At 40.2% G+C, this 142,820-nt stretch overlaps 1 protein-coding gene and 1 long non-coding RNA gene across 2 annotated transcripts; one reads left to right on the top strand and one right to left on the bottom strand.

The window, feature by feature from the left end:
* Window positions 1–39,057: 39,057 nt before the first annotated feature.
* Window positions 39,058–41,523, bottom strand: LOC142853737 (uncharacterized). The gene is made up of 3 exons (XR_012911243.1): window positions 41,493–41,523; window positions 40,670–40,767; window positions 39,058–39,690 (listed from the first exon to the last, which is right to left on the bottom strand). It is a non-coding gene; the product is annotated as an uncharacterized LOC142853737 (long non-coding RNA).
* A 275-nt stretch (window positions 41,524–41,798) lies between these two features.
* Window positions 41,799–121,288, top strand: Cd2ap (CD2 associated protein). Its single transcript, XM_075980661.1, has 18 exons — window positions 41,799–41,948; window positions 60,772–60,932; window positions 71,603–71,756; window positions 80,917–81,017; window positions 85,601–85,721; window positions 89,402–89,586; window positions 93,521–93,599; window positions 94,003–94,097; window positions 95,867–95,971; window positions 97,997–98,033; window positions 99,329–99,391; window positions 102,270–102,435; window positions 102,776–102,921; window positions 109,342–109,454; window positions 110,137–110,238; window positions 112,504–112,679; window positions 116,912–116,975; window positions 118,615–121,288. Exons 1-18 carry the CDS (start codon window positions 41,945–41,947, stop codon window positions 118,654–118,656), a joined length of 1,914 nt encoding a protein of 637 aa, XP_075836776.1. The 5' UTR covers window positions 41,799–41,944; the 3' UTR covers window positions 118,657–121,288.
* Window positions 121,289–142,820: the final 21,532 nt, after the last annotated feature.

Here is a 142,820-nt window from a genome sequence, read left to right as displayed (position 1 = left end):
GGCCAGCAACACAGCCACTCAGCCACCCAGCCAACCAGCCAACCAGTTACCCAGCCACCCAGCCACCCCGCTACCCAGCTACCCAACCAGCCATGGAGTAAGAGTGACAAGTAAGACATACAGAAATAAGAAAAAGAAAAAGCCCAGAGGCAAAAGGTAGATGAGATAATTTGAGTTAAGAAAAGCTGGTGAGAAATAAGCCAAGCTAAGGCTGGGTGTTTCTAAGTAAGAAGAGGTCTCTGTGTGTGATTGTTTGGGAGATAGGTGACAGGCCCCTCAAAGAACAAAGAGCCAAAAGAGCTAAGAGTAAAAACAACCAGCAGCAACTCTCTCTCTCATATGTCTCTGTATACACACACACACACACACACACACACACACACACACACACACCATGAATTAGGATGGCTTACAGGATAGTCCAACAATGACTGCCTACCTACAGAAGGTCCAAAAATCTGGTAGTTGTTCAGTCCATGAGGCTAGAATGCCTCAGCTAGTCTTCATTATATGCTGGAATCCTAAAGAAGCAGGTTCTAATGCCAGTGAAGAAAGGAACTTGCTAGTGAGGGTGGAAGCAAGGAAGCAGAGAGAACAAGCTTCCTTCTTCCATGTCCTCTGAATACAGGCTACAGGCAGAAGCATGTCCCAGATTAAAGGTGCATCTTCCCACCTCCAAAGATCTGGATTAGAAGTGGGTCTTCCTAGCCGGGTGGTGGTGGTGCACACCTTGAATCCCAGCACTTGGGAGGCAGAGACAGGCAGAATCTCTGTGAGTTCAAGGCCAGCCTGATCTACAAGAGCTAGTTCCTGGAAAACAAAACAAAACAAAAAAAGAAGTGGGTCTTCCTACTTCAAATGATTTAATTAAGAAAAAATCCCTCACAAGTGTGTGTAGTAATTTAGATTTTAGTTAATTTCATATGTAGCCTGGCTGACAACCAAAAATTGTCATTATAGCAGGTAAAGGTACCTCCTGTCAAGCCAGAATCAATCCTGAGCTCAATCCTAGGGACCTGTAGGTAGCTTTTTCTCTCCTGCCAACTAGCTCCCAAATAAGCACGTGGAGACTTCTTATTAATTATAAAAACTCATCCCATAACTTAGGCTTATTACTAACTAGCTCTTATAACTTAAATTAATCCATTTCTATTAATCTATATCCTGCCCCGAGTTCTGTTTACCTCATCCATGCACTGCCCATGCTGCCCCTTCTGCTGCCAACTCTTCTCCTTCTTCGAAGAATTCTCTCTGCTCCAAAAACCCTGCCTACCTATTGACCATTTAGCTTGTATTAATCCAATCTCAGTGACATGCATTCACACAGTGTGTAAAGGAATATTCAACAACATTTCCCCATTTTTGTCTAAATAAAAAGAAAGGTTTAAACTATGACATAATAAAACTATAAATAATAAGAACAATTATCAGGTAAGAATTACATTTGCAATGTCCAGTCCATTTGTATTTTGCATATTTGGAGAAAATATTCCATTATTTATTTTCTCTTCATGAATCCAAAGCTCTGTACCTCATTTACCTTTTATCATAATTAAGGAAAACTGCAGTTATAGCTATCTAGTCTTCAGTTCTATCAAAGACCCCAGAAAAATATAATATTACTTTAGTAAATAGGAAATGCAGAGTAAACAACTCCCAAAACTAAAAAATGATAGAGACAGCTGGCTGCCTGGACAGTCACCCCAGGTTTCCTCCGCAACATTGGGGCATCCATATTTGGTCTACATGCCTAGAATATCTGACTGTCCTATTTGGCCTTGACAAGTGTGGCAAATGCCTGCCTTTGTATCCTGCATGTCTAGTTTGGACTGTATACTACTAGTAGTCGAGACAAGGGCAGTTTCTTGCCTAAATGGCTAGCTTTTGCCTAAAGTAAGCAAATGCCATATGTAAGAGGTTCTTTAATGCCCATCATCTTTTTATGAAGTAGATTGGTACTGTCAGGAGCAGATGTGACTTACTGTAATGAAAAGCCTTAGGTTAGTATAACATTTTAAACACCATGTTCTGTAGGTCTTTGAAGTTTTCGATGATTACCTATGTAAAATACATTTCTGGATGACCTTGAAAACATACCTAACATGACTAAAAGTTTGATGGTTATAGATGACTATTAACCTGTATTTTTATTATCCTAAATAGTTTGTAATAATAATTTTCAAGGACAAGAAATTCACACTACATTTTAAAATGAGCTACATAGGTACAATACCCTGAACAAGAGTAGAAATGAAGCATGATTAATAAAAACCTAGAGACAGAAATTGGGGTTCAACCTGAAGGTCAGCTCACCAGCCCACAAAAAAGTTACAGAGAGACTTCTTATTAATTATGAAAGCTTGGCCATTTGCTTAGGTGTGTCCCACTACCTCCTATAACTTAATCTGTTTTTATTAATTCATGTTCTAACACACAGCTGTTACCTCTACTCTGGACATACATCCAGCCTCTTCAGTGTCTCCTCAATGTCTCTCCACCTCTCTTCTCCCCAGAATTCTTTCTTGCCCCAGAAATTCCACTTATGCTCTCTTGCCTAGTTATTGGCCATTCAGCTTTTTATTAAACCAAACACAATGACACATCTTCACAGGGTACAGAAGGATTATTACACAACAGGGACCCATATAGTGGAAAGAGAACCAATTGCCACAAGTTGTCCTCTGATCTCCATTCTCCATACACGTACACACACACACACACACACACACACACACACACACACACACACACTCGAGCAGAAAGACTGTAAGAGCCAGAAGAAGGCTGGAGTAGTGTAGAAGGCTTTCTCCTGGGTATTACGTGGTCATTGCACTATTGATGTCTCAGGATTATGGGCATCAGCACAAGATTGGGCTGGCCAGTGTTCTGTCATGGTGTGGGGAGGGATCACAAGGACCTGTATCCTCCCTGAGGATACAGATGCGGTTAATAGTTGCTGGAAGAGAGAGGCATATTTTCCAAGTGGCATGGCATTGATAATGTACTATGTGTTTGTAAACAACCCCTCACTCATGCTCCTGTAAGCATCCCCAATTAAACATTGTGACCATAAAAACAGACCAAGAGGTCTGACTTGGAAGAGGAAAGGGATCAAAAAAGGATTTTAAGGGTAAGTTTCACATCAGCAGGGTCTACACAGTGAGTTCCAGGTCACCCTAGGATGGGGTGGGGACAGAAGTGAGTTGAAGGAGCTAGTAAAGGAGGAAGGGAGGGAGAAGACAAAAAGATCAACACCCTAGCCTCCTAAAAACGGGATATGGGGAGTAAATGTGATCAAAATACATTTCATATATATAGGGAAATATTGAATGAAACCTATTATTATATATAATTGATATATGCTAATAAAAACTAAAATAAATAAAAAATTTAATAATTGGAATTCTCTAGATCAAAAGCCTCCGTATAAATACCCTTCATGCTGGTTTTGATGACTCGCGTCTTTAATCCCAGCACTGGCAGAACTATGTGAGTTCCAGGACAGCTTGGTCTACATAGTGAGTTCCAGGCCAGCCAAGGCTATGTAGTGAGACCCTGTCTCAAAACAAAACAAAAGGACAAATGTGTTGCTCTTTCTTCCCACTGCTGAAAGTCAGCAAGATTGCTTTATACACATGTAGGTTGTTTCACATTCCTTCCTAGTTCAGAATTCTTAGTTCCTCCTCACAGCTGTCTTTTAAAGTTGATGAGCTCTGTCTGTCACTGTCCTGCATCAGGCTTTGTCACTGAAGTTGATGACCTCTGTAACTTTCCTGTGTTGGGCTATGTGATTAAAGTTGATGAGTTATGTCACTTTCCTATGTCCAACTATGTGATTAAAGTTGATGACCTCTGTCACTTTTCTGTGTCCGGCGATTTGAGCAAGGTCAGTAAAGAGCACAGTCTTCTCCACTTCCCCACAGGCAGCCAGCCTGCCCTGACTGGGCTCTGAGCTCTCGGTTCTCTGAGGAAACCCCTCTGACAGACCCTGTGGTACATGCACAGCAGGGAAGTGCTGCAGCTCCCCTAAATGTTCTCATGTGCTCAGGAACTTATTTCGAGTTTTATCTTATTTAGTTTTATTGATTGTATCATCTTATTTTGAGACAAGAGTCTTGTAGCCCGGGCTGGCCTTGAACTCCCTAGGATGCCCAGGATGACTTTGAACTCCTGAACTTGCCATTTCTACACCCAAAGTGCTGAGATTATGAATATGTACCAGCAAATCCAGTTTATGGGCTTCCAGGGATCAACCCCACATCTCATGCATTCAAGGCAAGCACTCCACCAACTGAGCTACGTCCCCAGCCCAAGCCATCTGTTTAAAATGGCTTTCTTGAGGCTAGAATTCTTGGGATCATTCCTTCTCAAGTTGTGGCAAGAAATGCCTACCCTAAAATAGAGTGTCCCCCTATCTCTTTTGGTCTTCAAAAAAGGCTAACAATCCTCCTGCATTCCAAATTCCACTCCCTTTTCAGAATCAAAAGTTTCTCCCTCAATTTCTTTCTTGCTCAATGGAACATTATCTTCGCTTTGTTTTCTGCTTTGTTGTTGTTGTTAAGACAAGTTCCTACACAGCCCTGGATGCTCTCAAGCTCTATGCAGCTGAAGATGACCTTAAACTCTTAATTTGTAAGTGTGTATTTCTGTGTTTGTGTGTGTGTATGCGTGTGCATGCATGTGTATGCCGATGTGCACATACCATGGTGTGTGTGCAGGAATAGTTGCGGAGCACAACTTGCAGGCATGAATTCTCTCCTTCCACCTCGTAGGTTCTGGGAGTAGAATTCAGGTTGTTGGGCATACAGGGCAAGCACTTTTCTCTACTGAGCCATCTCATTGCCCAACCTTGAACTCATGTGCTTCCTACTGCATCCCATTAGTCCTAGATTACAGGTGTTCACAATCCTGCACAGTCTGTTTTTTGTTTGTTTGTTTTGAGGCCCAATAGCTCAAGATGACCTGGAGCTCACTGTGTAGCCCAGGCTATCCTCAGACTCACAGCAGCACTCAAGGCTCAGCCTCTCAAGTTGCTTATAGGCAAGAGCCACCATGCCCTAGCTCCGAGGCTTGAAACTAGACATCTTTGAATCTGGGCAAACTAATTGCAACTGAGCAGTCTCCTGGAAAATGGTGAAGGCATTTCATTTCTTTGTCAAGACCCTGATTGTTTATATAAGTGTTCAGCTTTCCTAGTTTACCTCCTTACATAATCTCCTTTCTGTAGCGTGATTAATAGAAACCCAGAGACAAATCTTTGGATTCAACCTGAAGATCAGAAAAGCAAAGCAGCCAAGCCACTAGAGAATTCATACCTCAATGGAATCTTCAGACTGAAAGAGAAGCAAGGTCCTGTCTCAATGCTCCCCCCCGCCCCCCAACACACACCTTATATTCCTCTCTAGTGCTGGGATTAAAGGCGTGCACCACCACCACCCGGCCTCTAGTGTGGCTAACTAGTGTGGCTGCTGGAATTAAAGGTGTGTGCAACCATGGCCTGGCCTGTATGGCTGACTAGTGTGCTTGTTTTGCACTGACCTTGAGGCAAGCTTTAGTTATTAAAATACAAATGAAATATTATTATACCTTTTCTACCTCTGCTTGATGTTATTTTTGCTTTGCTGGGAATTGAACTGAAAGCCTTACACAAGCCAGACAAGTGCTCTAGACAGACAGGCTCCTCCAAGCCCAGCTTTCCAACCTTTACCCCAGAACACTGTTTCTCTTTCTTTTCATGGCTTCCTGCTAAGAATCCCTCTGAGGCATTTTTCCCCTTACTGACCTGCCTCAACATGTCCATGCCATTGATAACGTTTGTTTATGTAATGTGCATTTCTCTATCATTTTTCTGTTGTTTTTATTTGAATTTTTCACATGTATGAGTATTTTGCTTGCATGTAAGCTTATGCATCCGTTGTGTGCATTGCCTCGTGCTCTGGAACTGGAGTCACAGATTATGAGTCCAAAAGAAGTCAAAATTTTAGTATTTCAGCTGGGGCTATGTTGCGATGAAGTGCTTGACCAAAGCGACTTTGGGAGGACCCGATTTATTCAGCTTACTCTTCTACATCGTATTTCATTCTCAAAGGAAGTCAGGCAGGAACTCACACAAGGCAGGAACCTGGAGGCAGGAGCTGATGGAGAGGCCATGAAGGAGTGCTGCTTACTGGCTTGCTCCTCGTGGCCTGCTCAACCTCCATTCTTGTAGAACCTAGGGCCTTAAACCCAGGGAGGTCACCACCCAGGATGGGCTTGGCCCTCCTCATCAGTCACTAATTAAGAAAAAGGACCTCTAGGGTTGCCTACAGCAGGATCTCATGGAGGCATTTTCTCAACCAAGGGTCTCTTTTCTCTGATGACTCCATCTTGTATCAAGTTGACACAAAACCAGTCAACACAACCATGACAAGCATGTACGAATTTCTCTTTCTTCTTGCAGCTCAAACAAACTCAAGGTGAATGATACTTCTTTGGAGCTAGACATCTGAGAACTACAGTCTACTTGGTCTGATGTTTACATGTTTTTGATTTAAAAAAATGAATAAGAAGATACTTTGCTATTTTTGATTGCGTTTAAAGATTTGCTTTATTTTTAATTATGTGGATATATATGTGTTTCTCTGCATGAATGTGTGTGTGAGTACAGGTGCCAGTGGATGCCAGAGGAATAAAAATCCCCTGGAACTGAAGTTACAGGTCGTTCTGAGCTGCCCCTTGTGGATTCTGGAAAGCCAGCCTGTGTCCTCTGCAAGAGCAGTAAATGTTCATAAGCGCTGAACCATCTCTTTGGTCCCAAATTATGTGTATTTATTGATGTGTGTGCACATATGCCATAGCAAAGGAAAACAAATCCATTCTCTCCTGTTGTATGGATTCTGCAGATCAAATTCAAGTCATCGGGCTTGGAAGCAAGTGCTTTTGTCCTCTGTGGCATCTTCTGACCCAGATTGTTGATCACTTTAAAACTTCTTGTGTGTGTGTTGTGTTTTGCAACAGGGTCTTACTTTGTAGCCCAGGCTGGTCTGAAACTCACTAGTAGTACAGATTGACCTTGAACTCATGGTGACCCTCCTGCCTCAGCCTCGTGAATGCTAATAATATAGGTGTGAGTCATCATCCTTTGTTATAGCTCACAAAATTTTTATTTAAGCTCGGCAAGTCATGGCTTACAATATTGTGTAAAGTGTGGTACATGTGAGTGAAGGGGAAAGGCTGTAGCTGCAATGTCATTCTTTTAAAAATTTTATGGAACCCAAGACATTCTATTTTCTATTATTTGAGGCAAAGTCTCATGTATACCAAGCTGATCACAAGTTCACTATGTAGTTGAGGGTGACCTTGAACCTCTGCTCCTAGTACTTCTGCCACACAAGTGCTAGGACACAGGCACACGTCGCTGTTGATGTATGTGATGCTGGGGATGAAGCCCAGAGCCTCAGCACATGCTATACAAACGCTCTACTCACTGAGCAACATCTCCTGCAAATTAGGACATTTCTAGGCCTCTCCCAGGACCATGAGGACGTCTACAAAAAAGCATTAAGATTCCTGAGGCTTGTCATCCCCCAATCCCCGCTCACTCTTGTGTTTCGTAGACACAGAAACAGACAGAAATAGACATAGACACAGAGCTGAGGTTGGGAAGAAACAACTCAGGAATATCAGCCCTTGTAACCTACTGTCTGCCAAGAATGGTAACAGAGCAACATCCTTTCAGGAACACAATAGCCACGTGGCCTTGGATCCTGGCTCTCTTGCCTGTTGCTACCAAATCCTGTTCTTCAATTCACAGTATTTTTGATTGACCTAAAGTTGTTTCTGCCTGCAGCTGTGAATTTTCATCAGTCAACGTGGGAGTGTGTTCTATGGGGCGAAGGTTGGGGTTGCGGCATTCCTGTATCTCCCCGAGATGTAAACCAAGAAGGGAAAGCTGAGTCGAAGCACAGAGGGCTCAGGAGAAAACTAGTGCCAGAACAGAAGAAAAATAAGAGTGAAGCTCAAATACAGGAGCCCAGGTAAAGGCAAGGGAGCCAGGAATCATGACTGAAGGAGAGCAAAGCAAAGTGTGACTAGTGATACAGGAGTGTATGTCCAGCACTGGGGAAGTTGGAGGCGGGGATTCAGAAATCCTGTCATATTTGACTCCATCACACACACCAAAAAACCCCCCCAAACTAACAAAAGACAACGGTGAAGCAAACAGGCTCGAGAGATGGTTTGGTGGTTAAAAGCACTTGCTGCTCTTCACAGAGGACCTGAGTTCAGTTCCCAGCACCCACGTGGTGGCATGCAACAATTTGTAAGTCCAGTTCTAGGAGGTATGATGCCCTCTTTAGGCAGCCATGGTTGCCAACCAAAAACGTGGCACACAGTCAAAACATACATACATATAAAAAAACATATGATAATAATAAATAGGGCCAGTAACGATGGTACATACTTTTAATCCCAGCACTAGGGAGGCAGATCTGTGTGAGTTTGAGGACAGCCTGGTCTACATAGTGAGTTCCAGGACAGTCATGGCTATGTGGAGAGACCCAGTCTAAAATAAATAAATAAATAAAATAATAAAATTGCTTCCCATTTCCTACAGAACATTACAAAACTTATTCGTCTGGCATCTGGCCACTTCTCACCAGCTCAGCCTGTCTCTGATGTAGTCCTCATGTCCCTTCCTATATTTTATGCTAGAGTAGCACTTGGCTATCTGGTATTTCTTAGACACACACTCCACCTTCCCTGGTTTCATGTCGGTCCTGCCTAGGATGCTCCCCGTGTCAATTTTCAGCACATCTAAATCACTCTGCTTTCCAGAGCCCTGTTCAAATGCCCTTTTCTTCCTCGCTTGTGATAGTTTTTCCCCCCAGAACTTTTGAGTTCGATCTCATGTTACCATTGGCTTTCCATATTAGAGGTACTCGGGCATGTAATTGCCAGTCCCAACAAGAAACCAGAAGCTCACATTGGACAAAATTCTTGGCATGTGGCCTGGTCTATTAAATGTGCTGAACAAAGAGCTGAGTAAGCAACTGTCATGTAATTTCTTGTGGAACTGGAGGCAGGGGAGGGCGCTCAACACACGTCCTGAAACGGGATGGATAGTGGGATTGCGATTACCGCGGATGGAGAGCCTTGGGACGCATTGCGTTGTATCGGTTATTTCTCTGTCACTGTGATCAAATGCCATGACCAAAGCAACTTATGGACAGAGTTTTACTTGAGTTTACAGTTCTAGAATCCACAGTGGCAAGAGAGGCATCGCTGCAAGGGGCAGACGGGCTAACAAGCTGGAAGCTGAGCCATCGCAAGAAGAGAGAAGAAACAGAGACGTCAAAGGCAAAATTGGCTCTCAGTGAAGTACTTCCTTCAGCAACATGGCACTTCTCAAACTTTCTCAGATAGTGCCACCAACTGGGGGCCAAGTGATCAAAGCCTCTAGCCTATTGGCGAGGGGAGGGGACTGGGGGGGGGCGAGTGTTTCTCATTCAAACCACCAACATGCCTTAATCACCCAGAGACACTAGTAAAGTAGGAATACTTACAGCACATACTGGCCGCTAAATCAGGTTCTACAAGGCAGAGAGGAGATGCCACCAGAATGTGAGTGATTTTCTTATCTTCTTTGGTCTTGTCTTCTATCTTTAATTCTGTATATTTTTTCTCAAGTCAAGGATATTAAGACTATGAGACTGGTTTTTTTAGGTGATTTTTTTTGTCCTGCCTACTAACTCCCAAATAACCACACAGAGACTTATTAATTACAAATGCTCAGCTGATAGCTTAGGCTTGTAACTAACTAGCTCTTACAATGTAATCCATAGTTCTTCTCTGTGCTCTGCCATGGGGAGGTACTTTTTTTCAGCAAGGTATATTCATCTCCTACTTCCTCTGTGTCAGACTGGCAACTCTGCCCCCTTTCCTCCCAGTGTTCTCAGTCTGGTTAAGTTCCCACTTAACCTCTTTCTGCAGAGCTATTGGTCAATTGGCTCTTTATTAAACCAATGAGAACAAAACATCTTAGCAGTGTACAAAAGGCTGTTTACACAGCAGGTCTGTTTCTGAACGTTTGGTCAGCATTGCTCCTAAATGTCTGAGTACTAATACTCCCCAAGTGTCACCTGACTATGTCCCAGAACACTTGAGAAGGTTACTGTGACTTTGAATAAAATTTGGAATTAACTAAATTAACTGAAGGTTAATTCAGTTCTAAAAGAACAACTTATTCTTTTGTTTTAATTCAATATTATATTTTCCTATCAAAAGCACTACTGAAAATTAAAAAAAAACACATTAGTAACATTTTTAGCCTTTTGTTGTTTTTAACTTTATAGCATGGACGTTTTGTCTGGAGCCTTTGGAGGCCAGAAGAGAATGCTGGATCCCCTGAGATTAGAGTTACAGGAGGTTGTGACCAGTCATGTGGGAGGTGGGAATCGAACCTGGGTCCTCTAGAGGAGCAGTCCATGCTCTCAATTCTCTTAGCCACTGAGCCATGTTCAGTATTTACATATTTTATTTACTTACTTTTAGATATTTGCGAATCTCATCATGTAACTCTGGATAGTCTGGAACTCACTATGTAGGCCAGGCTGGCCTCAAACTCTCAAGAGATCCACTGCCTCTGCCTCAAGTGTGCTGGGATTAAAGGCATGGACCAACACCACACATAACTTTTATAATTTTATAATAACCTTTATAATTGACTTTTATAATCTTTAAGAAAAAATATATGGGAGGCTGGAATATAATTCCACTGGTAGAGTGCTTGCTTAGCATGCACAAATCCCTGGATTTGATTTTGAGCATTGAGTAAAATCAGGGGCATAGCACATCAAGGTAATGCCAGTACTCAGCAGGAGGCAAGAGATTCAGGAGCTTAAGGTCATGCTCCACTCCTGAGTCTGAGAGCAGCCTGGCTGACTGGAGACTCTGTGTACAAAGGAGAGGGAGGACGCTGGAGTAGTAGGAGGGGCATAAGCAATAACTTCAGACATTCTACTTACTCTTCCTTAATGGAAAATAAACACCTCCCCTTGTGGGCTCTCCTGCAGACCAGCATCCGCGTCTGTGAGAAGGAAAAGGGGTGACTTTTGCAATATGCCTCCATCAATCACAGCCACACATATAATTAAAATCTACATACTGAGTAATTAAATAATGGTACTATATTTTCATAGAGATGGCCTTAAGGGAAAAGAAAAGAGGGGGATGCACGCTCAGTTTTAATTAAACATCCAAATAGCCTGATGTTAAAAAAAAAAACACGTTAGCAATTAATGTATTTATTTGGCAAAATAAAAATCTATGAAATTTAAGCTTCTCAGATCCTATATTAATAGAATGATGGTTTTTCGTCGAGAACACATAAAGAAGACAAAACGAGGTAAAATGAGGGGTTTTTGTTTTGTTTTGTTCTGAGACATTGTCTCACTTTGTAGACCAAGCTGGACTTTGACTTAATAATCCTTCTATCTCAGTCTCAGTGCTGGGTTTACAAGCGTGTACCAACACACCTGACCTACTAGTGGTCTTCTCAGCAATTTGCCCAATGCAGGAGCTGCGTGTCTTGCTAGAAATCTACAGGAGATATTCTTGGGCCTCTTCTATTTTCTCCTATCAAATGGACTAAATATGCCTTTGCCCAAAAATTCATCTATTGAAATCTTACCTTGGTGTGGTGGCACATAGGGGTGGGGCCTTTGGGAAGTATGTAAAATGCCAGGGAAGATGTCTCAGGTATGGGATAAGTGCCAGCCGGGTTGGCCATGCACACCTTTGAAGCACTCAGGAGGCAGAGGCAGGCATATCTATTAGTTTGCGGCCTGTCTAGTCTACGTAGCAAGGCAGCACTATGTAATGAGACAGTTCTTAAAAGTGGGATGTGGTACAGAACTAGCTGCCTCTTTGTCTCCATGTAAAGACTCAACAAGAAAATGGCCCTCTAGAATCCAGAATGGCATAGACCAAGAACATGACTGTGCTACCTTCTGAACTCAGTCTCCAGCACTGTGAAAAACAAATGCTTATAAAGTCTATCATAACTTTTGTTCTTGTTCTTTTTTTTTAAATAACATTCATTTATTTATTTTGCGTGGGTGGAACACTCTTGTTCTGGCCTGAAAATGGAAGCCAGAGGTCAACTTTCAAGGGTTGGCTTTTTTTTTTCGCCGTGTGGGTTCCAGGGATCTGACTCAGGTCATTAGGCTTGGTAGCATGCCCCTTTAACACCCGAGCTATCTCACCAGCCTTGTTCTGTTTGTTTTTGGCAGGAATCACTCTAGTCCAGGCTGGCCTAGAACTCATGACGATCTAAGCACTTGGGAGGGAGAAGCGGGAAGATCAGGAGTTTGTGGTCAGCTTGCATTCTATGCCAACTTTGAACTCCCCTCTCCTGAAACCAAAAACCAAATTTAAATCAATTATCCCAATTATTGTCATATAAATTCAAAAACTTTGAAATACTTGTCACTGATTTGAAAGAAGAAGGAAAGAAAGACCTATTTTTTCTTTCGCCATGATCAATGGCGTATATGCGGCGGCACATATTCATAGAGATATTAGGACAGGACAAAGACAAGGCAAGGGGTCCATGCATAGTGTGAAGAAAGCATGTCACCTGCCCTGCTTGCCTTTCTGCTCCTTCTCTTCTTTTGCTTTAGACCAGGCTGACCTTAAACTCTCCATCCTGAACTTGGTTCCTCAGCCCCGAGTTCTGCATTTACAGGCATGTCACCCTGGACCTGGTAGGATGAAGTTAATTTTGACGTTTGTATCAGTAAGCCTACATTCTGGTCTCTCCTTCTAGCCTCATCTTAAACGGTTTTCTCTTAATGTTTGTTTGTTTGTTTGTTTATGTTGTATGTGTCTGGGTGGGCATTTGTGTAGCTGTCAGAGGACAATATATGGAAGTCAGTTCTCTCCTTCCATCCTGGAGGTTCCAGGGATTAAACACAGTCATCAGTCTTAATGGCAAACACCTTGACCATTGAGCCGTCTCGCCTGCTCTTCATTCCTTTCTTTCTTTTTTTCTGATTATACTACTTTATTATTTATATACCAGATAAATGAAAATACTTCTTTGAATACACACATGAGGTATTTAATGTTTCTTATAAGGGCTTCTATAAAACATTTTAACATTAACACTGTTAAATTTTATTTGCAAAATACCACACAATGTGAGTTCATCATCTAGCCTTGGACTTGTACTCAGGAAGATACATGAGCATCATGAGTTCAAATGTATCCCTGACTCCTTACTGACATCCAAGCTAGGATAACAAACAACAAAATCTCAAGGGAGTTTGTGAAAAGATGAAAATCAAAACCAGGAACAACAACCCACTACCCATTCGTGAAAAGTATGATCACACATGACCTGATATTTTAATAACCAATGGGACACTTAGATGATGGAGATACCATTTTATACATTACAGCAGAAAAATGCTTGTCAGTAGATAAAGGACGAATAGAAGATGAACAAAAGCCATAGAAGGAGTATAAGGACTACAAAATAAACTGCACTAAATGGATTTGTCACACACATAGCACTCCTGAGTACCTACCTCAAATGTTTCAAAATAGAAACCACGATGCAACGATCTCTATCATCAGTCTTGAGTGACCATGGTATGTAATTTACTTCTTTAAAGGTTATAATGAAAAATAATTTTTTTGAAGCTAAAGACAACTGTGATGTCTAAAGTCATTAACCAATTGTTTTTACAAACAAGGGCTTTCTTCTTTAAGAGTTTGTTCCTATTTTCAGACTTCAAAGTACTATAGACTTTAAGATATTTACAGTACTAGAGTCATGGTTAGGTGACTAAGAAATGTTCATTCCCAGGACTAAGGTCAGATGTTTGACAGCTTCCTGTAATTTCTGCTACAGGAAGATCCAAGGTGTTAACTTTCTCAGGATACAGAATGCACATTCACACACACACACACACACACACACACACACACTCATCACATAATTACATTTAAAACAAAATTTTAAACAGTTTATCATTCATAAATATTTTTCCTGTAAGCATTCATTCCTATCAAAGAGGAGTTGAGACATCTTATGGCTTACTCACAGAGTTTTTCTTCATCATAAATTGGATCATGTAAAGAGAAAGCAAAGTTAGGCTTGAAGTAAGAGAAATTAGTCCTTCTAAGTTGGTGGTATCATTTGGGAAGATTTAGGACATGCTACTCTGCTGAAGGAAATATGTCACTGAGAATAGGCTATGAGGATTTACATCCTTCTTTCCTTTGTCCTCCTACCTGTGACTTAAAGTTCCTGGCTGCACCATGCATTCTTCCACTGGGAGTAGCTCCCGGGCACTGCTGCCCAGCTTTGATTGCCTGGGTGCTGATACTTACAATCTTTTGTTGCCAGTAATTTGTAATTGCACTTCCTAAGCAGCTTCCGCATTCTTAAATTACTTAGGACATGTTTTTTTTTAATTTATTTATTTATTAAGGATTTCTGCCTCCTCCCCGCCACCGCCTCCCATTTCCCTCCCCCTCCCCCGATCAAGGCCCCCCTCCCTCATCTGCTCAAAGAACAATCAGGGTTCCCTGACCTGTGGGAAGCCCAAGGACCGCCCACCTCTATCCAGGTCTAGTAAGGTGAGCATCCAAACTGCCTAGGCTCCCCCAAAGCCAGTACGTGCAGTAGGATCAAAAACCCACTGCGATTGTTCTTGAGTTCTCAGTAGTCCTCATTGTTCGCTATGTTCAGCTAGTCCAGATTTATCCCATGCTTTTTCAGACCCAGGCCAGCTGGCCTTGGTGAGTTCCCGATAGAACATCCCCATTGTCTCAGTGTGTGGGTACACCCCTCGCGGTCCTGAGTTCCTTGCTCATGCTCCCTCTCCTTCTGCTCCTGATTTGGACCTTGAGATTTCTGTCCGGTGCTCCAATGTGGGTCTCTGTCTTTGTCTTTAGGACATGTTTTATGAGAATGTAGACCACGTTTCTTCCTTAAATAGAAAATTCATGTTCACCATTTGGGGAAGTGGAACTTTCATGATTGCTCTCAACTTTAGACCTGACAAGCATCAAATCACTGTCTCAACTCATATTACTGCTTTTGTTCCCCGAAGTAAAAAAGGTCATATTCAGATTCTCATTTTATGCATTGCAGGACACAATTCTTTCTTTTAAGACTTTGGCACACAGACAGAATATTGTATACATAATAAATAAATAAATAAGACTTTGGCAATGTAACTAATAAATAGAAATAATCAATCAGATTTCAATTTTCTTGCTTAAAAACATTCTATTGTACCAGGTGTGGTGGTACATGCCTTTGATCCCAGCGCTTGGGAGGTAGAGGCAAGAAAATCTGTGAGTTTGAGGCTAGCCTGATCTACATAGTTACCTATCAGGCTGAGCATGGTGGTGAATGACTTGAATCCCACACTCAGATGGCAGAGGCAGGCAGTTCTGCATTTGAGATTAACCTGGCCCACATAGTGAGTTCCAGGCCAGAGGGGCTACAAAGTAAGATTCTGTCTCACAAAAAAGCCAAACCAAACGAAACCAAACAAACGAACAAAAATGGAACCAAACAAAAATGACCTCTAGGAGCAGTTTAATGATGAATCTTTACTAGTTGGATATGGTGAAGCATGGCTCTACTTCTAATACTTGGAGCCTGAAGCACAGGTATCGTGACTGTGAGGCCAGCAAGTCTGCAGAAAGTTCTAAGCCAGCCTAAGCTCTGTATTGAGACTCCCAACTCAAAAGACAGCAAAATAAGCTGAGCTGGAGAGTTGGCTTCATGTGTAAGAGAACTTGTTGCTCTTGCAAAGGACCAGGGTTCAATTACCAGCACTCATATGGCCACTGCAACTCCAGTCCCAGGAGACACAATGCCCTCTTCTGACCTCTGAGGGCATCAGGCACACACATAATGAGTATACATACATGCAGGCAAAACCCTCATTCACATAACAAAATAAATAAATCTTAAAAAGTAAAAAAAAGCAAGTAGGTGTGTGTAGTGAATCTTCTAAATTTGAAATTAATATATTTGAAATGAATGACAAGTTGTACTGTCATTCATATGAATGAATGACATATCATAACACATATGATAAGAATGACATAGGTGTGCTATCCAAGCATGTCTGTCACTTAACTTAGTGACTGAGTTGGGCAGTCACTGTGCTTGTTCTCATTTTAGATTTTATGCCAGGAGTGTGGCTTGTTATGCAGACTAATGAGACGACTCAGTGGGTAAAAGCAATTTGCCACACAACCCAGGCCACCTGAATTTGATCCCTGTTGACTGAGGTTCCTGTCCTGTCTGGTCCCACAGCCATTCAGTTCCAAAGAAACACACAGAGGCCTACAATAATTATAAACTGATAGGCCTATTAGCTCAGGCTTCTTCTTAACTCTTTCTTATATCTTAAATTAGCCCTTAATTCTTGTCTGTGTCAGCCATGTGGCTTGGTACCTTTTATCAGCAAGGCATTCTCATCTTGTTTCCTCTGCATCTGGGTGATGCCTACAGACTGAGAATTTCCTCTTCCCAAAATTCTCTGCCTACACTTCCTGCCTGTCTCCTGGCCAATCAGCGTTTTATCAAAGCAATACAACTGACAAACCTTTACAGGATATAAGGCCATTGTCCCACAGCAGATCCCCTGAGCACTTTGATTGTTAGCTTGTCATACCTAAGAAGAGGGAGCCTTAGTTGAAGAATTTTCCAGATCAGACTGGCCTGTGGCCATGTCTGTGAGAGATTGCCTTAAATGATGATAGAGGTGGGAGGGCTCAGCTCACTGTGGGAGATGTCATCCCTAGACGGATAGACCCAGGCTTTAGAAGAAATCCAGCTCAGTATAAGCTGTTGAGGGAGCCAGTGAGCAGCACTCTTCCGTGGTTTCTGTACCATGTTTCTGCATTAAATTTTTGCCCTGATTTTCTTCAGTAATAGACTAGGACCTGGACATTAAACCAAATAAACTCTTTCCTCCACAACTTGCTTTTGATCAGAATGTTTTTAGTATAGGCATAAAATGGAAGCTGGGACTCCACAAAAAGTCACAAAAAGAGAAGCAACTCCAGAAAGGTTTTTTCTGCCCTCCACATGTATACCTCTGTGCATGCACACATACATGTGACACACACACACACGCCAATAACGATAAATAAAATTTAAAATAATAATGACCCCATGATGCAAATATTCTGCTCTTGGAGGCAAGAAAACAGTGAGTGAGTGATATAGTTCATTGAAGCTGCCACACACTTCCCTTTCAGCGTAGGCACGTCCGTCCATGTTGTTATTCATTGTTTTCTGTGTTCCAGGCAGGCCTTGAACTCTCCGTGTAACTCCGCCTTCTGCTGGGACTGCAAGCAAGTGCCGCTGTATCTAGTTTACAAAGACCAAGGATGAAACCCAGGACTTTGTGGACACCAGGCAAGTGTTCTAACAACTGAAATACATCCCAGCCTAGACCACCCACCCTTTAGCCTGCTGTGACTCGGATCAGCAACTAGAGGTTTCTCATCCCACTTGGTCCCACGGCTGCTTTTAAAATAACCACTCAGAGGCTTGATGTTAATTACCTATGTTTGGCCTTTTAGCTCAGGATTATTATTAACTAGCTTGTGTGACTTTCCCGCCTAGCTATATTCTGCCCTGCCGTAGGCCAAAGTGGCTTCTTTATTAACTAATGGTAATAAAACATATTCACAGCATACAGAGGGATATCCCACCTCAGAAAAGGAACTGCATTCCAATTTGCCATGTGCCAAGTTCCACGGCACAGCACGGGCTCATCCTCCTCTTCCCTAATCTCCTGCTTTTGCACTAAGTTTTGAAAATGAAACTAACTAACCAGAATATACTGTGCTGGGAAAGTATTGCTAACCAGGATTTTTGAAAGTGTGCCATTTGGCATCTATCTGCTGTATGCAATGTTCTCATGTTTCCTGGGTGCTGGCATAATGAGGTGAAGTTATTCTCATTGCCACACCTGCAGCTGTGGGAGGCAAGGCGCCTTCTGATCACTGTGCTCATGGAATCTTTTCCTGGTTAAATTGCACATTAAGCAGCTCATTTCATATTACTTTTGTTTTGTTTTTGAGACAAGATTTCACTGTGTAGTCTAGGCTGGCCTGGAAGAGAGATCTTCCTGGGATTATCAGGTCTACCACTACACCCAGTCAATAATGACTCTGAATCACACTGCACTCCAACCTCACCTCCCGGCCCTAAAGAGTGTGAGGTCATTTACAGTGTAGTGAACTCACTCATCCATGCAAATATATGCTTATTTCCTTTATGAATGTAGGAAGCACACGAACGCTTCCTGATCACAGTTGACTCATCTGAGCTGAAAGGTAAATGGTTGAAATAAAAGATTCTTTCCCGTCAGCCAGTGTTCCCAAAGTCCTGTCTCCCAGCTTTCTGCCATCACCTGTTGTATATATACCAGTCTTTAGTCCTTGGCGTCTGTTTACCCTCAACCACGGCTTTCATAACTTCACAGAGCTTCCATAATGTGTCAGTGGGTACTATGTTTTTAGTAGGAAACAGTGCCTGCCTTTGGAGTAATCACCAGTCTTTGCTGGTGTTAATGAATGGGATTTTGTATCTTGTCTACCAAGCATCTGAAACGAAATGAGGGCATGGGAGGTTTTAGTCTATAGTGTGTGCTGTGGGTTGGGGACTTTAGGATTGCTCTCCCTAGTATACCTTCTTTTTCAATTGTTATTTAGAATTCTCATGCAGCTTTGGCAGGGATCCTGGGGTTTCCTTTGATAGTCATGTCATGATGATCACCACCACCATCATCATCACCACCATCATCACCACCACTACCACCATCATTATCTTCATCACATCATCATCACCACCACCACCATCATTATCATCGTCATCACCACCACCATCATTATCATCATCATCACTACCACCACCACCATCATCACCACCATCACCACCATCATCACCATCATTATAATTACCACCATCATCATTATCACTACAACCACCACCACTATCATTATCATCATCATCACCACCACCATCATTATCATCATCATCACCACCACCATCATTATCATCATCATCACCACCACCACCATCATCACCACCATCACCACCATCATCACCATCATTATAATTACCACCATCATCATCATCACTACAACCACCACCACTATCATTATCATCATCATCACCACCACCATCATTATCATCATCATCACCACCATCATCATTATCATCATCATCACCACCATCATCATTATCATCATCATCATGTTTCCCATGCAGCAGCAGCATGGGAAACAGGTTGGCAGTCTGATTCCTTGCCTCCTTCTCCCTAGCTCCAAGTAGAATCTCAGCTTCTCAGCAGACCAAAGTAGTAGATACCTGTAATCCCATCACTTGTGGAACAGAGGCAGGAGGATCAATATAAATTTGAGGCCAACCTGGTCTACAGAGAAAGTTCCAGGCTGGCTAGGATTGGACTGCCTTGAAATAAATGAATGAATGTGTTAGGTGGGTTTGGTGTACGAAACAGAGGAGTCTTTAGTTATTTTTGCCATTGGTGGCCATGTTCACATGCGTGCGTCTGTGTTGCTGTGGTCATGTACATGCTAGGCAAGTACTAGGCCACTGAGCTGAGTCCGCAGATTTGGGTGTTCCAACAGTGAGTGTTTACATGGTAGCTGGGAATCCGAACTCAGGTCCTCACATTATTGTGTGTTTGTCTGTTTATTGTATGGTGTAGGGCATTTCATGCTATGCTACTTGAGTGGGAGACAAAAGACAACTTGCAGAGATCAGTTCTCTCTTTTTACCATGCGAAGACTGAGCTCAGATCAACAGGTCCTCAGACATGGTGGTCATAAGGACCTTTACTCACCAAGACATCTACCTGGCCCTAAAGGGAGATCTCTTGACAAGGCAATATTTTTATCGTAGGTATCTCAGGTTAGGAAATTTCCCAGCAGCCAGCATACCTGCAGTCACTCTGAGGCAAGCCTGAGTCACTGAGGGCCTGGACTCTCTGCCCCAGGCCTGTCACCCTTCTCCTGGCTCTGGCATTTTCCCCCAGTCACTGGTGGAGAGTTTATCTAATACAGTGTCTTGCGGAAGCATCCTTCGCTGGAGTTAGGTTTCTGGTCACGGGTCAGATCACAGATTGAAGTGAAGTAGTTTCTTCCTCCACAGCCAGTGTGTGCTTGGTGGAATCACTGGGGCATGTGCCGACTTCCCCAAGGACCTGTGGGTCTTGCTGAGAACAGGGAAGGCTGTCTTCCTGGTTCTAGTCAGTCATTAACTCAGCAGGTGACTTTTCTCCTCTCTCTCTCTCTCTCTCTCTCTCTCTCTCTCTCTCTCTCTCTCTCTGTGTGTGTGTGTATGTGTGTGTGTGTGTGTGTGTGTGTGTGTGTGTGTGTGTGTGAGAGAGAGAGAGAGAGAGAGAGAGAGAGAGAGAGAGAGAGATACCCTTTCTTCAAAGCAGTCCCTTGCTCAGTAACAAAGGTTTGTCATTCTCATTGGCACACTAAGAAAGAAAAAAGTTGCTGTCTCCAATTCCCACCCATTCAGGCTTTCCTTTGCTAGAAAAGGGAAGTCCCCTGGTGTGTGCCCAGGCACAGAGCTCTGATCACCCAGGGTGGGGTAAACTTTTTCTACATGGTTCTTTTAGCCTGTGGGAGCCCAGAGGTTCTTACTGTGACATATGCTTATAAGGGACTGCAACTGAAGGGCCGTTTCAAGCTCACTGTGGAGGGAAAAGCCCCAGATTGCTATTCTTACCCACTTCCCACATCAGAATTGATGCATGGCCAAGTCTGCCCAATGAAGAGCTGTCTAACAAAGGTCCAATGGGTGTCTTGGTTACTGTGCCTGATGTTACTATTTTCTTGTCCTCTCTTTAAATTCGGAATTTAAATTTAAATTTCCTTAACTGATTTTCTACTTCTAGTTAAGGGGCTGTCTTCAGAATGGGTTGACCACAGCTGACTCTGTGATGAGGGTTGTCGGCTGGATACTGACAGCCCTAGTTTGATTGCCCAGACACACAAGGTAGAAGGAGAGGGCTGACATCCAAGGGTTTTCCTTTGACCACCACATGGGATGTGGTTTGAAAACAGATAAACTTACCCAAGGTAAATCTGTAAATGCAATTTTTTAAAAGGAAGTAAAAAGTTAAGCATGGTGGGCCACAGCTTTAACCCGAGCACTCGAGAGGCAGAGGCAGGCAGTTCTTTATGAGTCTGAGGCCAGCCTGGTCTATGTAGTGAGTTCCAGACCAACCAGAGCCACATGGTGAAATCCTTTAACAACAACAACAAAAAAAAAACAAAACAAAACAAACCAACCCAGGTAGTGGTGATGCTTGCCTTTAATCCCAGCACCTGGGAGGCAGAGGCGAGAGGATCTCTGAGTTCCAGGGCAGGCAATGCTACACAGAGATACCCTGTCTCAAGAAACCAACAAACAAATCAACAAATAACAATAATAATAAAAACAAGTGAACACAAGTTAAAGGAAAGAACTAAGTCCACAGTGTTCCCATTTGAATTCGACAGGCACACTGGGCCACACACATCCACACACGTGTGTCATGCGTATACAATAATAATAACACACGAGAAGCTAAAAAAATCACAGATTTTTTTTACCCTATGCTATTTAAAAATGCTTATTTTGAATAACCAGTACACATGTAAAGTTACAGATTCTAATAGTTATAGACAAAAGGCTATAAAGTGAGAATAAAATATTCCTCTACCCACCCTCAGTTCCCTCTGACTCCGTGCACTGTGCTGGTGTCTTAGATTTCCTTCACAAAGATGCAGTGTATAGCAGGAGTCACAAGCACCTACTTCCTAGCAGTATCTTGTTTGCTATGCTTGCCATCTGTCCCTACCTTCTACTGCGTTTGGGAGGCTAGCAAGCTCAAAAGACAAACCCAAGACAATATCAGAATTCAGATCCCTGGGAGGCAGAGGCAGGCAGATTTCTGAGTCGAGGCCAACATGATCTACAGAGTGAGAGAGTTCCAGGACAGTCAGATCTACACAGAGACCACCACCACCTTCCTCCCAAATCCAAATTCCTGATGTCATTGGGTTTTCTCTACTTGGATGCGCTTGTTTTACCATTGTTTTTGAGCTAAAATAGGACAGTGGGGACAGAAGGTGTCATTCTGTTGGAGTGGGTTACAACAAGTGTCACGTGATTCAGCAGCATCTTTTGTTTTAGACACAGAGTCTCCCTGTGTTGTTCAGGATGACCTCCAACTCACATCCTCCTGCCTCAGTTCAGAGAGGGCACCTCCCATCCCCCAGCCAAATGTAGCATTTTGATAGTAGTGGAGGTGATGTGACTGTCGCACACAGTTGCTCGCCTCGCATGCTCAAGATTCCAGAGATGACGGCACAGGAGTCAACTCTGCACCTGGTCCTGCACTGCATTCTTTGGAAGTGACTGCAGGAGGCTTAGCTAAGTTTAGTTAATTAGTCAGCCAACAGTTCCAAGGCCGCCGAAACAAATTCTCTGCTTAGCCCAGAATAGATTATGTTCTTTACAACTGAACTGTGATAATTTTGATCTACAAGATGCATAAATACATTTGGCATGGTAAGCAGAATAATGCCTCCTCTGGTCTGTATCCTAATCTCTGGAAGCGGAGAATATGACATATTACATGGCCAGTGCAAATTTAGCTGGAATTAAGGTTGCTAAATTTAGCACCCTAGATTATTACAGTGGGCCTAAAATAATCCCAAGTGTCTTTCGGAGCAGCAGGAGGAGGCTGCTATGATGAGAAAAGCCTATCATACCACTCGGGAAGCTAAGGTAGGTGAATAGTAAGTTTATCCAGGGGCCTGGGAGGTAGCTCAGTTAGTAAAGTGCTTGCTACACACGCATGAGTACCCGAGTTTGATCCCCATCACACACATAAAAAGCCAGTGTGGTGTTACATACTTGAATTTCAACAGAGGGCAGGTAGACACGTGAAGATCCCACCAAGGGACCCTGTCTTAAACACCAAGATTGATGACTCCCGAGAAGTGATAGCTAGTGCTGCCCCCTGCCTTCCATGTGCACACATGCCAACACTCTACCCACACCCCCTACATAGATGTGAGCAAAGGAAGGCAGGGCACTGCTGGAGCAGGATAGAAGCTTGACAAAAGAGAGGCCATGTTGTTGGTTCCAAGGCTATAAAAAAGAGACAGAAGCCAAGGAATGTGAGCAGAGTCCCTAGAAGAAAAAGTGAAGTGAACTCCATTCAGAGTAAAGTTGAGTGTTGAGAAAGAGTTTGGAAGAAACGTCCTATCCTTTCCAAATCAGTTTTTACTTTTAATTCATCCATGTATTTATGAATTTTATGAAAAAAATTGGGTGTTCATGGTGACATATACCTGTTATGCCAGTATTTTGGAGGCTGAGGCAGGAAGATAAGAAATTCTGGAATACATAAACAAGAGAGTCTGTCTCAAGTAGGAAAAGAAAGAGTTCTAGGAAGTCAATGCCTACACTCTGCTCTATGAGGCAGGTCCTTGTTAATCACCACTGGGAAAATAAAGAAGCTCATAAAATTGGTAGCAATATTCCAGGAGCTCCCTAACCAGGCAAGGCCATTGGAAGCCTGGATCCTAGTCATCCACAGACCACTATTAAATTGTGCTTTAATTGTAGAAGACACGTTACTATGACTACAGGAGCATCAGAGCAGGTGTGAGTAACAAGAAACTGTGCTTTTCTCTACAATGTATGTGTGCATGATGATGTATGTGTATGAGTTTAGGTGTTTGCCCACCACAGCACACATGTGAGGGTCAGAGTACGGCCCGTGGGGTCAGCTCTCTCCTCTCACCATGTAGGGTCTGAAATTCAAACTCAGACTGTCAGTCTTGGTGGAAAGAACCGTGAGCCACTGAACCATGTCACCGCCCGCTACTTGTTTATTTTGTGTACGTGTGTGCTTGTGTTTATGTGTGTGAGTGAGCGTGAGTGCCGGTGCCCGTGAATACGCCGGTCACATGTGAATGCCACAAGTTTCCTTCTCAACCACTTCCCAATCTTGATTTTGGGGAGGAGTTTCTCACTAAACCCGGGGCTCACTGACTCAGCTATGCTAACTGGCCAGCAAGTCCAAGGGATCCTTCTGTCTCTTACGGCCTCAGCAATGGGCTTACAGGTATCACCGTAGAAGCCTCTTTTTAATATGGGTGCCAAGGATACAAAATAGGATCCACATTGATTACATGGCAAGCACTTTATCTACCGAGCCATTTCCCAGGCCCTTACAATTTAAGTAATAAAATTGGAATGATAATTTTAACAACAAATTTGCCTTTATTCTAACGCAACAGGATTTTAATCAATGATACTGACATTCAGCAATGATCATTTCTGCTAAAACTTGATTTTACCACTCCATCTGGAGTTTAGCCAAAGTGTGCATTTACTGGACTTCAAATGCTCAGCTGGGCTACTTCTCTGTTGAATATTGACATATGCCAGAACATGGATAGGATGGCGACATCAGCTCAGAGTTATACAAGACCATTTACTTTCTCTGCTACTGGCATTGAGTTTGTTTTTCTGTTTTGACTCATTTTGTCTTGCAGGGGCAAGTCCCCTTTGTTATTCTACACACTTAAAGCAGTTTACACTCTGATGGCCAGTCATCAGCAAGAGGAGATTCCAACACAACTGCGGATTACACACTGTGAAACAGTGAGGCTGGGTGTGGGGGTTCATGCGTGCAATTCTAGCACTCAAGAGGCTGAAGGAAGGAGAACCGCTGTGAATTCAAGGCCAGCCTAAGCTACTTATTGAGAATGGTCTCAAACCAACCTTATGTGTGTGTGTGTGTGTGTGTGTGTGTGTGTGTCCTGGAACTCGCTCTATAGGCCAGACTGGCCTCCACACACACACACACACACACACACACACACACACACACACGGATAAATATAGTAAAGTCCAGAAACTGACCAGTTATAAGCAGAATTAGGTATATGATATGGTAATTTATTTTATTCACTATTTACTTTTAGGTGTATGACTGTTTTGTCTGTATGCTTCTATGTGTGCTATGTGTGTGTTGTTCCTCAAAGGTCAGAAGAGGGTGTCAAGTCCTCTGGAACTGGGGTTGTAGGTGCCTGTGAGCCCCCATGTTGTTGCTGGAAACCGAAATTAGGCTCTCATGTTGTTGCTAGGAACAGAAACCAGGTCCTCTGCAAGAGCAGGAGGAGCTCTTAAACAATGGAGCCATCTCTCCAGTACCATGAGGTGACACACACATATATATGTGTGTGTATGTATGTATATGTATATATATATATATATATATATATATATATATATATATATATACACATATCTTCTCAAACACTATGAATCGGTAGTCACTGAGAAGAGAATAAAAAAGCTTAAGTACAATCTTGATCCATGTGCTCTCAAATCAAATCTAGAGGTATCACAACCTTATCTATAAAAAATGAACTGTATGTCTAGTTCCAGGGGATCTGGCCCCCTCCTTTGGCCGTGGAGGCACCTGCACTCATGTGCAGGCACACGCACACAGGCGTGCTGAATGTACACATAATTTTAAAAGGGGGAACTGAAGAGATGGCCAGAGGTTAAGAGTGCTTCCTGTTCTTTCAGAGTCCATGAGTTAGGTTCCCACTACTCCTGTGGGGCAGTTCACAATTGCATGCAACTCCAGCTCCAGGAGATCTGATGCCCTTTCTTGGCCTTTACAGGCACCTGTCTCTCCCCACCCCCCCCCCACAGAAACATACACAGACACATAAATAAAAGAATTTTTAAAATAAAATCTTCCTGTTGTTGTTGTTGTTTATGTGTTTGTTTGAGATAGGGTTTCTCTGTGTAGCCTTGCCTATTTTGGAACTAGCTCTGTAGACCAGGCTGGTCTCGAACTCAGAGATCTGCCGGTCTCTGCCTCCCATATACTGGGTTTAAGGCATGTGTCACCACTGCCCACCAAAAAAAAAAAAATTAAAAAGAGAGAAAATCTATCATATATACTTCTGTGGTTATACATTATACTATATAAGAAATATCTTAAAAATGAAAGATTTAAGAATAGATAAAAATTTCCTAGGAGTGCAAGTACAGCTATAAGTACACACCTAGAGTGTACAAGGCCCTGGGCACTATCCCAGCATGGCAAGACAAAGCGAAGAGGTCTAGTTTATCTCAAAGTCTTGGAAGCTGGGGAGAGTGGTCAGCAGTTGAAGTGCTTGTTGTGTGAGTCTGAGTTCAGATCCCCAGAACCTTATAAGTGCCAGCCATCCATGGCAGCCCATAGAGAAGCCTAGTAATCTGAAGAAAGGGACAGCATCCCTGGAACAAACTGATAACTAGACTAAGGTGTTGGCGAGCTCTGGGTTTGAGTGAGAGCCTCAGCCTCAATGGAGAAGATGTTGAGCTACCAAAGATGATTCCAGACGTCTGCCTCTGAGAGCCACATGCATGAGCATGTACTTCTGCCCACACATAAGTGAACATGTATACAAACATACACACTCATACAACACATACGCACATGCAAAAAAGCTTCCAAACCCTTGTAAAATATTGATAACAGAGCGACATGCAATTGTGGTTTTTTTTTTTTTCTTTTCTTTTTCTTTTTAGAGACAAGTTCTGTTGTGGGATATTAGTACACTGTATGATGGTATATTTGCTGTGATTGGTGTGATAAAAAGCTGAACGGCCAGTTGCTAGGCAGGGGGTATATGCAGATTTCAGGAGAGAGAAAGGAAGAGGAGGAGATCATGGAGGCGCAAAAGAGACGCCAGGAGATGCGGAAGAAGCAGGATGGACAGTAAGCAACAGAGATAGATTAGTATACGTGAGTTAATTTAACTAATAAGAGATAGAGGGACAAAACTAAGCGAAGGTCGAACTTTTATAATTAATAAGAAGTTTTTATGTCATTATGTGGGAACTGGCTGGTGGGATGCAATTAAGACACTTTACAAGGTTCTTCATGTAGCTGAGGCCAACCCCAAACTCTATAAAGCAAGGTTGGCTTTGTGCTCTGGATCCTTCTGCCTCTCTATCTCCCAAGGACTGGCAGTAGATCCCTGTGCTACCACGCCAGGATAAACTTTCTAAATGGCATAAAAGCACCATGGAATGTTAACCAAACAAACAAATCCCAAACATTAAACATCAATCAAGTCATACTTGACTGAATACATCAGGTAGGGTCCAACCAGGAAAAGAAAGACTCCTCCAAGTGTTTGCAGCAAAGACAACCAAATACAAGACTCGCGGCAGGAAGAACTGGGGAGCCAGCAAGAAGCTCTGGTAGGTACAAGTATAGCTTCGTCACACAGGAACTGGAAGGACAAGGTTAGATGAGCTATCCCAGCAGCCAATGAACGGATCAGCCGGCTGAGCCCAAAGCTTACAGGCCTCTTCAACGGGAGCCTAAGCTAGAAGCAATGCACCATGGATGATGAAAGCAGCCCTGGTGTCAAGAGAAGTGTTCTGAGTGCAAGCCCTGGAACCCACATGGTGGACAGAGAACTCAGAGAACTGACTCCCCCGCACTGTCTTCTGACGGCCACGTGAGTGCTGTGGAGTTCGGTCTCTCTCTCCCCCTCCTCCTCTCCCCTCTCTTCTGCACAAGCGCGCGCTTGCACACATGTATGTGTGTATGCACCTGCGTGTGTGCACGCACGTGCACGCACGCACATAAATAAATGTGAAAAAGAGCTAAGGTCTTTGGAATATCTTTTTACCTATTTCTGGAGTGCATTGTTTGACTTTCGTTCAATAGGCAAATTGTTTTTAAGGTTTTATTTCTCCTTCTATCTATGTGAAGGTATGCGCATGTGTGCATATGTCTGGGGAGGCCAGAAGAGGGTGACGCATCTCTAGGAGCCAGAGTTTTAAGCCTTTGTGAGTCTGTGATGTGGGTGCAGCTAATTAAACTCCACTCCTCTGGAAGACAGGCAGTGCTCTTTCCTGTTGGGACATCTGTCTAGACCCTCATGAAACAATTTTTGCCCGATCAGAAAAGTCTGAAGCTGAGCTAGAGAGCTGTGGGTGCTTGGCTGAGTGGTGCGGGGTGCACATAGCGCGCACGAGGTTCTGGTCTCGGTCTAGGGCGCCTCTCCCCAAATGGATGACTGTCTGGCTGAGTGATTAGAAGTGATTTTCTTGTATGCTTGCAGCTGACTGGTATTTCTCCCTACCACACTAAATTTGTTTAAACTCAAATTCCTCTTTCTCAAGGTTCTTTCCCTCCAAACAAAGCTTTCCCCGGTACTTTCAATTCCTGTCTCTTCGAAGAGTCAGCAAAGGAAAGCCCTTTCCCTTTCATTTTGATTTCAGAAACTTGCCAGTGGATACTTTCCTTTGGGGAAGAGACGCTGGTCTGGAACTGAAGTTAGACACGGAAAGTCCTTGCCAGCAGTTTCTCGCCGGTGTCATTTCCTGGGCCCTCGGCAAAGGGCTGATGTGTGGTGACTGGAAGACCTTTCCGTTCTGCAGATCTTTCATGCCTTTGCCTACTTGGGTTCTGAAACACCCGACGACGTGTCTCTGAACGCCGATTTACTCCTTTACATTTGGTTTTAGATTCAACCACACAAGCACTGACTACTTCTCTAAGCAGAAGGTCATGACTCTTGGATGTTTTGGGTATGCCGTTTGGATGTTGTCAGAGGCTAGATTTCTTCATTCTTTGCTTTTTCTTTGTAACAGGTGAGAGGTAAGGTTTGAACAGTGTGGCTGTTCTGTGGTAGATAAACACACACACACAAGTATAAACACAAATATGTGTTTGTGTGCATAGACAGTGGTCTCTGGAAGGCCAGCTTTCCTCTGGTAGGACTGGCTGCTTGGATGGGGAGCACTGTGCACTCAGACCCATCCAGTATCTCACACAAAGGGCATTTACTTCCCTACCTCGCCTTTGTACCCAGTAGTTTAGAAAAGTTTATGACGTAATAGTAATAAGATAGATCTATTCTGAATATATTTTAACCATTTTAAAATATTTATTTGCCAAGCAAATATTATGGTGTTGGCACATGCTTTTAATCCCAGCACTCAGGAGGCAGAGGCAGGCGGATCTCTCAGTCAGAGGTCAGCCTGGTCTACACAGAGAGTTCTAGGGTGGTCATGGCTACACAGAGAAACACTGTCTGGAAAAACAAACAAACAAAAATTTTACTCATTTATTTACTGAGCCAGGGTCTTACTATGTAATTCTGGCTGGCCTGGAACTCTCTCTGTAGTCCAGGCTGGCCTTGAATTAGGAAAGATCCACTGCCCCTGTCTCCCAGTTGCTGGAATTAAAGGCCTTTTAAAGATTCAAATTTATTTTATTGTGAGTGTATGAATGTTTTGCCTGTGTGTATACTTGTGTTCCACGTCTGTGCCTTGTAGGCACAGAAGTCAGAAAAGGGTAAAAGGAACTGGAGTTACAGGTAACTGTGAACCCCTGTATGGGTGCTGGGAACCGAGTCTATGTCCTCTGCAAAAACAAGTGTGCTCTTTGCTTGTTTGTTGTTTGTTTTGGTTTTTTTTTTTTCAAGACAAGGTTTCTCTGTGTGGCTCTGGCTGTCACAGAACTTGCACTGCAGACCAGGCTGACCTCAGACTGACAGAGATCTGTCTGCCTCTATCTCCAAAGTGCTGGGATAAAAGGCGTGAGCCACCACTACCCAGGGTACAGCAAATGCTCTTACGCACTGAACTTTCCCTACAACTGTTTTTGAGATTCATATTCTCTCTCTCTCTCCCACCCTCCCTCTCCCTCTTACCTGGGTCATTAGCTTAGTGTGGTTGGCCTTAAACTTTTTTTGTAACAGAGAACGATCTTGAATGTCTAAATCCTCTGCTTCAATCTCCCAAGTGCTGGGTTAACAGGTATGTTGATACCATTCTTGCTCTACGCCATATTGGGAAGCGAATCCACTGCCTTGTGCATGTTAGGCTTGCAATCTACCAGTTGAGTTATATCCCCAGTCCTTGGAATGGTATTTCAAATAGAATATAAATATGTAAAAATAATTTTACATTATTACTTAATTGTTTAACCTATAATATTTCCACTGAAGATGATAATGGAACACAAAGTAAGTGTGAATCATGGGTAATCATAGCTTAGGCAACATCTCCACCAAGAATTTGCTATTAAGGCTCATTCATTCATTAGAAATCTTTGCAGCTGGACATGGCGGTGTGTGTGGCCGTGAGTCCTGCACTTGGGAGTAGGCTAAGGCGGGAGGATTGAGAATTTAAAGGCAGCTTAAGTGGTCTCACAAAAAACACAGTTTTCTGTAAATGTTGTCATTTATTTAAAAAGAAGAGAAGTCACATCTTGCAACAAGGGTCACATAAGAGGTTTCCTGGAAGAGGAGAGAGAGGGAGCAGAGAAGGGGGCAGAGTCCAGTCTCTGGGGACAAGAGTGGCAGAAGAGAGAAAGAGAGAGAGAAAGCAGAAACAGAGAACAAGGGGAGGTGGGCAAGATTGGTGGAAGAGAGAGAGAGAGAAAGACTGGGGTGGGCAAGGCCCCCCCGTTGAAAGGGACAATAACACATGTGCACAGGGGTGCTCTTAGTGGCTGCATCTGAGGACGTATCCTGTCAGGGCCCTAAGGGAAGCCAGTATAGATACCTGAATACTAACTGTAAATGCTGAAGAAATAATTCCTTGATCCGAAATCTTGAAGAGATAAAAATTATTATTTTTTTATTCTTTCAAATGTTGTTGTATTTAGTGCAGTTGTTGTTTTGTTTTTTGGTTATACTAGACGCCCAGAATCTTGTATACCTGAGGGAGGAAACTGGTCCCCACTAAACAGCTAACAGCCCTGCCAACCTCTTAGCCTGCCCCTACTGAGAGCCTTCCACGTGCGCATAGTCCGTGAGACAGTAGAGATGCGTGGGACAGTTTCAGACTCGTAAGGCTTCACTCATACAACAGGAAATGAAAGCGGTATGAAAATAGCTTTTTTATAAGAGAAAATGCACTGAGTATCCCAGAAGAGGTTTAAACACAGATTTTTTTTTTTTCGAGACAGGGTTTCTCTGTAGCTTTTGGTTCCTGTCCTGGAACTAGCTCTTGTAGACCAGGCTGGCCTCGAACTCACAGAGATCCGCCTGTCTCTACCTCCCGAGTACTGGGATTAAAGGCGTGCGCCACCACCGCCCGGCCTCAGATTTTTTTTTTTTTTGAGGCATGAGAATCTTATTCAAGAGAGTCATGGAGAAGAGGGCAAGAAACACCAGAGAGGGGAGTTGGGGTACAATGAAGTTGGACTCCTTTTTTAAATTCATTATTTGTTTAGTTTGTTAAATTTATTTGTTTATTTTGAGTCAGTGTCTCAATCTTTAGCCCAGGTTGACCTGGAACTCACTATGTAGCCCAGGCTGGATTTGAACTCATGATGATCTGCCACCCTAAACTCCCCAAATACAGGGATTACAGGTGTAAGCCACCATGCTTGGCCTTTAAAGTATCCAGTTCTGTCTATAACTCTATCCACTGGCCTACCTTTTAAAATAGATGTATTTTTATTTTTAAGTGTGTGTGTGGGGGGGAGAAGGGGTAGCATGCACATAGCACAGGTGCCTGGAGCTGAAGTTATAGATGTTAACTCTCCTGGTCTGGATCGTCTGCAAGAGCAGTGTGTACTCTTGGCTACTGAGTCATCTCTGCAGGCCCTACTTTTGATTTGTGAGATAAGTGTCACTCAGTACCCCAGGATGGCCTGGAACTCACTATGTAAACCGGGTTGTCCTTCCTGATGGCTAGGATCGTGGTGTAAAACACCGTTTCTTACTACTCTTTACTTGACTTTATTTGTAAGTGTTCCATATTTTGTACATATTAGGCAAGCGCTCTACCACTGAGCTACCTTTTTATTTTATTTTATCGAGACACGGTCTTATATTTTGAGTGCAGGGATTAGACTCTATCATATCTAGCCTGGCTTCTTAGCTTAAACCTAGGCTACACAACAGCAAGAATGATGCCTCCTTCCTATCTTTCGGTACCCAACTGCACAAGCACCTATTCAGTGCCTGGCCGAGAGTAGATCTTCAGTGAGTGACGCGGGGGGGGGGGGGAACAGATTGGCTTCACGGATGGTGTGTAATCTGTGCTCACACAACAAACAAAGGAGGAGTCAGTCCTTCTGGGCTTCTGCCCACCCCTTTCCCCCTTCCCTCCTCTTCTTTCAACAAAGGAAGACATCCTAGTTCAAGAAGCAAATTGACTTTAGAACAGGCTAGAGTGTCAGCTGGAGAGTTAGTCTTGTAGTCTTTGCTCAGGTTCTATCGCTTCAAGGTCATGTGATCTTAGGCCACTTAACTACCCTTTGAGTTCCCTACAGTCCTACTGCTTGCCCCCAGTGATACAGTGAGAGGCATGTCTGAGGAGGCAACAAACTGTATCTGACGGCGTCTGAGACGCCAAGAGGCCAGATGATGGCTGCTGTTCTGAATGTCATTGTGGCTCCTGCTGGCAAGGTAGAAAGAGCGTTTCTCCCTTCAGTGATTGATTTTAAGGCACACATCGCTATTATAAGCTGCTATCTTGTGAAAGGTCAGTGATTTGGAGTGGCTGCAATTGGGTCCAGGATTACTCTGTGAAAAAGCCAGCAGCCTGACTCAAGTCAAAGGTATTCTGGGAAAATGTATTTAGTAGTGAGGAAAGGTTAGAAAATCCAAAATATGCCATGTAGGTAGGGTTTACTAAACTGGGAAAACCGGATTGGCAATCTAGAGAGTATTAAAAGTTAGTGAGGAAAAGTAGGGATGGAAGAAAGGAAAACGGGTAAGATAAGGCCTAGGAGATACAGTTGTTGGGGGAACAAGCAGCCCAAGTCAGAGATGTGCTTCTGATGGGGAAACACAGTGTGTTGGTTATTTCTGTCAGCTGCTCAGAGGAACCTCAGCTGAGCAATTTTCTCCATCAGATTGGCCCGTGGGCATGTCTGTGAGGGATTATCTTTTTCTTCCTTCCTTCGTTTCTATCTGTGTCCTATGTATATTTCTTCTTTTCTTCTTCCTCCCCTCCCTCCCCCCTCCTTTTTTTTGTTTTTTTGTTTTTTGAAACAGAGTCTCACTTATGTTGCCCTGGCTAGCCTGGAACTCACCATGTAAACTAGGCAGGCCACAATCTCAGAGGTCTGCTGGCTTCTGCCTGTCAAGAGCTGAGATTAAAGGTGTACGCCACCACATCCAACTATTTTCTTGACTGATGATTGATATAGGAGGGCCCATCCCACTGTGAGAGGTAGAAGCCCTGGGTTGATGAGAAAGCAGGCTGAACAGACCACGGAAAGTGAGACAGGAAATGACCTCTGCTTCTGATCCTGCCTGCAGGTTTTAGCTTTGAGCTGCTGCTCTGACTTCCCTTGATGACACATTGGAACCTGGAAGTCAAATAAGCTCTTTCTTCCCCGAGTTGGTTTTGGTCAGTGTTTTGTCAAAACAGCAGAAAGCAAAGCAGAAGAGAAGACATAGTCCATGTCCAAGGAGAAGCAATTCTGTAAGAAGGTAGACAGAGGTGTAGGAGGGCATTTAGGATGATCAGTTTCCCTGGTTATAAAGTCAGAGTGTCAGTAAAAGCCTCGAGGACCAGGAGGTGGAAGTGTCCTTGAAGGTCCTGGTTTTTCAGGTAAAGTAGCCCTGCCTCTGTAGATAACGCCTGTGAGAGAAGGCAGAGCAGGCGTGGGCTGACTGGAGGCTGGAGAGCCGGCTGACGAGCCACGTATAGAATGTGGTGCGGCTGTGGGAGTGGCGAGATGTGGCCGGAAACCAGCAGAATGGAATGTGAAGGCTCAGGAAAGAGAGAGGAACATCTTGGTTTGTGAGCTTTTTTCTGCCTTGGCAGGCATTTAATTCTTGGCATCAAAATAATGTCATTCAGTGCTCAGTACCACACACACACACACACACACACACACCACACACCACACACACATACACACACACCCCTCTAGCCACACATACCAGTATTATACATGTACATTTAATCTCCAGAACCTCATTTCCCACATTCAATCTACAGCACCATACACATACACACACACACCACACCACATACACCACATACACACATCACACCACACCACACCACACAGACACACAGACACACAGACACACAGACACACACACACACACACACACACACACACACACACGCACACACGGGGTTGGGGGAGATATTGATTCAAAGTTCCAGTGTCCTATGAGAGATAAAATCTTCTCTGTCCTTGGCACAGTTGGGGAAGTTAAGTGGGGATCTAAAATAAAATTTCCACTTCTTGTTTTAGAAACAGACGATGGCAGAAACACAGAGATACACTAATTGAACGAATGCTTTTTAGTACCATATTAGGTCAGACGCAGGCCAGGGGATAGTGAGCACATATGGATAGGATCTTCTGCTCAGAGTCCCTGGGGTTACTATTTTAAGAAGAAGCCCTATCATGTAATTGTCTCATGAGTGCTGGGATTACAAATGTGGACTGCCATGTCTAGTTTGTGTTGGTACTGGAATCAAACCCAGGGCTTCACGTATGCCAGGCAAGCACTCCACTAACAGAGCCTCATCCCTACTCCTCCTTTCTTGGCTTTTTAGCCCATGCTGACCTCGAACTCACTGCATAACCGAGATGATCTGGGACTCCTGATCCTCCTTTATTTATCTCCCAAGTGCTAGGTTTCAGGCATGAGCATCCATGCCTGGCTCTGTGTAATTTATAGAAGTTCCTGAGCAACGAAGATACAAATTCGTAATATTATTCTCTTTAGAAAGTGTTCCTGCAGCGGAGTGATTTGTGATATGCACCGCTACTACCTGGCTTATGGACAATACAACACAATAGTGTTCATTGTAAACAATTCAACCAATTCATAGCCTAATGAAATGAAAAGACGCTTCTCAAAAGATTAAAGCATAATGCCTCATACATATATGAAAAAAGTTTAACATCACTAGTCTTCAGAGAATGCAAATTCAAATGATGCTGATATTCCATCTCAAGCCTGTCAGAATGGCAGTCATTAAGACAATGAATAATAAGGCACCCAAGCCTGTAATCACAGGATCCAGGAGCTAGATGTGGGGAGATCAACATCATCTTTAGCTACAGAGCAGTAGGAAGCCAGCCTGGCATGTACAAGAACCTGTCTCAGAAACAAATGAAACAACTGGCAATAAAAAAGGGAACCTCTCTGGGCCTCTGGTGGTGCGTGACTTACCCTTAGCACTCAGGACGGGGGCAGAGGCAGGCAGAGCTCTCTGAATTTCAGGTCTACCTGGTCTATATTATCAGTTCCGGGACAGTCAGGGTCATATAGTGAGAATCCAGTATAAAAGAAGAAAAAATAAACCAAAACTAAAGTGGGGGAAACCCCATACAATGTTGATGGGAATGAAATAATGTAGCAACTATGGAAATCAGCATGGAGGTTCCTCAATGTATTAAAAACAGGTAGATACCACATGACCAAACTGTACCACTCAGGGTATTTACCTGATGTGGGAGTGTCATATATCAATCTGTTGATTTTATTGGTTAAGCAATAAAGAAACTGCTTTGGCCCTCATAGGTTAAAACATAGGTGGGTGGAGTAAACAGATCAGAAGGCTGGGAGAAAGAAGCTGAGTCAGGGAGTCGCCATGATTCTCCCACTCCAGGCAGACACAGGTTAAGATCATTCCTGATAAGCCAGCTCGTGGGCTACACAGAATATTAGAAATGGGTTAGATCAATATGTAAGAGCTAGCCAATAAGAGGCTAGAGCGCATGGGCCAAGCAGTGTTTAAATGAATACAGTTTCCGTGTAATTATTTCGGGTAAAGCTAGCCGGGTGGTGGGACGCAGCCCAGCCTCGCTGCCCTTATTTCAACATTTACCCGTAAGACTCCAAGCTGACATGTCACAGGGACATTTGCATATCAATGTTTACTGTAGTATAGTCACAATAGCTAAGTGATGGAACAAACCTAGGAGTCTATCAACAAAGAAATGGATAAAAACATGATATATATATATGTGTGTGTGTGTGTGTGTGTGTGTACATCTACACATAGATATACATATAGGTATACAATGAACTTTTTAGTCATAAAGAAAAATAAAGTTCAATGTTGTTTACAGGAAAACAGGTACAACTGGATGCAATATTAAGCAAAGGAAGTCAGTTTCAGAAAAACAGGCATTGCATGGCTTCTCCCATCTGCGATTCTTAGATTTCATGAAGATATGTGAAGTTATGCATGTACTATGACATGAAGGTAGAACTGAAACTGGAGAGGAACGAAAGGAACTAAGGTGAAAGGCGATAGGAGGAAAGGGAGAGGGAAAAGCGGATGGAGGAAATAAAATCCAAATACACTGATACTTATATGAAAATGGCCTCATGCAATGTAGCGATATGTAGAACAAACATACACAAATGAAAATACAGAACAGAGCAACCAGTACTCGGGAGGCAGAAAATTAATTATTTCTGTAAATTACAGGCTCTTCCGCTTTACATAGTGAGTTCTAGACTGGCCATGGCTACACAGTGAGACCCTGTCTCAAAAATCAACCAAACCCACCAACAAAACAAAACAGAAACAAACAAACCAAAACAATACAACAACAAAACCACACCAAACAAACAAGGGTGGAGGAAGAGGGGGAGAGTTCACATTTTATTGCTCTGTGCTATGTTGATTCTAAATACAGCATTTTTTTTTTTTTGCAATAGGGGATTTCATCCAAACTACAGTAAATTAATTATATGCAGACAAAATACTCATACAGAAAAAAATTAAATAGATTTTCAAAAAATGAAAAAAAAAGTATTTCACAGTCAATAGGGGCCAGTTTTGAGCATGGCATGGAAAGTCAGGCATGGAGAACCAGGGATGGAAGGTACACATTTAGTTTTAGCACCAGAGAAGCAAAGACAGGAGGATCTCTGTGAGTTCCAGGCCAGGAGAGCCCGTCTTAAAAACAAAAACAGTTACAACACACAAACAAACAAAAGCATAGAAAGGTAGCATAACTTGGAGTTCTAGCGTTTGGGAGGAGAGGAAGCAAGGTCTCAAGCTGGAGACCAACCTGGGCTACAAAGTGAGAGCCTGTCACTGACAAACAGCCTTAACATCTGGGAGACTGATACTTCTTTTTTTTTTTATTTTATTTTATTTTTTAACATTTTTTTATTGATAAAAGAAGAATAAAGAAAAAAAAAACAAATTTCCACCTCCTCCCAGCCTCCCCTTTCCCTCCCCCTCCTCCCACTCTTCTCCCCCTCCTCCCACCCCTCTTCCCTTCCCCCCACTCCTCTCCCCCTCTCTCTCCAGTCCAAAGAGCAGTCAGGGTTCCCTGCCCTGTGGTAAGTCCTAGGTCCTCCCCCCTCCGTCCATATCTAGGAAGGTGAACTTCCAAACTGGCTAGGCTCCCACCAAGCCAGCAGATTGCGTAGGATCAAAACTGCGTGCCATTGTCCTTGGCGTCTCATCAGCCCTCATTGTTCGTCATGATCAGAGAGTTCAGTTTTATCCCATGCTTTTTTTGGTAATAGTCCAGCTGGCCTTGGTGAGCTCCCAGTAGATCAGCTCCACTGTCTCAGTGGGTGGGTGCACCCCTCGTGGTCCCGACTTCTTTGCTCATGTTCTCCCTCCTTCTGCTCCTCATTGGGACCTTGGGAGCTCAGTCCAGTGCTCCAGTGTGGGTCTCTGTCTCTATCTCCATCCCTCGCCAGATGAAAGTTCTAAGATGATATGCAAGATATTCGTCAGTATTGCGCTAGGATGGGGTCATTTCAGGTTCCCTATCCTCAGCTGCCCAAGGAACTAACTGGGGACCTCAGGGCACTGAACTGAACAGAGAATTCTCAACAGAAGAACTTCAAATGGCCAAAAGATACTTAAGGTCGTGCTCAATTTCCTTAGCAATCAGGGAAATGCAAATCAAAACAACTTTGAGATACCATCTTACACCTGTCAGAATGGCTAAAGTCAACAACAACAAGGATAGCCTTTGCTGGAGAGGCTGTGGAGGAAGGGGTACCCTCATCCATTGCTGGTGGGAATGCAATCTTGTGCAACCACTGTGGAAGTCAGTGTTTCGGTTTCTCAGGAAATTCGGGATCAACCTACCCCTGGACCCAGCAATACCACTCTTGGGAATTTACCCAAGAGATGCTCTATCACATGTCAAAAGCATTTGTTCAACTATGTTCATAGCAGCATTGTTTGTAATAGCCAGAACCTGGAAACAACCTAGATGCCCTTCAATGGAAGAATGGATGAAGAAAGTATGGAATATATACACACTAGAGTACTACGCTGCGGTAAAAAACAATGACTTCTCGAATTTTGCATGCAAATGGATGGAAATAGAAAACACTATCCTGAGTGAGGTATCCCAGACCCAAAAAGAAGATCATGGGATGTACTCACTCATAATTGGTTTCTAGCCATAAATAGGGGTCACAGAATCTACAATTGGCGAACCTAAAGAAGCTAAGTAAGAAGGTGAGCACAAGGAAAAACATATCGTTATCCTCTTGGATAAGGGAAGTAGACAAAATTGCCGGGGAGAAAAGTGGGATCTTGGGGGTGGGGTGGGAAGGGGGTAAGGGGAGATGGGGAGAGAAAAGGTAGAAGGGAAGGAGGGGGGACTTGGGGAAATAGGAGGATCGGGATAAAGGAAGGTTGGATAGGGGAGCACGGAACCACAATTCTTAGTTAAGGGACCCACTTTAGGGTGGGCAGGAGAATTGACCCTAGAGGGGCTCCCAGGTGCCCAAGCTGAGACTGATACTTCTTGAAAGAGCTTCCTGTTACCTGCCTATCGCACTGGCCTCCAATCCACCGCAAATAGCATTGTTACAAAGCTCTCTGCAGTACACAGAATGGTCATTTGTTTGAATAGGGCCATCAGGATTTTGCTTTTTCTCTCTCGACTTTACTGTTATTAATGAATTAAAGACAAGTTTTCAGAGCTGGGGATCCGGGCTTGTGCACAGTAGGTAAGCAATCCGCCGAGCCTCCCCACCAGCCCTAGAGTTTAAAACATTTAAAAGAAGTACAATAGAAAAAATGCTCAGAGTGGTCACAGGTCTCCCTATAGCCCCAAACTGCTAGTGGAATAACAGGACCCTGTCACAGGCTGATGGATAGGACACCGGTTTTAGCAGAGGGTGGGGGAGGGGATGTGAGGAAGAGGCTGTATGCCTACTTTTTTCTTGAACACACAGGATAGTCTTCATGATTAAGATTGTAATTTCCTACAATTATAATTGTTTTCTAAAAAGGAATTTATTTAAAAAAAAGATTGAGGTGGTAGAAACTTAACTGCAGCAGAAATTAGCCAAGCCAAACAAGATTATAAAACACTGCTCAGGAAGCCTAGTATTTTGAAACTAAGAACAAAGAAACAATGAAGAATTAGTTTCTGGCACCTTTTGAGCTCAACAAGTAGTTAAAAGCAAACATTTAATTTTCTTTCTTTGCTGTGCTGGTCCTTGTAAAGTAGTTTTTGCCAACAGGAAAATAATTGGTGGTGTTTTAACACAGTCATTTTGTGACAGTTGCCTTAGAAAACTTCAGGAGATGCATGAATGGGATTGGTCGGAAATTGTGTCAGTCACAGAGATCGCAACATTCTTGAAGCCAGAGTAACATGTTCACTATGTAGAAGGAAAAAAAAAAAGGATGATTGATCAGAGTGAAATGAATCCCTTGCCCTGGCAGACAAAGAGCGGAGAATTGATGAACTAACATTTGCACACTCAGAAGTTTAGGAAGTTCTTACAAACTTCCTTAGTGACTTACAGAGCCTTGGCATGTGCCTTTGCCCAAAGAACCGTCTTGCTGACCTTAGGAAGTATTTTTACAGATAATTTTTAAAGCTTAAAAATAAATTTCTGAAAAAAATTTTCTGGGGGTAGAGAGATAGCTCAACTGTTTAAGGGGTGTGCTGCACTCACAGAGGACCTAGGTTTGGTTCCCAGCTCCCATCTCTCGTGGCTTAAAATTACCTGTAACTCTAGCTTCCGGAGATTTATTGACCTTTTATGGCCTCCACAGGCACTGGTACACATGGGTACACTAACAGGTAGGAACTCACACATACATGTGAAAATAAACACATTTCCGGCTTTCATGGTTTTGTCTTTGGAAGACACTGCTGACTTTAAGACCGATAGTTTTCAGTTTTATCTCTCTGCTGTTCCACCCTTCTCCCTGAGTCTTGCCCTATTCATAACACATATTTTTTAAAGCTCTTATACACCTGACATTGTGTATTTCAGGCTGTTTATTATGTGTTTATGTTCTGCCTTTGGGTTAGAATGCAACGTCACTGAAGATAAGGGCTATGAATTTTTTATTCGTGTTGTTTGCTTGGTAGGAGACAATGAACATATTGCTCAATAAGTATTCGTCGACTAAAGCAAGGCAGTGTGCTGTGCTTTCAATGCTGTGCAGCTGGCATCAGCTGTGCAAACTAAATGTTTTCCTTGGTTCTGCTTGGACACTGTAATCGTAAAGGTTTGATCCACTGTGAATCTTAACAATTCCTGTTTCAAAATCGCCAAGGCAACCCTTTCGAGGCAGGAAAGGATGCCCTTAGCAGGCCTATGGGAGACAGTGAGAAGAGATATTTACAAAGTTACTGCTCCAGCCAGGTACTTGTTCTACACCGCACAGATTTCTTTCAACACATCTAAGAGTTGAAGTGCCAGTCAGGTTCTTTAACTCAGGACCTATAAAAAAAAATAAATGGCAGGGTTGAGTTGCAGAGACCCAACTTGGCCTGGTCCCAAAGGGCAAGACAGTTTTAAGTGTCGAGTAGCTGTAAGAATTCCATGACTTAATTTCTCTGAGAAGCACCAGGCACGACAGTCGGCAGTCCACACATTCTGCTCCACATATTCGCTCAGGAGCTGAAGTTGATTTTTTTTTTCCCAATTAGGAGCGGAGAAAAGAAAAAAAAGAAAGGAAAATTACGCTGAATTAATAAAATTTGTCTATAATTCGAAGAAAGCTCCTGTCTGATTACAGTAGTCCTAAGCCGACCTTCATGTTGAGTCTAGAAAAAAAAATGCCTGGCAATGTTTCAAACCATGATGCCTAATTTAGAATAACTTCTATTTCAAAACAGGGACTAGGAAGTCGTCTTTGGCCAACAAGAGACTCAAGGAATATGGTAATGTATTCCTATGAAACAAGTCACTTCGTGCCCCCTCCAGCCCCGCAAAGGAGAGCGCGTGCTCTGCAGGTGGACTGTGGGGTCCCCACGTTTGCCGGGCCTGCCTTGAACTTCGAAATCAAAGCGCTCGCTCCCCTAGTTGTCCCCTCTTAGATTTCCCACAAGCTACCTCTTTGGAGGAAAGAGCGGGGCAACCCAGGCTCACTTCGCGGAACCCCGTGGGTACCCGTCTGGGTCGCGCGCCCCACGCAGACCCCGCGCGCCCGCAGCTCGCCGCACCTGGAGGAGGGCGGCGCGCGCCCCCGCAGTGACGTCACCGCACCTGGCACCAGCTGCGGGAGCCGGGCTGGCGCGCGGGGGCCCCAGGGGGCGTGGCCGAAAAAAAATCCCAGATCATTCTCGCGAGATTTCGCCCCAGCCGGGTTCCAACGCTCGGCGCACCGGCTCGTGCATTGCACCCGGGTCTCGAGCGGGGCGCGCTCGGCCTCTGAGGGAGTGGGTGCGGGGCGGGCCAGCCGGTGCCGCCGAGGCGAGCGGAAGCAACTGGGAACCGCGGGGGAGGGCGCCGCGTGCGCACGCGCGGACGCCGCTCGCTCCCGCCTGCCGGGGACCGCGGCGGAGAACGGGCGTGAGGAGCGGCGGAGCGCGCTCGCGGGCGGATGGAGGCGCCTCCCCGCTGCCCCTGAGCCGGTACACAGGAGAGGCCGCGCTCTCTCCGCCAGAGCCGCAGCATGGGTAAGCATCGTCGCGCCGACCGGCCACGGGGCTCTTACACGGGGCGGGTCGGGTCGGACGCTCCCCCTCGGCGGTTCTCTGCGGGACAGCGGGGCTCGAACCCGTGACCGGCCGCCCCGCGCTCTCCGGGAGCCTCCGGATTCGATGGGGGAGGGCGATCGCGAACTTGACAAAGTGGCGCCGGCAGCTTTGCTCCTCCGAGGCCTGGCACACATTGTGTTTTTAAGAAAGAAAGAAAGAAAAAAGAAAGCTCTCACACCCCCACGTCCATTATGCCCACACAGACATTTTGTCGTCGAGAGCTGGAAGCGCAGAAAATAGTTAAAGTCTGCCATTTGCCGTTGGCTGGCGTTGGCAGTGATTTGTGCCTCTTTTTCCTTCCCCTTCCGTGGGTAGTTTGGGAAGTGTTTTCCTGGCAGTCTCCCCGGTCAGGTGTGCTGGCATTTAGCAGTCCGTCGAATTTCCACCTGAGGGCTGTCTTGGGGGTTCGGTCTTCGAGGATTCCCAGCCGAACCTCTGGGGGAGCAGTTTCCTGTTTGGAGCGAGACTTCCTCCTCGCCGGGGAGAAAAAGTACAGGGCCCACAAGGTTGTTTTCTGGGTCGTCTTGGGGTTTTCTTTTGGCCTTAAAGAAGGCTTGAGTGTGTTGCAGGCAGGGCTCTGTGAAAAGGAGTTTTGTTAAGTGCTGTAACAGTTCTCTTTTGATAACAAAGTTTTGCCTGGCCTAGGCACTGACTCCCTCAGATGTCTACGAATTAACAGAAATAGTTTTTTTAAAAAGCTATTAAAGACAATTAAAGATAGGGTTTTTTTTTTCTTTTTAAAATCAGATCTGTGTCACCATAAGGCAAGTGTGTGTTAAGTTGTGAAACTCGAATTTGGTTTTGTGGTATAAATCAGGAAGAGGTTATATCTCTTACTCAGTTGAAATTTGGTGCTGCTTCAACCATTGCTGAAATCAATAATTCATGAAACAAACGGAGGATTTAGAAGCACGACCAAAACAGGAGTCGTGCTGATGTGGCACCCTGTGCCCACACTTTGTTCCGTGGGAGACGAATTTAGCTAGTGTTTACAGACACTGCCTTTCTGTTTTCTTAGACTTTCTAATTTTATGCTCTCTCTGCTTCCCTCCTTCTTTGTGTCTCTTTTCTATACCAAGTGCTCCTTAACCCAGGAGCCAAGCATTTGCTGCTTTGGACCTTCAAATGGATTCCTTTCCACTTGATTAGTTGAGTTTACGGGGTAATTGCAGGCTTATTGAAGCATCAAAAGCTAGCTTAACTGATTTGGATTAAAAGCTAAAACGAAGTATACAATTCTTATCTGTCTTAAATCAGGATGCAGAATGTAATTAAACATCTTTTGATGCTCTAGAATAATCATTTTGTGACTTTGAGTTGCTGCGAGCCCTTTAACCACCTTGCATCCTTTTGGTTTTTTGAGACAGGGTTTCTCTGCAGCTTTGGAGCTTGCTCTGGAAATAGCTCTTGTAGAGTAGGTTGGACTCGAACTGACAGACCTTCCTGCCTCTGTCTTTGCCTCTCCGAGTGCTGGGATTAAAGGCGAGTGCCATCACTGCCCGGCCCACCTTGGCTCTTGTGTAGACTGTAGGGCCCTGTGCTGAAGAACAGACTTACTCTGCAGTTTGCAGTTGTTGTAAGTGCAATTTCTCCTGTTGTTGGATGGACAGTATTGCACCTGTGATCAGTATCTACTTTCACCTTCCCCTTTCTCACTGGGTTTTTTCAAACTGTGGAAATAAATTAAATTTGTCATTTGTCATAGTGGAAATCAGTGGCCCCATAACTTGAATATAAGGTCGTCGTTGTCTTTTCTTTTTTTTACAAGACAGGTTCTTACAGTGTAGTTCTGGCTGTCCTGGAACTCATTTTGTAGACCAGACTGGCCTTGAACTCAGAGATCCACCTGCCTTACAAGTGCTGGGATTAAAGGCGTGAGCCATTATATCCAGCTAAAGTATTTTCTTAAGAAAAGTAAATGAGCAGTATTATACGATGCAATACCTATATTTATTTTTCACAGGCCCTTTCTTTGTGACTTGCTTTGGTCTGTTTAGGTGAGTTGTTAGAGTATCTTGGGAAAGTTGTTTGCCATATTATCAATATGTGCTTTTAAGGTCTGTTATTTTGGGTGTTTGTAATTGTTTTTCCGTATAGTATTTTTGAATCTTTTGCAGATGAATGTGTACTTAAAATTTGTTGGTTGTGCAGTTATTGAAATCCTCAAGTTCATGTGAAAGAGTTTCCTTTAATATATAATTTGTTCAGTTACCTGCCATTGTTCTTTTTCTTGCATTTTTAAGACAAGGTCTCATCTCCTCACCCTGTGCTCCCTGGCTTTGATTTTAGAGTGATCCTCCTGCTTCAGCCACCTGGTTGCTGGGATTATAGGTTTTAGCTGTCACAGCTAGCTGGTTGTCTGTATTTCTTGTAATTCCTGGCACAGCTCTCGAATTCTCTCTGCTCTTTCAAAGGGCTATGATTTGATTCTTTCATTCTTATTGGGTGGCTTATGATTGCCACTGACATACAAGGCATCTGATAGCCTCTTCTGGTTTCTGAGGGCAACCCCACCCTATGACAGTCACACACTTAAAGATGCAGCCTAAAATACTCAAATGTTTTATCCAATTTCTAAGTCTTACTTGTTTTGAGATAAACAAGGACACTTAAGGGATGCACATGGCTAGTAGCTAAGAGTTTCTGAAGCCTAGACCTACACTGCTTTGGAAGTAGAAGCAGGTATTGAATTTAAGGCCAACTTTGTTTACAAAGCTTATTCAAGGCCTTCCTGGCTGAAAGAAGGGAAAAGGGTTCTGGGCAAGGACTTCCTAGTCTGAACAACAAGCTTTGCTACTTAGAAAGTTAATTAGTTTGTCTGTGCGTGAGTTTCCTGATCTAGAAATTGGTGAGAAGCACCAATCACAGGTTATTAGGAGAATGAATGAGCTAATAATGCTAACTAGTGTTTGCAAAAGATTTCTGCAGTTCTAATTTGGGAGTAGTTTGATAGTTGTTAAAAACAGAATATTGTCTTTCAAGGATCAGGAAGATGATTTTGTGTTAACACAAATTGAATTTTGTATAGTATAACTTGACGGAAATGGTTTTTCAATATTAGATAATTTGTGAGAAACTTATTCGTTTGAAATGTTTTTAAGGATTTCTACTACTAGAGACATTTAAGTTTTCTGTTATGTTAATGTTTTTAGCTTCTACATTAAATGTAGGGGGAAATGCCTGTCTACTTTTAAGGTGCCTGTGTGAAGGAATTAGGAAGAAAAGGTTGTAGGGAATTAAGAAAGGCAATACATTTAGGGAATAAAAAAAGGCAATACGTTTTTAAAAAAATTATATATTTTATTTGCATGTACATCTGTACAACAGAAGAGGGCTTCAGAGTCCATGGCACTACAGTTCTAGATGGTCGTGAGCAATTGAACTCAGGATCTTTGTTAGAGCAGTCAGTGCTCTTAAATGCTCTCGCTCCCCTCAAAAATAGATATGCATTTTGGAGTGAAGTAAGACAAAAATGAATATATATATATATATATATACACACACACCCCCCACACACACTGAAAGGTAAGTAGATACTTAAGACTTAAGTTTCTCTTAATTTTAGATAAATTTTTTTTAAATCTTAATTTTGTTTTACTGTTGTATCTGACTGCCACAATAAAGTTTATGCCCATGAAAGTAATTGAGCTTTTTATTGTCAGATAGAAAATGCATACATAATGATTTATGTACAAATTACTTGTGTGTATGTCTGTGTGTCTGTGCGTGTGTACACTCTAGTGCCTATGAGCTGTATGTGAGGGGGCTGCATGTACCTGTGTGCATGTGTGGATCCCACACCAGTTCCTTTGAGGCAAGGTCTTTCTCTGAACCCTAGGGAACATGTTTTTCTGACTAGGATTAAAGACAGTAGTAGTAAACCTCAGCAATTCTCCTGTCTCTGCCTCCTTGGGAGCCATGGGTGCTTGTGGTGGCCCCAGTTTGCTTTATGCATGCTAGGATCTAAACTTTGGGCCTCACGATTGCTTAGCAAGTGCTCTTAACTGCTGAGCCATCTCTCTAGCCTCTGTGTACAGACAGACGCCTTATCTTCCACACTCATAATTTCAGGGTTAAGCAGTCAAGGCTGGTGATAGGCACCTGTTTTCTCACCTACTTGGCAGTGGGTGTAGGAGGTGATCATGAATTCCAGGGGAGCTTCTGCTGCATAGCAAGATTGTTTCAGAAATTTGTGATTGGAAGAAGTACAGATAGATACTTTGTTTTTTCAAAAACTTGAAGGTTTTGTGATGGCAGCAAGCATGCACTTTATCTTTTTCAAGGCAGCCAGATGGCTCCTCTGTGGGACAGATAATTGATGCTATTTTACAGCATCAAAATTAAATATAAATTAGTTTTGAGAGTGTTTTATGTGTGTATAAAACACACCAATCATAATTTACAGAAGTTTACTTTAGTTTTTGAGACCAGATTTCCACTCTAGCTCTGGCTGACCTAGACTCACTGTGTAGATCAGGCTTACATCGAACTCAGAGTGACCATCCTGCTTCATCATCCTGAGGGGTGGGGATTATGGGTGGATGACATTTTGCTTGACTGAGTTGTTTTAATAGAAATTTACAGTTGGTTTAGAAGATAAATGTACTTCTTTAGTGAGTGATTTCCTTTGTAAATAACACTCATTCGTACAGGTTTTTGTAAGTTGGTACCTTGTGATTTACCACGTAGTTTCAGAGCATGAAAATGAATCACAACAGTTTGTCTACTCCTTAGAGTATGTTGTGTTCATGATCAGTTTATTAAAGCTTTTAAAAGTTTGAACCCTTTGATTAATAAAATTAGTATCTGCTATATAGATTTGATGCAAATAAATAGCAGGCAGGCAGGAAGTCTTTCTAGGTAGGGTGGGGAGAAAAAGATAAATTTCATTTCTTTTTCGAGTAACCTTGCCTGTTCTGGAACTCACTCTGTAGACCAGGCTGTCCTTGAACTCAGAGATCTACCTGCTTCTGCCTCCCTTAGTCTGGGATCAAAGGTGCGCACCACTGCCACCTGGCTAAGTCCAGTATTTTTCTGAGAAACACAAGGTATTTTTTTTTTTCTCTTTGTCTCTTTTTTAGGAACAGGAGCCTGATTACTGACTGAAATTGTTTCAGATGAGCCCAAAAGTATCACTGATAGGATGCTTACGCCTCTCAGCTATGGATGTTATACTGCACAGTATATGTCTTAAGATTTTATTAGTCAACATTACTGATTAAATGTTTATATAGTGATCATGAATAGCTTTGGGTTTTAAAGGGATTCTCTGCTTATCAAAATGCCGAGACTTCCTTTGTCACGGTCTGGCATCCCCTCTTACTTGCTCCTAGTGATTTGATGTACCTGCTTTCCGCCCTATTCCCCTTTGGAATCCTATTATGTTCCCTAGGATGACCTCAAACTTCTGAACGCAAGCTGTCTGAACGTGCCAGATACCATATTGGGTATATTTTAGGTTATTCAAGATGATTCAGAGTTCAAGTAACTTTTTTCCAAGGGATTGACTGTGGAGCATTTAATCCCTAGTGATTTCAGGTAGAAACATACCAAGTTTCATCATAATAACGCACAGTTGCCACCAATTTACCAGAATGATGTGGGGACTGGGAATGTACTCAGCGTTAAAGTACTTAACCTAGCTTTGGTGGGCTGTGAATTTGTTAGGACCACCCAAAAAAGAATGGTATAATGCAAGGTCAAGTCAAGGAAAGAAGCTGCTGCCAAGAGATTAGTTAAGTATTGTTTTCTTTTCTTAAAAAAAAAAAAAAACCTCCCACAACCTCTGGATTCTGATAAGAATGTTCCTGTCTCTTCCTGTTGTTCTGATGTTATACATTTTTTTCGTATGGTTTATTAGTGTTGTACTAGAAATAGGTTGTAATAGTAGGAATGAAACAACATGGAACCTCATTAGAAACCTAAACCAGGGATTGTGGTGGTTTAAGGGGTTAGGGCTGGTTTCTAGTATAAAAAATGTTAAAATGTAATGAGAAGAATAAAGGCTATAATAAGAAATTTTGTATTGGGAGGAAGTAGGATTTATTCATCTCATTAGTTTGATCATTGATAAAGCAAGTGCTTGGCAGATGTGATTGTTTCCTTTGTTGTGACAAGAAACCCCTGAGATAATCAACTTAGGAGGAAAGGCTTACTTTAGCTCACAATACCGAATTTTAGTTTATAGTCTCTTGACTGTTCCTGTAGGGCTGGAAGTCTGTTTCTTCATGACTGTGCTGATTATTATTATTTTTTGTCAGCTTGACACAGGCTAGGGTCATTTTGCAAAAGACACCCTCAATCAAGAAAATGCTTTCATCCACTTGCCTGTAGGCAAGGCTGTGGTGCATTTTCTTGATTAATGATTAATTTGAGATGGCTTCGCCCAGTGTGAGCAGTGCCACCCCTTGGCTGGTGGTCCTCTGTTAATTTAGAAAAATGACCTGGGCAAGCCATAGAGATCAAAACTGTAAGCAGTGATCTTACATGGCCTCTGCTTAATTTCTGTCTCTAGGTTTCTGCCTTGAATTCTTGCTCTGTCTTTCTTTTATTGTAGACTGTAATAACCAAATAAACCCATTTTGGTCATAGTGTTTATTATAGCAATAGAAACTTAACTAAGACTGTAATAGTTGGAAAACATAAAGGACAGGAAGAGGTGACCTAAAGGACATCTAATAAACCTAACTTCCTTCCTGAAGTTTTCATCACCTAATAGGCTCATGGTGGGAGACTAGGCCTTCAAAACAAGAGTCTTAGGGGCATTCAAGATCCAGACTGTAGCAACAGTAAGCAAGGTACTTTTAAAATCTTCTCTAGCATCACATCTTCTGAAATAAGCAAGCCTTTGCTTGAGGTGATCCTTTTGAGAGACCTTTTAAATTTGAAGTAGTAAGACTATCTTATGGATATTGATGACCTATTGGTACCCCAATAAAGATGATACTAGAAATATTTCCAGTCTGTAGACTGAATATGAGCTGTAAGAGGGTCATACTCAAAATTACTGTAATTGCTAAATGCAGAACATTTCCAATTTTAAATATAGAAGTTTCTATATTTGTAATTTTAATTTGGATAACTTTACTTTTTTTTTCAATGAAATATTTATAGTGTCATTCCTGCCCCATGTTTTAGGACTTGAACCCAGGCTTCAGCACACCCTAAGGCAGTGCTTTGCCACTGTGGTCATTCAGATACTTGTCGTGTACGCAGAATTTTTCATTGTGTTGAAGCAACTTTCAGTTTATTTAAGAATGTGTTTTCTTGTGTACCTCTGTAATCCCAGCACTCAGGAGGTAAAGGCAGGGAAAGGGTTGAGGAATTGAAGGTCATCATCTTTCCTTGGCTGCAAGTGTTCAAAGTCAGTTTGGACCCAAGGCCTCTCCTATCTCAGAAACAAAATAAACAAAGGAAGAAAGCTGGAGGAGATGGCTCAATGAAGTACTTGCAAAGCAAAGGCACGAGTTGGATCTCCACTCTTGTGTTAAAAAAACAAACCAAACCAAACCAGTGCACCTGTAATCCTGGCACTGGTAAAGCATCCCTGTGCCCAGCAGAATTGGTGGAATTCCAGGTTCACTGAAAGACCCTGTCTCCGAAAATAAGGTGGAGTACCTGTGAGATGGCACAGTAAGTAAATGACCTAAGTTCAATGCCAGGACCCACATGATGGAAGGAGGAGAGCACCTGACTTTGCAGGTTGTCCTCTGACTTCACAGGCACGCTGGAGCCCTTGTCTTCATCCCATCTCTATACTAAATAAATGTAAGCCAGATGTGGTGACACACATCTTTAAATACTAGCTAGCACTTAGTCACAGGCAGGCAGATCTCTGGAGTTGAGGTCAGTTGGTCTACAAAGTTGAGCTCCAGGACAGCTGGAGTTACACAGAAACCTTGTCACTAAAAAACAACCCCCTCCATATTAATAAATGTAACAACAATAACAAAAAACCCTCTCCATATTAATAAATGTAACAACAATAACAAAAACCCTCTCCATATTAATAAATGTAACAACAATAACAAAATTAACCCCCTCCATATTAATAAATGTAACAACAATAACAAAAAACAACCCCCTCCATATTAATAAATGTAACAACAATAACAAAAAACAACCCCCTCCATATTAATAAATGTAACAACAATAACAAAAAACAACCCCTTCCATATTAATAAATGTAACAACAATAACAAAAAACAACCCCCTCCATATTAATAAATATAACAACTGTAACAAGAAAGAGATTGAGTGCAAAGGAGGGAGAACACTGACCTTGATCCTGGCCTCTATGTGCACAAGCACAGACATACAAACATACCACCAAACATGTTCTCCTAAGATCCAAGGCATTAATTAAAATTCCTTTTCTGCTGTAGGAGATTGAATTCTGGTGAGTGTTTTGCCTTGCTGCCTAGTGTGCAGATTTGTTTGTGTAGTCACCATATAAAATGAGAATCCCTTTTTACTCAGCACTAATTAAACTCGCCCCTCCTTTTTTCTTTCATTCTTTCTCCCCTTCGAGATGGTTTCATTATGTCAGTCTGCTTAGCCTGGAACGCACATAGACCGCAGACCCTGCTGATCTTGAACTCTCAGAGACCTGCTTGGCAGAGTGCTGGGCTTAAAGGCTTGTACCAGCATGTCTGCCTAAACCATTGTTGTTTTCTTAGTTTCATCATTGATATACATCTGTTGGAACTGGGCATGGTCAAATTCTCCATAATTTGACCAGTTGTGGTTTTCTGCAATGGTCTGCATATGTTGCAGAGATCAGCTTTGATGAGGGTTGAGAACCCACTTATTAGGCAGAGACGACTGGGCAACCTAGTGTACATTTTTTAGAATGTGAAGTTTGTAGATTTTTGTGAACCTTATGGGAGTGTGTATAAAAATATTTCTGAAGTTTTAGTTTTTGTTTGATATTTAACTGGTGCTGATTTATTATACTTAAGTGTACTTTCTCATGGAAATTAAATACAGTAGCCTTCAGGCTTATTTCATCCTGTGTTCTAAATAACAGTTTCTTGCAATCATCGGTATTAGGATAGGGTTTAACTTTTTTCCATTGGCATTTCAGTTCTCCTGAGAAATTTTTATATGACTCCAGATGGGTACATGTATACAAAATGGCCATACAAATTTTCTTAGGGTTACTATTGCTGTGATGAAATACCATAACCAAAACCACATTGTTACACTTCCACAGATAGTTCATTGGAGGAAGTCGAGATAGGAACTCAAACAGAGCAGGAACCAAGAGTCAGGAGCTAATGTAGAGGCCATGGAGAAGTGCTGCTTACTGTCTTACTACATCTTGCTCAGCCTGCTTTCCTATAGAACCCAGGACCACCAGCCCAGGGGTGACCCTATTCACGGTGGTGTTGGCCCTCAACTGGAGTTTCTTCCTCTCATCTCACATGACTCTAGCTTGTGTCAAATTGACATAAAATTAGTCAACATATAAATAAATCAAGCACTAATGGGAATAATCAAAAAGAAATTTATTTTAACATATTTCTTTGAGCACAAGCATGTGATGCTTGTAATCCCAACTTTTGGGGGAGAGGGGCAGAGGCAGTGGCTCTTTGAGCTGGAAGCCAGACTTGGTTTACTGAGAGAGTTCCAGGATATAATGAGATCCTGTCTCAGAACAAACACTCCCCCTCCCCTCCAAAAAATGGTTCTTTGGTATATATAACTTTACCATTTATTAAAGGTGAAAGTAAGTTTACATACTAATGAGATAATTGTGCTTCTTTTTAAAAATTTGCTTTATTTCTATGTGTTAGTGTTTGCCTACAGGCATGTCTATGCATTATGTGTATACTTGGTGCCTAAGGAGCCAGGAGGTGTCAGATCCCCTGCAACTGAAGTTGAAGAGTTGTGAGCCACCATGTGGACGCTAGAATTGGAGCCAGTGATCGTAACTGCTGAACCACTTCTTCAGGCCCTATGTACATGAGTTAAATCTTGGCAGTATTTTAAAATACTGCATGATGTAGAACATCTTCAGATTTACAGTTCATTGGTAGTTGCTATTTTTGTTTGTTTTGTTTTGTTGTTGTAAGTCATTTCTTGCTATAACCCTAGTTTGCCTGGAAATGGCTTTGTAGATTGAGTTGACTTTGATTTTGTAATAGTCATCTGGCCTTTGCAAACTCCTGAGTGCTGGAATTACAGGTATGAACCATTGTGCCTGACTGATACTTACCTTGTAATTTTCAGTGCTGGGAGATCACTTCATGTAGATATGTAGTATAAAATGGCAGAAGAGTGTTTAGAGCCATGACAGAAATTGTTGTAAATTTTTTCCTAATCCAAAGCCAAAATGCATTTGAGGTTTCTTTAACTTTTTTTTTTTTTTAATGAAATGCAAGTTAACATTTTCAGAAAAGTTCTTCAGGTCGAACATTCTAATCCAGTTCAAATCAATGGTATACTTTTTTGATACTCATGCACTGAGGAGTGATAGTAGGTAAATAGTCTTTTGTTTTCTGTTTCATCTATAAGGGACAAAAACCTTGTACAGTAGTAAACACTGCAGTTCATAAAAATAACAGTTTTGAGTCTATTTAGGTAGTATTAGTTAGGATTGCCTGGCATAGGGGCATGTGTAGTGCAACGTGAGCATGTTATGTGTTTAGAACCAAGGCTCACTGTAGATGTGCGCCACCAGAAATGTGCTAGATTCATTTTATTTGATTTTTGAATTAATCTTTGATCATTGTGTTTATAGACCTTGCTGTTGCCAGGTACTTTTCAATATGCACATTGAATTATAAGACTCTGTGAGGTTGTGATCACAGCTTAAGAAACTTAATAATAGTACATTTAAAGCTCTTAAACAACATCTAGATTGCTGTTTATAATTGTGGTTTGATTTTAATAATACTCTATTTGGTAATATGTTAGAGTATAATTTTTTTTCTCCCTCCCCAGTCTATCCCAGAACTGTCTGTGTAGTATAGCCCAGGTTGGCCTTAACATACGATGTTCCTGCCTCTGCCTCTCAGATGTTAGGATTACCATGTGCATCACCACCAACCTGGGAGGAAGCCGCACCTACCTACCTACCTACCCACCCACCTACTTACCTGTGCCTACCTGAGAAAGGATCTTACCTGGAATTTACTAAGGAAATCAGGCTGGTCTCAAACTCACAGAGCTCCCCCCGTGTGGGGAACAGCCCCTAGCACTGAGGTTTCAAACCGTGTGTCACCTTGCCTGGCATCATAGAGCAGTGGCAGTGTACTTGCACTCTGCAATCCCAGCTCTCAGGAGATAAGGCAGGAAGATCGTGCATTTGAGTTTAGTTTAGCCATTTCACAAAGTCCAGGCCAGACCTCTCTTGAAAGAAAGGAAAACCTAAGAGAAATATTTCAGTAACAACTGAATGATGCTGGTGAAGACCTCAGAAGGAAGTAATTTAGTTTGTAGGAATGTAATAATGTTCTAAAAAAAGGCATGGGGAAGCATTTTATAGTCCACCATGTTTTTGTTTCGTTTGTTTGCTTATTTTGTGTGTGATCATGGGTACACATGAGCTATGTATGGTACATTTGTCATCAGGTCACAGATACTCAGGTCACTGTGCTTTTGAAGCAGGTGCTTTTTTTTTTATCTGTTGAGACATCTGACTTGTCCAGGTCCATCAGATTTAAATATGCAAAATGTTTTGTGGACTTTTTTGATGGGATTGTTTTGAGAAAAGAGCCTATGTCTTCATGGTATGTATGTTTTTTTTTTTTTTTTGAGATAGGTTCTTATGCTGTTGCTTAGGATGGCCTAGAACTCACTTTGTAGTTCAGGCTGGCCTCCAGCTTTCTGTAGTTCTTCCTTAGCCTCCCAAGTGCCAAGGTTACAGGTATGACCCAATTCTACCACTTTTTTTCATGGAATTTTCCAGTTAGATAGCAGTTTGTGCTTCACAAGTCCATCGTCTTTTTTTTAATTTTTACTATGCGCTAGTTCTTTTTAACCATTCATAGTATACTAATTTTTTCTGAGAGTAATGATAGCTATTATCCCATTAGTAAATGCTTTGGTTAAATTCATCAAATATGTTTTGAAACCTTTCCCTATATCATTGCAAACAGAAGCACGCAAAAAAAAAAAGGTGACTAAGGGACTAAAGGATGTAGCTAAGTTGCTAGGTTCCAGTCTCCTCCCACTGTATAAATAAGATAGGGTGTACCTGTAATCCCAGTTCATAGGAGGCAAAGACAGGAGGTTCAGGGTCATTCTTGCCTGTGTAAAGAATTCACCGCTAGTCTGGGCTACATGAAACTGTTTGGAAAAAAAAGTGGACAAAATGCTTGTTCTAGATGCTCAGTGGGAAGAATTTGTTTTGGATTGGTGTTAACATTTAGTGATTATTAGGTTTTTCTACTTCAGGTACATTTTAAAGCTCTTTTCTAAGGATTATTTAATTCTTACAAGTCTATCATTTTTGAGTACTGTTATTAATCTTTGACAAACATTTTTATATTTATTTTGTATGCGTGCGTGTGTGGGAGTATGTAGGTCCCACAGTGTTTGTGTGAAGTTTAGTGGACAGTTTGCTGAAGTTGATTCTTTCCTGCAGGGCATGGGTCCTAGGGATTGGACTCAGGTCATCAGACTTGGTGGCAGACACATATATGCCCATTCAGCCATTTTGCTGGTCTTGTAATTTGGAAAACAATACCACGGCAGTTAATTCAAGGCCAAGGCTTGGACCTAGGCAGACCTCTTCACTGCTTGAACTCTCAGTGCTGTAGAGGAGACCAGCTCTTTCTTTCTTTGGGAGCTATTTGGGTTACAGGTTGTAGACATTCTTGATCTTATCCTGCCCTATTTTTTTTTTTTTTTACATTCTTCCAAATTGTAACTTGTTTTTGGAATTTCTTTTATTGTCTCCTTACCTTTCTTTCTTGGTGCTGAGGATTGAACCCCAGGCTCTTAGCCACTGAATTATATCCCTAGCCTACTTCATCTTTATTTCTCACTCATTCAAGCAGTACTGTAGAATGTAAACCTCAGGAGTTCAGAGAGCTTTATTTTTTCTTAGATGTATCTATCCTAAGTGTGCTTAGACCAAGTGGTTTTTTTTTTTAAGGGAATAACCAGGTAAGATTTGCTGAATGAAGATGGAACATGATTGATTATACATGTTCTATTACATATGAAAACTAAATTGATTGGAAATCAGATTTTTGGAGGATGCCTAGAAATACACAGAGATTTAATTGATTGTTTCAGAAATTTTACTGGTCCATACATCCTGTGTTAGAGGTGTTTGCATTTATCTGTATAACTTATTTTCCTTTTTAAAATCTACTTAGCAAATGAGTGGACTTTTATAGCAAGTTCCTGTTTGCTAAGTTAACTTTTCTCTCTTTAGGTGATGTTTTGCCAGTTATTCATTTGGCGTATACTTAACCATATTAGGTATCACATTGAAATTTTAATCTCCACAAGAGTATTGTAGCAAAAAGATTGATGCCCTCAGTCCTTAGAAGTATAGAGATTGGTAACCAGGCGGTGGTGGTGCATGCCTTTAATCCCAGCACCCTGGAGGCAGAGGCAGACAGATCTGAGTTCCAGATCAGCATCTTCTACAAGAAATAGTTCCAGGGCAGGCTCCAAAGCTACAGAGAAAACTGTCTCAGAAAACAAACAGAAGTATAGAAATTGTTGCTTACCCGTCCGGATGCAGGGGAGTCAAGCTCAGACTTGCATTGATTTGATTTAAAAGCATGTCTTCTCAAACATTTAAAAAATTTTAGGAAAGGGGAAAATGTTGAGTTAAGCAAAGAAAGTAAGATTGTAACAACTACCTTGTTATATGCAAATAAAGAAGCTTAGCTAACCACAATGGCACTCTGAAACTTATGAATACCAGCTACTCTGAAAACCTAGGAGACCATGCTGAGCAACCAAATGAGTCCTTTCTCAAAACAGAAACAATCCAAACTTAACTCTCCTAGAAATTGTGGATGGATACCATACATTGTCCAGGTGTTTGAAAAACTCCTTTCAAGATACTTTTAAGGAATATGTTGCTTTGCACATTGCTTCTGTCTTAGTGTTCTGTTCTTGAGAAGAGATGCCGTAACCATGACAACTCTTATACAAGAAAGAATTTAATTGTGACTTGCTTAGAGTTTCAGAGATTTATTCCATTATTGTCTTTGTGGGGAATCTGGCAGTGTGCAGGCAGACGTGGTGGTGGAGAAGTTGAAAGTTATTTCTACATCTGAATCCACAAGCAACAGGAAGAGAGTCACTGGGCCTGGATTGGGCTTTTGAAATGTCAAAGCCCACCTCCATAGACCTGCCTCGTCCAACAAGACCACACCTACTCCAACAAGGCAACACTTCCTAATCCTTCTAAGTAGTGATAGTCCCCAATGACTAAGCATTCAAACCTGTGAACCTCTCGGAGCCGTTCTTAATCAAACTACTACAGGTTCTTTATATATTTTAGGTTTTATCTTTCTATTTTTTTCTGAGTTCTGTACAACTTCAGTGAAAATTTATATTAGTATGATTTGGTAAATTAACACTTTCCTAGTATTGAAATTGAGAAATTAAGAGCTGGATGTGGCGTCCATACCTGTAATCTCAGTACTGAGGAGGTTGAGTCGAGATTGCTGTAAATTTGAGTTCAGCTTCAGTTACAAAGCAAGACCCTGTGTGTATGGGGGTGGGATGAGTGGGGTGGGGATGGGGTGGTGATAGTGGGAGGTGTAAGCAAAAGGAAACAAAAACCCTAAACACACAAGGAATGTAGAAACTTTGTGACTGTTCCAACTTGCTTTTTCCTAGTATGGGTTTTGAGTGTTATTTTGGGAGAAGGAATTGATTATATGCATATGAAAATGTCTTTGCTTATAGTTATGACTATAAGCAATTAGTCTTTGTAAGATCAAAGTAACTTTTTGAGTTTTTTTTGTGGGTATGTCATTAGTTTATAGTATTAGAAAGAATAGAATACTATGAAAAAAATGTGATGAAATTTCCTTCTGAGAAATGTGATCAGAGTATACACATTATGTACATCATTACACACTACTTGAAACAGGAAGAGAAAGGCATTAAGAGTTTGAGTCTGAACTGTGCCCACATGACCTGAGCAGGTGCAGCATGTTGAAACTAAGAGGTGAGGCTTGGTTGGAGGAAGTAGGGCTGGGGTAGGTCCTTAAGTGTATCTTGTTCCTGGCATCTTCCTGTCTGTGTCCTGTGTACTGTGACATGAACTGCCTTGCCATGTTTTCTCTAATGTTGCTTACTGAGTCTTATTGATGCCTTTGAAGATGTTTAGTCACAGCACCAGAAGAGTAACCAATTCACAGAAACCTGAGTTCAATCCATAACACTAGATAAACCCTTAGGTTGTGATGGGGCACACCTGGAATCCCAACACTTGTCTCCTGCTTGCAGCCCCAGTACTGAAGGTGGAGGCTTACCTTGAATGAGTAGGACTCTGTATCTAAATAAAGAAATAAATGCACAACTAGAAAGTAGGCGTTGTGGATCATGTTTTTAATCCTAGCACTCAGGATTGCTGGGAGTTTGAGGACTGCCAGGGTTGCATAGTTTCAGGACAGTCTGAGCTGCAGTGTGTAATCCTGCTTGAAAAACAGACAGACACTGGGCTGGAGAAATGGCTCAGTGGTTAAGAGCACTGACTGCTCTTCCAAAGGTCCTGAGTTCAATTCCCAGCAACCACATGGTGGCTCACAACCATCCGTAAGGAGATCTGGTGCCCTCTTCTGGCCTGCAGGCACACATGCAAACAAAATACTGACAATACTGTATACATAATAAATAAATAAATCTTAAAAAAAAAAAAAAAACAGACAGACACATACTCACACACAAATAGAAGAATACTAGATATACTTATCTCATTTTTTTTTAATTATTTTATTTTTATTTTCGAGACAGGGTTTCTCCGTGGCTTTTTGGTTCCTGTCCTGGAACTAGCTCTTCTAGACCAGGCTGGCCTCGAACTCCCAGAGATCCACCGGCCTCTGTCTCCCGAGTGCTGGGATTAAAGGCATGTGCCACCACCGCCCGACTACTTATCTCATTTCTATATTTAGCGATCAGTAACTGATAAAAGGGGCTTTTTGGGATGATACTGTGACTTTTAATTAATATTTTCACATGGATATAATACCTAATTTTGTTGAATTTAATGAGTTACAGTAACATTAAACTTGTGTTTTATAGTGTTACGAAGGGATATATATTTAGGCCTAGAAATAGCACCATGGTCTTTAGTTTGAGGCTTTGTTTTACCTGGTTTGGACTTGTAAATTGTTTAACGATTATTCAAGCTGTAGGTTTCTAAGGGTTCAGATTCCTTTAGAGTCTTAGCTTATCTCCTTGCTTGTCTTTGAGTATTTCTAAATATCAGATAGAATATGCATCTTTTGATTCTTTCAGTTACAGTACACTGTTACTGGAGTATTAGTGTAGCTGTAAAAGGTGATGGAGGATAGTAGTCTATGATCATAAAATTAAAATTTCAGTTTTTCAGTGGGCATAAGATGAAATCTAAATTTTGTTGCTCTTTCAACTGTAGCTCACAACATCTGTCTTTTGGGGGGAGAGATGTGTGAGGTGGGATATGTTATAATTTAAAAAACAGCAGGGGAGAGCCCCATCTTGAGACAGGGCTCATGTGGAGGGCTTTTTATTGGAGGAAGGGAATGGGAAAGGGGTGGGGAGGGAGGAGACCTCTGGAGACAGGCAGAGAAGAGAGAGAGAGAGAGGAGGGGGGGAGGGGTAAGGGAGGAGGTGGGCGGGCCGCCTTTTATGAGGGGACATAGCTGTAGTGATGTAGCTGATGACATTGTCAGGACCCTGAGCAGGTCAGAGTACTACCTAAATTCTGGGATTAAAGTCATGTGTCACCATGCCTGGCCTTCATTTTGTCTTCTTGAAGTATTGTGACTGACAATGTTCTTATTCTCCATCCTACTTTTCATCTTCCTGGCCTTTCTGGCCTTCAGCAGAGCTGTCTGCTATCTCAGTTACAGCCTCCTAAATTCTTTAAGCTTCTTCCTGGTTTTATCAGTTCTGCTTGCTCTCTGCCTTGTCTTTACCTCCAGTAGAAATTCTGTCTAAGACTCATTTACAAACTAAATAAAAAATGACTTCACTGAGTGGTGGTGGCTCATGCCTTTAATCTCTGTGTGTTTGAAGCCAACCTGGTCTACAAAGCAAGTTCCAGGAAAGCCCGTTGTTTTGAGAAAAACAAAAACCAAACAAAGAAATTGACATGAATCGCATAACAAATCTGGGGTGTTGCAGATAAAATTGGGCTTGGTTAGGGTAGCAGCTTGATAAATTTGCCCAGATTCCTGTCTTTTCTGCCTTAATCATATCTTTTTTTTTTCTCAAACTGGAGCAATTTTGGGTGTTACTTCTTGTTTGTATTTTAGAGACTTTCACTTGTTGTATCTAGAGAGCTTTCACTTTATTGTCCAGACTGGCCTCAAGGTCGTATTCCTCTTGCCTCACTGTTCTGGGTGGTGGATTTATAGGCGTGTATCACTGTGCCTGGCCCTTGTGTTTTGGATACATGTGTGTTTGTAATTGAACCAGAACCTCCTGCATAATAACCAGACACTACAACTGAGCTATACTCCTACCTCTGTGTTTTTGCTTTTTAAGCCAAATGAAAAGGAAAGTCAGAATCCTGAGTGTGATTGGGCAGAATTAGAATGATTATGAATAAATTATCTCTAAACTCTTTTCTCTTACCAACAGCTTGATACACGAGCTTTAATCAGTCCTCTTTTAAACAAGATTTCCCAGATTACTTGGTTAGACTTCGTGCTTGAGAAACGCAGATAGAGACTAGTCAATATCTAACCAGGCCTGCGAGAAACTTTGTAAAGCTCAGGGTTTCAGATTATCTAAATAAAATTAAGGATCTGTAAGAAATTGGAGGGTTAGTGGTGGCTGCTGTTGTTTTGAAGTGTTCCTTTTTAATATTTTTTGTTGAATGTTTATTTTTTCTTATGGTTGTAGGTGGAAGAAAATATGGCTATAGCTGGTAATCTACCATCTTGTATAAGGAATCTGTTCTGCTTTTTAAAATTGACCTTTAAGTGGGCGGTAGTGGGGCGGTGGTGGTACATGTGTTTAATCCCAGCATTCAGGAGGCAGAGGCAGGCAGATCTCCGTGAGTTCAAGGGCAGCCTGGTCTATAAGAGCTAGTGTCTCAGTGAAACTACAGTGAGGATATTCACAGGTTTGGATTCTCACCAGGGGTTTTGTGGATGGATTGTTTCTAAACTCCCGTGATTGTTCCCATCATTCCCAAGTCTTTTGCCTTATACAACTTAAACCATTTTTATCAGTCTATTTTTTTTTTTGTCTTGTGGCTTTATCACCTTTACTCTATACTGACGTCTTGCTTCCTCTCCATTTGGCTGCATCTCTGCCCTTCTTCCCAGTGTCCTCTCCGCCCTGAAAATCCTGCCTAGCTATTGGCTGTTGGTCTTTTTATTAGACCAGTCCAAGTGACAAATCTTCACAGAGTACAAAAAAATTTATTCTACAGTAGTGTACTATATTCTGTATTTAGATGATTAAGGACTTTCCTGTGGTGTGACAAGCCTTTATCTTTGCAGTATTAATTGTTGTTACACAGATTCTGTAGCTGAAAGATTGTTAATATGGTTTATAGTAATTTTGTAAATTAGATTTTAGACATTTTTTTCTCCTTTTTTAGTTGACTATATGGTGGAGTATGACTATGATGCTGTACATGATGATGAATTAAGTATTCGAGTTGGGGAGATCATCAGAAATGTGAAAAAACTACAGGAAGAAGGATGGCTGGAAGGAGAACTAAATGGGAGAAGAGGGATGTTCCCTGATAATTTCGTTAAGGTAAATATTTTCAGTTTAATTTCTTGCTTTTGCTTCACAGTATTAACTCTGTATGTCAAATGGATACATATGTTTGAAATGAAAATACTTTAAAGCTATCCTTGACATTTAGAAAAGCACAGGTACAGATACATCTGTAATAGATTTTACTATTGATTGGTAGCTTGCTGTACAGTAATGCTGTGTGTGTGTATGTGTATCTTTGTGTTTGTTTATGGTTGTATGCATGTATCTACCAGCCTATCTTTTCCTTTTTTTTTCTTATCTACTTTCTCTTTTATCATAACTAAGGAAAACTATAACTATCACTGTAAATTCTTCAACTCTATCAAAGACTCCAGAAGGATATAATATTACATAAGTAAACAGGAAGTGTACTGTAAGCAACTTTCAGAATTCTTGAATTGACAGAGACATTTCGCTACCTGGACAGTTACCCCAAATTTTTTCTTTACCATTGGACATCCATTTTCAGCCGACAGGCCCAGAGTATCCGGCCAACTTTACCATGAAGCAGGAAATTTCTAAGACCTTTCAGTCACTTTCTTCTGTATCCTGCAGAATGTCTCGCAGACTCTTTCATGAATCAGGAACCCTGAAGTATCATCTCATCTTTAGCCAATTTCAGCAGTCATTTCTCTGCAGGTACCACATGCCCAGTTAATCAGTCCAGGCAAGAGCAGTTTCTTGCTCTAGTGGTTCACCAGCTTCATTAGGAGCCTCTTCGATGTCCATCTTCCTCTTGAAGTAGCTTGATGCTGCCAGGAGCAGATGTGTGTCATTGTCATGTAAAGTCATAACTTCTTAATACATTTTAAATGCCATATTATGAAGCTTTATGAAAGCTTTGAAGAATACCTAAGTAACTGAAATATATCTCTGCATATCTAGAAAGTCTAAAGGACATGACAACAAACTCTATTATAAATGAATTTCTATTAACCTATATTTCTTAATTATACATTACATTTTTTAAATGACCTACACAATCACAATACCTTAAGATCAAAATTACGTATACATATAACAAAATTGGCCTTAAATTTGTATCAATAAACCAAGATCCATACCAATGCAAATTATTCCTATCTATATTGTAACCCCTTTAAATATAAAAGAACGTATATAAACAATATTTGGCAATATGGGCATAGTTTTTTCTATACTGCTTTCTGCTCTTTAGGGGTGCTGCTTATCAGTTATTTTATGGTGTATCCTGTGTGCTAGGATTATATCAGTCAGCACTTGGGCAAAGTAATTTTTTGAGGGTATTTAAAGTGACCTTTCAGGAGGTTGTGGTCTATCAAACTATATTTGTATAGAAGCAACCCACAGGTTCTCATCTTCTGTGAAAAGAACCTCTTTTCCAAAGCACCGTATCCTTAGACTCAAATTTTGAAGTCAAGATACCTTTATAATATACATGTTGTTTAGCTTAGCAGCCCATACAATGAAATGTCTCTCTGTACTTAGCTCCTTCACAGTCATAAAAATTCAAAGAAAACATAATACTATACATAATCTAGAGTCTTTGTGAATTTTCCTTTTTACATGGCTCATTTTTCTCTATTGAATCTATGACTATCTGTACTTGGTCTCTTTAAAGACTTTACCCCCCATTTAAAAGCTTTATTTTATGACTCTCTATAGTCTTTTTTCTTTTCTCTTCCAAGCCTACATACATTTATCCAACACTATGACCCATTTATAGTTCTTTTTTTTATTCTGTCCTACTGTGTATCTAATTCTTTTTTTAAATTTATTTATTAAAGATTTCTGTCTCTTCCCCGCCACCGCCTCCCATTTCCCTCCCCCTCCCCCAATTAAGCCCCCCCAGCCCAAAAAGCAATCAGGGTTCCCTGTCCTGTGGGAAGTCCAAGGAATCCCCACCTCCATCCAGGTCTAGTAAGTTGAGCATCCAAACTGCCTAGGCTCCCACAAAGCCAGTGCGTGCAGTAGGATCAGAAACCCATTGCCATTGTTTTTGAGTTCTCAGTAGTCCTCATTGTCCGCTATGTTTAGAGAGTCCGGTTTTATCCCAGGCTTTTCCAGACCCAGGCCAGCTGGTCTTGGTGAGTTCCCAGTAGAACATCCCCATTGTGTCAGTGTGTGGGTGCACCCCTCGCGGTCCTGAGTTCCTTGCTCGTGCTCTTTCTCCTTCTGCTCCTGATTTGGACCTTGAGATTTCAGTCCTGTGCTCCAATGTGGGTGTCTCTCTCTGTCTCCTTTCATCGCTTGCTGAAGGTTAATATTCAGGAGGATGCCTATATGTTTTTCTTTGGGTTCTCCTTATTTAGCTTCTCTAGTATCACTAATTATAGGCTCAATGTCCTTGGTTTATGGCTAGAAACCAAATATGAGTGAGTACATCCCATGTTCCTCTTTTTGGGTCTGGCTTACCTCACTCAGGATAGTGTTTTCTATTTCCATCCATTTGCATGCAAAATTCAAGAAGTCATTGTTTTTTATTGCTGAGTAGTACTCTAATATGTATATATATATTCCATACTTTCTTCATCCATTCTTCCATTGAAGGGCATCTAGGTTGTTTCCAGGTTCTGGCTATCACAAACAATGCTGCTATGAACATCGTAGAGCATATACTTTTGTTGTATGATAAGGCCTCTCTTGGGTATATTCCCAAGAGTGGTATTGCTGGGTCCAGGGGTAAGTTGATCCCGAATTTCCTGAGAAACCGCCATACTGCTTTCCAAAGTGGTTGCACAAGTTTGCATTCCCACCAGCAATGGATGAGTGTACCCCTTTCTCCACAACCTCTCCAACAAAGGCTATCATTGGTGTTTTTTATTTTAGCCATTCTGACAGGTGTAAGATGGTATCTTAAAGTTGTCTTGATTTGCATTTCCCTGATCGCTAAGGAAGTTGAGCATGACCTTAAGTGTCTTTTGGCCATTTGAAGTTCTTCTGTTGAGAATTCTCTGTTCAGCTCAGTGCCCCATTTTATAATTGGATTGATTAGCCTTTTACGGTCTAGTTTCTTGAGATCTTTATATATTTTGGAGATCAGACCTTTGTCAGTTGCGGGGTTGGTGAAGATCTTCTCCCAGTTAGTGGGTTGCCTTTGTGTCTTAGCGACAGTGTCCTTTGCTTTACAGAAGCTTCTCAGTCTCAGGAGGTCCCATTTATTCAATGAGGTCCTTAATGTCTGTGCTGCTGGGGATATACGTAAGAAGTGGTCTCCTGTGCCCATGTGTTGTAGAGTACTTCCCACTTGCTCTTCTATCAGGTTCAGTGTGTTCGGACTGATATTGAGGTCTTTAATCCATTTGGACTTGAGTTTTGTGCATGGTGATAGATATGGATCTATTTTCATTCTTCTACAGGTTGACATCCAGTTTTGCCAGCACCATTTGTTGAAGATGCTCTCTTTTTTCCATTGTATACTTTTAGCTCCTTTATCGGAAATCAGGTGTTCATAGGTTTGTGGGTTAATGTCAGGGTCTTCTATTCGATTCCATTGGTCGACTTCTCTGTTTTTATGCCAATACCAAGCTGTTTTCAATACTGTAGCTCTGTAGTAGAGTTTGAAGTCAGGGGTGGTAATGCGTCCAGACGCTCCTTTGTTGTATAAGATTGTTTTGGCTATCCTGGGTTTTTTGTTTTTCCATATAAAGTTGATTATTGTCTTCTCCAGATCTGTGAAGAATTTTGATGAGATTTTGATGGGGATTGCATTGAATCTATAGATTGCTTTTGGTAGAATTGCCATTTTTACTATGTTGATCCTCCCAATCCAGGAGCAAGGAAGATCTTTCCATTTTCTGGTGTACTCCTCAATTCCTTTCTTCAAAGACTTAAAGTTCTTGTCAAATAGATCTTTCACATCCTTGGTCAGAGTTACCCCAAGATATTTTATGCTATTTGTGGCTATCATGAAAGGTGATGCTTCTCTAATTTCCCTCTCTGTTTTCTTATCCTTAGTGTATAGGAAGGCCACTGATTTTTTGGAGTTGATCTTGTATCCTGCCACATTACTAAAGGTGTTTATCAGCTGTAGGAGTTCTTTGGTAGAGTTTTTGGGGTTGCTTATGTATACTATCATATCATCTGCAAATAACGAGAGCTTAACTTCTTCTTTTCCGATACGAATCCCCTTGATCCCTTTATGTTGTCTTATTGCTATTGCTAGAACTTCAAGCACTATATTGAAGAGGTATGGAGAGAGTGGACAGCCTTGTCGTGTTCCTGATTTTAGTGGGATGGCTTTGAGTTTTTCTCCATTTAATGTTAGCTGACGGCTTGCTGTAAATAGCTTTTATTATATTTAGGTATGACCCTTGTATCCCTAATCTCTCCAAGACTTTTATCATAAAGGGGTGTTGAATTTTGTCAAATGCTTTTTCAGCATCTAATGAAATGATCATATGGTTTTTTTCTTTCAGTTTATTTATATGGTGGATTACATTGATAGATTTGCGTAAGTTGAACCAGCCCTGCATCTCTGGGATGAAGCCTCTTTTCCTTTTTTTTTTTTTTTAAACCATAGATAATAGTTTTTAGTTGGGTTGCACTTTGAGGTGGTGTCTTAGACTTGTCCCACAAGTCTTCCATTTTTTTTTGCTTTGTTTTTTGTTGCTTTTCTATAAGATTTATTAGATATATCTTTGCAAATATTTTTTGTGGCATATTTTCTTATTTTAATATGTTTCCACCCCTCTTCCTCTTTGTGTGTGTGTGTAAAAGGTACACAGAATTTATTAGAGTAGAGGGCATAGCACACTTGGAAGGGCTGACCTTGGACATTGATGCAAGAGACCACTGCAGCAATGATGAGAATGGACAGTGTCCAAGGAGAGTATTGTAGTAATAATTGGAGCGGTGGAGCTGCGTCCCCAGCACCCCGGCTGCCTGCTAGCTTATGCCCGAAATAACAACACACAAACTGTATTCATTTAAACACTGCTTGGCCCATTTCTATCTATCCTCTTCTAGGCTAATTCTCACATATTAATTTAGCCCATTTCTAATCATCTGTGTGTAGCACCCCAAGGTGCGCTTACCGGGAAGATTCTAGCCTATGTCCATCCTGGGTCGGAGCTTCATCGTGTGCGTCTGGCTGGGCGTCTCTCTGAGGTGTCTGCCCCCAAGAGGAGAGCTGTCGAATCTGAGCTCACTTCCTCTTCCTCCCAGCATTCTGTTCTGTTTACTCCACCCACCTATGTTTTAACCTATGAGGCCAAGCAGTTTCTTTATTACTTAACCAATGATCTTCCTCCATCATGTATGTGTCCATCTATATTTTAGGCAGACTTTATACCATCTCTAAAATTTCTATAGCAGACAGCTTTCCCAAGGAGTATTTTCGTGTTCGAGTGATTAACAGATGCCCCCCCCCCCCGCTTTATTTTGAGATGGGGTTTTGCTATGTAGCCCTGGGTGGCCTTGAAATCACAAATCTGCTTGCCCCTGCCTCACTCCCTATTTCCAGGATTTAAAGGCTTGCCACCGTGCTTGGTTAAATTGACTATTGTGTTTGAGATTAGGTCTCACTTTGTAGCTCTGGTTGACCTTGAATTCACTATGTAGACCAGTCTAGACTTGAACTCATAGAGATCCACCTGCCTCTGCCTCCTTAATGCTGTAATGGATTGACTGAGGAAGGGACAATGGTGTGACCTTATATATAACTTGAAAGCCTTCATTGAGGTAGTAATCTCAGTACTTAGTTTTATCATCTTCTATTTTCACCAAGGACCACTGCTGTTTCAGATCCCATTTATTTGACCAGCAATTGTAGTACTGCAGTTTAGTACTTGGCTGTATAGGCTGCTGATTATGAGGGAGTGGTCCATCCTTAGTGACATCTAAACCTGCTAATATCTAACTAGCTACAATCTTTCCTCAAGAGGTGAGACCCAGGCTAGTGAGATGGTGTAGTGGTTAAAAGTGCTTTTTGTAGAAGCCTGACAACCTGGATTTGATCCTTGAACCCATTTTTTTTTTTTTAATGGATTAGGTTGCTTGTATCAGGGAAATGGGACGTGGAGGTAGGGGAATTGCCTGCAAAGTTGTGGGCAGAACAGCCAGCCTGTCAGTAACAAGAGAGACCCTACCTCTGCTGGGGGAAAAAGAGAGAACCGACTCATGGAAGTTGTCCCCTGACCTCCATGACATCATGCGTGTGTGCACACACACTCTAATAGTAGTAATAGGAATAAAGGATCCGAGACCTCAGAATAACTGGAGATGTGAATCATCTTGATCTGGCTACTTCTGGCTGAAGTGAGGCATACAAGAGTAGAGATTTCAGTCTTGCTAACTTAGACCTTGAACAGCAGTCAAGGTCACACCCAGTTTGACCACTGCAGAGGAACTGAGACTTCTAGGTTTACCTGAGGCTTCATCCCATTTGTTGTGATTATTTTGTTGGAGGCCACCTCATTCAGGGGCTGCATCAGGGGCTCTCTTCTGAGAGTCTTTTGATCCTGAGGGCAGTAAACCCTCTAGCATCATGTCATACTGAGGACAAGAAGTCTTAGTAGTACACCCAGTATTTGGGCATTTATCTTCAGTGATCTGAATGCTTACAGTTTTAACATTGATGTATCAGTGTGTGTCCCCTTACAGAGAGTCAGTGGAAGATCTTGTTAACCAATATAGCTACGAGAAGTTCTGTATGCCCTTCATTCCCATAGTCTCTCCCTGTCTTATATATTAACCTCCTTTTGTCCTAAATTTTCTTCTTCTTGTAGGTGCTGGTTATAGAAACAGAATTTACTATCTTCTGTAGGTTATTAATAGTGATCTCAGATCTCACTGGTAGTATTTGTAATTATGTTCTAATGCCAAGGGCAGACTGAGTAAGAAAAATCTGTCTCGGAAAAGAATTTAGCCTTCAAAGGACTGGAGATTTCTTGGGAATGTGCTTCTTAAGGTTTTCTAAAACAGTAGTAGGTTTTCATTAGTTAGTAATTGTTGGTTATTGGTTGTATTTCTCTACTATCTAAAATTGTCTGGTTATACTGTATAATTCTGGGTGATTTTTTTTTTTGAAAATTTAAATTTCACTTATTTATTTAATTTACTGTTTTTTGAGGCAAGGTTTCTCTGTGTAGCCATGACTGTCCTTGAACTCACTCTGTAGATCAGGCTGCCCTGCTTCTGCCTTTTGAGTTCTGGGACCAAAGGCCAGAGCCACCACTGCCCAACTTAAATTTCACTTTTATTTATGTGTACATGTGTGTGTGTATGAAGTCCCCACGGAGGTCAAATGAGGGAGTCAGATCCCTGGGGAGCTGATAATTGATAGCCCTACCTGATTTGGGTGCTAGGAACTAAACTGAAGAGCAGGAAACATTTACATTGACATATCTCTCCAGCAGTAAATCACAAAGGAGGTATGAAAGTTTCTCAGTCAAGTTAACTTCTGTCAAGGCTTTGGGTTCAAATGTATCCAAATTATGAAGGATACATCTGGGAAGAATCAATAGCAACTGAAGAATTATCCACTTAAATACAGGAGATCATAAAGAATACATCCTTTTTTTTTTTTGAGCCTTACCAAAATAAAGTGAACAACTGGGGCATTGTCTTATTTGCTTCTAAATGTAAGAATCAGATGTAGCATGTATTACCCTATTCTGGAATTGCTCCTAACTGGTGGGAATCAAGTTTTACCTTTATAATTTTTGTACATAGTGAAGGTATGATTGCCTCTCTCAGATATGGTATGATTTTTTTTCTTCCTATAATACTCTGGAGAGTTCCCAGTAGAACATCCCCATTGTCTCAGTGTTAGTTTTGGATGCTCAACTTACTAGACCTGGATGGAGGTGGGGATTCCTTGGACTTCCCACAGGACAGGGAACCCTGATTGCTTTTTGGGCTGGGGGGGGACTAATTGGGGGAGGGGGAGGGAAATGGGAGGCGGTGGCGGGGAAGAGACAGAAATCTTTAATAAATAAATAAATTAAAAAAAATACTCTGGAGAGTTATGGAGAAAATGTAAAAAGAAATAGTTGCTTATCCTGGCTACAGTGTATTGAAGGCTTACGTCCACAAGGGCCCCTTAAGCTAGTATATTTTGAAAAATTAGCTGGATGGTGGTGGCATATACCTTTATTCCCAGAACTCAGAAGGCAGAGGCAGGTGGGTCTCTGAGTTCAAGACCAGCCTGGTTTATAGAGTGAGTTCCAGTACAGTCAGGACTGTTACACAGAGAGACCCTGTCTCAAAAAACAACAACAAAAGGAAAATATATGACTTAAAATCAGAAGAAGCTACTGTTTGTGTCTGGTGTTAGTGCTTTAATCTAGGTGGTGGTGGAACACACCTTTAATCCCAGCACTCAGGAGACAGAGGCAGGTGGATCTCTGTGAGTTCGAAGCCAGCATGTTGTATAGAGTGAGTTCCAGTACTGGCTTCATAGCTACTGAGAAACCCTGTCTCGGAACCCCCCCCCCCCCAAAAAAAAAATAAACCAAAAAAACTAAAGTGCTTTAATCTGATAGGAAACTCATGGCAGTAGGGACACCCAAAATTTTATGAGTATAAGCCACTCCATTTTGAAAAAGGCGTCTAAGTTTGATTATATGTATATAGCAGGTAACAGAAGTGCAAGTGGACCAAGATGGAGTGACCTCAGACATATAGTCCTGAAAACAAGAAAGTGAGATTCCGTAGCTAAGAGAAGTGTATACATTGAGGAAACCTGTAAGTATAACAGATCAGGGAATCCCATGATCTCAACCCTAGTAGGGAAGTCTATGACGTAACTATGATGATGAAGAAGGAAGAAGAAGGAATTCAGTTGCAACTTGATGGGAACACTAAAATATGTACCAGGATCTTGCCTTGGATTTTTCATTAGCTCCCTAGTCCCTGTGATCTCTGTTGAAAGAATTCAGACAAGACACATGTAGTGCAGACAACAGCTAGAGTTGACTGAAGTTTGAAGTGGAGCTCTATTATTGGGTAATTCTGTATTTAAGAATTATCCACTTAAATACAGGAGATCATAAAGAAGACATCCTTCTTTTGAGACTGTTGCTTAGTGAATGGCAGCGCCATCTGAGAGTTGTTCAAGTCTGGAATTTGGGTGTCTTCTGAAGCTAATGAATTTTCAAGATTCTTAGTATTTTGAATATTTTCTGAACCTTTCAAACTTTGTTCTGTCATTGACTCAGGGAACATTCATTCATCGTCAGTTGTACCTACTTGCTGTAAGCTTGTTATACTGCACGTGCTGATCTCTTGCATTGTGAAAATGTCCCACATTCTTTGTAGTATATTTCAGAGCCTTGTATCGTCAACCTTCCAACCTCATTCTTAGTCTTTATGACTCTTAAGAACTCTTCATATTCATGCTTCAGCTATATGTAGTGTCACCTTTGTTTCTCAGAAGTTTTGTTCTGTTTTATCTTCCAGTCAGGTTGTTCACATTCTATCTTTTATGTTCCTTCCCTGTGCCTTGTTGCCTGCTACTCACTTGTCACAGTAGAGTCAGTTCTAGCCTCCAACTGTGTGTGAGAGCTAAATTTAGGTTGTCAGGCTTGGTGGTTGGTGCCTTTACCCACTGAGTCATCTCATCAGCCCTGAGGTTACTTTGTGAAGTTACCGTGATTTGCCTTTCCATTGCTAAATTTATGTTAGGTAAACTAAAGTTTGTAATTTTGGATGGTGGGACAGAGGGTGATGGTGGACTGAGGCCACCTCTAGAGCTGCTTCTCATATGGAGCTTTTAGTCATTGAACATGGCATGACTTCATGTTTATGTGGTCTTTTGTTTCTTCTAGTAAAATTCAATACTCTTTCCCAAGATGATTCTTTTGGTTTTTCAAGATAGAGCTTCTTTATGTAACCATGGCTGTCCTGAAACTTGCTCTACCAGGCTGACCTCAAACTTAAGAGATTCGCCTGCCTCTGCCTCCTGAGTGCTGGGGTGTGCTACCACCACTTGGCATTCATTTTATTATACCTGTGAATTAGAGCAGGGAGCCATAAAGTTAAAACCTGTAAGGTAGAATCTACATGTCACTGACTTGTACAAGACCTATGTTGTAAGGTTACTGGCTAAGATTTTTATAATTGGATGAGGGAAAATTAAGAGAATGTTAAATTATGTGTAAAATATGTGAAAATTAAAAGACGCTCCCTCCCCATTCCCCTGTATTCTTGGAAATAGAGTCTCACATAGTCTGGGTTTAGTTATTTAGGTATGTAACTGCATTTGAATTACATAAAACAGAACTGATATTAGAAAAAAATTGTATGGCCTGGTAGCCATAAACATTTAGTGTATAGTGTTTTGTAGAAAGAAGTTGTACACTCTGGACTTAAAACTATTGTGTTACTTGTTTATGTGTTTCAGGATTTTCTTGTGTATGTTAGTGAGGGTAGGTTGAAACTCCTCTTTACCCTTTCTCCAGTTTCAATAAGATGTAAATTTATACTGTGCCATGCTTGGCAAATGATCTGCATTCTTCAGCTTAAAAATGAGTTATGTCATGATTTATTTAGTAATCATTGTAGCTATGTCTTGATATCTTAACATTGGAGAAGCAAAAAGTAGGGAAGCTAAGGTGGAAGGATTGCTGTGTATTCTAGGCTAGCCTTGGCTACATTAAAAAATACAGAAATATGTCTAAGAATGTAAATTGGTTAAGACACACCTAAGTATCTTTCTCTTTTACTGATTTTTCTTTTTATAGGAAATTAAGCGAGAGACGGAACCCAAGGATAACAATTTGCCCATCAAACGGGAAAGGCATGGAAATGTAGCCAGTCTTGTACAGCGAATCAGCACTTACGGACTTCCAGCTGGAGGAATTCAGCCACATCCACAAACCAAAACCCTTAAGAAGAGTATGTAAACAATTCCTTTCCTACTTAGTTATGACTGCTCATAAATTCAGGGAGATGTGTTCAGTCTTCTACAGCCAATTGCAGTAACTAGTTTACTCTCTTGAACTGATGATTGGCACACATAGTTTTTGTACTTGCTCATGTTGAGTCAGTAACATTGATAATCCAGCATGAGTAAGCTAATAGCCAAATACAGGAACTGAAAATGAAGATACCGTGCTTATCTCGTACTGTCTCTGAATGATTGACACATTGATGGTATTTAATAGTACTTACTAATTGTTGAGGTATCTGCTAGTCTGAAATGTCTTGATAAGTTTTTTTCTTTTTCGTTTGAAATAGTGTCTTTCCCGGTATCTTTTGTTGACTTCATATGTGATTCTCCTGCTCTGGAAAGTTTTTTGTTTATAAATAAGTTAGGGGAAAAAATTGACCAAGAAAGAGTACCATATTTTATTGGAAGAAATTTTTTTTTATTCATTATGTGTGTGGATGTTGAGTGCGGAGGCCAGGGGACATGTTGTAGAGTTGGTTCTCTCCCAGTTTTATATGGGTTGTAGGGATTGAGCCCAGGGTGCCAGGCTTGAGCAACAAGCACTATTACTCACTGAATTATCTTCCCAGTCCTGCATATCTTATGTTTTGTTTTATTTTTGAGGTTGTAATTTAATCGCAACATTTCTCCCTTCCCTTTCTTGCTCCAAACCCTTCCATATACCCCTCCCGATTCCTTCAAATTCATGGTCTCTTTTTTCATTAATTGTTACTGCATACATGTATGTATTTGCTTGTACATACATATTGCTAAATAGAACCTGCAGAGTTCACATAATACTACTTGTATGTATATTTTCAGGTCTGACCATTTGATACTAGAAAACCTATTAGTGTGTTCTTCGCTGGGGAGGACCACCTCTCCTGCTCCCAGAATTACTCAGTTGCCTGAGTAATTTGTGTAGGCTTGAGGCCACATGGGGTTTTTCCCATCTAGTTTGGCATGTTTGTTAGTATAATTCTTGTACAGCTAATGTTTAGGTGGTCATATTGATGAGACTTCATGTGTTCTGATATTAGTAGGTGACACAGTCTCCCAGTGAATTCCCTAATTCTAATTGGCTTTTATAATCTTCTTGTCTTCTATTCTGCAATGTTTCCAGAGCCTTAGGTTCTGGAGTGGTTTATATATGAATCCTTTGGGAGTGGGCTCCACAACTCTGCGTTTTGTTTGGTTGTGGTTTTCTGTAGTGGTCTTCATCTGTTGCAAAGAAGATTCCTTGATGAAAGGTGAAGATCACACTTACCTGTGGGTATTAAGACAGATGTTTATAGATTATTGTTAGGGATTATGATTGTTTAGTAAATTCTTGGTTGTAGATCTCTTCCAAAAACCATGGTTTCATTAGTACTGAATAGTTAGGTTTCCAGTACCAGGCATGGTAATCCTCTAACTGAATGGGTTGTAAGTCCTTAGAAAGCTGTTGGTTGCCACCAAGGTATATGTGCCATTACTGTGTCCATAGGATTATTGTGCCAATGTACTTTAAATTTTAGAAACTTGATCTCTTTTATGACATCAGCTCATTTAAATTTACTTGAGTTTTTTTTTTAAACTTCAGTTAGGAAAAGAGAGGCAACAATGCCAGTTACAAATATGAAGCATTAAACATGTACAAACAATTACAGTCTTCATGACAATGGATACTAAAGGTTTTGTTATTTTAAAAATCCCGTTAAACTCCATGTGGGACAGTTCAGTTTATTGGTATTTTTAAAAGTGCATATTATGCATAATCTTTTTTTTTTTTTTTGAGACAGGGTTTCTCTGTGTAATACTTGACTGTTCTAGAACTTACTTCATAGACCAGGCTGGCCTTGAACTCACAAAGATCCACTTTTGCCTCCCAAGTGCTGGCATTAAAGGTGTGTGCCCCCACTGCCTGGCAAAAATAACATATTCTTCCTTCCATCCATCCATCCATCCATCCATCCATCCATCCATCCATCTATCCTGTGTGTGTGAGCCATAGTGTGTATGTAGTCAGACAGCAATTGTAGGGGTTGGTTTTTCTCTTTCCATTAGATGGATTCTGTAGATCAAGTTCAAGTTGTAGGGCTTGGAGGTATGTGCCTTTACCTGATGAATCATTTTTGCCAGACCACAATTGTTTAAACACTCTTACCTGAGATTATTACGATTATAGTATCTTTGAAATTTTGGTCTGTAACTCCCTGTGGAATTAAATAATTGGTAATAAGGAAGTTTACCCTTTGAACTGTAAATGTAAGGGCGTTACTAGTTTTCATATAGGCCCCCTATTATCACAGTGTATTATTTTCCATGTCAGTATAGCACAGGGTTATATCAGAAAACATTTTGTGAAGAAAAAGTGTTTGTTTGTTTTTTTTGAGGCAGGGTTTCTCTGTGTAGCTCTGGCTGTCCTGGAACTTGTCCATAGACCAGGCTGGCCTTGAACTCAGAGATCTGCCTGCTTTTTTTAACCAGTTCCTGGGATTAAAAGTATGCGCCGCCCTTGCTGGCTCAGTGAAGTTTTCTTGATACTAAGACCAATTAAAGTTTTTTTTAAAACTCTTTTTATTCTTTGTGTTCCAGAAAATGTGATAGTCAAGTAATATTTATCCATCCTCGTCCTACTTTCAACTGGACAGTCTTAGCCATTTTAGTGGTCCTGGACTGCACTTTGTGGAGACTAGCCACGTAGTAGAGATGTACAGCACAGAGTTGCACCTTTGTATGCCAAAGGACAACATATGAGCTGAGAACTAATATCTTCAACTGCAGGTGTGAAGCAGAGACATTTAACTGGAATTGGGGTGAGCCCTTACCCCCAACATGCTTCCTGCAGTAAGGCCACACCTCCCAAACCTACCCAAATAGTACCATGTGCTAGAAACCAATTGTTCAAATACTCAAGCCTAGGGGGTAGTTCTCATTCAAACTACCATAGTTTCTCTCAGTTTAGTATAAATAATAGAGAAAGAGTACATACACACAACACAGGTGAAATCTATGTCCAGAAAAACTTCTGGACACATGTGACCTACCAAAATTCAAGAAAATATAAAAAAGAAATCCAGGTAATTTACCAACGAAGAAAAAAGCTTGGGACCAGAAGAGGCTGCACTGTTAAATGTAACCAAACATTTAAAGAAATAACACCAATGTTTCTCAAGCAATTCCATATAATTGAGAGGGAGGGAACCCTTCCAAATTGATTCTGTAAGGTCAACGTTATTTTGGTCCCAAAAGCCAACAGAGCAAAACAAAGAAGAAATACTCCCCAATGTCTTTGAATGCAAAATTATGCAAAATTCTAGCAAATTCAAATTAACAGGAGTGCCACAGATTGCACGGCAAGTTTCCTTCCAAAGATGCAAAGATGTTTTTATCTTCTACAAATCAATAAGCATAAATAGAATGAGAGACAAAAATCATATTATCATCCCAATAGATGGAGAGGAAACATTGGCTAAAACTCAGCATCCCTTCATGGTCTGCACAAGTTAGGTACAGAAGACTCATACCACATTGTGCTGCAGGCTATATTCATAGTCTGTACTGAATGTGAAAGACTGAAAGCATTTCCTGTAAGGTCAGGAACAGGTCAAGGGTGATAAGACTTTCGTGGTCAGGGATGGAGGGCTTTTCATGGTTTTTTGTATATATAGTGATAGAAGTGTAGCTAAAGCTATTAGGTTAGAGAGAGAGAGAAATACCAGACATATGAGCAAGAGAGGAGAAAGTCAGATTATCCCTGCTTTCATATTATGACATAGAAAAATCTAGAGAAAAAGCAAGACAACATACAAAAATTAGTAATTTTGTAATTCAGTAGTTGGGGGTGGATCAGAAGTTTAATGTTATTTTTGACTATGAAGCAAGTTGGAGGGTATTGTAGGACACATGAGACCCTGCCAAGTCTGATAGCCTGAGGCTGATATTTGAGACTCACACAGTAGGAAAAATGACTTCCATATGTTGTCACATGCATTCTATAGCACCCCCTTCCATACATAAAAAGTAAAGAAAAATGCTTAGTATGCAAAACTGTATCATACCAAAGTAATTCAAAACTATAGCAAGTTACCATTTTATCCTATTTATAATGTCTGTAACAAAAACCATGAAAACATGGAAAAAAGGAGGATGTGTACACTGTTGGTGTTATGTGAATTAGTCCAGCTGTTTTGAGAGTGGCAGTTTCTCAAATAACTAAAAATAATCCCAGCACTGAGAGGCAGAAACAGGAGGATCCTGAGGTCAAGGTAAATCTGGATTTCAACTAGGAACCTGTCACAGACAGTAAATAATAGTACCATAAATCCAGCTATATTCTTAGACAGTGTGTCTGAAAGAATGGAAACAGCTGTGCAAAAATAAATACACTTGTATTTAAGCAGCACCATTCCCAATAGCGAAGTTACATACTTCCCAGGGTAAGTGGGATAAAGATAATAACACATTAACCATATAATGGTATATTATTTGATCCAAAATAAGAATGAAATCCTAGCTGGGCAGTGATGGCACACGTCTTTAATCCCAGCACTCAGCAGGCAGAGGCATGCAGATCTCTGTGAGTTCGAGGCCAGCCTGATCTACAAGAGCTAGTTCTAGTTCCAAGTCAGGCTCCAAAGCTAAAGAAAAACCCTCTCAAAAAACCAAAAATCAAACCAAACCAAAATAAAAATCCTGCCATATGTAGCAAAACAGACTTGAAAGTAGAATAGAAAACAGGATTCTTGGGGTCTAGGATTTATTGGGGTCTGGGATGGGTGTGGGCTAAAGACGTAGTCATTGTACATCTCTCCAAACAATGTGGGCAGTTATGATGCTAAGTAAAACATTTGACAGTATAACATGTAAAAGTGGTGAGAGGCAAATGCCTGACATTAAAATATATTTCAGTTTCCTTAATAACTCATTCTTGTTAGATGTAAACACATAGGTAAAAATAAAATTTTACTTTAGGTTTTTAAATCAGTTTGATTTGGAGATGATTATATATAATGATACAAGTTTGTTTTTCCAACTCTAAGGGGAAAAGGGTTGAGGCAGGAAGATGGTAAATTCAATGGCAGTCGGGTGGGATTTTGGATGAAATAAAATGGTCAAATGAATATATGAAATTGTGGTTGGCATTTTGACTCACTGGGTAAAGGTGCATGCATCAAACTTGAATTAAGAATTCAGTTGCTTGTAGTTAGTTAAATACTATTTTTTTAATTTCAAAGTCTGTTTTCTCAAATTAGCAGAAAAATGCTACCTGAAAGCTTGTTAGAAATGTGATATTATTGTATTATGGGCTCTAAAATATTAGGATTTCTACAGAAAATACTGTAGCTGGGTAGTGAAAAAGAGGGATTTATTATGATGCTTAACTAATGTTTGAAGATTACATGGCCAATAAGAAAGATATTTAAATAGTGCTTTGCCAGGCAAGTAAAAATGGCATAGCTGCCGTTTGGTCTGCCTCAGTGTGCAGGTTAGGGTAGGGGAAATGCAGCTTTGTCTTACCTTATTTAGCTCTGTCCCCTTCCTTAGCTAACTTGCAGAAAGGGCATGTATTTGTCTAAAAAGGGAAATATAAGCATCTACCTGGAGATCTAGCCGGTAGATTTTTAAAGAAAAAGCTGACTTGATTTTTTTTTAAAGTTCGGAGATGGACTGTCATCTCAAATCAACATCACTTTCAAATTTTTATTACATTTGTTTACTTACATGTGTGACACAGCATATATGTAGAGGCCAGAAGAGTTACTTCCTTCCTTACACTGTGTCATTTCCAGATATCAGACTCTGGTTGCCAGGCTTTGGTGGCAAGTACTTTTACTTGCTGGGTCGTCTTGATGGCCCCAGCATCACTGATTTTCAAAGAAAAAAAGCAAGAGAGTCAACCCTAAGGATGGATTCATCTGCCCGATACAGGAGAGAACAGGGGATTTGTATTCACTGCCCAAAGCCATTAATGGCTAACATGCATTGAAGGACGGGGAGGTGCTGAGACAAGGGTCTACTCCAGTTTTCTCTAGTTCTATCTTGAGAAAATCTATACGCTTCCACTTCTCTCTTCTGATTTGTGACTGGATGATCTGTGCATTCATGACAGTGAGGTGTCGAAATCATCCCTGCTGTTACTGTATTAAAGCCTATTTCATTTGTTGCCCTCCTGGTTTTTACTGTTTGTTTAGTTTGAGACAGATCTTAAGTACCCTAGCCTAACTTTGAACTCCTGATCCTCCAGTCACTCACCATACCTACCACACTTGTCTGGCTTTCAGGGTTTCTGTTGATAATTAGTCCAATAGGATTATCCTTAAATGTGATCTCTTGTGGGTTTTAAGTCTTTCTGGTGCTGACCTTTTGACAGGTTGACTATCATACATTGTAGAGAGGATCTTCTCTGGCTGTTGGGGGTTATATAACAATCCTGTCCCTGAGCTGGGCAGTGGTAGCACACACCTTTAATCCTAGCACTTGGGAGGCAGAGGCAGGTGGATTTCTGTGAGTTCAAGACTAGCCTGATCTACAACAGCTAGTTCTTGGACAGGCTCCAAAGCTATAGAGAAACCCTATCTCAGAGGTGGGTGGGTGGACCCAGAAAACAAACAAACAAACAAACAAACAAACAAACAAACAAAATCCTGTCCCTGATGGTGCATGCCTTTCCCAAAATTAGAGAAAATTTCTGTTTTCATTTGTCCTTGTTAAAATTTTGAGTATGTTGGTGACACACATATTTGATCTTTTAATGATACCCTCCAATCTTTCATGTTCTATTCATTCTTATTTTTATATTTTTATACAAATATGTTATTTCCAAAAAGATATCTTCAAGCTCTCATATTATTTCTTTTTCCTTAATTAAGTCTGCTGTTGAAGTTTTTGGATGGATTCTGTTTGATTCAATGAGCATCATTTCCTAGATTTCATATTAGTTCTTTCTCAAAATCTCTCTTTGATTTTCTTAATCATATATTGCCTTGTTTTTCCAAGTCTTGTTTTTCCAAGTTTAATTAATCATTCTATTTATATTCCTTTGGATCTCATTAAGCTTTAAAGCAACAACATACTATCTTAAATTTTTTATCTTGAATTTCATCTTGTTCAGCATATTTAGCTTTTTTTAAAGAATGTAATACTTTGTCTTTTCATATATTTTTAAATTTATTTCTACTAAGATTTGCATGTCTAGTAAAATGAGTATCTCCTCAATTTCATTGAAGGTAAAATCTTAGGGGTAATAATGTGTTATGGAGAATTGAGTTTATTTCTAACTGATTACTATAATACAGTCACTTTACTCCTGAGAGTTTCTTTGAGTTTGATTATTGAGGTTGGGCATAACCCATGCTTAGTATGGAGTTGGAAAGACCCACTTCTGCTGGTGACACAGGAGTAGAGAGGCTGTAGCAGGCCTGGCCTTGTGTGGTAGAGTACTTGTGTACTAACTCTTACCTACAGTTGGAGACCCTAGGTCGTGGAAGTTTCCTCAGGCACTGTTTATACTGCTTCTTTTATTTGAATATGCAGAGTTGTAGTAAGCATGTAATGTCCAAAACATTTGTTCTTTGAGTAGGCAGTGGGTACAAGTCCATTGGTCTTCTAGGAAGGTTAGAACGGAAATCACAACACTTCCGCTGTGCCACTGATACCTAGTCTTAACAGGAGTGTGTAATTGTACAAGATAATTGTGAAGACTGATACAGAGGACACATGTAGTTGTAATGGAAGCAGAAATATTATTCTTCTGTTCTGCTGTGCTGCTGTAGGCATACCTGTCCAAGAGTGGGACCTTAGGTCCCCTCCCCTAGTGCGCATGCTTGCCTGGGATGGGCTTTTCTTCTTCTGAAAAATCATTATCTACCAGGGATAGTGCTGGAATGGTTGCAACTGGACCTGTGCAAAATTCCTCTTAGTTCTAAATACAGAGAACAAATCCAGACACAGTTTCTCTGTGGACCAGTTGGGTAGCATTATGATGGTGCAAGGACATTGCTTGAAACTGCCCCAGAACATCTATGTGTGTTGAGAAAACAGTCTAAGAGCCCTTTTCTTCATCTTGTCACATCTTCTGTGTGGAACTGAGAGCTGAGCAGGATCTACTTGTGGCAAACTATATACCCTTATCTCAGTTGGTGGGCTCGCTAATCATTTGTTTTTTGTGGCTATTACCTTCACTCCCACTCTGCATCCCTTATACTGAATTCTCAGGATAGGTCTGTTGGTGGATTTGTGTCAGTGTCTTTCCACTGAGTTAAGTCTGCCCATATGAAACATGACAGTCCGGATTCAATAATCTATTCTCAAGAAGCCTCCAGGTTACAACATCCTGGGGAATTGCTGGATGAAATCCTTTTTCTAACTCTACACTAGTGAGTGGATAGATTCAGATACTCTTTAGAATGTAAACTTCCAGGGTTATAAAACTTCCAAGTAGGTAGGAGTGTGCTGATAGTTTTCTGATTTTCTTTCTACTTTTATCCCAGAAGGGAAAGGGTTCCAAGCTGCTGAGCTAGGAACCTGGGTGTTGGAGTATTTTTTCTTTTACTATGCAGCTGTCTCAAGGCTCGGGACTTTTTTGTTTTTTCTGTGGTTGAATGCCAGTTTTTCATCTCAACGTGCATCTGTACATCTGTTACCTGTTGCCAGCCTGCTTTCTCCCTCTTTCTTTCTTTTTCCCCTCCCTCTCTTTATTCTCTGGAAGAAGCAAGTGAGTGCTGGGTACTTCTGCTCAGCCATCTTGCTTTCCCTTCGACAGTCACTTAAAGTAGCACATTTTAAATATTCCTAGGCCTTGATTAAGAAGTCATCTGAAAATTACCACTGGGAGGGACTTGCCTACAATAATATTATTGTCAGAATGTTTTTGTAGTCTTAAAAGTTGTGGATATTTTGCTTGTGTGTAATTGAAGGGATCAGGTGTACCCGTTTTCTATACCGGAACCCTTACACTTTATCTGGAGGTGAACATGTTGTGTTGTGTGAGACATGTTTAAAAATCACCCAGGCTGTTTGTGATTGCTTGTTTAAATTGTTTTTCTTTTTTACACACTTGTAACTATAATTGTGGTATATGAATAAAGGTGCTAGTTAAAAAATGATCTTTTTTAACATATTTTTAAAAATGATTTCTTCTAGAGACAAAAAAGCGTCAGTGTAAAGTTCTTTTTGACTACCTTCCACAAAATGAGGATGAACTGGTACTGACAGTGGGGGATATCATTGATATTAACGAAGAGGTAAGGACCAGAAGGACTTTGTACATTCGCAGTAGCACAGCAGTTATGTGGTGTGGCTTCTAGAAGAGGGCTTTGTCAGTTTATTAAAATTTATAAAAATTTTTGCCCGTTTTCAATAAAATTTAAAGATAGTCCTTGTTACTTGTGCTTGCTATGTCCTGTTTGTGTGTTTCTCTTAATAAAAATAAACATTTTTTTAAGCTTAAAATTAATGTAATTTTCTATTGGCAAGAAGCTCACCCAAGCCTGGCTACCCGAGTTCCATCCTTGTAACCCATATAAAGGTGGAAAGGAGAACTGACTCTGCGGAGTTGCCCCTGACCTCTGCAGGCACATTACATACCATTATAATAATGCTAAAAAGTAAAATTAATGCTATTTAAATAATCCCAAACACCAGAGAGCCTCATCTTAATTCTCTGTTGGCACAAAACAATAACAAAAATTTCTTTTTGAATGATATAGGAGTGCAATTCAGAAATTGCTTTAAAGTCTGTCTTGTTTGAATTGTTGTATTTAAATTCTAGCCAAGTATGCTTTTTTCACAGTTTTAATACTTTAAGATATGAAAACATTTTTAATTTCTTACATCTGCTTTTCTCATTAAAGGAATATTTAAAGTTTTGCTGGCCAGTGAAGATGCTATTTTAGAGAGTGCTTTGATAAAATGTATTGTAGCAGGAATTGATTTTGTGTCATGATTTCTCATTTATCACTGGAGAATACCTATGCAAGAGGCCGTCTGATCTCTGTCTGACGGCCACACCAGTTAATGTTTATTTGGAAGTACTGTGCTAAATAAGTTTGACATTTTCTTCCTTTATAACAGAAGGGGTTATTTATCTTCATTTCTCAGAGGTAGAGACTGAGTCATAGAGAACCACATTGCTTATAGTTGTTACTCGTGATGCAGAAGAAGCTACCCCAAAATTAGTGGCAAAAACAACTGTTATGCTTGTGGGTTGTGTGGCTCAGGTATGCAGATAGACCACAAGGGATTGGCTTGTCTGTTCCATGGTGTCAGAAGTAAGGGGCTGGTGAGAGCTTTTGTAAGAAAGTCCCTCTATTTACACCTATGCCTTGAAAACTAGAACTGCCACTTGGACAGCTTTCTAGTGTCGTTTCCATTTGGCTTGGATTTCTTAGAGGATGGGAGTGTCTGGAGATTCTGAAACCTCCTGACTACCCGCATAATAATCAAAAAGGTTCAGATTTTGGGTCGAGTTATTGTAAACACTCCATAGTCTGAAATCCAAAATGTTTTGAGTAGAGGGCACTTATTTTGATTTGCACAGCAGTTTCTCAACTCAGAGTGCAACCAATTCAACATACATGGGGAAGTGCCTTTTACAGTCTAGCCTTGGAAATGATAGCTGCTTACAAATCATTTAGAAACTGTCAGGAGTAAAATCATCTTCATTTAACTTCATATGTGCCTGACATGTAGTGGCCTGAATTTGATTGTGTGTAGTTTGCCATCTTGTTGTGCCTGTCTGGAACAGCTTCCTACTCCCCCCCCCCCCCCCCCAGGAGTTGAACCCAGGACTCTGTGTATAGTGGGCCCTTGGTTTTTAGCTAGGGTCTGACCATGTATTTCTGGCTGGCCTCAAACTTGTAGTCTTCTTTTTCACCTCCTGAGCACTGGAATTACAGGCATGTGTCTGTAGGCTCAACTGCAGTTTGTTTTTAAATGATTGTTTGCTTTGTATTTGTTTGTTTTTATTAGTGTTTCTTAGAGACAAATAAGGGTCTCAAAGCTCAGTCTGGCCTTAAACTGTTGGTTTTCCTGCCTCAGCCTCCTCAGTGCTGGGATTACAGGTATGGTTACCATGCCCAGTTCATTATTGCTATGCTTGAATGAGTGTTCACTGCCACTTTTCCCAAGAATTCCTTAAATAACTTTTAACAAGTTGCTGATATTTGGAGTTTAATACTGATTTTTTTATTTTTACTTTGTGGCTGTTCCATTTTGTCATATTTAATTCCATACCACACATAGCTCCTATATTTTCAATCCTTTACCATAGTTTCTTTTTTCCCTTTTTTCCCTCTTTCTTTGAGGCAGGGTCTCACTCTGTAGCCCACTTCTTTGAACTTAAAATTTAGCCTGGTCTGGCCTTACACTCAAAGCAACTCTCCTGCCCTATTCCCTGAGTGCTGTGGTCAGACACGAGTCTTCATGCTCAGTTTCATTTGCCTTCGGTCTGCTAAAACCTCTGAACTCTTCATGCTTGCTACTTTACTTTGCCATCCCAAGCATACTGTATCTGGCTATTAGTAGTTCAGCTATATTGTCTGTAACCATCATGAATTTTGATGTGACAATTTTTTCCCCATATGCTTTTTATCTAGAAGATTCTCATTTAGGCTTAGTGTTGAGTTTCTTGGTCATTAGCTTTTAGGGGAGAAGATTCTGATACTTCCAGCTTATGCTCCCGTGCTTTTATTGCACTTTTTTCCTCACTTTGATTACAGCACTTATTTTTACATTTCATTATTATTAGTTTACTTGTTTTTGTTTTGAGACAGGAACTCACTATGTAGTTTTGGCTGACTTAGAACTAAAAAAGGTTGACCTGTCTCTTTCTTCTGAGTGCTGGGATTAAAGGTGTGCCACCATGCCTAGCAGTCACATTCTAACTATGTGCCTACTGCTTTCTTAGATTGGTTTTTCAAGAGCATGGATTGCTGCAGTCTAATACTCTCCTAGGTTAGCTATTCAGCAAAGGCAAGGAAGGGATTTTTCATATGCAAGGTTTGAATCTTCTCCCAGCCAAAAATCATGGCTTGTACATAAAGAGTGCCTATTACATTAATTATTTATTAAAAATTTTGTTTTCAGGCTGGGAATGGTAGCACATGCCTTTGATCAGGAGGCTGAGCCAAGTGGATATTTGTGAGTTTGAGATCAGCCTGGTCTACTTAGTGAGTTTCAGGACAGTCAGAAAAATTTATGTAGAGATCAGTTTGCTTTCAGTTATAAGGTGGATAGCACTGAAAATGATTTATGTAAATGAGATATTTCTAGCTGTGATGTAAGGTTGATAAGTAAATGATGACAGCAGTGTACTCTACTGTTACTCTCTAAATCCCTTTAGCATCCTTTGTCCAACAACAGAAACTATACGTCTGAAAACAGCTGATTTTTTTTAATAAATTGAGCAATTTTATTATTAATGAGTATAAAGGCCTTGTTAAAGATTGTTTAAAAAATATTCACTGGTGTTTTGCTGACTTGTATGTTTTATCTATATGAGGGTGTCAGATCTCTTGGAACTGGAGTTATAGACAGTTGTGAGTTGCCATGTGGGAGCTGGGACTTGAACCTGAGTTCTCCGGAAGAGCATCCAGTGCTCTTCACTACTGAGCCATCTCTTCAGCCGTGTTAAAGAATTTGATTCATGAGAACATTTTTGTTTGGAGTAAGGTACTTATTAGATGAATTTTGAAAGTGATTTTTTTCAGGGTTGGAGAGATGGGTCAGCATTTCAGAGTACTGGCTGCTCTTCTAGAGGACCCCAGCTCATGTCCCAGCGTTCACATGGCAGCTCATATTATGGTAACTCCAGTTTCAGGGCTTCTGATGCCTTCTTATGGACTCTGGGGCCACGACATGCTTGCAGTACATATACCACCATACACATAAAATACCCATACACATAAAATGAACAAAATAATAAACAAAATCAAAATATTTTTTTCAGTTTGCTTAATAATTATTGTTTAATTAAAAGGGGGGAAATAAGATTTTATACATTTTAACACTCTTAGAAATGTTTTTTACATTTGTTATTAAATTTATATTTAATTATATCTATGCGTGTGGGTCTGAGTGTAGGTATGTACATATGTGTGCAGGTGCCTGAAGCGGCTTGAGGTTTGTGATCCCCAAGACCTTGGATGTTGTGAGCTGTCTGACATGGATACTGGGAACTGAATTTTGATCCTCTGCATTCTTAACTCCTGAGTGTGTGCGTGCGTGCGCGTGCCTGTGCCTGCGTGTGTTGTGCTAATGCCATGACACATGTATAGAGGCCAGAGAGCATTTGGGAGTCAGTTTTCTACTTTGTGGGCTTCAGGGATCAAACTCAGGTAGTCAAGGTTGGCAAGCAGTCCTACCTGCTGAGTCATTTCACTGGTTCACAAAGTTATATCCTTAGAGTTACTAAACTTTGTCCAAACGAAAATTTTTAAGTAAATAATTTAATCTTATTTTTATAAAGCAATGTTCAGTAATGTCTGAGTGCGATTCCATTCAGTGGCTATGTGCTTTCTCAGTTATGCATTATATTCTACTTGTCATTTAATAAAAAGTGTTTCATAGGTTGAATTGATTATAAGTTTTCGTTGTAAACATTACAAATAATATAATTAATCCCATGCATGACTAATTTAATATTAGCATAGAAATATTGGTTAGACATCATCCACTTACATTTTATTTCCCTGTTGTTTTCTTTCTTTTAAAGCACACTTGTTTTGCATCGTTAACTACTTGCTCATATATTTTTACTTAGTTTTTCCATAGAGTGACGTTTTCACTTAAAAGAATTTTACTACATTTGGGCTGTGAACTTTTTCAGGTGGAGGAAGGCTGGTGGAGTGGAACTCTGAACAATAAGTTGGGACTTTTCCCCTCAAACTTTGTGAAAGAGTTAGAGCTCACAGAGGATGGTGAAACTCATGAAGGTCAGGACGAATCAGGTAGGAGAATAAAACTTGACTATGATTTTATCTCTTGGAATTCTTCTTTTGAGTGCTTAATCAGTTTCAGTTAGCCTGATTTTAAAGAACAGATTATAATGGGAATAGAAGGGGGAAAAAATACCTGATCAGTTTATTCTTTTTCCTTTCCCTGAGTTCTGTTTAGCGTACTATTTGAACTGCTGAGTTTGCAAATGGCCTAGCTTAATAATTGAGAAAATTTTAAATAGCAGTCTTTTGTTTTCTATATTCATATTCCAGATTCTGTTTTCCCTACAATCAAATGCCAGTTAATTAATTCATTGTTATTGCTGTTATTGTTATTTGGTCTTTTGAGATAAGTTCTCTATATGTAACTTTGTCAACATGGAACTCACTGTGTAGACCACACTTTATTTGAACTTGTAGCAATCCTCCCGCCTCAGTCTCAGAAGTACTGTGATTCTAAGTGTGTGTCCTACCATGTTTAGCTTAATAAATTTGATCTCTTGTCAATTAGAGACAGAAATTCATCTTAATATTCTCATCATTTAAGGATTTAGTTGAGGAAATGTTAACACAAGCTAATTATAAATTAATACTATTTTTAAAAAAAACACTGTTGTGGTATTTAGGAAAGTTGCTTTAAAATACTACTTAAATTTTGAAGTGTAGGTAGGATTGTACATTTAGTGAGGATAAGTAATACATAGCTATTTTTGGTTATGTATGTTACTGATTTTAAGGGTTAGTCTATAACCTGTAAGATGCCAGTTACTTTTTCTTTTCTTTTAGAGTCAGTATAATGCCAAGGTGTGTGTGTGTGTGTGTGTTTCTTCTTTATGTGAGTAGTGACAGTGAATATATGCTATCTTTGCCTTTCTGTAATTAATTTGCAATTAATTAATTTGTAATGATTTTATCAAAAAGGTATTATATGCAGTTGCAGGGCAGTGCATTGTTTTGAGCTATTACTTTCTTTGACTTTTGTCAGTACTTTTAGTGTTTTATATACAGATGTGCAAATGATTTGAAGTGAAATGAAAGCTGTTAATGCAGAGAATGGATTCTGAGCTTTAGTGAACTGAATGATAAGAGACTTTTAGAGAAAATAAATCCAAATAATAATTAAAACTTTCATAGACTTGAGGTTGGAGACATGGCTCTGCAGTTAAGAGTACATACTGCTATTGCAGAGCAGTTGGTTTCCCAGCATGCACGTTGGACAGCTCACAACAGCCTGTAACTTATTAGAATATATAAATTTTGTTCACTGCCAAATGCCTATTTTGTGGAATAGTGTGACATGTCGATAGTCAATGAATGAAAGAATAGTACTTTTTGGTATACAGAGAATTTTCAGCCAGTTTAGAAAGTGAAACCCTTAACTTTGGAGGGTATTGATGTCACTCTTACTAAGGGAGATGAAATAGGACACCTGGTTTATCCAGTGAGTAGTAAATCATAGTTGGGATGCTGATGATTTCTTTTATACTTCTTAATGTGTAGAAGACATGAACAGGAAATTAGGTACTAGGCATTTCTTAGTATTGCAGCCCTGTGGTTTGCCTGTTGGACTCTGATTTCCAAGTCATGACTGAGAGTGCTGAGTAGTGACATGAGAGCTCATTTACATTTCAGTGGAGGCTTGTCATTAAGTCTGCAATGTAATAGTTACAGACTGAAAGGAAGCCCACATATAAAAACTGCTATTCTCTTAGCATCTGTAGTTTGTTTACTTTTAGTATGTTGAGTGTTTGTTGTCCAGCATACTGTGCTTAGATTCTGGGGATTCAGTGGTGAATAACAAGCAGCCCCCCAACTTTGAAGCTTTTGTTACATTCAAAAAGAAAAGACTTTATTAAGTGGGTAAAAGTTAATGTAATTTGACATGAGAAATATGTCACAAGGAACTTCTGAGTACTATAGATGTACCTAAAGGAGGAAAACACCTTTTGCAGAAGTCATGTGTTGAGATCTCAAATCAATAGGCCAGTGCCTCAGCAAACTTGAAGAGTGAAGAAAGGCCATAGGTTTTCAAGACCTGGAAGACAGTCATTTCAGAGAGATTTTGGATTATATAGTTGAAGGTGGTAAGTGTTAAGGATGGAGCAACGTCAGGCATAAGACACTAAAACCACCAAATCACAGAGAATGTATGAAGGGGAATAACATGATCAATTTTTTTTTAAGCTGGATTCTTTTGGTTGCATGTGGAGAGTGCTTTGAAGATGACTGGCTGGCAGGCCCAGCTGAGAGTGTTGTGTTAATTTAGGTAGAATAGAAGAATGCTGTGGTGGTGGAGAGACATGGGTAGAATGGGAGAGCTCCATCGGTTTTGTATCATTTAGGACTTAGTTATGATGGGATATGGAGATTGACTGAAGAAGAGTTGTCAGAGATTACCGGCTAGTCTTTGGGTTAGTGCAGATACTGTTTGTTGTCAGGAGCTAGGTTTAATTTGGGAGAGATGGTGAATTTACTTTAGAGATGTTGAGTTAGAGCCCTCCTAGGGAATATGGGACTATCCAAGTAAAGATAATCAAGATAATCTCCCTTCCTCTCTTTCTCCCTCCTTCTCTTCCTTTCTTCACATGTATATACATAAACACAGGGAAATGTGGAGCCGTCTTTAAAAGCTTCTAGACTGGTGTTGTAAGATTAATGGTAAACTGGATTGTTTCTATTGAATGTTGTGTTTTCATCAGGTGTCTCTGTTGTATTACTTTTCATTAATACCCAGTATAATTCATGATTTTTTTGGTAACTTTTCAACAAAGGATCACATTTCAGATTTTAAGAATTGTTTTATGTTACTACGTGGAGGTATACATGAAGTAGTTTTTGTTGTACAAATTTAGTGAAAAAAAGGGAAACAGATTTTACGGTATATATATATATATATATATATATATATATATATATATATATATATATATTCAATGATTATACATTCGAGCTGGAGCAGAGGTGTATTTAATGAGCTATTAAGATGAGATGCTAATAAGTAGTGGAACAAACCAAGACAAGAGAGGAGTAAAAAAATGTGTAAATAAAAAATGAGTAGCAAGCTAATGGATTTAAATATTATTAATTATATTAAATATAAATGGTCTGAAAATTGAATGGACAAGATTGCCAGACTGGTAAGTATACTATCAAGGTCTCTTATAACTCTTATCAGGTTATAAGAAAGATAGAACCTGATGTTCTGTGTAAGACATACTAGATTTTAGGATAGGATGGTTATATTAACATCAAAGGATCCTACAGGAAAAGAAATACCTCCATGAAGCTTCTTCACAGCAAAATGCTCTTTCACAATCTAATGCACTCCTGCCTGCAAACCATGACGTGGTGTTAGTTCTTCCCAGGTGGTGATGAATCAGTCATCTCCTGGTGTCACCTCTTAAGTGTTCCATCACCTCTTTGTACCATTAGGAGACAAACCATATCTAAGTAGTAGTATCTTGCTAAGAATCTTTTGTTTTCTGAATTTGTTAGTCATAAAATTAAATAGAGTTAGAATAGTTATTTTATTCAACATAGCAACAAAAATCAAAGTACATTTGAGCACTGTGTTGTTTATCTTTCTGGATTTTTTTTTTTTGCAAAGTATAAGATACAGGTATTGTAGAAAGTGTTGTAAAGAGTTTTGAAATTTTGAGTGTCATTCTTCATAAACAAAATTATTCTTTTAGAAATAGCTTTGACTGGCCCTACCTCACCATTACTGTCTCCGGGAAATGGGAGTGATCCTGGATCAGTTACCCAGCCAAAGAAAGTTTTCCGAGGAGTTGGATTTGGAGATATTTTTAAAGAAGGCTCTGTGAAACTTAGGACAAGAACATCCAGTAGTGAAACAGAAGAGAAAAAACCAGAAAAGGTATTGTACTAGTTTGGTTCTTATTACTATAATTCACACTGACCAAAACTGACTTGGAAGGAGGAAAGTGTTGGTTGGCTCACATGTCCAAGCAGTCAATTATTGAGGGAAATCAGCAGGACTCAAGCAGGAATAGAAGCAGGAACCATGAGGTAAAGCAGCTTACTGGCTTGCTCAGTTGGCCTGGTCCTTCTCACATCAGTCAGCAATCAAGAAGATGTTTCACAGACATGACCCACAGGCCAGGCTGGTGGAAGCAATTCCTCAGTTGAGCTTCCCTCTTAGGTGATGGTAGTTTGTGTCTGGTTGACAAGAACTAACCATCACAGGTAATCACAGTTAACCGTCACAGGTAGTCACAGTTAACCATAACAGGTAATCACAGTTAACCAATCACAGGTAGTAATAATGCATTTAACTTAGATTAATTTCATTCATTGTTTAATTTAGTATTTTGGGGGTGAGGGTATTGGCTTTTTGTTTGTATGCTTTTTTGAGATAAGATTCTTTATGTAGCCCAGGCTAGCCTGGACCTCAAGATCCTCCTGGTAGCTCACTCCGCATCACTAAAGATTTTTTTTTTAAGTTATAAAAGAGTGAAAGTCTTTTAATTAATTTTGAGGGTCATGGGGGTTTATGAATGGGAAGCTTGTGGGAAACTTCTTATAATTTGTAATGGCTAATAATTTTATTAGGGTGCTTATTAATTGGTAAATCCAAGACAGACTTTCCTTAGTGGCAACCTCAGTGTCCTTTAGTTATTATAGTGTAAATATAAAAGGGAAATATTTTTGTTTTGCTTTTTTTTTTTTTTTTGGTTTTTTGAGACAGGGTTTCTCTGTGGTTTTGGAGCCTGTCCTGGAACTAGCTCTTGTAGACCAGGCTGGTCTCGAACTCACAGAGATCTGCTTGCCTCTGCCTCCCGAGTGCTAGGATTAAAGGCGTGCGCCGCCACCACCCGGCTTTTGTTTTGCTTTTTAAAGATAAAGATTTGTTACTTTTCTTTTAATTTAATAAATACCTAAAAATGAACTATTTAAAGTGAATTCTAAATAAAATGTTCAATTACTTAAGTGCTACATAACTTTTCTCTGGATTCTCAACAGTAGCTAAGTTTACTAACCTCAAATAGATAATTTTATTAGCATTTTACTAGCATTTTCAAATGAAATCAAGTGAACAATCCATAATTTATAAAATCTAATAAAAAGCTAAAAAGTAAGCCTTTAAGTTTTTGTTTTGGGAGGAAATAATTGCAATCTTGAGCCTTTCTTTGGAAGTTTTGGTTCCCAGTGTTTGTATTTTGGAGATACTGACTGAGCAAGTACTTCAGAAGAAAGGAACTTCATCCCTATAATTCTCATTTTAAAAAATAGCTTTATTTTATGTTTATATGTGTGCACGTATGTGTTTATGTGTATATGTGATATGCACACTTCAGCCTGAGAATATCAGAAGAGGGATCTGGGTCCTCTGAAAGTGGAGTTACATGTGCTTGACTGAGCTTCTGCGTGGGTGTTGGGAACCAAACCTGGGTCTTCTTTAAGAGCAGTAAGTGCTCTTATCAGCTGTGCCATCTCTCTAGGACCTATAGCTCTCATTTATATCTCCTTATCTCTTAAAAATTTAAAATATTTCATTATTTACCCAATTCAGCCACATCTCATTTGGTTGGTGTAATACGTTGTTATTTCTCCCAAGATGGTGGTCTTCTTCTCTGCCAGGTTCCTGCATATTTTCCTATTTAATTGTGAGTTGGATTTAGGAAAGAGCATCTCTGCTTCCTGCCTTGCCCTTTCCTACCTCTGAGACTCTTGGCATTAAGATTTTAGTATGATGGCATATGTCTTTAAATCCTAGCATCTGAGGTAGAGGCAGATGAATCTCTGAATTTGAGGCCTGTCTGGTCTACATCTCAATTTCCAGGGCAGTCAGGGCTCCATAGTGGAATGCTGTAACCCCCCCTCCCCCCAAAGAAGATTATAGGGTATAATGAATTAATGGATTAGAGTCTCAGTTTTGTGAAATGGTGTTCTACAGCTTTTTGCTTTTGAGGTCCCTTTGAGCTCTAAAAGTGTGGGATGGTACTGAATAACTTTTTGATTAATGACATTGCATTAGTATTCTGCCAGTCATAATTCATAACGTCTGCTATGCAGTTATTAGTGAGAGTAGTCTCAAAGTAACATTATTTAATAAAGTAGGGAGCACTTGTTATGTTTTAGGTGATACCGTATTGAAAGGTATGGTTAAAACTGTGAGAAATTAAAGTGAGTTTTTTGGAAGACACATAAACGTATTGTAGGTTAGTTATCAGTGTATTCGTGTATTCGTATTTTCAACCATTAAATTCTAATGTCATATGTGCTGCTCTATTTGGGTAGAGAACTCAAGGAAGCACACATTGAAGGTGGTGTAGGACCATACTCTATGGAGAAATGTCTAAGTAGTCTATGTAAGAGTTGTAACAGTACCTAGATATTTTCATTCAGATAGTAATGAAGTGTAAAGTTTTTAAATTTCTCTCGTATTTCAGGGTTTGGGTGGGGTAGGAGTGGTGTAGATGCAATACTCATACGAAACCCAAAGCTACAGTATACACATGTAAGAAATTCTCAAATAATGCATAAATAAAATAAATTGAAAAGTTCCCCTCCAGTTTTAAGGCTTGGTGTTGTTAAGTATCCATTTTTGTAGATTCAGATCTGGGCTCCAGGACTAAAATCACTGCTTTGATGGGTTAACTGCTTCCTAATATAAAAAAGAAGAATGACAATCCCTACTTGATACCGAAATTTGTAAGGATTACGTTTCAGTCTATATAAAGTGGTTATTTTATTTATTTTAGAATTTCTATTATTAAATAGATAGTGGATACCTGAGTATTTATTATTTTAAGATAGTTTTAAAAATTAGTGGTTATAAGCCAGCCCTCAGGAGGCAGAGGCAGGCTGGTCTCTGTGAGTTCAAGGTTAGCCTGGTCTACAAAGCAAGTTCCAGAATAGCCAGGGCTGCAACACAGAGAAACCCTGTCTCGAAAAACCAAAATAAATAGATAGATAGATAAAATAATTTAAAAAAATTAATGGCTATTGGGTCTGGAAAGATGGCTTCCAGAGGACCTGGGTTAGATTCCTAGTTAAACTTGCATAGTGACTCCCAGCCCTCTGTAACTCCAGTCCCATGGGATCTACTGCCCTCTTCTGGCCTCCATGGACACTGCATACACTTGGTGCTCTGATGTAAATGCAGATAAAACAGTCATACATGTTTTGAGGAAATTTTTAGATTGTTAATTTTCTATTGCTGAATCTTTAGTTAGATTACTAAACCTAACTATAAGTACCATTATAGAGGACTGGGGAAGTGTAAAGGAAAACTTGGTTTAACATCTATTATTATTGGGCTGGAGAAATGGGCTAGTAGTTAACAATACATATTGATCATATAGAGGACCACAGTTCAGTTCCCAGTATACATGTCAGGTGACTTAAAACCACCTGTAACTTCAGCTCCAGAGATCAACACCATCTTTTGTCCTCTGGGCAGCTGAATTCATGTGAACATTCCCACCTTACGGATACTTATATAGACGCATAATTTACAAGCTAAAGTAAAATCTTAAACAATCTTCTTTTAGACTTACTTATTTTTGTTTTATGTGTTTGAGTGTTTTGCTCTCATGTATATCTGTACCAAATACATGCTTAGTACCTTCAGAGGCTAGAAAGGGGCTACGATCTCCTGATTCTGGAGTTACAGATGGTTATGAACCACCATGTAGGTGCTGGGAATTGAACCTGGGTCCTCTGGAAGATCAGCTAGTGCTCTTAAACACTGAGCTGTCTCTTGAGCCTGAAAAGTAAAAATATTAATTAAAACCATTATTTTTATTTTAGCTCAAGCTAGTTGATAGTGTTCTTTTCTCTTCTAGCCCTCAATTCTGCAGCCACTGGGATCCAGAACCCAGAGTGTGGAGGTGACAAAACCAGACACCGATGGTAAGAGTAAAGGTAAGCTCTGCAGCAAACCACTCTGGTATAGATATGCGTCATAGTGCTAACTCACTAGAGGGACTGGTCACACTGTAGTCATTTCCAGAATAGTAAATCCTCCTGGATAAAAACACACAAGGTTGAGCATTCTGGAGTGCTGTGTTCATTTAAGAATCTCGGAAGTTAAAACTGTATTTTGTACATCTCAGATACTGAGTATTATTTGAATGACAGGTAAACTTTTCTTACCATTGAGTATAAGTTTTAAAATTAATAGTTTAACTTTTTTTTTTTAATAGTTTAACTTTTAATAGCTTAATGAGTATATTATTTTACATAGAGGCTTAATAAGTATCTGCTGTATTAATCAACTTGTATAAGTCACATTATATATTCATATTATTTATATTCCTTATTTCAGTTAAGGAATATTGTAGAACATTATTTGCTTATGAAGGAACCAATGAAGATGAACTTACTTTTAAAGAAGGGGAGATAATCTATTTGATCAGTAAGGTAAGGTTTTTTTTTTTTTTTTGTGAATCGTCATTCATAGAAATATCTTTCAAAATTCTTTTAGTGCCTATAGAATATTAGCTTCAGATGGGTTGGGATTTATCTTGATTTTGGGTTCTGGGAACATAAATACAAGCTCTTTTAAAGTTTTATTGTTTGTATTGCTTATAATTTATATACTAAAAATCAGTGATAGGGTCTAGAGAGATGGCTTAGTAGCTAAGAGCATTTGCTGTTCTTGCAGAGAACCAGGGTTCAGTTTTCAGTGCCCACATGGTTGCTTAGAGTCATTGTACATCTACTTCAGGGGACCAGACACCTGCTTTTGACTTCTGCAGGCATCAGGCACACACACACACTCACAGCCCCCCCCCCCCCCCCCCACATACATGTAGGCAAAATATTCAAACAAATCTTAAAAAGGAAAAAAAGAAAGAAATGACCAGTGATTACATTGCTTATTTTTATTCCTTTATTAACTAAGAATTGGACATCCTAAATGTTCATTAGTAAGTAAGATGTCATTCATGAAACTCGACTTGCTGTGGGAAATGGTCCGAGAACAGCTTATAGGAGTTGGTTTTCTCTCTCTGCCCTAATTGTGGGTCCTAGGGTTTGAACTTAGGTTATCAGACTTGATGGCAGGCACCCCTCCCTGCTGAGCCATCTCACCGACCTTGGTACACCTATTTTAAAGAACAAAATGATTGTATAAATTAGGATAAATTCTAAGGCAACAAGAACCCCCTGCCCCCAAAACAAAAATGAAACCTCCTGGGTTTTAGGTCTGGGCAGAATGGTATAGTAATAATTACTTATGAGAGAATAATAAGTATTTACTTTTGCTATAGCCTTGTGGAGTATTTTGTTTTGAAGTTCTTATTGTTTTAAGTTAACTGTTAACATTTGGGTTAGTGTATGTGATCCTTTTTTAGTAATACATTTTATTGTGTACATTTAAAGTGTATAAATTATAAATCCAAAAAGATAGCAAAAAGGTTAATGAAAGGAATATGTTCAACATCTCGCTTAACTACCTACCTACATGATAAAAATCTGTAGTCCACACATTTAACATCACCCCCGTATATAATTCTTAATATTCATAATATCATATATTGATAAAATTTAATACTTTATGCAGTTGATCATTAGAAGTGCTAATTTCTGAAGCTGCATAAGTGATGTTTAGTGTTGCATATAAAATGTTAAGATAGTAAAAGTTTAGGAATTCTTATATTTTTCCCGTTTCTTCTTACCTATTGTATTTGTCTCTTCTCTACCACCCCTGTCCCCGTGAGAACATTTTAAAATTGTTTTGATTTTAAATTTTTTTGTCAGGGTCTCACTCTGACTAGCACGGAACTTGGCGTGTAGGCCAGGTTGGCCTCATTCTCACAGAGATTTGTAAGCAGCAGCCTCCTGAGTTGGGATTTAAGGGTGTGTGCCACCACACCTAGGTATTAAGCCCAATTTCTAACTACCACTAAAAGTAGTATGCAGGGAATAGTTTTTCTGGGAAGACTGCCTACCACAGTCCATTTCCTTTAAAGATAATAGAAGTCATCCTAGCTTCTTGTGAACTTCACCTTATTTAAAAACTACTAGCGTGTGTCTGCAGAGCTAGGGGCAGGAGGATATTCAATTTGAGGCAGCCTTTGCTACCTGGTTAGCTTCCCCTCCCCCCCAACCACTGCAAAAGAGGAAAAAAAGAAAAGAAAATGTGGAAAATGTGATACATTAGTATAACTGCTTGGTTTGTGTTTTAGGACACTGGAGAACCAGGCTGGTGGAAGGGTGAGCTTAATGGCAAAGAAGGAGTGTTTCCAGACAACTTCGCTGTTCTGATAAGTGAACTAGATAAAGACTTTCCAGTAAGAGTCTATTTGCTTTTTAATGATGATGGTACTTTAACGTTTGCAGATGGTTTTTCAAAAATAGAGTTTTTATATTGCTGAACAAATTTCATAAAATTGTGCATTTAAGTAAAATTTGGTTTGCTGTGAAACATTTTATTTCAGTCTTGTATTTTGTTCTTGATATTGGCTCTCTATATACTGAAAACCAGCTGTGCCTTCTTTACCTTTTGAGTCACAAAAATGTTGGGTTTATATAAGTTGAATAGATTCTTAATTTTCTGAATGAGATTTAATGTTAATGAAAAGTGTCAGTTTATTGTATGGTATTGTGAAGCTGGGTGCTTGCCTCCTTAGACATGTAATATTTCTGTATGAATTCTCAAGAGAAAACTAATCATTCATTAGTGTTAGATCTTTTTGCCTTTTCGTGCCTTGACACTTTCTCCACATGCAAGGTTACTTGAGCTTACCAATTAGAAGGCAAAACAGTTAGGTGTACACAGCAAAATAGGCTGTCATCTTCATTTCAGGCCGATGCAGAGCATGCTAATCTTTGTAGTCTTTAATCAAGTAAATTATTGGCAATCATATTACAGAAGCTTAGGCTATCTGAGTTCTTTCCTTTGCTATATTGCATTCAGTTTTGGTTCACCTTCCAGTTATATTCTTTCTTTAATGAGCATTTTTCCTGCTTTTATTGTATAACTTACTAGTTATTTGTTATTTGGAGCAACACAATTAAAAATGTTAGAAACTTTTTAAGACATTAAATTAAGTCTTAAAAGTGAATTAAAAGCTTAGAAAATGAGGGGAAAGGAGGCCTTTGCGTTTAACTGTCTATGGGAGTTCTTTAGACTTAAGAATGATAGCTAGGTTTATCATTACTCTTTTATTTTTAATATGTACTTTAAGTTTTTATTAACTTATTCTTTCCTGTTTTCTACATGTAAATATTGATAATACTCCCCCTTATTATCCTCTTTTATCACATCCTTCTTCTCAGCAAATCCTTTTCCATCCCAAGAAGTCCTTTTATTTTCATTTTTGTTTTTAACCAACTGTATTTAATTGCAATTGACTGTGGATGGGAGTTTATTTGCTTTAGCCTTGAGGAAGGGCAAATTACCAGTGGCTCCACCACAGAAGAATGATACCTCACACCTAGGAACCATTACTGCCTGTAGCTGCTCCTCAGTGGGAGTGGGGCATGATGGGTGCGATGCTGATGGGCTCAGTCCTAGGTAGAGGTCATGGATGATACCCTCCTCATATCCAAAAGCCAGCTCTCCACAGATGCCCTTCCCACCTCTTGTCTCTTATGTTCATTCTTTCTGCACATACTTCTTTGGTATTTCTGAGCCTCCTTTGTGGGTATGATATACATGGCCAACTCAGAGTGTTGAAAAGTAGTTTATTCTTGGCACTTTATCCTGTTATGAGTCTCTGCATTATCTATGACTTGCTGAAAGCAGAAGCCACTCTGTTTTAAGGCAGAGAACACTACTCTATGAGTACAAATAGAAATATTTACAGGACAGTTTTATATCATATCCATATAGAAAATGTTAGTAGTAGTTTCCCCTCTGGGGCCTATGACCTCCCACTCCATGTGTATTAGGCACGAGTCCCTCTGGTAGAGCAGACAGAAATCTAAGCAGAAGGTGCTTGGTTCCTCCATACAGTCCTGCCACTAGTGCACCAGTGGGCACAAGCTCTTACCTTCTGTCCTCTGTCCCTGAGCTGGGAAGAAGGGGCAAATTTTTGTTTGGAAATCTAAGACTAATTAGATGAAGATGAAAAAATTTTGCTCACCAAGATTCTTTGTTTTTACCTGATTAATTCTTTTTTTAAAAAAGTATTTGACTAGCTTTTGATCCAGGAATCTGTTTGTTGTAATAATATTTTTTTCAGAGACTTTTCCTAGTTGTTAGGTTCTTAATATTTTATATTCTTGGCAAGCATGAGATGAGAAACAATGTAATTTATATTAATTTATCTTTACTCTAAATAACTAATCAGTTTTCACTTTTTTCCCTTCAGAAACCAAAGAAACCACCTCCTCCTGTAAAGGGTCCAGGTTCGTAAAAAAAAAAAATGCATTGTTTAGTTGATTACTTTTCATATTTTTAAATTACAAAATAATAAGGTTTAATGTAAACCATTGAATTTTATTATTAGCAAAACCAATTAAAGTTAGTATTAAGGCATTTTAGATCTATGCAAAATTAAATGTTCACATGCATTATTCTTCATAACAAATTATATAAAATAAGGATCCTACTTAGGCATGGTGGTACATATCTGTAAACCCAGCCCCTTTAGGATTCTAAGTTCAAGGCCAGCCTGGGCTGTATAGTTAGAACTTGTCTCCAAAAATAAAATAAGGATCTTTGGGATAATTTGAATACTTCAGTAATAGGAATAATGAATTAATACAAATTATCAGGTTTAAACCTATTTTAAAATGACTTGGCTGAATTATATATTCTACTTATTCTTTTAAATTTTATGTATTTTTTTTTTCTGGCATGCATGTCTGGGTACCATGTGCATACAGTGCTTATGGATGCCAGAGGGGGCACCAGATCCACCCTATGTTTGGAGTTAAAGATAGTTGAAAGAGCTTGCCACATATGTGGGAGTATTGAACCTGGGTCTTCGGGAGGAACAGCTAGTGCACTTAACTGCTGAGCCATCAGTCCCTCCTCTACTCTACTTTGTCTTTCTTGATAATTAATTGATTAATTTATTTGTTTTGAGGCAGGGTCTCAATATGTAGATCTGGCTAGTGTAGAATTCATTATGTAGGCCAGGCTGACTTAACTCAGAGAGACCTGCCTGCCATAGCCTCTCCAATGCTGGGTTTAGAGGTATGTGCCATGACACCTTTCTTCATACTCTACTTTTTTATTCATAGTTTTTGAACAAATGCTTCTTTACACAAAGTATTCCTAAATATACTTTGGAGGTATTGTGCATTTCTTTTGCTTTGGGTTTTTGCTTTTGGTTTCTTGAGACCAGGATCTCACAGTGTAGCTGAAGGGGAAACCTGAGCTAACTAGATAGCTCATGTTAGCCACAAACTTATGATCGGCCTCCGCCTCCTGAGTGCTGCAATTTCAGGTGTGTTACGATCATGCCATCCCTATTATATGGCTTTGCAACTCAAAGTGTAATCTTATGAGTATAGATGCATTCATAAGATAAAAATGCCAAATCAAGGAATGTTAATGGTTTTTCATGTTAATCCAAGTACAGATGAAGAAATTAATTTGAATTCTGATGTTTAATTGAGTACCAGAAATGACCATCTTTTTGTTCTTTTCTCGTGTATTATTTTTAAAAGTTATTCACTTTCTTCCCTACCACCAGCTCCAAAGCCTGACCTGTTAGCTGCAGAGAAGAAAGCTTTCCCTCTAAAGTCTGAAGAAAAAGGTAAGGCCGATTCCTCCCTTACCCAGCAAATTCTTTCTTTGATTGTGTCTTAAAGAAACATGATCACGATAGATCATGTACACGGTCTTTTTTTTTTTTCTTTTGGATTTTCGAGACAGGGTTTCTCCGTAGCTTTTTGGTTCCTGTCCTGGAACTAGCTCTTGTAGACCAGGCTGGCCTCGAACTCACAGAGCTCCACCTGCCTCTGTCTCCGGAGTGCTGGGATTAAAGGCGTGCGCCACCATTGCCTGGCCATTTACATGGTCTTAATGTACTTGTTAAGTACTTTCAGTACTAAGAGCTTTCTAGGAATGCATATTATATAAAACTGATATAAAATTAAATCTTTCATCATACAGATAATTATATTCATTAAAAAAGCAAATGAAGGCTGGGCGGTGGTGGTGCGTGCCTTTAATCCCAGCACTCAGGAGGCAGAGGCAGGCTGCAGGCAGATCTCTGTGAGTTCAGGGCCAGCCTGGTCTACAAGAGCTAGTTCCAGGACAGGTTCCAAAACTACAGAGACACTGTCTCGAAAAACCAAAAACAAACAAAAAAAGTAAATGAATTCCTCAGTAAGATGTAGTATCTGTTTCATATCATGTATAAAAAACTAGGTACTTGATGAAAATTAGAAAAATTTTAAGAATTTAACTATGGAGATTACTAGGTATTTTTTTAATCTTGTACATGAACTTGGGAAGTTTTTCCTAGACACCATGTATTTTGTCAAAAAACATTTTTTACTGAGTTTAAGAGTTCTTTGTTTATTCAGTAGCTACCCTTTATTACATATTACACTTCTTTTTCCATTGTGTCTTATTTCTCTTATAGAACAGAAATTTTATTTATTTTATTTTACTAAAGTTTTAAATTTTTTAAGGAAATTATTATGTATGTATATATGATTTGTATGTCAGTGCTAGCGTTGTACATGTGATTTGAAGACAACTTTTGAGAGTTGGTTCTCACCTTATCACCGTTGGTTCAAGTTGTCATATTCAAAACCATTTTGATCTTTTCTGTGTTATATTGTAGGAAATTATATATTTTTTCTTCACATTTAGGTTTGTGATGTTTTGAGTTTTGTTTAGCTTCTTAGCCTGTCCTAAAGGCATGTTATATGCTGTAGGAAAAAAGTCAGACAGAACCTGATGCTTTTGCAGAGTTGAAGGCACAGAGTAGACCTTTAGGGTGGGGTGCTAAGTCAGTTGTGCAGAGTGCCAGAGTATTATGGGGTTCTGCACAAAAGGAGCAGTTGGAGATTTGCTTTGGAATTACTGTGAGGCTTTGCCTGTATGATACGAATCTTGACAGCTGCCAGGAAGAGGGGAGGTGGAGAGTAAGTCATGCCGGTTAAGTTAGATGTGGATGTCAGAGGAACAGTGAGGAAGGCCATAGTTACAGGGCAAACATGCTTAGACAGAGCTGCAGATCGGAGTTCATAGAGCAACCAGTTCCAGGTTCCTGTGTCTCAGGGCAAAGGATTGCATCGGGAACACATGGTTAGAAATAGGATAGGGCAGTTTCTTAAGAAAGGAGAAAGATGCCCAAGAATGGCAGTGGACTAGAGGGAGGGCTATGCTAAGCTAAGAGCCCTATATGCAATTTCCTTAAAATATTTTTCAGTATTTTCTAGAGATTCAAATTTATCTAGCTGTTGCCCTATAAAGGGCTCTACTTGATTATGAAATAGAAATAGGAAGCTTTGTATTTTTCTCCTGATGGTATATATTGCTATATTTTGAGGCCATATAAAAATAGACTTTTAGCCAGACATGGTGGCACATGCTGACAATTCCAGCACTTGGGTGGCAGAGGCAGAAGACTGTCTGAGCTCAAGTACATCTTGGTTTACATTGTGGTTTCCAGAACAGCCAGAACTACATAGAGACACCTTGTCTTTGGCAAAAACAGAACAACAGACTTCTGAATAATGATCAGTAATTTGACAGATTACTTTTTTTAAAACAAGCTCTATTTGTACACGGTAGAACTTATTTGTTTTGATTTAATAAGTGTTTGCCTACATGTATGTATGTGTACTGTATGCATGGCTGGTACCAAGGAGGCCAGAAGAGGGCATTAGTTCCCTGGAACTGGAGTCATAGACAGCGAGTTATTGTGTAAGTGCTAGGAACTGTATCTGGTCCTCTACAAGAGCAGCCAGTGCCCTTAACTGCTGAGCCTTTTCTCCAGACCCTACATTTTATATTTTTTGTTATTTTAAGGTGAAATTTGTTTAAAGAAGGTGTGCTGTGTCTTGTGATACTGATTCAGGTTTATTATTTACCAGCTTCTGACTAAGAGGAAGTTTCATAAAATCACTTGTAGGCTTTTTTATATGCATTATTTTTGAAGACAAATAGTCATTCAGTGCTGGTCCTAAGTTTATTGTTTTTTAACTGTCATACTACTATGTGGATCTGTGTTGTGTAATCACAGATGTTCTGCTAAGTATTTGTGCTTCGTACTTGAAAATAAGGAAGTGGATATGCTTTCTGTAGGATGTGTTTGCTGTCTTTCTTTTGGTGAGGTTGTTTTTAATGAATGCGGTATAAAACCATTATAATACTGTTATTTAAGCATTTTTCTATCAAATAAGAAATATTTATTTCACTAAAATAGTGTTACCACCCCTAATAGCAAACCAAGGTTGCCAGAAGCATGACAAAAAGCATGTATTATCTGTAATTAGGTTTTTTAATGAGTTTTGGCTCCACTGGGAAATTTTTAAAAGAAGATTCTTAGACATGTTAAAGTGCAACTTTCAAACTGTGTGCTTATACACATATGCAATGTGAAGGTTAATATTGATCTTTGCCAGGAAAAAAAAACCTAAATAGTTTTGACTATTTAAATATTTTTTAATCATCAGATGAAAAATCACTGCTGGAACAGAAACCCTCTAAACCAGCTGCTCCTCAAGTCCCACCCAAAAAGCCCACTCCACCTACCAAAGCCAATAATTTATTGAAGTCTCCTGGAACAGTGTACCCAAAGCGACCAGACAAACCAGTTCCTCCTCCACCACCAGCAGCCAAGTAAGCTTTAACCTGATTTAAAATTAGGTGCTCATTACTCACTTTGACCTGAAGGCCTCTGATGCCCTTTTAAGCTTAAGTATCTATTTTCCATATATTTATTTCTTTGTAGACTGTTAGTTCTTTCAATGTTAATCTTACATCAGGATAAATGAATTCATTTAAACTGTTTTTGCATTTCTGATTTTGTTGTGATTAGTTTTAGGATTAGAAGTCTATGTTCATGCATAGTTTTACAGAACAGATGGAAATTAGTATTATGTTACACAAAAATCTTAAATGTCATTAAGTCACTATTTTACCTTCAAGTAATTTTTGCATGTTTGTTTTCTCATTTAAGAATTAATGGAGACGTTTCTACTACAGTTTCTTCAAAGATTGAAGCTGAGCCAGTATCAAAACCAAAGCTAGACCCTGAACAATTGCCAGTCAGGCCAAAATCAGTAGACTTTGATGCTTTCATAGTCAGAAATTCCAAAGAAACAGGTAAGTTGAAATGGACAAGATACTGCTTTTAATAAAAGAGTCAGAATGGATTTTAAAAACTCGAAATTTGTGTATGAAATAATGTCAACTAGTTGAAATAGACTTAAAATTTTGTAGCTTAGAGTAGAAAAGTAAGGTGGTAGAATATAATTCTGTCTGAGCCAGGATTTCTTACTGATGATCAAAAAATGAACAAGATTGACACGTTGGTACCTCATGTCTTCATAATGAAATGACAGTATCTCCTAAATTAGTCAGAGCTGAGTGCATTTTGGTGTTAAATATTTGAAAACAAGGGGCCAGAGAGATGATTATGATGGTTATGAGTACTGGCTGCTCCTCCAAAGGAAAGGCTTGTTTCCTTGAATCTACATGACAACTGTCTGTAACCCCAGGTGACCTGAGGCCCTCTTCTGGCCACCATCTGCACCTGCATGCATGCTTTTAAAAAATGTGATAATAGGATGACAGACTTTCAGTGCTAGCAAAAATTGATATTTTGTAAAACTTAAATTTTTATCTTCATTTGGAGAAACTTTTGTTATCCGCAGGAAAACATTTTTTATTCAACTACCTTCACTTTTGCTAAATAGTGTTTCTTAAGATTTAGGACTTTTTTGCTATCTTGCATTGTCCATGTATAGTTGGAAGGTGGAAAGCTAGAAGCACAGACATCCTGGTGAAGTTCTACCTGCTAAGAGTGTTAGGTAGTCTTTACCTTATGGTAATGCATGTTATTTTGTATAGTATTTTGCATTCCTTTTTAGTTACATTTTTCAAAGGACTTTTTATGTATTTTTTTTCCTTATTTTTATTGTAGCCCTAGGAAATAGATGCTGCTTCCCCATTTTATTTGTAAACAGGTACAGATACATCAATGTATACATCATGAGTAAGAGAGTGCTGAAGTCCTTGCATGTGGATAAATGTTTAGTGTCATAATAGTCTTCGACTTCATTGCTGACATTTTATATTTACATTTAAACTTCAGTGGTAATTACACTTAGACCTTTTGCCATAATTTTATAAAATATAGTATTGAATTTAAAATTTTCTTCTGTCTTTTCAGTTCATCAATGCAGAGACTTGTTTGCTTTAAATATTTTGTAAATCCCTTTGTCCTATTTGCATCCTTCTTTCTCTGGATGATGCTACATTCATTACAAATATTTGGGAATTGTGATGCTAATTATAGCTTAGAAAAGTTCTCTAAAACATACTGTGCCTTACTTGCTAAAAATTGACCTTATTTACTAGTAATAAAGAATGGCAAAATGTTTTAAAATAGCCATTATTTCTATAGATGTTAGTAAAATGATAGAATTGTCACAGCTCATGTTTTATGTTTACTCAAAATATAACCAGAAATATGTTTTCAAAAGTAAGAGTTGAAGAAAATCCAGCTACTTATACAAATTTAATGTTTTAAATAAAAGCATCCGTTTGTATTATCTTTAAGATTGCCCCAATTTTTGTGATCTTGTATCACAAAAGTCTTAAATTTGATGGCTATTTTTAGGAGTGGAATTTTCTTTTCATGTTTCTTTGTGTGACTCTTGACTACGTGTTGTATTTGATTTTAAGGTAGAAGTTTCAAAACACTTTAGATAAAATAAAGCTTCAGCTTTTTAAAAAAGACTTGTTTTTTTAATTTCAGTTACATATATGTATGTGTGTTTGTGTGTGCATGCGTATGTGGGTTCAGGTTCCCACGGAAGTGAGACAAATCAGAGCCCCGTGGGGCTGAAGTTGTGGGGTAGTGTGTGAGCTGCCTCCTCTGGGTACTGGGAATGAAACTGGTCTTCTCCAAGAGCAGCGCACACTCTTATTTTGTTGATTGAGCCAGGGTTTCTCTATGTAGCCCTGACTGTCTTGTAACTTGCTATGTAGACCAGGCTGGCCTCGACCTCACAGAGATAGATCCACCTACCTTTAGAGTGCTGGGGCTAAAGACATGTGTTAAAGACAGTACAGCTTTCAATGCTGAGCCATCTCTCCAAGCCTTCATGTTTTCACTTTCTTTTTCTCTCTCTTTATGTACATCTATTAAGAGGTTTTTTTTTTTATTTTAATGTTTACAGAAACAGTTCATGTAAGAATTTTAAACTGGTTGGAAAGTAAAATCTACATGTTTGTCTTATATCAGTGGTGGTTGTTTACTCTTCATATAATAGATCTTGTGGAATGGAGTGTGAAAAATTAAATTTTTGGTTTTTTATTTTCTTTCTTTAGTAAGTAAAGAGTAGTATAGAGATGCTAAAATGGTCACAAGTCAGGAAATTAGCAACTGTCTTTGATTCTTTTTACTTAATTTGGCAAACTTTGGTGTTCCACACTTACTCTCTATCTTCAGTAGTTACAAATTTTGGCAATTAAGTACAAATTCTTTACTGAGCAGTTGTTACATCCTTAGAAGCATGCTAGACACATGTTCTTTGCTAGGATAAAGGTGTCAAGGCTGGCAGCAAATGGCTTCTTACAAACATTATTTCAAACAAAATTAGTTTCATATACTCTGTGTACAATTTTAAATGTATTTTCTTAAGGTAATTTGATAATTTTTTAGTGTACATTTGTTTTGACTATGATTTCTGCCTGTGCCTTGAGGCCAACTGTGAAATTTTCTACTGATAGAATCGAGTTTGCCACTCAAAGGCTTGATTTTTGTTTTTTTGAGCGTTTTCAATTTGGGGATTGTTAAATCTGTTCTAATAATATATAAATATTCTACCTCTCTTGTGAATTTTTGGTTGAGTACAACTTGGGCTTGGCATTAGGCTAGAGCCTGGTTTTTAAGTCTCAGGAAATGTAAAGTTAGGGGATGAAGAGATGATGGTTCAGTGGTTAAGAGAGAATTGCTCTTGCAGAAGACCTGAGTTGAGTTCCCAGCATCCACATCGGACAGCTCACAACTCCTTGTCATTCTAGACTCTGGGGATAGGAAATCCTCTTCTGGCCTCCCTGAGCACTGTATTCATGTGCACATAACCAACACAGCCACAGTCATATAAAATATCTCTCTCTTTAAAAGAGAATGTTAAACATACACAAAACCTTACTGAGAGGTCCATTATCATTTAAATAGTTTGACATGAACTACTGTAGTTGAAAACCATGCTGACTTTGGCATTAAAACTGTGTTTTTTCTTTAATAAGCAGGTTTATCCCCCGGATCATTTTTCTTGCTTAACTTGTGATCCAATGAGCCTCTTTATCCTCTGTCTTCCTGGACAACGGATGTGGAGGATACTGTGAATGTTTTGTTTCTGTAGCCCCTCCATGTTTTTAAATCCATCTTATTCTTTTTCTGCTTTGATCTATGAAGCACATGATTTTTTTTACCTCATTTTCATAATTTAAATATTTTCATAATATAAACATTGATGTTTGTATATATATATAAATATAGATGTTCTTTAAAAATAAGAGAAAGTCATTCCTTAGAATATTTGTTTTTTTAGTTTTATTTTCATGGTATGAAATAATTTCAGTTCCCTTACCAGTATGGTCATATCATATATATATATGAATCAGCACTACAGATGTTAGAGCTGTTAGTACCTATGCTTTAATTTTGTTCTTTTTTCAAATGCTTCATCAAAAATTAGTTTTAAGGAAAATCTCATTTTATTACCAATTATTTATCAGTTAACAGTCATATTTCTAAAATACTAATGTTTAAGAAGCAAAAGCTAGCATGAAGACCTTCATTAGTGTCTCTGTCTCTCTCTGTCTCTGTCTCTCTAAAATGAGAGTTGTCACAGATTGCATTGAATTACATTTATAGTGAAGAATTTAAAGATACTGTTTGCTGTTTGGCACTTTTTTTTATTTTAAAATGTCATAAAATTAAAATCACCTTAATTACTGTAATGCAGCAAACACTAGTCCTTGACTGGAAGATGGTGTTAGTTTAGTTACAACTATCTTATGAGATGTTAGAACTTTGGTTTGCACCCTTGGCCTTTTACAGTAATGAGCTGTCCTTTTAGAAACTGTCTTGGTATTGTAATATAATGTGGCTTAAAAATCTTAATGTATATTGAAATTAATAGTAATTGAAATATTTTTGAAAGACAAAGGAATAAATCTAAAGTACACATTTTGTGTAAGTTCAGATAACCTTGGTTGCTAGACATTGATATGCTTCTATTCATCTACAACTGTTCCTTTTTTTCCTGCTTTGTAAAATAATTTTTTTGGTTTAGTCTTTTTTCTAGACATTCCTATCCTTGACTTTTCTTTCCAGATTTTGTTTCCTAGCCTGTTTGCCATGTTTCCTCCCTTCTTACGTGTCAGGAAATTATCCTACCCTTCTCCATTTTGGTAAGATAACAATTTATAAAAGAAATCAAAGTAGTATATTCAATATAAGTAGGTGGTGCACACAATCTTTTTCTTTGTAACTCTGCTAAAAGTGTACGTGTTTGTTTGTCTGTTCTAACCCTTTTGGTTTTCCATTTTAAAATAAATTGAAGTTCATTTTTAAAAACCTTTCTTGCTTATAATTTAAAAATACTCTTTGGTACTATATCTCCAAAAAATTGACAATCACACAAATCAGATTTTCTCCTTCAATTGGTGTATCACTTGGCTCTTAAAAGCCTGTTTTTGTCTTCCTTAGAACATACAGAAGTGTAAGTTTCTGTCAGAGTGACAGATGTACTTGTTAGAGTTGATGCCTTTATGCCATTTTCACAGTGTCAATACATTGTTAATTAATCTTGCATCACTTACAAAGGCTCAGGTATGTCATAAATCTAAAATGTGCACTATTATCTTTTATTTGATATCATAAACGGAGAACCTGAGAGAGTTTTAGAATTGGTAAAGTTGTCTTGGTGTTGTAACCCTAAATTGGACATATGAAGGCATTTTATATGAGTATACTGTTCTTTATAAACTTACATTTAAAACAATCTACCCTTTCTGTTTCATTTTATTTTAATTTCTTCCATATTTTTCTGTTTTGTTTCTCTTTTTTCCCTGCAAGTTGCTTAAATATGCATTTGAAAATTATTTCTTTGGTCAAAATATTAGGGTTTTACTTTTCAGAGTTTTCCCATAGGTCACTAATGCACATTTATCAGTTTAACATATTTCTATTCCAATTATTTTTCTTAATATATTTATAAACAGAATGAGATATATGCAACATTTAAACCAGACCATCTAGTTTATGTAATTCATTTCCACTAATATTGTTTATCTCTTTCTATAGTTTGCTATATTTTATAATTAAAATTATCAAAAGACCATAGCATCTGTTTTGATGTATTTTTCCAAGGTAGAACACATAAAGTAACCTATTAAAAACTTAATAGTAAAGTAGTTATACCGTGAACATTTCCAAAGTGATGACTCTTTTTACCTTGTGTTTTCCATCTCTTAAATGAATATTCTGTAGATTACTTTGAATATAAATTTTGATGAATTAAACTTAAGAGGTTGACCATAATGAGTACGTTTAGGTTTTTTATAAAGAAACAGCAAATCATTTTATTTGGACATTTAAGTGTCTGATAAGTTTTACAACTCTCAGACAAATTGTAATAAGGGAAAGGAATCTTCTGGAAGATTGGGATATTTTGACTGTGGGTAGTATTCCTAGTTTCTTATCTGAGCTACAGGAAGTTAGACCAATCAGGGAAGTATCAGGAATTTATAAAAGATTCAGTGCTGTGTATAGACATCTGAGCTTCAGAGGAATCACAACTTGTTTAAGATTTTCTAGCTGCTTTACAAACCATTGTTTAAAGGGTATGAATTACCATATATATCTTATACACCCTTAAACACAAATTACTTGGTCAAAGGGCAACCAGCCTTTGATGGCAGAGAAACATGTTAGTGATCTATGAAGCACTTGTTATCTTACTTGTCTTAGATGTAAAACTAGCTTATGATTCTTATGTCATAGGTTGAGTCCTGACTATAACATTCGTATATATTCATGTAATTAAATCATAAGTTCACTTTACATTAAGAATACATAGAAAGCAATAGGATGTCAGATACAGTATAGTCCTTCAAATTTTTTATTAGTCCATAGTGTAAAGTTTAAAATATTGGACATGTAAAATTTCTCTAAGGTGTAATTAATTGAGAACTTAAATAGGTTTTTAAAAATGTGAGAATTTCAAATCATAGCTTTTATTCTACTACAGTTCGTGGTACAGAATTCTTCCTGTAGGAACGTTGTGCTGGAAACAGGTCTTACATGGTTTAAAGGATCTTGACTTTTTTTTTTTTTAAAAGAGCATGGGTGTTGTTTTCCAAATGCATATATAAAGCACTGATCAATGTGTGAGCTTTTTGACTTAGTGGTGCCTTTTTTTTAGTGTAAGAAACCAGAAATATTATTCTTTGCTTTTTAGAAGGAGTAATTCTCTTAGTTGGTAATACTTATTTTTATTTTAGATACTGTAAATTTTGATGATATAGCTTCCTCAGAGAACTTGTTACATCTCACTGCAAATAGACCCAAGATGCCTGGAAGAAGGTTGCCTGGCCGCTTCAATGGTGGACATTCTGTGAGTTTCCCTTACTTTAGGAAAACGTAGACAGAAGAAAGTGCTGAGTCCCCTTTAAGCGAACGAGCGGATTTATAGCCACATCTAATTTTAAAAGATGAAAGACAGCTTTGTGATTCTTCAAGAAAATAGAGGAAAAGAGATATGATCAGTTTAATAATATAGTCTTGCATGGAAGATTCCAGAGTCAGAAAATAGAGTTGTCTTAAGACCACAGTCAGAGCACAGGGCCAACGGGGAGCAGGGACTTTGTTCAGTCAGCACAGCAAGCAAGGACAGTGAGGAAAAGTGAGCAGCAGATCCAGACTCCGGGGAAGGGGATACTCGCCCACCACTTGGGATTCCTTCTCTTTACAGCTGAAGAACTTCTTTCCATGCTTTCTGTTTGTTGTTTGGAATGCAGATCTACTTCAGCGTTCCTATACTAGGTCATCAGCACAGCGTAACTTTAAAATTACCTCGGTGGAAAAAGCTCTGTTTCTTGGAGGAAAGCTGGTTTTGCTCTTCAGTTATCAAAAATATTACTCAGTCTGAAGTTATGTGACATCTTGTCCAGCTGTGAACAGTGGGAACAGCAGTAGCTAAGTGGTGGGAGTGTTGACTGTATTGTGCACGTGCTTCTTAAAATTTTCTTTTTATAAAATTTGTGTCTTGATTTTTTCTTTTTATGTTAAACATGTAGCCAACTCAAAGCCCAGAAAAAACATTGAAGTTACCAAAAGAAGAAGATAGTGGCAACCTAAAGCCGTTGGAGCTTAAAAGGGATACAAGCTTCTCTTCAAAGGTAGACCCACTGTGGCCTAGGGTTGTTAATTTTTAAGATGTGTTATAGTCATCAATCAGGAAATTTAAGGCGTCCTTTTAGAAAGATTATTTTCTGTCTTCTGCCAAAAAAATCAAGTAATTCTCAATTATTAAGCTTTAGTCTCATCAGCTCATTTCATAATAGAAGCACTTAAAGAATGTACTCTGTTTTGTATTTCCAAGACATAGGTCTGTACATTGTTTCATTTTCTTACTGAATATACACTCTGGAATTAGTTCACCTAAAATAATTTGGGGGTGGGGCCTTTTTTTTTGTTTTGAGATAGAGTTTCTATGTGGCCCTGACTGGGTCTGTCTCTTCATAGTTTACCAGGCTCCCTCAAACTTTTGTTGATCCTCCTGCCTCTACTTCCATAGGCATGTAGGATTGTGCTCAACTCCCAGAAAGTTTCAGTCTAATTACGTTTGAGGGTTAACAGCTTGGAAATCATGATTTGTTTATTCATTCTTTAGTTTGGTTCTTGGCATTCTCTTAAGTATTCTGCATGTGCTGGAATGAGTGGCAGAAGGATCCATCTTATTTCATGGTGATGTTTCTTTTCTAAAATTAATTATTTTTATTGAAGATAGTTTTGTTATAAATTACATATATAAGTAAGGTTAGTTCTTATTTTCATTCTAAAATATTTGACCACTTCTTGAATTAAATATATTTAATCTGATTCTCTTGTCTGCAGAAAAAGTCTCTTGAAACTTTTCTAAAATTACTGATTTTAGTGAAATCGTGTGGACTGAACTAAATTCTTCATAATTACTTTTAAGTGAGGCTTTGGATATTTATCACAATTAAGATTGAAACAGCACCTTAATGTTGATACAGTTTTACTTGTAGATGCCACACTAGGCAAACAATCCATTAGATAAGCCAGTGGTTATCTCCTTCCTTTAAACAAATAAAACCACTAGATAGCAGATCATTTTTTATTGATTATTCACACACCCCTCCACTCCCCACAATGAATATACCAAACTGCTTTTGGAATTTAATTTTACCATTTACCTTTTTAAAATTTTTTTTATTCTTTGGGAATTTCAGACAGTACATTTTGATCATATTCTTGTCTTTCCTCCAACTCTTCCCAGACACGCACACACCCACCTCCCTTCCTACCAAGCTTCACATTTTTTCTGTCATAACAAAATCATTGCAACCCACAAGAAAACAAGAATCCAGTTTTTGTTGTCCAACTACACCTGAGCATGGGACTTGCCCTGGAAGTGTATCCTAGCAGCTGTTAATTGCATACAGCATCTTTGCCAGGGTGGACTATATGCCCCATCTGCCCTGAGCTGGAATTTTGTCTGGCTGGCCTGAGCTTGTACAGGTCCTGTGGATACTGTCCAGTCTATATGAGTTTGCATGTGCACTTGCCCTGTTGGGTCCTGAAAATTCTTCCTGTCTTTAAAGTCATCCACCACCCCTGCCTCCTATTATTTTTCTGCATCCTTTTCAGCTTAGGTCCCTGGACCATGAGGGTAGGGGTGTGACATAGACATCCCATGTAGCACTGAGTACTCCAACTTCTCTTATTCTCTGCACATTGTCTATATATGGGTCTCTGCCTTAATTGCCATTTACAATAAGAAGCTTGTCTAGTGAGGTTTGAGTGATGCCCTAATCTGAAGTTCTGGTTGGAAATTCACAGTCATGCTGTACGCAGTCCCACAGCCAGTGCAGTGAGTCCCATTTACCCTGAAGCATAGTTGAAAATCTTTTTTCTAAAATGCTTGAAGTCAGAAATTTGGAAAATTTTAGATATGTGTTTAAATGTATTTTGGGGCTGGGATTCACGAGTAAACATAACGTTTATTTGTCTCATTTAATTCCTTACCTATATTTAAACATACCTGCAGTTTGAAGCAAAGTCTGGTGTAGAGTTTTTAAGGTTAGGGATTTTCAGATTAGGACTGCTTAATATATACTTCATTAATTGTTTGTATTCTTTTTGTAAAAGTATTGCGACCTGGGGATGTAGCTCAGAGTGCTTGTCTAGCATGCCCTGGGTTTAATCCCCAATAATGTATAAACTGTAGTCTCAATACCTGGGAGGTGGGGCAGGACGATTAGAAGTTTAATATATGAGGATCTGGAGCTACAAGCCAGCCTGGACTACATGTGGACCTGTATTAAAAATGAAAACCAGAACAAAACATAATCTTCTGAATTTAAACATAATATTAAATATTAACAGAAGCATAATGAGAAAATTTTTATGTTTTTCAGCCATCTCTTTCTACACCTTCAAGTGCTTCTAAAGTAAATACATCTGCTTTCCTAACTCCATTAGAACTCAAAGCTAAAGCAGAAACAGATGATGGGAAAAAAAGTTCCCTGGATGAACTTAGAGCCCAGATTCTTGAATTACTGTGTATTGTAGAGGCACTGAAAAAGGATCATGGGTAAGTAACTCTTATTTTCTCCTAAGCCACCCCCCTAACATGTTCAAAGACTTCTTTTAGGTGTTGTTATTGGAAGGTCTAATCTCCTAAGTTAAACAGGTGCACATGTTTCCAAAGACATTTTTGTTATAGCACTCTCAGAAAAACTTTGATTGGAAAGCTTGTCCCAGTGGTTCAGTTCTAGAAGGTCTTTATGTACCTGTGTGCTTAGCCAGGCACAGATGTCAGTCTTGAAAATCCTGAGAAACCTGCATTGCCATTTTTGGTAGGACCCAGATCTCATACTTATCTCTTAGAGGACTTTGACCCCTGTTTCTGCTAGGCTTACATTAGGTGGTTACAAAATGAATGGGTGCCAACTCACAAGAGATCGCTAAAGCCCTTCTGTTAACTCTGAAAGTATTCGTTGTTGTCTGTTAGTGTTATGGATCAAGCTCATAGTGTTGTGCTAATGCCCTCTTCTACCACAGCCCTGAAAGTTTTTGATATGGTATATAGTAGACATGCCTAATTAAAAGTTTGAGTTCTAAAAGTTCAAAAGCTGCCCTGTTGTAGACTCTTCCCCGTTTTAATGAAGAAATCAGAATGTAGAAGTAAGCCTATTTACCTATTCTTCAGTGACAGAGCCCACACTCAAAACCATGTTTCTTTATTGGTTTGCACATCTTTTCACCTATTGATATTTTAGTTATAGTCTTGCAAATCCCATAAATAAATCAGATGAAAGTCAGCTATTCTAATTAAAAAGAGGATGAGCATGCTCATCACATCTCATCTCATCTCATCTCATCTCATCGTCTACCTTTTTTTCCCCCAAAGGATTCCCTAGACTAGGATATATAATTTATGCTTAGACCCTGAGTCTGACTTTATCATTTCTCTTTTAATTTGCACAACATATAGAATTCTTTATGAAAGGTGGTATTAGCAGTATAAAGTAGAGCCTGGTATAGTGATGAGTGCCTTCAATCCCAGCACTCTGGAGGCAGATGTAGGGAAAAATCTTTTAGTTCAAGGCCACTTTAATTGACACAGTGAGTTCCAGGTTAGCCCAGGGCTGTGAAGAGGGACTCTACATCAAATAACAAAATAAAAGTAAATTAAAAAATAACAGATGGGGGCAAAAATTTTATCTAAGATAACTATTGAAATATATTATTTACTGAATATATTGTGATTATAGAATTAGTCATTTGATATGCCAGGTCTTTCTTGAGTACATTGATTCATCTGTTTCAGAAAGGATTTCATAAATTCTGCACTACACATGGTAGAAGCTGAATGCTCATTCCTCCGTAAATGAATACCTCCCACCAGTTATAAAATTCTCCTGACTTGCAAATTTTGTTGTTTTACACATTGAGTACCAGGTGTACTGATTTGAGACAGTGTATCATGTAGCTTTATCTGGCCTTGTGCTCTCAAATTTATTATCACTTTAGCTCTTAATCCTTTTGTCTCATTGTCCCAAGTGCTGGAATAACAGGTATGTGCCCCCGTAACTAGCCCAGGTTTAGGATTTTAATGAAGTAGCACTTGGCATACATAAATTGCCTGTATGTTCTCTTAAATTATCTGTAGAATGAGTACAATAGTTTTGATTTATTATGTACAGTTACATATTTTAAAAATCTTTCCAAAGATCATTTAAGCATCTCAAATTTCTCTGTAAAAATGAAGGTCCATGGCAGGGATTTTTGTTGTTGTTGTTTTATTAAGTCTAAAATCAGAGCCACAACAAGAGAAGGAATATACAATACTTATTGGTATACTAATTGAGAAATGTAGTGTGTAAGTAATGATGAATGATTGTGGCTGCATGAATCAGTATCAGTCAGTTTCTAAAATGAAAGGTGGGAACAAATCAGAAATATACATGCAGTGTTACTCCTTGTATATAAAGTTAAAAAAATATGGAACCAAGAAAAAAAATACTGTTTTAAGATATATTTGGGGCCAGTGAGTTTGGTGTCCAAGACCTACATAATGGAAGGAGAGAACTGACTCCACAGTGTTGTCTTCTGCTTTCTGTGGGGAGGGGGAGGAGGTGCTAGTTAGGTTTCTGTTGCTGTGAGGAGACACTACAACTCTATAAAGAAAACATTTAACTCGGGGCTTGCTTACAGTTCAGAGGAGAGTATGGTAGCATGTAGGCAGAGGATCTAACAGGCTTCCAACAGAAAGATTAAAGGTGTGCTCTCCAGTTTCAAGGTCTGGCTTAAAAGTGCACATCATCCAGCCTCCTCCAACAAGGCCACACCTCCTAATAGTGCCACTCTCTATGAGTTTATGGGCCCTAAATACTTTCAGGCTACCACAGAGAGGAAGAGAGAATGAGAGTCCGTGAGCATGCATCGTCTGTAATTATAGATGGTTATGAGCTACCATGTGGGATCTGGGACTTGAACACTCCTTTATTTTATATGTATTTTTGATACATGAGTGTGTGTGTATGTGCATGTAACCACTTTGATGATGTCTACCTCTCCTCTTATTACCCCTTTCTAAGTCATCATCCTTTTCTCAACTACATGCCCTTTTATTTACTCATTTTTAGTAACTCATTGGGTCCAATTAGTACACAAGGGTCAAGGGTCATCCACTGGAGCATAGACAAGCCATCGGGCCAAAATCTTGAAGAGAACTGATTGTTCTTTCAACAGCCATCAATTGCCAGTAGCTCCTGACCTTCTTCCTTGGTTAGGCTGTATTGGTTACTGAGAAAAATAAACGTAAAATTTAACAGCTTGTATATATTTCAAAACAGTTTCTGGGAAAAAAAACACAGCACAAAATAAATACATAACAGAATTACTGTGTAGACATGATCCAAAATACTTACAGAAATACTGTATAGAAAATGTAGATTAGAAGGAATTGAAAAAGTAGCAACATGATTTTAAAAATATAGATTATTGGCTGGAATATTTTAACTTGGGGAATTTACTGTAATATTTAGTTGAAAGCAACAGAGAGGAACTTGAAGATCAGTTGTCACTTTGGTATTTGTTTTGAGTGCTGGAGTGTCCAGCCTATAAAATGTGTAATAGGCGATTATGGAGAACTGCTTTTAAAAGCCAGGTATTATTTCTGTATTTGTCCTTAGCTGTTTTGAATTTATTTGTCCATTTATTTATTTATTCATTCATTCATTCGTTCGTTTGTTTGTTTATTTATTTATTTTTCAAGACAGTTCTCTCTGTGTAGCCTTAACAGTCCTAGAACTTGCTCTGTAGACCGGGATGCAGGGTGTTTTCAAAGTCAGAGATCTGCCTGCCTTTGCCTTCCAAGTGCTGGGATTAAAGATGTGTATCACCATTGCCTAGCTTAGTTTCTTTATTTCAGATATATTGTCACTCTTTTAGTGATTTTTTTTTCTAATTTAACTTTTTATTCTTTGTGGATTTCGCATCATGCATCTTAGTCCCACTCATCTCCCCATCCTTTTACATCCGCCCTCTACCCTTGTAACCTCCCCCCCCAAGAAAAAATAAAATTTAAAAAAAGAAATGAAAAGCAAAATCTTATCATGGAAGCTTTAGTGTGGTGCAGTGAGGTACAAAGTATACCTTTAGTCCATACATGTTTACTTGCAAATGTTCATTGCAGTGAGTTCTGGTTTGAGGCCTCTGGTTTCTGCCATGCCCATGTGGGTGCTGGACACCAACCCAGGTCTTCTGTAAATGCAGCAAGTACTTTTAACCGCTTAGCTATTTTTCCAGCCCCATCTTCCCATTTTAGCTCTTTTAATGCCCTACCCCACCTTCACACCCCTAGAAACCTCTACAGTAGTAGCTTTATATGACTTTTTCAAATGGTCTTTAGTATTTATAAGGGGAGACCAAAGACATTTATTTTTATTATAATGTATGTTTCTGCACGTGGTTGTGATTCCTACAAAGTCCAGAGGAGGATAAATCAGATTCTGCTGGAGCTGAAGTTAGGAGTGGTCGTAGGGCCCTCATATAAGTGCTGAAACTCAGCTCAGATTCTCTGGAAGAGTAGAAAGTACCGTTTTTAATCTTACATTGAATACTCAAACTAAAGAATTTGAAAATTTTCAAATGAACACGGTCATTGTTCTCTTCTCTCTCTCTCTCTCTCTCTCTCTCTCTCTCTCTCTCTCTCTCTCTCTCTCTCTCTGTGTGTGTGTGTGTGTGTGTGTGTGTGTGTGTGTGTGTAAGTGTGTGTAAGTTCCAGTTCCAGTTATGAACAGTAAACTTTGCCTTTAGGAAAGAACTGGAAAAGCTACGCAGAGAATTGGAAGAAGAGAAGGCCATGCGGAGTAACCTAGAGGTAATGCATCTCCAACTCTAGAAAGTGTGAGGTTTTGTGTTCCCTCTCGTCACAGTGTGGTTGGCTCTGCTACAGACTGTGCTTGCCTGCCTCAAATGAGCGTTTCCTAAATCTCCCACATTTCTTGTGGACTTGGTAACATTGTTTTATTCATGCAGTTAAAAAGATTGTTTTTCTTGCTGTTTTGAGAATCATACATGGGGCTTTGTGCTTGCTAAGGAAAGGTTCAGGTGCTAAGCTGTAGTCCCAGCTCAGTAATTTTTCTGAGTACTAACTCAGGACAGTGTGGGAATCACCTGGTATCTGAGGGGTCTGAGTAAATAAATACTGTTGTTTTCTTTGGTCTCTCTGTCTCTCTCTGCCTGCCAGCCTCCCTCTGCCCCCTCCCCACCTCACCTTGAGGGGAAAACAGGTTGTGTCACTCACTTCCATTTGCCACTGGAGAGGTTACATTATTTTGTTTTCTGGGGATAGCTGGAAGTACACTATTTCTTAATTTTAACTTTTCTCCTTGTTTTTCTCTTCACTGTGTTCTGCCTCTTCTGAGCCTTCTCTTCCTTCGTCACTACCACCATCACCCCTCTCTTACCTTCATTATCTTGTCAGAGGATAAGAAAGTGTGTTTTCTCAACTTCCTGACTTACCCAAGGGCTACTTCTCAGCTCCATATCCAGTGTGCTTAGATATTGCAAGGAGCAATGAGGATTATTAACCCTACTACACAGGTGAAACTGGGTCATGGTATAAGTAGTGGGATGCAGCTAGAGTCATGGCCTTCATCCTTTGCCCCGTGGGAGTCCTTATCCCCCATAGTTCTCTGAGATCAGTGTATGTTGTCCTGAAGGTCCCTTATCAGTTACCACAACTCCATTGATTCCTTTTAGCACCCTGTTTCTTTGTATGAAAATACTGATTCCTCCTGTGCTCCTTTATTTAAAGACAAAGCCTTTCTTGATCTGCTGTAGTTCTTTTCACTTTTTATTTGGGGTTCGTTTGCCACAAGACAGACATAGATCTCACTCTGTTCCCTAAAAATGTCCTGCATTTTTCATCTCAGGTTCTTTACCTTGAAATCGGTCTCGTTTGTTTGATTTCTTGAGACAGACTGGCCTTAAACCTACTACAATATTCCTGCTCCAGCCTCCTGAGAATACAAACATGGGCTACCACATCCAGCCTCAACCCTGTGCATTTTAGGTTATGCTTGCTGATGGCAGATCTAAGTCTCTTCTTCAGCTTCTGTAGCGTGTCACATTTTTTCCATTATCACCTATAAAAGGTTTTCTAGGTCCAGTGGCCCTGTGTTCTTTTTTTTTCTCTTTGAAGAGATTTTTCCTTGTGTTCATATGTGAGGGGTGTATACGTGTGTCAGGTTTTTTTCCAGTACTTATTTCATATGCTTGTATCATTTAGCATTGTTGTTCTAGCTAAAAGAAATACACTACTTTTTCTTATTTCTGGCCATTTAGGAACTTGTACTGCTCTATTTTCTACTGACACTCTTATTCAACAGTATTATTTTTTGCACTCTGGAGAATTAGATTTTGATATTGAAATCAGAATTCAGAGGTTGGAAAGTGTGGTCATGTAGTACAGATAGTCTTACTTAAACCTTGTACAATTTATGTTTTGTTTTTAGGTGGAAATTGCAAGGCTGAAGAAAGTTCTTCTGTCTTCTTGAGGTGGTGTGGACCCAGTGTTCTTTAATGCTCCAGTGATTTAGGAGCAACACTATGAACTTAACCGACTTGTTAAGACAGCAGACGTGGTGTTGCAACGAAGAAATGAGAGGACATGAACTGTGATATTACTGGAAAGTTAGGGAGTGTGACAATTTTTTTATATATATATTTTGTTTTGCCAATATGAAAAAAAAGAGGCCTTATTTCCTACTGTGCTGGGATAGCAAACATTTATGTTGTTTGCTTGAAAATACTACTGAATCTGTATAAAAAGGAATGAAAGTTCACAATAGTTTTTTTATTGAAACTTGTATTATTTTTAAAGAGTTCTATACTATAAATATCGTACTATCTTTACAAATAAGCTGTAAGATAAACTATTTGAGATGGACGGGTTAGCTTTATAGTAACTAGAATCACTGCTTTCCTGTAATACATAAGGACATAAATGTTGTAATAAGGAGCGGCGGGGCTGCGTCCTCAGCACCCCGGCTGCCTGGCTAGCTTATACCCCGAAATAATTACACGGACACTGTATTCTTTTAATCACTGCTTGGCCCATTTCTATCTAGCCTCTTCTAGGCTAATTCTCACATATTAATTTAGCCCATTTCTAGTCATCTGTGTAGCGCCCCTAGGTGCGCTTACCGGGAAGATTCTAGCCTATGTCCATCCTGGGTCAGAGCTTCATGGCATGCGTCTTCCCAGGAGCGGGGAGCATGGAGCATGGCGTCTCTCTGAGGCGTTTGCTCCCGAGAGGAGAGCTGTCGAGTCTGAGCTCACTTCCTCTTCCTCCCAGCGTTCTGTTCTGTTTACTCCTCCCACCTATCTTCTAACCAATGAGGACCAAGCAGTTTCTTTTTATTTAACCAATGACCTTCCTCCATCACATAAACTTGTATACTTGCACTACACACACACACACACACACACACACACACACACACACACACACTTAGCTTCTTACCTAGGATTACACTGTTGTGCCTGTGTCTGCAGTGCTGTTTGTACATTGGGTGGTAAAATAGGAGTTCCTAATTAACGAGGTTCCTCACTCATGCATAATGAATCGATAATGAAATAATAAAAGTAAATTAAACTTGTAGGGTGTTTTCTAATGCTCACACTATAGGGTTCATTAAAGGAAGTTAGTTAAAATATACTAGATTAATCTTTGGGAAAATACGAGCTTTGTTCTCAATTCATGTGGCCTAAGGAATCTAAAAATATCATGCTAATTCTTATTTGTGCCTAGACACTGCAGCACATGTTAAATAATGTAGACACCAGCCTTATTGCTGTATTCTTGTGCTTATTCTACAGTTCTAAATATTACTCATTTCATTATCTTGTAATTAGCTCTTTGTAGCCTTCCCTTAGTTTTCACTAATGATAACCTTAGGAAGCAAAGCCTCTAAACCCAGATCTTTTCAAAATTTTAGAATGAAGGTCCATATTGGGAAAGCTATAATGTAAACTCAGGTTTTACAGATATAATTTCTCAAAATAGAACACAGTAACTCCTAGAAATATTTTGGGTTGTTACTTATGTAAATGTTAAAAGAGTGTTAGTATTTCACAAATAGTAACATTATGGGTTATGAAAATCAAATATAATTGACCATGTTGAAGATTATTTCAGAATGAATGCTTAATCATTTTTCAGCATCAAAAATCAATAGTGGAACATCTTAGATCAGCCACATTCAGGGTGGTATGGCTCAGCCCTGTAGGGCAACGTGTCTAAAAACAATGAGGAAATGGTTTTATTTGTTGAAAATCAAGTTATATTTTAAAGTTTACTTTATTAAATGATTATCAGATTGAAGGTATCATGCTTCTTAAAAAATACTTTTTCTTTACGTTTTAATCTTAAAATGGAAAAATCTTTTTAAGTGAAATGTCTTGTGTTACTTCAAAAAAAAGAGAACTGAAGTAGAAAATAGAATTGCCAACACAAAATTACACTTGATTAACTTCTGGGGACAGCATTAATTTTACATCAAGTGTGCATTTTAGCATTTTGGTTGTTGAAAAAGGGTCTTATATTGCTTGGGCTGGAGTCAACCTTGTTATGTAGCAAAGATGATTTTAAATTTCTGATCCCCCTGCCTCTGCCCCTACGTGCTAGGATGACAGCCACACCACTGTGCCTAGCCATTTTAACATTTCAAGTCTAAGCTCATCTAATGAGGGGTTATTGATGGACAAAATTATTCCATTTTATTTTTAAGTGATTAGTCAAATGAATCAATTTGCTTTTTGTTAATAAACTAGCTCTTAATGACAGTTTTCAGATGAAAGTAAATGGTCCTATCTTAGAAATCACCCCCTGTTTTCTGCACTGGAGATTTGTCTTCCCCACAATGCTGGATGGAAAAGGTTCCAGCAGTTCAAGCTTTGTTATTTTCCCATTGAAGATTATTTTAATACAAAAATAGTAAATATTCAACAGTAGGCGAGTGACTAGTGTACACTTTCTGGACAAACATGTAGCTCATAGATGCTAATTAAAATGTAAAAAAATTGGGAAAATAATTCTTATAGAAAAACAGATAACAGAAAACTGAATTTATGTGATATAAGCATGAGTAAGGAAAATAAAAGCACAATCCCTTATTGTATATTAAATTTGCGCAGTTTGGTTCCTTTCTGAACTATTATGTATCATTTTTCTGCTTGGGGATCTTGGCCCTGGCAACACATATATTTTAATACTTGTGAGCTACTAAAATTTATTGGCGTCATGTATGGTGACTACATGCTTGTAGGTTGTAGACTGAGGAAGGAAAGGACTGAGTTTAAGGCCAGCCTGGACGGTATAGAGACCCAGTGTCTGTCAGAAAGGAAACAACCTTCCTTTGGCGGCAGTGATGGTGGTAGTGTGTGCTCTGCACTCGCCTGTACAGTCAGAACGGCAGTGAGTGCTGCAGTGCACACTTTCGTCCTCTCGGTCAGGATGGAGAAGTCATACTGGCTTTGTCCTCCTTTTTTCTGTATGTCTGGTTTTCTGACATTAGCGATAGAATTCAGAAAAAAACAAGCAAGCTTGAACTTACTAAAGGGGAAAAAATGATTTCCTTAAAATAATAATTCGCCAGTATTTTGCCCTTGATATGGGAACTTTTACTATTCCTAAAGTTAATATCACAAAATGATATTAAGTATAACTTCTATTTTGAGGTAAATCCTCCCCACATGTATAAAGGACAACATTGAATCTATCATTGCCAAATTACTAGTGGAAATCAGGTTTTCTGTTCTTTGAAACAATACTACTACGTTTCTAAGGGGATTTCAATGTTATTTTGGTGGGCTTGTGACCACTAAGCTTATTTCTTACTATAAAGCTGCCAGCTCCATTGAGCTGTGCAAGATTTCACTGGGAAGCTGGAAGGTACAGAGAGAATGGGCCTGGTTTAACACTCCCTTATGGTGATCACATACAGGAAAACGCTCCAAGTACTCTGAATTTTTTGATGAATGTTTATGCTTACGTTTAAACTTGAAATGTATGAGCAGAATGAGACAATCTTTACAATCAGAATTAAGAAGTGTTACAGTTGAATGGCCTTGTGCTGTAGCAATAAAATGACCAAGTGCAATGACTTTAATAAAATCATCTTTCAAAAGTTGCTGCTATGAATATTTTTAGTTTTAAAATTCCTTGTGTAGCCTACCTTGCCTTCAGTAGCTGTTAATGTGATGCAGTTGATGTTTGGACAGTCTAACATTCCAAAATCCATATATATATATATATATATATATATATATATATATATATATATATATATATATATATATTCTCAGAATAGTATATTCGTTTTTTTTTACAGGTGCTGTAAAAGAAGGAAATGAAAGCATGTTTTCCCCTACAACAAAATTAATAATAAAAAAGAATTGTATTGCTATTTGTGTCAGTCTTTATTGGTTGTTGTTTACCTTAGTTAACCATGACCAAGGCTACTTATAAATGACAGCTTTTTTGGCTCATGGTTTCAGAGAGTAGAGTCCATGATGGATGACAAGGCAAAGGCAAGGCATAGAAACAGCTGAGCTCCTCACATCCTGACCCACAGCAGGAGGCTGAGAGAGGCACACACTAGGAACCCACCAAGCCAGTCCACCACGGTGACACCATCTTCCAAGGCCACATCCCCCAGTCCTTCACACAACAGTCTAGTAGCTGGGGACTACACATTCAAATATGAGCCTGTGGAGGCCATTCTTATTCAAACCACCATGTTGTTCATTATATGCTGTGTTTTTAAGGATGATGAGAATTATTTGTATTGCTTTGAATTTTCAAAAAAAGGTAAAAAGAAAAAAGAAATGCCCAAGTTTTATAGCATTGCAAGTTCTGACTGGCTGGATTTTACAGAACTATTCTTAGTATCTCTTTTCATTTGAAACTGCTTAGATAGTTTCTCCCTCATAGGATGGGGGCAGAATTTGAGATTCTGTGAAGCACCTTGTAGAGCCCTTGGTCCAGAACTAGATTGGAAAAAAAAAAATGGAAATTGCCACCTTATTCTTCAGAAGCATTTACAGTGTCAGTTTGATGCAGATGAGGTGAGACTGAAAGACTTCTTCCTCTGGTTTTGAATAGAGCATTCCTTTCTTGCGGGGGGGGGGTGTTGGATACTCCATTTGGGGGACAGATTTGAAGATAGCTGCCCCTTCAGAGAATACTTAAATTGTTCTGGTTGGTCTCAGTCTGCGAAATGCTGTAAGTGTGTGCGCTCTTCTGAGAGAAGGAAGTTCAGTAGAGCATGGAGTTGTGAGGAGGAGCTAGGATTGCTACTCACAACAGTCATTCTTGAGGCTTCAGGGGTCCATTTGGCTCCCCTAAGCACATCTCATGAGCTTATTGATTTCCTAGTTCCCAGAGTCCAGATGATAAAAAAGATGGACAGTAAAAGTCACTTAGTTTTAGAGTATTGCCAAGTATTTACATGGACTTGGGTTCAAACTCCAGCAGCAGAAATTTTGGCAAAAAAGAAAAGAAAAAAAAGCAAGTCGTTACATACCGTGGTTGAAAATGGGTCTCTATGGTCGCTTTAAATGTTTGCTGGAAGACTGACCATCCAGAGTATGGGAAATAAATGTGCTGCCTCCTTTAAGTTTGACTGGGAGAAGATCTTCACCAACCCCGCACTGACAAAGGTCAGATCTCCAAAATATATAAAGAACTCAAGAAACTAGACCGTAAAAGGCTAATCAATCCAATTATAAAATGGGGCACTGAGCTGAACAGAGAATTCTCAACAGAAGAAGTTCAAATGGCCAAAAGATACTTAGGATCATGCTCAACTTCCTTAGCGATCAGGGAAATGCAAATCAAGACAACTTTAAGATACCATCTTACACCTGTCAGAATGGCTAAAATAAAAAACACCAATGATAGCCTTTGCTGGAGAGGTTGTGGAGAAAGGGGTACACTCACCCATTGCTGTTGGGAATGCAAACTTGTGCAACCGCTATGGAAAGAGTGTGGCGGTTTCTCAGGAAATTCGGGATCAACCTACCCCTGTACCCAGCAATACCATTCTTGGGAATATACCCAAGAGAGGCCTTATCATACAACAAAAGTATATGCTCTATGATGTTCATAGCAGCATTGTTTGTGATAGCCAGAACCTGGAAACAACCTAGATGCCCTTCAATGGAAGAATGGATGAAGTATGGAATATATACATATTAGAGTACTACTCAGCAGTAAAAAACAATGACTTCTTGAATTTTGCATACAAATGGACGGAAATAGAAAACACTACCCTGAGTGAGGTAAGCCAGACCCAAAAAGAGGAACATGGGATCTGCTCACTCATATTTGGTTTCTAGCCATAAATAAAGGACATTGAACCTATAATTCGTGATCCTAGAGAAGCTAAATAAGAAGGTGAACCCAAAGAAAAACATAGGCATTCTCCTGAATATTAACCTTCATCAGGCGATGAGACAGAGACAGAGACCCACATTGGAGCACAGGACTGAAATCTCAAGGTCCAAATCAGGAGCAGATGGAGAGAGAGCACGAGCAAGGAACTCAGGACCGCGAGGGGTGCACCCACACACTGAGACAATGGGGATGTTCTACTGGGAACTCACCAAGACCAGCTGGACTGGGTCTGAAAAATCATGGGATAAAACCAGACTCACTGAACATAGCGGACAATGAGGACTACTGAGAACTCAAGAACAATGGCAATGGTTTTTTTTTTTTTTTGATTTGCATTTCTTTTTTTTTTATTTTTTATTTATTTATTTATTAAGGATTTCTGCCTCCTCCCCGCAACCGCCTCCCATTTCCCTCCCCCTCCCCCGATCAAGTCACCCTCCCTAATCTGCTCGAAGAGCAATCAGGGTTCCCTGGCCTGTGGGAAGCCCAAGGACCGCCCACCTCTATCCAGGTCTCCTAAGGTGAGCATCCAAACTGCCTAGGCTCCCCCAAAGCCAGTACGTGCAGTAGGATCAAAAACCCTCTGCGATTGTTCTTGAGTTCTCAGTATTCCTCATTGTCCTCTATGTTCAGCCAGTCCGGATTTATCCCATGCTTTTTCAGACCCAGGCCAGCTGGCCTTGGTGAATTCCCGATAGAACATCCCCATGGCAATGGGTTTTGATCCTGCTGCACGTACTGGCTTTGTGGGAGCCTAGGCAGTTTGGATGCTCACCATACTAGAACTGGATGTAGGTGGGTGGTCCTTGGACTTCCCACAGGGCAGGGAACCCTGATTGCTCTTTGGGCTGATGAGGGAGGGAAACCTGATGGGGGAGGGGGAGGGAAATGGAAGGCGGTGGCGGGGAGGAGGCAGAAATTTTAATAAATTAATTAAAAAAATGAGGATTCTTAGTCTAAAATTTCAGTTCTGTCTTTGTTGTTCTGCTTTTAGGCTGAGGATTGAAAGTCGAGGCTTCACACTTTAGGCAAGCACTGTACCCCTGACACCCTAAAAAAAAACTCTTAAAGAATGCTTTAATTTTATTATGTGTGTGCATTTTGTAGCTCCACACAGAAGCCAAAGGAGAGCATTGGATTTCCCTAATTTATTGGCAGTTGTGAGTTGGCTGGTAGGATCCACTATAAACATGGGATTGCTGAGCTGTTGCTCGTCCTTTGAGTCAGTGTCTCAAGTTGGCCTTGAATTTGAAACCTTCCAGCTTCTCCAAGTGCTGGGATACAGGTGTCTGCTACCATGTTTGGATTCTGATTGCTTCCTTGGATCTGCATAAATACAGGACAAAATTTGGCTATTTAGAGAAATGCTGAGCAAGGGTTGAGTCAGGTAATTAATTTATTATCTAACTCAACTTTGTGCAGATGATTTTTGTCTGAAGGTTGAATCACTAGATTCAGTTCTAGGAAAAAAGCAGACACCAGCTTAAATGGGTCAGTTCTGTGACCTTCCATTCCATTACCATAACCAGTAATTTTAATTTGGAGGCTAGTGGAATAAATAATGGGCTTCATTGTGTGTGTGTGTGTGTGTGTGTGTGTGTGTGTGTGTAAGTGTATTTGGGGGCAGGTGTATGTGTGTTGAGCCCTTTCTCAGGAACCATCCACCTTGTTTTTGAAGTGTCTTACTGAGCCTAGAACTCACAGATATTTCTGGTCAGTGAGTCAACCATCTCCTTGGCCTTTGTTCAAGTTTTGAGAATATATTATTATATCGTGTCCTCATTCATTCCCCTCCCCTGTTCTTCCCAGAACCACTCCACTCTGGTTCCCTTTCTTCCCTCAGACAGTTCCCTTTTCTATTTATCATACATGTTCCATTACACTACTTTCAAGATTCCTTCCTTCTCATTACCCCCGTTCTATTTTCAAGGCCTATACACATACGATAAGATGCATATATAAAAGTACATAATTTTAAAATCCAAATTACATGTTTAGAGATGAAATTCTCGGTCTGCCTAACTTTGCTTAGCATAGTAACTTCTGGCTCCATTTTCCTGCACTGTCTCCATCTCTCTGTAGCTGCAGAGTTTGTGTTGTGTGTGCCCATGAGTGTGAACATAGTGTCACTATGTTAGGAGTGTCAGTATGAATAGTTGTCTCATCAGCTTCACGCTGCATCCTTGATACTTCAGCTGACTGAATCGTACTAATGCTTTCTCCTTAAAATTATTAATTGAGGATACCTATTTTTAAATTTAAAATTCTCAGTTTCTGCTGAAATTTTCTCTCATATTGCTAACTTTGTCTTCTGTGTTGGTGGCTTTCCCCTCCAGGGCCTGGACTGAATGAATACATGTGTTTTTGTTTTGTGTCATTTTTCAGATTATTTCTCATTTTCACCAGTGAGCAAACTCTGACATTTTACGTGTTTCAGTCATTTTCACCAATGAGGAAACTGACATTTTACTTGTTTCAGTCTCTGAGTTCAGGAGTCTTACTGACTTGTTTTTCATGTTCCTTGCACAGTTTATTATTACATTGCAATTTATACTGCTGTTGGTTTGGGTCTCTTTCTCAGTTTTAAATTAATTGAGATTAATTTTTAAAACACTTTAAACTTAATAAGCACAGTAAAACTTAATAAATTAATCTTATATTTATCTCATTTGTTTTTAACTATCTTGAGAAAGTCCTGTGCTTTTATGTTTAGTTTTGTTTACTGCTTACTCTTTCCCTTTATTATTTAGTTTTGTTTTCTGCTTACTCTTTCCTTCCATAAAACTTTTTCCTTTTATCTTTCTTCAGACTTTTTTCTCCTCCCAGTTTCTTTCCTTCATCACATTCATTTACCACAAAAGCCTCTGTTAAAATCTCTTATGCCCTAGGAGGAAAACCTTGCAAATATATAACACCAAGATGCATATGACCCCTTAACAATGAAAAACTTTAGTTAACTGCACCGTGAAGAAGGAGGAAGTATATTTAAAGTTGTGCTGATGAAACAGGCTCAGAGAAGTTAAGTGGCTTGACCAAGGCCACACAGCTAATAATGGATGGAACTCCCGTAGCTCTGAGTCCCGAGCTGGCTTTGAAGCCTGAGCTCCTAATCAGACAAGTTACTGACACTGCTCTCTGTGGATAATGAATAGGAAGGGAGGAAGAATGGGGTCTTCAGATTTCCTCTACTTCCACCTTCACTCTTTGTGATCCTCTGCAAACTTTCTTCCACTGGTAGGAGAACCTCCATAATTTGTCAGGGTGATTTGCCATGTCCTCATAATCTGTTTAGATAACTCTACATGGCATGCTCACACACAGAGCGTTAGAGGACATTCTTTATCTTACAGTGCACATCTTCGTAAACTCAAATGATTTTCTGAGATAAAATGCTCACTCTCTAAGAGGAAATTAAATGAACGCTAGGTGGCACTCAAAACCCCACAATTTTGGTGTGTCCTGTCGAAACCATGAACTTGTATGTAAAGTAATGGGAGGGCCCCAGCTACTGATTGGTTACCCAGATCTACACACAGCCTTTTCATTCTCTCAGCCTGACTTCCTCCCCAAGCAGAAATTTAACTGCTGGAGACATGGGGTTGAGGGCCTTTGAATCAGACCAATGTGGCTTTGAAAACTGGCCTTCAAAGTTAGTAACCTTATATGTCCAGAAATCATTTCTCTAACCATTAAGATGCACACAAAAAATTCCTGCTACAGTTTGAAGTCATTTCTTCTTGTGCACTGGGGTTGACAGAGGGCAGAAAAAGTGCCCTGAGGTTTGAGGAAAACACTCAAGTCACACAGCAGCCACAGAGCTGTCTGGCTGTCCTGTTAGTCCAGTGGCATGGTAGTGTGTGGTGCCTGCCACCCGAGGCTTCCTCAGAGACTTACAGTCCTTCCTCCGCCTTGTCTTGTCCATCTACCGCCTTTCACTGCCATACCGGCTCCTGTTTCTCTATTTGGTCATAGAATGCACTTCTGCATCGACCAAGAGGAAATAGATCCCTTCTACAATTCTATATGCAATAACCTCACAATAAGGCATGCTGTATCTTCTTGGCGAGTTTCTGGACAGGGCATCTCGTGTTACAGTAATCTATACTACAGTCCTGGGAGGGTGACTTGTGGAGACTGTGGTAGCAGGACAACACCAGAAGAAGCACATTTATTTGTTGGTTTAATTCCAAGAAGGAAATAGCTGTCATTTCCAAGAGGACATAAGTACTTGGGAGGCAGAGGCAAAAAGGCCAGCCTGATCTAGGCCAGTCAGGGCTATATAGTGAAACCGTGTCCCAGAAGAGAAGGTAAAAAAAAAAAATCCCCATAGGACATCGAAGCTTCTGTCTTGTGGTGATGCTATAAGCAGAGGGTCCCAGAAATCGGAAACAAGTCTGCCCTAGAGATGACATGCTCATCTAAGAGACTAGATATGCAGTGAGCTGTGTAGGAGGACCCAGAAAGGTGAGGTGACACAGTTTGCCACAACTAGTTAGCAGAAGCACACATCTTGGAAAAGTGAAAGCTCCCACATGTATCAGTTGGCCTTGGCTCCGAGCTTTACAGGACTCAAACCAGAGATTCTTAATGATGCTTCTGGGATGCTGTGATCGTTCATCTTCAGTGTTAACTTGAAGGGACTTGGAACTACCTAGCAGGCACACCTCTGGCACGTGTGTGAGGCTGTTTCCAGAAATGACTGGCTGAGGAGGGAGGGATCAGCAAATGTGAGCAGCATCATTCCACTGACTGGGGTCCCAGGACGAATCCGATGGAGACAGGAGCTGGACAGCAGCTTTCAGCCCTGTCTATTTCCTGATTGCAGATACGACACTGCCATCATGCCTTCCCTGCGCTGATGGTCTGCACCCCAGTAAAGCCCTCCTTTCTCAAGTTGCTCCTGCTGTGTATTTTGCCACAGCCCAGAGAACAGTGTTCAGATGTAAATGGAATTGTTTCTTTAGCTTTGCCAAGATAATCAGTGCTATAGAGGGAAACGAGAAACAGAAAAATGAAATAAAAATTATTTTTTTCATTTTAGTTCACTACACAGATTTTTGGTGTTTTTTTTAGTCCACCAATGATTATACAAATAACTTGGACCAATTAATTATACTTCCCTCACCCCAGACAACATCTCTCTATGTTGCCTAACCTGGGTTCAGATTAATGAATCTCTTGCCTTGTCTCAAGTACCCACTACATGTCACATCTTTTTCTTTTCTTTTCTTCTCTTTTCTTCTTTCTTTCTTCCTCTCTTTTCTCTTCTTTTCTTCTTTAAGACATCGTCTCACAAAGCCCAGGCTGGCCTCAAAGTTATGATGTAGTCAATGATGACTTTGAACTTCTGCCTTCACATTTCACGTTCTGGGATTATAAGTGTGGGCCTCCCATGTTTGGTTTATTTAGTAGTGAGAATTGAACCCCAGGCTTCGTGCATGCTAGGCAAGCACTTTTACCAGCTGAGCTACCCAGCCTCCCATCGCTCTCCTGAGACTTACCTCAGTTTGCACATGTCATGAGTAGCTCACAGTGAGGCCGAGAAGGGGAGGGAAATGGAGATCAGAGGACACTGAATTAGATAACATCCTCCCCACCTGGATGTATTGTCCTAAATGGAGTTTGTCTTGCCTTTTGTCAAGCTGGGGATCCTGTATGCTCAACACTTCCTGTCTGTTCTCTACCAACTCTTTCAGACTTTCTTTATTCTGCTTGTGTCCTTCAAAGCATGTATGTTCAGAGCTATCCTAGAAGTACCTAGTAGTGGGAAGAGCCCAGTAATGTTAACAGGGGGAGCGATGCAGTGCTAGCGACGATAGCTAACATTTATCAAGTATTTGTGATATATCAGACTATAGTCCACTTCGTGCTGATGTAACAGAGTACAGGCAACTGGACAATTTGTGAAGAACAGAAATTTATTTCTCCTACAGGCGATCAGGCATCTTTCCCTGTTGTTATGGGAAATGAAAAACAAAGCCAGGAGGCGATGAGCCATTTGCTCTGCAGAAAGTATTTCTTCCAAACAAACAAAATAAAGTTTTATCGAAAGAATAGCTTGTTCATTGAGATTCAGCCGAGACTGTCACCAAATCCTGTCCATCTATTCGAATATGACATTAACTCTGCCCAACATGAGCCAGTTGCCCGGTTTCCAAGGCCTCCAACACTGTGCCGTGACTGTTCCTTCTGACTCCGTCTTCTGGATCTTTCTGTCTGTGCAGGCAGAGCTGGTCCTACTACCTACAGTTATTATTATTATTATTGAACTGGGAGCTTGCTGAGTGGGTTAGGCTGGCCAGCGAGCCGCACGCTCCACTCCCTGCTCTCCTCCTCAGCACTAGGATTACATTCCATCCCACCTGACACTGCTAACGTAAATTCTGGAATTGAATTTGAGTCTCTATGTTTATGTAGCAAGCAGTGTTTTTGGCTGGAACATTTCCCTAGCCACCGAGAATAGATTTTTTTCTAATGTTTTTATTTGTTTGACTTTGTTTGATTGTTGTCTGGTAGTTGATATGTCAAGCCATACTGCTCTCATGTGTAAAACTAAATATATCTCATCTTGTTCGGAATAAATCCCTTGTAGTTTATCAAATTACCTTTAAATTTTGAAGACTGGATTGACTGTTAAGATTATCTTTAAGAGATTTTATTTTAATTCTTAATTATGTATTTATGTGTGTCTGTGTGGGGGCTATTATGGACATGATTGCATTTATTTATGGGTCCAGAAGAGGGCGTCAGATACCTTGAGCTGGCGTTGTCGGCTCTTGTGACCCTACCTGCCATGGGTCCTGGTAAATGAACTCTGTCCTCTGGCAAGATGTGAGTCCCACCATCTGTCCAGATTCCTTAGGATGAAGCTGGATACTGAGCTCGTTGAGAAAAGCATGTGTTTCTTTGCACTGATGCACCTCATTGTGGAGGGAAACTCCTGAAGATGCAGGATGTTCTAAATCTTCAACCTATGGGTCAAGACCCCTTTGGGAGGTTACATACCAGATATTTACATTATAATTGATAACAGTAGTAAAATTACCATTATGAAGTAGCAACAAAATAATTTTATGGTTGGGGTGTGGTACATCTCTGAGGGGAGAGGGTTCCCTTTTATAAGTGCTACAGCTCTGCAGGGAAAGCTATCCTGTAGTCGGGAGCCAAGGAATACCACCAAGTTACACCACACACATCAAGGAGATCTATTGGTAGAAACACACAAGGTGGCTGCCTCTACTTGTGTGAGAAACAGCAAAGAACTGAGCAGGAGGCACACTTTATATAGGGTTTCTGGGGGCCAGGGATGTTCTCCAGGGTGCAGATTTCCAGGGTGGGTATTGGTGGAATTTCAAGCCAAGTCCAAGGACTGGTGAAGATTTCAAGCTCAAGGATTGGTGAGCTTTGGTGGGTTTTCCAACCCAGAAGTAGGCTCTGACCTTTTTCCCTGCCTGGGGGTCACCACAATATGGGGAACCTCATTAAGGAGTTGCAGCATTAGGAAGGTTAAGAATCACTGTTCTAACCAGAGATAAAAGTGTTCATCCCGCAGGGGAGCTGGTTAAGACTCAGAAAATCTTAAAAGGAGGCTCATTAAAACTTAAGAAGTAAGCAACTCAGAAACCCCAGAAACTCCTTGAAACTGACCAGATACACTAGACCCCTTCCCAGTTCACGTTTATATTAGCAGGTAAGGACTGTGTGGGGAGAGACATTCTCAGACTCGCGAGCTACCAGGAAGAAGCACAGACTGGCCAGACTGCCCAGAGGATGAGCTGCCTGCAAGGTGTACAGGGAACTTCAGGTTTCCCACTTTCAGAAGCTGTCACCCATGCCAGGTGGCCTTTCGGTGATGCAATGCCTTTGAGTCTGTCTGCTCCTGTAAGCAACCCCGCCCCCATCTTTGTTGGCTATTCACTCAGACAAGCAGAGACTCCCAGTGTAGTCCCTGCCCCTGGAGACCTCTGCTCACCAGGCTCCACCCCTAGACTGAGGTGCTCCAAGGGTTAGTCCCACCCTGGACTTCTTTCAATGGTCTTAACAGCCATTCTCAGCCCCCTAAGGTGGAGTGTGTCCAGATCCTGCCCTATAGAAAAAAATCCCACCAATTTCCCATTTTGCCCCAAGATAAGGCCACATAATCTTTCCAATTCCAGGCCACGCTGGAAAGCTCTGCCCCCCAAGAAACCCTACAAAAATCCTGCCTTCTGCTCAGTTCTCTGCTGCTTCTCGGCCAGAGGTAGCACACGCCTGGGCTTTTCCCTCCCAATAAATCTTTTGTGTGAGATGTGGAGTGTGGTGTGACTTTGTGGGATTCTTTGGCTCCCTTCCCAGGATACCTTTCCCATCGCAGCTGTGACTTGTGACTCTTACGATCCTCCTCTTAGTAACCCCAATACATTCATTCGTTTACCAAGTCAGACTTTGACGGTCTCCTTACTTTGTTCCACCTTTGATTCCTTGTCTGAAGGGAGTCTATGTTGTCTTACCTCTCCCTAGGATGGGCATCACACAGTAGCACGGCAAAGCTTCTAACCAAAGTGAAGGGGAACCAGGGTGTGAATCACCCTTCAGCAGAAAGAGGGAATCCAAGTCCCGTGACACCCAGTCCTGCCCTGGCCATTGGCTGTGGACTGTGTGAAGGAAGGCTAGACAGTATGGCTCTCTACTCTTCAGGTTACTACTAGATGCCTAAGACTGACAATTTGCTCAGTAACGGACAGCATACAGGGTGTGGACCTGTACGATGAGAAGAGAATGGAGATGAAAATGTTCTATGATCTAGTGATAGAGCTTTTGTAATGTAGTCCAGTACCTCACTTATGTGCTTGTGGTAACAAGGCTATAGAAATCCTACTGCAGCCCGGTTGTATGGAAGCACAGTCCTCACAGCCTTGGACTGAAGAATCCCTTTTTCTTTTTCTTCCCAAGACACATGGAGCCCAGGCTGTCCTCACACTCACTATGTGGCCGATGATGCGCCTTGTGCTTCCACCTGTTTCCCAAGTGCCTCTCTCTCTCTCTCTCTCTCTCTCTCTCTCTCTGTGTGTGTGTGTGTGTGTGTGTTTGTGTGTTTAGAAGTCAATGTCTGGTTTCTTCACCCTATTATTTTGATACAGAGTCCCTAGTCTGGCTGACCAACAAGCCCAAAGAGCCTCCGGTCTCTGCCTCCCCAGAACTTAAATTTGGGTGCATCCCAAATACATCTAGCTTTTTATTCAGGCCCTCATACCTGTGCAGCATTTACCAACTGGGTCATTTCCTTAGCCCAGGAAACAACTATCTTAACGTCAGTTCTCGCATTTATAATACTATTATTTTATTATTATTTAGAATATATTCTTTCTACTTTGAAAAGTTGTTATAGGATAGCATGGACTCTCGACTCTGGTAGCAGCCACATATACCTTATCATGCTCACAGCTCTCCTGTGCATCAGTAGTCCATCTGGAGGGATCAGCGTGTGTCACTCTAGGCTTATGTGAGCACACACTGTGGCGTAACACAATTATGAAGTTACAGTGCTTTTCTCAGAACACTTCACTGTCATGTGAGGCCTAATGGGTATGAGGAAAAGAAACAAAATGTTATAGAGAAAGACTTGGTGTTCCTTAGCTAGGATCCATTCGACTATTTCAGCCATAAGTGACAGGAGACTTGACTATAGCTTAAGTTCACAATGCATCAGGTTTTTTATTATAATAGCTTAGAAGCTAATGGTCCCAGGTAAGTTTCCAGAAATTAGTGGTGCTATCAAGGACCAAGGGATTTTCTAACTTCCTACACCCACCACACCTTTAGCTCCTGGCTCAACATACTGGTGTTCTTAGCCTTACCACCTCACGGTTTCAAAATGACTGTCCTAGCTGAAGACATTGCATCATCCTCCCATCATAAACTCAGAAGGAAGAAAGGAAGGTAGGGAAATGGAGACAAGGTGGCTATTTTTTTAGTGTACCTAGAAAACTATTTTCATCTTCCAGGCAAATATCCCTCTTGGAATACCACTTATTCCTCAGAAGATCCCCTAAAACTTATTTGGTAAAAATGGCTGTTAACTTATGTCTAGTTCAGTGACCAGCGAAGAAGACCTGCCAAACTGGTTAAAAGTCATTGGGAGTAATCAAAAATGGGAAGAAGAAAGAGAAGGAGAGGAGGAGGAGGAGGAGGAGGAGGAGGAGGAGGAGGAGGAGGAGGAGGAAGAAGAAGAAGAAGAAGAAACAAAAGAAGGAGAAGGAAGAAGAGAAGAGGAAAAAGGAAGAAGAACAGGAGGAAGAAGAAGAGAAGAAATGAAGACAAAGGAAGGAGAAGAGGAAGAAGAAGAGGAAGGAAAGAAGAAGGAGAAAGCAGTATGGTGTGGGGCAGCCAATGGAGACAGCTCTGCATGGAATGTGTGCCTGATGCGATAGCATGGAGCTGAAATCACAAGGCAAGGTGGAGCCAGCCTTGAATGCTTTGGAATGCCAAGGGAGAAGCCAGTTAGGGAGGTTTGTCATGGAAAGCCTGACAGAGGAGGAGACACTTGGGACACAGGTGAGTCAGCCAGGTGTGAAGCTGTGGGTGGGGATGGGTGGAGGCTGTTCAGGCTACAATAAATGCCAACTGAAAGCAAGGGCTGGGAACCAGTTTGTAAGGCCATAGCAGGATGAACAGGATGGGCTAGGTTGCTACCTTGGTAGAAATGATTTGTGGGGGATGGGGGAGCACAGATCAGATTTCAACATTGGAAAATCAGTGATAAGGGAACCTATGCAGAAGTAGGGTGCTGGATTTGCCTGAGCTTTGGGTGAAACTTCCTCTAGGAAGGGTTGGGTTGAACCTGTTTGAGCATTGGAGTTAGTCACAGAAGAGGGGATGAAGGAGAGCATCAGGACAGGACAGTGTGGACCAAAGCTTGAGGCTCAACACAAGATAAAAAGCCTTCTGCAGGCTGGGGAGATGGCTCAGCCATTAAAGTCTAGGCTCACAACCCCAAAATGGAAAGCCTTCAGCGAGGCAATGCCGGAATATCACATGGGAGTCAAGAGTATGCCTTCTGCTGCAGCTGGAGCTCTGATTTGTTGAGTGAAGGCCAGTCCCTTAAAGTTGGATGTCCCAGCCCCACTAATGAGAGTTGAGTTGATTTTCTCATTTGTTTCAGGATCATCTGCAAGAACACTTACAGTTTTTCCAATCATGGTCTTTAGTAGATGCTTAAAAGTTTCATGAACGCTGGGCGGTGGTGGTGCATGCCTTTAATCACAGCACTCAGGAGGCAAAGGCAGGTGGATCTCTGTGAGTTCAAGGCCAGCCTGGTCTTACAAGAGCTAGTTCCAGGACAGCCATGACTGTTACACAGAGTAATCGTGTCTCAAAAAACCAAAAAAAGAAAAAAAAAATTGATGGACAAATGAAGTGTTAGTGAAAGCTATACTTCTCATATGGAGTGAGTGAATCCCTCTAGGCCTGGACTGGCCCTAGATGGTCCCTGGGGCAGCACTAGACCAAGGCAGCTTCCAGCCACTCCTCCATGCTTTGCAATCGCAATGACTCTCTCAGGTCCTAATAGAGAAACTCTCAGATGAGTTTGATGCTCATGTGTTTTCTTCCCCCAAGACTGTGAACTCTGGAAGCCAAGGAGGCATCTGTACTCGACTGTCTGAAAAAGTCTCATACCCGCACATGCTGGTTCCGATCAAATTTCCCATTACTCCTCTCTCTCTGCCTCTACCTTCAACTTTTGTCTCCCAACTTCACCTGCTATTGTTTGTTAAAAATCCACCAAATCCGCTCATGCTTTCTGCATGTGCCTGGAAGTAGGGCCACCTGCTGGAGCATCTCTGAAGAAGATGGAGTCTCCCTTGGCAGCCAGTGGTTGCCAATAGTGCTTCACGGAGGAGTGGAGTTTCATAAGCCCTGCCCAAGGGTCATCGTTAAGCAAGTCTGCATATCCACATATACCTAATGTACCAGAGATCGTCCATATTGAAAGGGAAACTGTGATTGATGAAGATGTATCTGTGGAGTTTCTTTGGTTGTAATGACGTACTTGTATGAGCTGTACAAGTATGCGGTGGAGATAAATGAGAGACTTTGTACTTTTAAATCAAAACTCTCCAATTAACCTTTATATTCTCAGATCAATTTTACTGGGAACCTTACCTTCCAAAAATAAAATACATCACAAAACAGAATTTTCCCATTTGAGCTACTTGACAAGATTTCCAGATTGGAGTATTTACCCCAAAAAGGATTCTGAAATCTAGAGTTTGTGAAAATGAAAACCAAGTCAGTACCTACTGACTCCTCCTTTATGCTCTGGTCACCCCTGGAATAGTCCAGGGCACAGAGGGAGGATTGGAGTTCTTGGATGAGGGTTAGCATGAAAGTGCATACGCTGGTCAGCTTTTGTCAGTGCAACACAGGCCTGGGCTAGCTGCGGAGAGGGAACCTCAGCTGAGAGAACGCCTTCATCATATTGCTCTGTGGTCCAGTCTAGAGGAGTGATTTTTAATTATTGATTGATGATGAGGGCCTAGTACACTGGGGATGGTACCACCCCTGGGCAGGAAGTCCTAGACTTTAGGAAAGCCGACTGAGCAAGACACAGACAGCAAACAGTAAGTCTCATTCCTCTATGCCCTCTGCTTCAGTTCCTGCCTCCACCAGGTTCCGGCCCTGACCTCCCTTCCTGATGGATGATTGGCTGTAAACTGTAGGCTGAAATAAACTCTCTCCTCTTCATGTTGCTTTTGCTCATGGTGTTTGTCACAACAATGGAGAGTAAACTAGGGCAGTGCGTCTCTCACTCCACTACAGGAGCTTTTCCTGGAGCATATAAAAAGAAAAGGACATAGTCTGTATAACCATGGATACAGCTTTTCAAACATGAGTGAAAACTAAAAAGGTCCTGAATACATAAACAAAACCATTGTCCCCACAACACACACACACACACACACACACACACACACACACACACACACAAATACCCCTAACCTCCACCCCCCCAAAACAAAAACCTTTGGAAAGGGTTTTATAATTGCTTTAAGTTTCAGAAAGCTACAATCCTGTTGTTTTTAAAGAGACCATGTGTTTGTATCAGTCAGTATCATCTAGGTTCTGCTGTGGTAAAAACTAGCTCCAAATACCAGTGACTAAGAAACAACCTTTTCTTATGCCCACTGCCAGTCACTAAGGGACTGCTTATCAGTGACATGCAACCCAGGTTGGTGGAGGAGCTGGCATTCTGAATTGCCGGCCACCATAGTGGATTATCTATGTCCCCATAACCACAAAGGGGTCCAGAATTTGACTATTGCTTGGCCCTGGAAGTGAGGACAAGTAGGAATGGGTGAAGCCATGCTAGAATAATCTTAGTGTCTCCAACGCCAGCCAGCTACAGCCCTGGTGTGGACCACTTGTTTCTAGCTCCAACTCTCAGGCTCAGGTAGACTTGCCAGGTGAGAATGCAATGGCCAAGTACCAGGATCCCGTGCCACCACCACAGCCCTGTGTCCTTTGTCAAAGGCAGAACCTTTACCATCGGAGAGAGACAGAGTGTATGTGTGACTCGGCACTTGACTCATCCTCTCTCCAGCTCTCTTCCCCTCCCACTTCAGTTGCTACTCCCAGGCAGGACCTGTCAGTCAGGCTGGGGCTCCTCTGCACATGGGGCAGCTGTCTGTGGGAGGGCAGAGGCCAGCACAGCTGCCTCAGTCTCTGGAGCTGCCATTCGGGGCCGAAGTGACTACTCAAGAGGTCCAGGAGCCCAGCTGCTGCTCTGAAGAGAGATATGACGAAGGAAAGCCATTGATGCCTCTTCCGCTGTCAGGGAAGAGAGCAGGTGTCCCCGAGAGTCTTGTTGACCAGCCACGGTGAGTCCGCCTGCATCCTCTTCCTTCCAATGACCTCTGTGCTGAGGAATTTCAGAAATGAGCAGCTAATTATGACAGCATAGCCGGGAGGCTTTGGTTATTTAGGTCTCAATTAATAAACACTCTCAGGGACTAGGGACCAAAAAGAATCTGGTGACTTAGAGGCTCTCTATTCAGCAAGAGCTCCAGGCTTGGGTGATAAAAGTCTTACTTCCATCCTTGGTTCTGTGCTCTCCTGACCCCAGCTAAATTTGGAAATTTAGAATTTGGAAAATTGGAATGTCTGAACATCTGATTCCATCCGACCCCCAGGTAATTTCCACATGGTTAAACATAGATGGTCATGAAGCCTTTGTCATTTTCTCCCATCACGCTGTGATGTTTAATACTCAATTTTATTGTGGAAGTTTTGCCAACTTCAAAATCTCCTTGATACCAGAGGGGAATTTTTATATTGTATCAAAAAAGCGCTGGAGTGCCCTCAGCCAATGGAAGCAGGGGCATCTCCAGGTCCTACACTTCCACCGAGCAAGTCTTAGCTTGCGGGGGAGGGTGGTCATTCTCTCGGTTTGGAAGGGAGTCTTCAAGAGTCCCTTCTCTTCTTTCACCACGTGGGTCACTGAACTCAGGTTGTCCTGCCTTTGTTCACTGAGCCATTTTGCTGGCCCTCTATATTTTCACGGTTTTTTCTTAAAACCATATTGTGGTTGATTCTCCGCTTTATGCTTTCTTTTCCCAAGAGGAGTTTTTGTTAGCTGAATGCAATCTTAAAAGTTTTTTTTTTTTATTCAAAATGTTTACTCTTTGAATTTTGACAAAATGTTTGTTCCCGCACTGGAAGAAGCTTATTGATTGAAAAAAGAGGCTCACAGTTATCTCTATTCTTTTGGGCTTATTTTGTCTACTCTTTCAGAGTTGATCTGTATTTGTATTTTTATTTTGGAAGTACTTTGACTTCTTAGTAGCTCAGCTGAGAGATCTTCAGTGCACTCAGCAAATAAGGTTGAATTGAACTGAAAGCCTTGCATTGTATGTGTGTGTCTGTGTGCATGTGTGCACACACAGGAGAGAGAGAGAGATAGAGAGAGGGAGGGAGGGAGAGCGCAAGGGGGAGAGAGAGAGAGAAAGAGGGAGGGAGGGAAAGAGACAGAGAGAGAGAGCGCTCAAGTGGGCACACATCTGTATGTGGGTTTCATATGCACATCTGTGTACATTCATGTCATGTGGAGGCTAGAGTTTGAGATTGAGTGTCTCCTATTGCTTTTCACCTTATATTTTGAGGCAGGGTCTGTCTGTACTGGAGCCCTTGCCCACTGCCCCCTGCCCCCATCTCTACTCATTAACACAGAGGCTACGGGTGCTCACTCCAGTTCCCAGGCTTTTTACATGGATGCTGGGGAGGTCTGTATGCTTGAGCAGCAAGCACTTTAGACTGAGTGAGTTCCCAGCCCCCAAATGCTGCACTTTTAATCTTTACAGATTATATTAAAAGATCAGATACACCCTCATCTCTTTCCCACCGTATTTGCAGAATACAGGGTTATAGCATCATTGTGTGTTTGCTGGATGAATGAAAATCTGTAAACAGGAACCAGGATTGGTCTTTATAAATTTGGATATGAGGGGATTGGAGGGAAGGGGGAGCATGGGGAATGAGACTAGAAACAGTTTTCCCTGGATCTAAGGGGCAGTGGAATAGTGTGTCTATAGAGAACAATGGTACAAGTGTGTTTCAAAAATAGTCTGTTTTCCTTTATTTAATTAATCCTCAGTAAATTCTGAAAATTCTAGACCACTAAGTGATAATGTGCTTCTGCCTAGAGTGGCAGATCACTCTCACTGCTACCACTGTCTCTGAGAGGTGATTGAAGTCAGTCCATCTTAGGAGCTTCTGAAACCCCACAGGTTAGGGGATGGTCCTGGGAGGATATAGCTTTGGAGATATACAGAAATTGTTATTTCTAACTATTTCTCTTAGTAGAGTAGCCAGTAATAGCCATAAGTAGACAGGGAAGCCTCTGATTTTATTTTATTTTTAAGTTGTGGATGTTTTTGTCTAAACACATACCTGTGTACTCACATGTGTGCCTGGTGCCCACAGTGGCTAGAAGAGGGTGTTGGATCCCTTAGAACTGAAGTTATAGATGGTTGTACGGCCACGTGGCTGCTGGGATTCAAACCGAGTTCCTGTAGAAGAAGAGCCAGTGTTCTTAGCTGTTGAGCACCCTCTCCTGTCCTGATTTTATTTTTATAAAAGTTGTAAACTCCTACTGCCTTTGCATATTATTTCTAAGTCTTTTAAACACAGCAAGCAAATTCCTAAGCCCCACTAGGTGAGTGTCCCAAAGGGACTGCCTCATAATCCTGGACGTTTTGGAGGATGCAGGGCATGGAAGACAGTGGTCCAGCTCTCGGTTTTCACTTTTGTTTTCTATGGCATTGTTTTGATTTGTTCATTGTTTCCTTCAGGAGATGGGCTGCTCTCAGTATCAGTCCTGGGTTCCCTCAGTTTCATATGTTAATATCTGTTGGAAGTGCCCTGAGTTGGCTCTTCACTAATGGGGAGCGCAGTCAAGGTGTGGCACACAGAGGTGTCCTCACACTTCCACGCCAGCTGGTCAGGAGCAATGAAAATGATGCAGAATGAAGATATTTGGGTTTACTTTCTGTCGCTGCGATAAAACTCCAGCCAAAACCACCTTGGAGAAAATGGGGTTTGTTGGTTTTCAGCTTCTGTACCGTCCATCACAGGAGCAAGTCTAGACGAGTTTGAAAGTAGAACCTGAAGAAGATGGCACCAAGGAACGTTGATCACTGGCTTGCTGCCCCTGGCTTGCTCAGCTTCTTTTCTCATTCAGCCCAGACCTACCAGCCCAGGGATGAATGGCACTGCCCACAGTGAGCTGGATCTTCTTGTATCGGTTTTCAATTAAGAAAATGCCCCGCAGACGTGCCCATGGGTCAATCTGACGGAGGCAATTCTTAACAATTCTTTAACCCCTTCTTCCAAGGTAACCGTAGTTTATGTCAAAATCACAAAATAACTGACACAAGGAGATTTATGGAAAATTCTGGTGTCTGAGTCTTGCTTTCATAAATTCTCATTGAATCCAGGCCTCAGACACTGCTATTTTCACAGACGCTCCTCTTGGAATCCTATTGTTCAATTAAATCAGGAATTATCACTTTAAGCTGCCATTGTTTTCTTCTTTTCTTTTTCTTAGGTTTTAATATTCTTGTGCTGAGCCTTTATGGACCCAGTGAGGTCAGCTGCTCTCTCTTAGTTCAAAGAGTTGGGCCAAGTGTATTATTGTTCACGTGGATGCATCCATGATAAACACTGAAAGGGCAGGCAAATTCCAGACGAGTTTGGTTGAGCTGTGAACATGCTTGGGCAGGCAATTAGTAGCCTTAATGATAATATGATAATAACAATAACAACAATAATCCTACCAGGAGTCTAACCTACTCTACCGTCATGAAGGCAAAGCCATCCCTGAGCAGTTAAACTTGAGAGCTCCTGACTGTTGATCAACCGAAGTCCTTATTTATTATTGAGACTACCTTTTCCAATTATATCTTTGTTTGGAAAGAGTTGGGTGGTGTGGTGACTCATTTTTATCAGTAGGAAAGCTTTGTAAGCAAGAAAACACAAATTAAACAGACTGGGCAACAACACCCAAATTCTATTCCTATTAGAGTGGTCCACCCAGATTGCTGTGCACAGGACAAAGCACGTAAGTACTAAAAAGTGTTCTGCTCAGCATAGCATCCCAGTTGTAGCAGGGATAATGTTTGCCCCAGGAAAGTGTTTAAAATGATTACACTTCAGACTGGTGAGATGGTCGACAGGTAAAGGTCCTTGCCATTAAGTCTGATGATCTGACTTCAATCCCTGGGACCCACGTGTTAGGAGAGAAGTGACTCCACCTCCACACATTGTCTTCTGACCACACACACACACACACACACACACACACACACACACACACACGAGAGAGATGACAGAGACTGAAAGAGAGATAAGATACAAGATGGATGAATTAGTAAAAATTGACAACTCCAGCTTGTGACCAGGTTAAAAATTGTTTGCTGTGTAAGTGTACATTTTAAAATGTAACCATTGAGCCACTGAGTCAAGAGTCTACCTTTTGGTTCTATCTTCTGTGTGGTGATTGGAGTTCGGCTGCAACTCAAAAGTTTTACTTCGAGATCCTCATTTTGTGAAGGAAGGAATAGTTCTTCTTTACCAAATCTTCTTGAACACAGATGTGAGGGTGGATATCATGTAAAGATTTGTGTGCAATGTTTTTATGAACATCTGCCAGTTAAAAAAGAGTCATTATTTTGTGGCTAACTATCACATGTCTATATGTATTTTCATGACAGTCATGTAATTGTGCAT

The sequence above is a fragment of the Microtus pennsylvanicus genome, chromosome 7 (genome assembly GCF_037038515.1).
Source record: "Microtus pennsylvanicus isolate mMicPen1 chromosome 7, mMicPen1.hap1, whole genome shotgun sequence".
In the NCBI taxonomy this organism is placed as follows: Eukaryota; Metazoa; Chordata; class Mammalia; order Rodentia; family Cricetidae; genus Microtus; species Microtus pennsylvanicus.
Note: the sequence above shows the minus strand (reverse complement) of the source record. Positions and strands in the feature narration are given on the sequence as shown.

What these genes read in the sequence shown, in the direction of transcription:
- Cd2ap (XM_075980661.1), top strand. An exon ending in TCCTCCTGTAAAGGGTCCAG is followed by an intron (nt 98,034 to 99,328) that starts GTTCGTAAAAAA and finishes CCCTACCACCAG; the next exon opens with CTCCAAAGCCTGACCTGTTA. An exon ending in CAGAAATTCCAAAGAAACAG is followed by an intron (nt 102,922 to 109,341) that starts GTAAGTTGAAAT and finishes TTTTTATTTTAG; the next exon opens with ATACTGTAAATTTTGATGAT.